This window comes from Barbus barbus, assembly GCF_936440315.1.
Source record: "Barbus barbus genome assembly, chromosome: 21".
NCBI classification, from domain to species: Eukaryota; Metazoa; Chordata; class Actinopteri; order Cypriniformes; family Cyprinidae; genus Barbus; species Barbus barbus.
Genome location: NC_136749.1, coordinates 15,907,189 through 16,050,713, shown reverse-complemented (window position 1 = coordinate 16,050,713; position 143,525 = coordinate 15,907,189). Strand labels below are relative to the sequence as shown.

The following is a 143,525-nucleotide window of genomic DNA, read 5'->3' as shown; positions in this document are numbered from 1 at the left end:
GTAATGTCGCATATCCTAGATATATCTGGACCAAAGGAATCATACTCTCAAGCTTTGTGTTCTGACAAACATCGGCAATGTGTAACCTCATCCTCGTTGGTGGATAGTTGGCATTTATTAAACCCTTCTGCTAAGTCTTTCACTTTCTTTTCTCCTAATCATGGCGATTAGGTCCGAACTCAATTCATCACTAAGATCCAGGGTAGAATTCCTGATCCAAAGATCCAGGCAGAATTATTATTTTCAAGAGAGTAGACCAAGCCACCTTTTAGCCCTATGATTACACAACAGTGAGAAGTTTGCTAATATTTCAGCAGTGAAATCCCAATCTGGGCTCATGATGACAGACCCAAATGACATTAATATGGCCTTTCACTCTTTTTACTCTAACCTCTATACTTCTGCTGATGGTGACCCTGACTCTTTTGCATCGTTTCTGTCCAACCTTGATTTACCTAGGCTGTCAGATTCAGATTCCGAATACCTGGCTGAACCGATCACTGTTCAGGAGCTGGAGTCAGCAATTCGATCTATGAACAAGAGGAAATCCCCAGGCATAGATGGCATTCCAATCGAATTGTATACTACTTTTTGGTCGGATTAAGGCCCCCTCATGTTAGATATGATACATTTTTCAGTTACTCAAAGCTCATTTCACCCATCTATTAATATAGCTGTTATTTCTCTCTTGTTAAAAAAAGATAAAGATCCGACTTCCTGTTCTAGTTACTGGCCACTTTCTTTGATAGGGACTGATGTTGAATTATATGCTAAAGTACCATCTCGTCGTCTAGAGAAATTTATGAATAGACTAGTTCATCATGACCAAACAGGATTCATTCAATCTCGCACAGCTTCGGATATCTTACGCAGGTTCCTCTTCAGGAACTCGAGCTGCGTCCAGAGACGCTTAGGGGACCGCCTTCAGCGTGACCGGTTCTGAATACAAATTAAATCTGTCCAGTGGATGGGCGGGACGTCACGGGCGAGGTGACGTAATGACCAGCTGGTATAAAAGCACGTGCGGTGAAACCGGCGTCAGCTTTCTGTCATTCAGCTAGTGCTCTGTGTCTCCGTGAGTTCTTTTAGTGTTGTCTGTCTGGTCTATCATGTCTAAAAGCCAGTTTAAGGCTAAACATGGGAGCGAAGCACAATACAAGCAGTGTGTTCCTCCCTGCAAACGGTTTTTGTCTGCAGGGGATACACACAGCTTGTGTGTGCTTTGCTTGGGAGCAAGACATGCGGAAGCAGCTCTCGAGGGGGCTGATTGCCCACACTGCGAGGGCCTTCCTCTGCGTGTGCTTCGCTCCCGAAAGGCCCTCTTCTCCGGGGAGGGTTCGCTCCCGAAAGGCCCTCTTCTCCGGGGAGGGTTCTTTCATTGGCGTTCCCCGCGGCGCTTGTGGGGTTCGCAGCGGGATCTGATGGAGGGATCGGAAACGAGCGAGTCTCTATCTCTATCCTCACCTGTCGGATCCCATGACCGCTCCCCGAGATCGGAAGCCCGCCTTGCGGATACTTCCCCTCGAGCAGTGGCCTCTGCGTTTCTCTTGTCTTCCTCCGAGGAGGTTGACACGGGAAACGTTGAGCATGTTGCACCTTTCTCGGCCCGCCTCTTCGTCCCCTCATCGGATTACTACGGTAATGTGTTGGGGACGAGTGAACGCGGTTACAGAGCGATGCCGCGTGTGGAACAGACGCTTGCGAGCTATCTGTCCCCTGACGCTGCGTCGTCTCTGAAGGCTCCGACCCTGCCCACCAAGCCGCTGCGCACATCGTCAGTGCTGGTGGGCAAGGGGTACGCGGCCAGGCTGACTTGCTCAAGGAGTTGGATGAGGGCGAGGGATTTTTCAAAACCGCTGATTTGTCTCTCCGCGCCACCAAGGAGACCGCCCGTGCCATTGGGTGATCTATGGCAGCCCTGGTGGCGGCGGAGAGGCATCTCTAGTCTTCCTTCTGGACGCCCCACTATCGCCTTCTGGCCTTTTCGGTGACGCTGTTGACTCCGTTGTCGACAGGCACCAGGAGGCAGGCAGCGGCGTTCCAGTGGTTTCTCCCTCACCGCTCTCTAGCTCACGGGGCTGCTGGGCGAGAGCAGCCCCTGCCGCGTGCTGTCTCCTCGTATAGGGAAGCTCAGAAGGAGAGCGTCGCCGCCCGTGCGCCTCCGTGTAAGCAGGGTTGGTAAGAAGGGTGCGCGGTCAAAGACCTCCCAGCCTAAGCAGGATCTGCGGACCGTGCTTCAGGCAAAGAGGTCTTCGGCCAAGAAGCCCTGATGTTGGTGGACCAGGGCTTATGAGGGTAGCCCCCGCTGGGGTAGAGCAGCGATCACTGCAGCGTAGGGTGCTCGTCTCGCCCCAGTGCCCTCAGGAGATCGGTCTGCTAACCCTGCCACATATGGTGTTTCAGGGTGCAGCGGTCTCCAGCGAGCACACATCTCAGTCTTTTCCGCCCGGAACCGTAGTGGAGCTGAGATGCTCGCCACCCCTTCGGGGTCTCTGGAGCAGCTAGTTTGGCCGTTCCCTGCCGGTGTGCCGATTACACCAGAGGCCAGTCTCGAGAGACTGGTTCCTTTAGTAGACTATTTCACAGCGTGGAAACTACTGCCAAATGTGTCTCAGTGGGTCCTGCGCACTGTAGAGAGAGGCTACAGAATCCAGTTCGGTTCTCGTCCGCCTCAATTCAACGGGGTGAATTCCACTTTAGTGGGCCCCGAGCAGGCTCTGGTAATGGAACAAGAGGTAGATACTCTCTTAAGGAAGGAGGCCATCGAGGTGGTTTCTCCTCACGAAAGAGAGTCCGGGTTCTACAGCCGGTACTTCATAGTTCCAAAGAAGGATGGAGGGCAAAGCTTACCAATATCGGGTACTTCCCTTCGGCCTAGCACTCTCACCCCGCACTTTTACGAAGTGTGTGGACGCCGCGTTAGTGTCACGATCCAGCTGGTGTGCCCTGGTTGGACACCAGATGTCACTGTCTTTGTTTGAGCACATGGGTTTGTTGTGGTTTGTGCCATGTGTTTCCCCGGTCTATTGTCTAACCCCGCCCTCTTGTTATCTCGTTATTGGTTTAGAGAATTCACCTGTTCCTGCTCGTTTGTGTCCCTATTTATGTTCCTGGTGTTTGCAGTTCTGTTCGGCCACGTTGTTACATGTTGTGTACGGTCAGTCGTGTGTGTTCCTGATTCTTGTTTCTGCCATGCTCTGTTTTCCCCCTCGGGGTAGTTTGTTTCTGTTTTGTTCCTTTTATGCTTAAAGTATCATCATTTCCCTGCGCTTGAGTTCTCGCCTCTTTTCTCTGTTCGTGTCATGACAGTTAGCTCCACTGCGGCTACGGGGCGTCCGCATACTTAATTACATCGACGATTGGTTGATTCTCGCTCAATCAGAGCGGAGGGCGGCTCAACATCGAGATGTTGTTCTCGCTCACATGAAAGTGTTGGGGTTAAGACTGAACCCCAAGAAAAATGTGCTTTCTCCATTACAGAGAACCATTTATCTGGGGATGGTGTGGGATTCGACCAAGATGCAGGCACGTATGTCTCCTGCTCGGATCGAGTCAATCCTCACGAAAGTCAGGAGGGTGAAAGAAGGCCAGTCACTCACTGTCAAGCAGTTTCAGAGACTGCTGGGTCTGATGGCAGCTGCGTCCAACGTGATACCTATTGGCCTGCTGTACATGAGACCCCTACAGTGGTGGCTCAAGTCCAAGGGGTTCTCCCCGAGGGGAAACCCGCTTCGCATGATCAAGGTCACGCGGCGGTGCCTACGTGCCTTAGACATGTGGAGACAACCTTGGTTCTTGTCCCAGGGCCCGGTGCTGGGAGCTCTGTGTTGCTGCGTAACGACGGACGCATCCCTCACCGTTTGGGGAGCGGTCATGAGTGCCCACCCTGCCCACGGTCTGTGGAGGGGTCATCATCTCGCTTGGCACATCAACAGGCTCGAGATGCTGGCCGTGTTTCAGGCTCTGAAATACTTTCTCCCAGACCTAAGAGGTCACCATGTGTTAGTTCGCACCGACAACACATCGGTGGTCTCTTATATCAACCACCAAGGAGGTCTGCGGTCGCGCCCCCTGTACAGGCTGGCGCACCAGATCCTTGTGTGGGCTCAGGGCAAACTCCTCTCATTAAGAGCAGTTTGCATCCCTGGTCATCTCAATGTGGGAGCAAACACCCTGTCGAGACAGGGGCTCTTTCCCGGGAAATGGATGCTTCACACCGAGGTGGTGAAGCAGATCTGGAGAGTGTTTGGGCAGGCTCAGGTGGACCTCTTCGCTACTCAGGAGACAGCGCAATGTCCCCTCTGGTACTCTCTACTTCATCCAGCTCCGTTGGAGGGATGTTGAAAGACGTTCACAACTAGTTACAAAATGGTATAGGCGTTCGCCTATTTTCCACAATAACCTTTTGTCAGGCAGTACTCCATTTCATTGTCCGTAATGGACTCATAATAAAGTAAACACTCTGGGAGATATCTATGATGATAATGGTTTAAAATCATTCCAGAATCTTAAAACTCAATATAATCTTCCAGGCACCTCCTTTTTTTTGTATTTGCGTATTAGATCGGCCCTACGGGCATATGGGGTGCCTTGGACCTCCCAACTGCCTGTTCACCCTTTGCGCAAACTAATCCTTTCTTTCTGAGGATTAGTTTGCGTAAAGGGTGAACAGGCAGTTGGGAGGTCAAATTACACTAAGATTACACTTAGGTCTTCTCCTAAGTGTAATCTCTGTTCCCAAGGAGTTTTAGGCACATTTTTGCATTTTTCTTGGGAGTGCCCCTCTCTCTCACCTTTTTGGACTCAGCTCTCACAGGACCTATCATATTTGTTAGGTACTGAGATATGTTTGACTCCGCGCCATTTTTTCATGAATGACTTTTGGGACTTCACCTTGTCCGTCCAACAAAGATTTTTACTGTTAGCTGCTCTCACAGCTGCAAAACAATTGCTAGTCAACCGTTGGAATCCTCCTCTCACAATGGACAGAAGAACCTGGACTGTGTATTTGTTGGACATTCTCATTGGAACTCTCTACTTCTCGTATACATGGATCTAACGTGAAAACTGTAAATTCATGGCATTCAGCTTTTAATGTTGTGTCTTCTTTTCTAAAATCTTTGTAAACAATATTTTATTGTTATTTATTTAGCTATTAATATTAATTAATGTGTTTATTATTATTAATTTTATTTTGTTATTTATTTATTTTCTAAGTCTACCAAGGGGTGGGATGGGTTGGGGTGAGTTTTAAATTTGTACAGTTGCTTTTTGTTTTGTACTACTGTTCCAAAAAATAAAACTCAATAAACAGTTGTTAAAAAAAAGAATGTGGCTTTAAGAAAAGAGCTATAGCAGTGAAAATTCCTATTTCCACCATCAGGGCAATAATTAAGAGGTTCCAATCAACCGAAAATGTTATGAATCTGCCTGGAAGAGGACGTGTGTCTATATCGTCCTAATGCACGGTGAGAAGGAGAGTTTGAGTGGCTAAAGACTCTTCAAGGATCACAGATGGAGAATTGCAGAAAAAGGTTGAGTTTCGGGGTCAGAAATCCTTTAAAAAATATATATCAAACAGCACATGCATCACCACGTTCAAGAAAAAAAAAAAAAATCAAGAAAAGAAAATGCTTTCACCAAAAAACTATCTCCAGCATATTCAGTTGTCAGACACGACTGGAACTTCTAATGGCACTGGCTTGTACTTGTATAGTCAGATGTAGCAAAACAATTTGCTTTTTAGCAGCAAACACTCAAGATAGGGATGCCCCATATGTACAATGAAATATACTGTTGTATTTTTGATGTTGTGGGACTATATTTCTGCTGGAGGTCCTGTACATCTTGTTTAGACACATGGCATCACTGATTGTATCAAATGCCAACAGATAAAAAAATCAAGTGACTGGCTCTGTTAGACATCTTATAATGGGCCATGTTTGGATCTTACAACCGGACAATCATCCAAAAACAACACAAAAATGGGTAGCTAGGCACAAAACCAAGCTTCTGCTATGACCATTTCAGTTCCCTGACCTGAACCCTGTAGAACATGACTGGGGTGAACTAAAGAGGAGATGCACCTGCCATGGAGCTGGGAATCTGAAGGGTCTGGAGTGATTCTGGATGAAGGAATGGTCTCTGATCTCTTGTCAGGTGTTCTCTAACCTCATCAGGTATTATAGGAGAAAACTCCTATACTATTTTGGCAAATGGAGATTTCAAAAAGTATTGAATAAAAGGGTACCGTTAATTGTGGCCAAAGTGTATTAGAGAAAAACATTTATTTCATAATGATATTTCCCCACATTTTTAATTGTTATTCTCCAATGAAAGGTTAGATTTTTGTGAATTTTTAAATAATAGATCAAAAGGATTAACAATGCACATTTATTTCCACAGCCTTCTTTGATCATATTTATCAAGGGTACCAACAATTCTGACCACGTGTATATACATACATATATTGAAACGGTCATAAACACTGTAATTTTGTTTGCAATAAAATATTACAAATTACAATTATTGCTACATTCCTCTCTAATTTTGATACATTCTGCAGGAAACATACTGTAATTTTGTTTGCATAAAACAAGTAATATATTGCTGTATTTCTCTCAGATTTTGGTCAGTTCTGCAAGAAATGTGCTTCAATTTTGTGCTTTACGATCCTATAATTTTGTCTGATTAAAAAAATAATGAAAATAAGATGAATTAATAAATAAATAAATGATATTCATTGAAACTGCCAAAGTGTGCTGAATTCTATTATTATTATTATTATTATTATCATCATTATTATTATTACAATTAGTTTTGCTCATAAACTATGTTAGCTATTCGTGGTTTAAAGTGATTTTCTCATCACCATTGCATATCTCCAGACTATCTCTGAATCTGTGGGAAGCAGGAAAGGGACCTTACACCACATCTTAGTCCTGTTATTCTCATTTACTTTGATTTCCTTCACTGTAAAAGCACATACACCACACACACACACAGCAATACATTAGATGCAGATCTGTAACACTTCACCTTGCAATTGAATGCCTTTTGTCAACAGAAGAACAGAGGCAGCACAGTCTGCCCACCATTCACCTAATTATAATATTTTAGCAGAGCCTCTGGTGAGAGCAGCCAAGGAAACGATACGCTGAGCAATAATTGTAGCTGTGCTGAGTGGAAATGAATACCACAGTGTGTGGGAGAAGGCCTACCATCTTAGGTGACCCACAGGGCTATCTGTGCGAAATTATATTATGTGTAAAAGTGTGTCAAGGCCCAAGGTTTCGTTTAACAACTTTGCTGTGTTCCTAAGTAGAGTTAAAAGCTGTAGATGTTTGCGCTGCGTACATGCCGTTACATAATTACAGAGGTGGTTCTGTCAGGTTGAGTTATAACATATCCATCATGTCAAGTGTGGAGAGAGTGTGTGAGTGGGGGACTGCATAGAATTACATATCATAATATACTGAACAGAACACTGCACACATGTAAAGGAGCCTGTCAACTCACCGGGGCAATCCAGCGGGAACTCACAGGAGTCGTACTGACAGGTTATGCAGTTATAAACAGCACCTTGAACCTGGAAACCTAAACAATATATTTGATCCCATTTATAGTGTACTATGTTTTTTTTTGGCAAATTTGTAAATCAAAAAGCATATATTTAGAGTATTAGTATATGTCTACAATAAAAAAAATTAAGATATCGCTGCTCTGCCAGAACCCTCCCCTTTGCTTTCCCCAGTGAAAAATAAAAAAAATCATATAAATATATCCACATAACAAATAAAACGCCACATGAACTTCATCTCCAGAGCTCTCTAAATGAACTCCATGAGCCTTTCACCATATTATTTGATGAAACTATCATATACTGTACACCCATACAATCAGGTCCAGAAAAAAGCTCTTTCAAAAAAATCTAAGGGAAATCAAACTTCTGTCAAAAGACATTTTTTATAAAGATAATATGATCAAATGTGATTGTATTAAATCACAAGTCCAGAAAAATAATAGGGTCCTTCTATTGTTAAAAAAAAATATATATATATAAAAAATTGTATTTAAAGTCATTGGTATGCACAGTAACACCATCATAAGGGAAATGGTTTGCAGTCACTTATAATATTGAGTTTCTGGAGTACTCAATAGGACATTTGAGGTACCTTAAAAATGCCTAAAAGTTCTTCATAGATTTCAGTGTAGCAATCTGAAGACCTTAAATTACATAACAAGCACTTTTTTTGCTTCATCATGAGGGTCATGACATATATACTGTAAGTGTTACTCACCACATGGGGGGAAACATCCAGACTCTAAAGAAAACGATACAAAACATATTTTAGATACTGCAATATCCATGTGCAAGCAATGTAATAGTCAGTAATACTGAGGTGGCTATGTGCATTGAGTTTAACTTGCCATGATTTAAGACAGAAATGTGGAAATTGTGATGGAACTTATAAGGAAATGTGAGAGCTGCAGTATTGAAGATGAAGGCTCAGGTCCAGTTTTTCATGGTTTACCAAGCAAAATAAATGAAGTGATAATGTAAGTCTCACCTCTGGGCAGCCTTGAGGCTGCAGCAATGAAATTGTTTGCTGCTGTCTGTAGCCTGAACTTATATACTGTATCTGAAAGAAGGGAGGAGAGGGGAGAAGGACAGAGCTATTTATCTCAATTTCAGTCAAAGTGTGTATGTCAAAGATTACATGTCTGTTTCTATCTGGATCTCCCTCTGATATTTCATGCCAGTCCCAGTCTGTCTTTTTTACTTTTCTCAGTTTGAGGGAAAAATGGGCTCCACAATTAAATTGCTGAATGATTGGAAGTAAAGTAAACAGTTCTTGTTGAAAAGGAATAATGGCCCCCTCAACTCAAGTTGTATTGTCTCTGATGATCAAATGTATCATTTCCAAGGGATAAACAAAGTCTATGTATTATGGAATACTTGCAATCAAACAATTAGAACGGAGAGATTTACTGCTTTACAACACCCAGCATCTCAAACACTGTGTGTTTCTAGGTGCGGTGAGTGTAGACAATCATTTCGCATTTGTACATTTCACTCTTCAGTAAACATGTAAGTCTCTAGGTCTTCCCTTTGGAATCGAAGTATTGTTGGAGTTCACTGATAAAGGATCCTCATGCTACTATTTCCAATGAATTACATCTGAAAGGAAATATTTACTACTCTGCAGACTCAGGGTAAATCCTTTCAAATTAAGGTCCGGTCCCAAACAAACACAGTTAGTCTATTACTTGGTTGCTGAAACTGGCAATTAGATAAATCTGTTACCATTATTTTTCTGCTGGTCAAATTCCTCCACTATTGGCATAATTTCAGCCATCAAGATATTCTTCAGCATCAAGTCATAGCCTCTCCCTGTGAAAGAAATACAAAAACATTATCTGTGCAAGAAACTGTACAAATTCTGAACACACTATAAATAAAGTTAAGTTTAATTGCAGCCTTAATTTTTACAGTAAAAATTAAGGTGGAGCAACGTGAAACGTTTAGTGCTCGTTTCTGTCTACTTTCATTACTAAATAGTTGACATTAAGCAGAAATGACAGAAAATGGGAAGTTTAACAGAATGACATACATAATCATAAGTAATGATGACAAAAAATGCTAATGTGATAACTTCATCTGAACAAAGCATGATTAGCTACTGTGGCGGGAGGAGCAAACGACAGACACAGTGGGCGTGGCGTCAAGCCTCGGAGAGGTTTTTATTAAACAAAATATTAAAATAAAGTGTCCAAACTAAAGTGTACCTTTATTACAGTTACCTACTTTTCCTGCTTCAATTACTCTCAATTCATTGTTGAATATGATATTGAGTGTTTTGAAACAAGAGTCTACATTCCTTATATTGTATTCGGTGAGAATATGGCTCCAGCACAAACAAAGACTGTCATCGTCATCAATAAAGCACTGATAGCAATTCAAAACCGTGTTAATTACTGAGCTGAAAAGCAAGTTTTACGATCATCGCAAACATTTCGTTTATTCCTGGACCTGTTACATTATTCTTCAACCTGTTTGAAACTAAACATCTTTTGAAAATTCTGTTTAAGGATTACATCGTCATGAAAAAATAATTACCACAAGGGCACAGCAATATTTCTTACAAAAGAGTAGCCTAGCCTACATTTTCATTTGACAGGAATAAAAAAGTGACTTTGGCAATGGACGTGATCTTATGTAGGCCTACTCATTTCTTGTGTCACAATTAACATATATCTCAAAATGTATAAACAAATAGCAAAACTCTACATTTCTCTAGTTCATTGTAAAATGTATATAGGTAGGCTCATATAGGATTCTTAAAGGGATAGTCCTCCCAAAAAATGAAAACTATGCAATCATTCACTCACCCTTATGTCTTTCCAAACCTGCATGACTTTCTTTTTTTAAGTGGTACATGAAAGAAAATATCTGGAAGAATGTAGTAAAGTTAGATGTCACATTGGATTTAGAGGAAAACAAAGCTGTGAGGGAAAGACTTACAATTATCAAGTCAAGTCTGCTTTATTGTCAATTCTTCCACATGTACAGCACATACATACAGAGAATTTAAATTGCGTTACCCTCAGACCCTTGGTGTAAACAGTTAACATTAAACACGTTCAAATACAGATAATACAGTTTAAACATATGTACATACAACTCTATAGCTATACAAGTAAGGACATTGTAGAAAAAAAATAAAATAAAATAAAGAAATAGATAAAGTGGCATAAGGCGCATGGCAGATAGTGCAAACCAGTTAAATAAAACCAAAACTGTGCAGATATATGTGTAGTGCAAGAAGAGCTTGTCAGTCTGAGGACATTGTAGAAAAATAAAAAAAGATAGATAAAGTGACATAAGGCACATGGCAGATAGTGCAAACCAGTTAAATAAAACAAAAACTGTGCATATATGTGTGTAGTGCAAAAAGAGCTTGTCAGTCTGTTAAATTGACAGGAGAACAGTCTTTTTATGAGACTATCCGAGGAGGTAGTTTGCAGTCAATGCTGGATGAGGTAGTGATCAGTCCAATGCTGCACAAGTGAGAGGTGCTGGTCACAGTTTGTAAGTAGGTGGGGGTGGCTGGTCCTGGGGGTGTGGGGAGCCGGAGGGGGGGGGGGGGGGGGGGGGGTCTCATAGTGTCAGAGTTCAGTGTTGTATGGGGTAAAAAGAGGGGAGGGGGGTCAGGGACGGGAGGGAGTTCAGCTTCCTGACAGCCTGATGTATGAAGCTGTCCTTCAGTCTGCTGGTCCTCGCCTGGAGACTCCGCAGTCTCCTCCCTGATGGCAGCAGACTGAAGAAGCTGTGTGTCGGGTGGGTGGGATCACCTGCAATGCGGAGGGCTTTGCGGGTGAGACGGGTGCTGTAAATGTCCTGGAGGGAGGGGAGAGAGACACCAATGATCTTCTCAGCTGCTCTCACTATTCGCTGAAGTGACTTGCGGCAGGATGCGTTGCAAGCGCCATACCACACAGTGATGAAGCTGGTTAGGATGCTCTCGATGGTGCCTCTGTAGAAGGTGCACATGATGGGGGTCGGGGCTCTGGCTCTTCTGAGTTTGCGGAGGAAGTAGAGACGCTGCTGTGCTTTCTTGGCCAGTGCTACAGTGTTGTTAGTCCAGGAGAGGTCCTCTGTGATGTGCACACCCAGGAACTTGGTGCTGCTCACTCTCTCCACAGTCGCACCGTTGATGGTCAGAGGGGCATGCTGAGTGTGTACTCTCCTGAAGTCAACAACAATCTCCTTCGTCTTCTCCACATTCAGAGAGAGATTGTTGTCACTGCACCACCCGGCCAGGCGGCTCACCTCGCTCCTGTAGTTTGTCTCATCTCTGTTGCTAATGAGACCCACCACAGTTGTGTCATCCGCAAACTTAATGATCAAGTTAGAGTTGTGTGACGGTGTGCAGTCGTGGGTCAGCAGAGTGAAGAGGAGGGGGCTCAGCACACATCCTTAGGGGGCCCCAGTGTTCAGTGTGATGGTGCTGGATGTGTTACTGCCAACCCGTACTGCTTGAGGTCTCCCGGTCAGGAAGTCCAACAGCCAGTTGCACAGAGAGGTGTTGAGCCCCAGCTGGACCAGTTTGTGTGTGAGCTGTTGAGGGATGATTGTGTTGAATGCTGAACTGAAGTCTATGAACAGCATCCTGACATATGAGTCTTTTTTGTCCAGATGTGTGAGGGCTGGGTGGAGGGCAGTGGCGATGGCATCATCGGTCGAGCGGTTGGACCTATATGCAAACTGGAAGGGGTCAAGTGAGGGGGGGAGGACAGACTTGATGTGGTGCATGACTAGCCGTTCAAAGCACTTCATGAGAATAGGAGTGAGTGCTATTGGACGGTAGTCATTGAAACAGGATGGAGATGACTTCTTCGGGACTGGAATGATGGTGGTAGCTTTGAAGCATGTGGGGACAACGGCCTGATTTAGCGAGATGTTGAAGATGTCTGTGAAGACATCAGTGAGTTCCACTGCACAGTCCATGCCCAGGAATGTTGTCAGGACCCGGAGCTTTGCGTGCATTGATCCTGCTGAGGGACCTCCTCACGCTGTCCGGGGACAGCGTCATCACCTGGTCGCCGGGAGGAGGTGGAGTCTTCTGTGCAGTAGTGCTGTTTTGTGCCTCAAAGCGAGCAAAGAAGGCATTCAGCTCGTTCAGCAGGGGGATGGTGCTGTCACAGGTCTGTGGTGGGGGCTTGTAGTCCGTAATGGTCTGTATCCCCTGCCACAAGCTCCGAGAGTCTCTGCTGTCGCTGAAACGATAGGCTATCCTCCTGGAGTACTGTCTCTTGGCCTCTCTGATGCCGCGGGATAGGTTGGCCCTAGCTGTCTTCAGGCCCTCCTCATCTCCAGCTCTAAAGGCAGCGTTCCGAGCCTTCAGCAGTCTGTAGACTTCCCCTGTCATCCACGGCTTCTGGTTGGCCCGGACAGTGATGGACTTTGTGACTGTTACATCATCAATGCACTTGGAGATGTAGGCAGTGACAGTCTCCGAGTACTCTTGGAGGTCTGTAGTGTTGTTGTATGTGGCAGCCTGTTTAAACATATTCCAGTCAGTGGTGTCAAAACAGTCCTGAAGTGCCTCTGACGACCCTTCCGGCCACACTTGAATCTGTTTGTGTATTGGTTTGATGACTTTGACGAGCGGTCTGTATGCAGGCATTAGCATGACAGTGATGTGGTCTGAGGCTCCGAGGTGGGGGAGGGGGAGGGCCTTGTAAGCTCCTCTCTGGGTGGTGTAAACAAAGTCCAGGGTATTTTTTCCCCTTGTTGGAAAGTCTATGTGTTGATGTATTTTTGGGAACACACTCTTTAAGTCTGCGTGTTTGAAATCCCCGGCCAAGATGAGAAAAGCATCTGGGTGGGCTGTCTGCTGCTCACTGGTGTGCTGGTACAGTTCATTTAGCGCCTCACTCCTGATGTTGTTGTTGGAGCTGGGAGGGATGTATACAGCAACTAGCAGTATGGCTGAATATTCCCTCGGGAGATAGAACGGCAGGCACTTAATAATCATAAACTCCACCAGGGGTGAGCAGTGTTTGCAGACCACAACAGCGTCGCGACACCATGCATCATTGATGTAAACACAAAGCCCGCCGCCGCGGATCTTACCTACCTCGACGAGAGCTCTGTCAGCTCGATAGCATGTTAGCTGGTCGAGCTGTATGGCGCAGTCCGGTACGCTGTTGTTAAGCCATGTTTCCGTAAACACAAAAACACAACAGTCTCTTACAGTCCTCTGAGTGGAGCGGAGTAGTCGGATGTAGTCCAGTTTATTGTCCAAAGAGCGTACGTTCGCCAGTACGATGGTGGGGATAGCTGGCTTGTGTGGGTTGGCCGCTAGCCTAGCTCGGATACCTCCGTGCTTACCCCTCTTCTGCTTCCTCTCACGCCGCTTGTAGCACCTCCGCTGTGGGCGAGATGCAGTAGTGGGGGTCGGTGATGGAGTAGGCTTTCGGAACAGACCGAGGTCCCGCAGCTCTTCGGCGTGTGCTGAGTTTAACTCAAAAAATGTGATTCTGCCGACATCGAGCAGAAACTCACGACTGTATGCGCGCTTACAGACAGGTAGACGAGACGAAGATGTGCAAAAACATTGCGACTTACAAGACAAAAAACACGAAAACACCGTTCTGTCGGGAGAGAGAGAAGCCGCTGCGATTGTGCGCGCCGCCATTTTGTTTAGATAAAATGGCGGCGTAACCAATGATTTGGTAACCATTTGCCTTTGGTAACCAATGATCAAATTATAAGCACTGTACAAAGTTCATAGATCACATCATGTTCACCAACTTCACAACTTTAAAAACTGTTTTAATTGGTTTTTGTCTGCTGGATGTTTTTTTCTTTGTAAATACATTTCAGCAGCTGCAAAATTGGTATGTTGTTAAACAACAGTTCAATCCATTGAAAGCATGCTGTAGTACTTCTATCTGCCACAGCCTGTCAAAATTGAAATATGGCAGTACCCAGACTTAGGTCTATTGGTAACCAATGATCAGATCCTACTGATGACATGAGAGTGAGTAAACGATGACAGAATTTTCCTATCTGTTTTACATAGGTAAGGCTAGTTCATCTTGATCTTGCAGACAAAAGCAATATGCGTCTGTGATGTTCATGGTCTTGTGGAGTGTTCCCCATTAAGAAATAGTGCTAATTTACTCCATTGTCTTTTCAACCCTCTTCCTGCTCCCATTATGCACCATTTTGCTGCAAAGTAAAGAGATGGGGAGTGCGTGTGTGTGTGTGAAAGAGAGGGAGCGACAGAAGGGAAAAGGGAAGGAGAGGGTGATGCCTGTGTGCCTGTTGATGATGGTGGTGGGGTGCCGTGATATTGCAAATGATCCAAATTGACCGGAACAAAGGGGGAAAAAAAGACTTTTTGTGCATGTGATCGATCACTGATCTCTGAGCAGCAGACAAAAGAAAGGAAAAAGACAAAACGTAAAATTGCTATAATGAAACAATGGATGAGACATTAGGAAAAACATAATTGCCATTTAAAAGATTAATATAAAGGCTAAAGCATAAACATATTTTAAAAATCTGATATAGTAGGATCCCCAACATGTGTATATGTCTGAGAAACAGAGAGAGACTACCAATCAAGCCCACAAGCTCATTGCATCCCGTATCCCACACCCCTCCCCCCCATTCCATCACCCCAAAACCCCCTCTACTGCCTCCACCCCCCTCCCCTGTCTTTTCCAAAGTGTCGCCATGGTAACGAGACAGGGTGCCTAATACATGAAGTTAATATATTTCCAGTGGCAGGAGCGACTTGGGTACTAATGCATTCATCTGTCTCTGCAAAGACAAGCCAATCAATAGTGAGCAGGAGCCCCACTGCAGGCCTGCCAGAGAAAAGACGTGTAGTCAGTCAGCCGGCCTATCAGCAGTGATCAGAAGAGAGGTAGCATTGCGCTGCACTGTCTTAAGATGCTAATTATACAGCTGGCCCTCCAACAGAAGGCCAGAAAGTCAGTGAGGGTTCACTGAAAAATGAACATATCATGGAGTGCCGGTGTCTCTTTTTTTCCTAGGATCATTTTTCATTTGTGATTTTGAATGTGCGTCACATGCAGGAGAGTGACTTTTTTTCTATATTAGTAAGTGTTATTATATTTGATTTGTGATAGAAATCGTTGTATCCAGCATGTTGTGGTGATGCACTGTGGGATGTTTTATTTTTCTTGCATTGATTAAAAACAGGACCACTGATAAGCGTGAACAAATTATACCTGAAAAAAGGGACACTGGCTGCATTGCGCTGCTCAGATTAAGTCAAATGTTCAGGTTCACCTCATTCAAGCTGTCACTGAGATGAGAAAACACACAATAATTACACCAAACAACTAATAAGTCCCAGCAATGCTTTGTGAGATGTTTAATTTCTCTTTCATTAATTAATTAATTTTTAAATAGCTCTATGATGAACAAATTATGCACATATGAAAGTAAGAAAACTCACCAATATGTTTGAAATAAGGCACCGTGAGAGCATCAGTTATAGATCATGTCTATTATAGTGAACTAAAATCATACATATATATTAAAGAAAAATATCTAGAATAAAATATAAAGTTTGACTTGTACTAAAATAACTAAAACTGAAATAAAAATTATTTAAAAAATATTGACAAGAAAACCCAATGAAACTGACAAACAAAAAAACTAAAACTTTCAAATTAAAAAGGAAAATTTAAAAATAAAAACTATTACAGTATCTGATATTAAAAAGTCATTGATATCGATAAAGGAGAGAAGAGATACATAATGACATACATGGATCAACACATCTGTATGTTCGTAAAATACATCCGTCTTGTTTTGTGTGAACGGAAAGACAGCATCAGTGAAGATAATATTATGGGGTCACCGCCCTTGGCTGTCTTCTTATTGGACCATTTCTTTGTGTGGAACACAAAGCCAGCCAATAGGGTGTGTCCCCAGTAGTCGCTACCACAACTGGAGGGCCAGAGTACAGTCTAATCGTTTACAGTACAACAACGCTAAATCTAAACATAAAATGGATCTTTTTCAGCATATGTTAAATCAGTTACTGCAAATATAGCTTAGACTGATTTAAAGACATAATAAAAATGCTAATATTTCTCCTTGGTTTGACATTTTGGGATGATGGCGCATGCAGCCCTGTTCCTGAGGACCTCACCTGTGACCTAGTTTGACCTCACAGGTTAAGGGTCTCAGGGACAAAGAGACATACTGTGAAACAAAAAACAGGACCATGTTTCTGGAATTAAAAATCGACAACTACATCATTCTTTCTTTCTGATGTCTTCGAAAATTCATTCAAAGCACCTGGAAAAAAGGGCTCTGACTGCATTGCGCTGTTCAGATTTTTACCCTCACTTCCTTCAGGCAGTGAAGGTGCACAGAGAGCAGTAAACACATAATGTTTGCACCAAACTGTGTTGTGTCAGTCATAATAAAACCATGGGGTGTTGTTGATGGGTACTTTTACTGCAATACGTTTCACGGCAGAGGCTGTAAACTGTGGCATCATTCTCTGCACGATTCTACCAGGAGCTTCAGTAAAACCTCATCAGCTTGAGGAGCTTTTCTTTTGGAAAATCAAAAGACACATTTGCCAAGTCCTGAGACAAAGACAGAGGATTTCTCCGCAATATTACATAACAACCAGGGAAAACTATGATCAAATAAAACTAAGTTACAGTGTAAAGTAATTCTTAGTAAATTACTAATATAAAAGCCATAAATCAACCAACCAACAACACTTGAACGGCTCCTTCAGCTGTCATCAGGTAACATGAGGGCAATATAGAATACCTACAGCTCAGTACATGGAAGTAATCCAGTTTTCTCAAAATGTCCAGTTGTTAGGTCGAAACCTGTGAAGATAAAACAAAACAAATATGAATATATCCAATGCAAACATTTCAAGTAGCTAAACAAGTGATTAACACTTATTATTACATGGAGTTATGTTACACTGTGCACAAACTGCAAATGGTGACCCGAAGAAGGTAAAATGGTGCAATAGTGCCCCTTCTTGGTAGACAGCTGGTACAACTGACACAGTGACTGACTGAGTTCAAATCTTGACCATGACTATTACAAAAAATGTACAAAAATGTGCAAGTTGACAAACTGATTAAAATGTTCGGTTGGAGACATGCAATACTTCAAACTGGTCACAGACTCGAAAATACTATGGCGATAAAATATTTCTCAAACATCACACTGTCATGAATTATGAAAATGACTGCAGCAGTAGTTAGACCCACAGATCTATTGTCTTTTAAAACATTAAATAAACCAAACAAGCATACTTCAAAGTATCTCTCCATCTTAGCATTAGAGAATTATTATCCGTTTCACATACAGTACATGCATGTGCACAGGTGTGTCAATCACAAGCACCACAATAAACTGTCTACGGCAAATACAAGCCTCTGCTGTGCCAAAAATGGCATAATGATGTAGCAGGGGCAAATGGCAAAGATCCAAAAGATGTACTACCTTATCGTGGCATCTGGAACATGCAGACTTTGACAATGTCAAGCTTTGTGACAACAAAAAGTGCATGTCGACGTACGAAGTCTGTGGAAAACTACGCGTACGAGACGAAAAACCAATTCATGTGCAGCATGAAGGATGCAGAAATGTGTCGGACTCTAAAAAGTTAAACCTGACGACACAAAGACAAAGTGAAAGAAAACAGAAAACGGCCATCCTTTCCTCTCTCCAATCTAAGTGTCTGGTCATCTCTCCCTCTTTCTCTGGAAAGAGAAAAACAGTCAGACAGTCAGTCAGACACACAGACAATGAGCCCACAGGCAGGTAGAGCAAAGGTAGCACACAACCTACCTCCCCTACAGCAATCCTATAGTCTACAACACCACGAGCCCCTCAGACTATGTCCTCTCTGTCAGACAGACACACACACACACACATTTTCTGCCTTTGCCTTTGAATCTTCCATCACTCTGTCTCTTCTCAGCATCTCAAGCACTCACATCCCTTGTCCCCAATCTCAAACTCTCTCGCTTTTTTCCTCTCAATCCCTCCCTAGCCTGCAACATCCCTATTCTCCCTCGCTCACGTTTTTTCAGGCATCGTGTCTCCGCTACTACCCCTGCCCCCACTTCTTTCGCAGTCTGTGCGCTCGTGTATGCGTGCGTCTGAGAGAGCAAATGTGTGTGAGAGACAGAGGGAGCAGGGAGGGGGCAAAGGGGAGAGGAGAAGAGAGCCGAGAGTAGGAAGGAATGGGAAACGAAGGGGGAGGGTCAGAATCTCAAACAGGGTGAGAAGCCACTGAGCATCAGGCTAGCAAAATGATAAAGCGCTGGAAAATATTACTCCCCGCATTTGCCGCAATCTTCTGTTAATCAATCCACGGGTACGCCTCATCAGATTACACTCCGTCTTCCCGACATGCCGCGGCTTCTCCAGTGCAGCAAATCGCCTATAGCTACTCGTGCACTAACGTGTTCGCACACTATACTACATATATTTTTCAGCACCAGATGCATCACGCTCTGTGCATTTGAATCCGATAAAGATCATTCTGTTCTCATATACTCAACCAAATGTCGTTCCAAACGTGTATGAGGTTCATTCTTCTGCTCAACACAAAAGAAGACTTTCTTTTTTTTTAATTTAATGAAAGTTACTGGGGTTCAGTGTTGTTTTGGACTCCATTGACTTCCAATATGGAAACTGTGATCATTTTGTCTCAGGATTCTCTGACGCTTGGAAAGTTAGACAGAACAGCAGTTTTTTTGTCTGTTTAATCAAAGTCAGTGTTTTGAACCCCCTTCACTTTCAATACAGACAAAACATGCGTCAAAATATCTTTTGTGCATGTGTGTGTGTGTGTTGTAGAAGAAAGTCAAAGAGGTTTGGTACGACAAAACTGAAATGACATTTTTTGGGTGGATTGTCCCTTTAAAAACACAAAAAGAACAAAATCAAAGATATTGTGCATAAAACGATATAATGCACCATGCAATATGTATGTTTAGTATCCTTTGGTAAATAATACTATATTAAGGTCATGTGTCACAGAAATACACTGGTGTATATGTACTTAAAGAGTGTATAAACTTTTTACAATGGAAAAATCAAGTTTGCTGGAAAAAAAATCAAAACAATTTCAGCTACAAAAAACACTCGTTTCTACGACTAAATGGTGCATTGTCCTCGCATGGCCTCTTTAGCCAGCCACACTCCAGTCCCACATCCTCAGTGGAGGTGTAGTCGTTTAAATATGATTTATGACATGCTGGTACAGTGAATGGGGGAGGCTACTCGTTTTGCTTTGAAAGCGAACAGTAACAAAGACAAAGATAGGCGCAAGTAGCAACAAGGAAGGGCTAAGAGGAAATAGCCCCTTTTCGTGCCATCGCAACCAGCAGGTATGAAAGTCCCTTGTTCTGGAGCCAAAATGTCTGCTGCAGACAGCATTATTAGTACAGTCTGGGATAAAGACGTTCAGACATTGATGCGCAGGAACATGAAAGAGCCTGCATAAACAAGGGTGCACAAGTATGGAACAGCTATACATTAGCTTTACAGCAGCTTATTCAAAGGGAATGCTTAATAACCTCCATTTCCACAACTCCGAGGGATGGCAACAGCTGTTATTAGTGCTGCTGACTGCAGGCAGTCAGGAAGTTATTTGCAAAAGCTTGTGCTTTATCTGCTTCTCACTCTTGTTCATTTCTATGTATCTATCCCATGTATTTATCATAAATAAAGCTCTTTATTTTCTCGATATATCTACTCTCTGTCTTCTTCCACCGTTTTATATTCTAATGTCTGTCCTTTTGCATCTCCTTTTTTCAACCTGGACCGCTTTCTGTCTCGGTTTGTATGAATGCTCCTCTGCTGTCCGGTGTGCTGCATGCCTGCAATAAGGGAGCACAATTAGACAAAGCACTGAGGAATGACGTCACCTTGTTCGGTGCAGGTCTCCCCATTTCAGGGCCCCGATGGCCACACTTCTAAGTCACTCTCAATTGAACCTCTCATCACGTGGCAAGGCATCTGCTTCCTCCAGTCACCAGACAAATGTCAGGAAAATTTCCACTCTGGTTTAAGGAGGAGGATGACTGTGCAACAGTATAGGAAAGACTGGGGCTAGCTGCCATTCTAGGTAACTTTTGTTTACACTAGATTTATATATGGGTAGGTTTATATATATATATATATATATATATATATATATATACACAAAGTTTGGGGTCAATTAGTTTTAAAAAAAAATGTTTTTGAAAGATGCCTCTTATGCTCACAAGGCAGTAGTGCAGTAAAATGCAGTAAAAACAGTAATGCTGTAAAAATTTAAAATAATAAATCAGTATTTCTAAATTAAATATTTTATGTTTAATTTATTTTTGTAAAGGTAAAGATGAATATTCAGCATCATTACAGTTTTCAGTGTCACATGATTCTTCAGAAATCATTCTCATGTTCTGATTTGGAGTTGACCAAACAATATTATAAATGTTGAAAACAGTTGTGCTGCTTAATATTTTAGTGGAAACTGAGATACATTTTTTTCAGAATTCTTTGAATAGAAAAGAAAGTTCAAAATAACAGCCTTTATTTGAAATGGAAATATTTCAGAACATTATAAATGTCTTAACTGTCACTTTTTATCAATTAAATTTGTCCTTGCTGAATAAAAGTATTAAAAAAAGTATTACTGACCCCAAACTTTTGAAATGTAGTGTATATATGAAAAGTAATGAATACGTAGAAATAACTGAATATTTCCACCATTATATAACTAATGGATGCAGTTAATTAAAAGGATTGACATTTAGTAATAGTGGAAATAGTGGGGCACGTTGTCACACTATACGGGCTAAGCTGTCACAGTGGAACTTGCCATTAAACAGCCTATTCAGCAAAATTAAATTCAATATTTAAACTCAAATATATCAGAAAACATTGTAATATTGGCTAAATAAATTGTGTGTGTGTGTGTGTGTGTGTGTGTATAAATAATTATAAATTATAAATGTGTAACATTTCAAATATGTCCAACCAGTCCCAATAAAAGTGACAACTTTGATATCACACATCATCCTTTCAGTTCAAATCTAAATGAATTATTTAGCACTAATACTTATTGCACTAGTGTGATTAAATTGTATTTAATTACATTAAATCTATAATATAACAATTTTATAATGAAAGTGATTTATGACCAACTATTTTGAAACCGACATACCAAACTGCTAAAACAAAATTGTGTAATTGGATTTTTTACTAAAACCCAGTTACTGAGATACATTGACTGAGACAAGATCCTGGTGTAACAACTTGCCCTGATGTCCTCTAAGAAAAATTGACCCAACCACAGGACACACACAAGTTTAAATGCGCAAGAAAATGTTTGTGAGGACATACAAGATTCACATTTTATTACACATCACACCAATTATTCCTGTGAGTGCAGCTGATCTGAGCAGCAGTAACAGAGACAGAGTCAAAGTGGGTGAAGGGTATGAAAATTAAAGCAGAATATGAGGGCAGAACTGGTCCAGTCTGGTCGCAGGCGCACAGCAATGGAGAACAGACTCCGAAACATATCATTTCAACACATACCACTATGGTGTGTGAAATGAACACTGAATCCTCAACATACAACAGAAACTATCGGCATCTGACCACAGAACAACCTCTCATCACACCTCCGATAAGATATATGCTGATACATGCCCTTTTTCCCACCCTATGGAGGTGAAACAGGAAGAAAGAGACAAAGTGAGGGAGAAAGAGACAGAGGGGGAGTAAAAGAGAGCTACAACGCAATGCGGATGCTGGCTGTCTGAGCCACCAGCCAGACACACAGGGGGAGATGGGGAGGAGGAGGAGGATGAGGGGTGACTTGGATGGTGATGCAGAAATAGGAGGCACAAACAAATAAACACACAAACACATGCTAGAGTGCAGAAACAAACAACCAGCACAAGCCTTTTGCTTTGTTAAAGGTTTCCGCTGTTTCTGAGTGGAGAAACTGGTGAATGCTGGTCATTTTATATCAGTATTTTTCAGTTAGAAATTAAGAGAAAAATAAATTAAGAGAAAATAAATTAATTTGATATATAATCTATAATTTAATGAACATTAGATGAAAAAAGTGATTAAAAAAATGAAAGGCAAGATCTGACAGCCTTTAGTATCAGACAAATTTCATCTAATTGGATGCCAGTGGCAATAAATCAGAACAAAAATGTTCTTAGCATTTCTATAAAACTGATATATAAACAATGACGCATACCTCTGCTGTGAGAAAAAATATTTTTTATGAATGCACCGCTTTTCAATCTAAATGTGATACAGACTATGAAGAGCTGCTGCTTTTGTGCTGTTTACATTCCTCAATCACCACCAAACTAAAAATGACTTTGACTTCACAACACGCATACCGCCTTAAAGCATCTCCTGTTGATGTGTACTAAACACACTTCTGTCTTTGGTAGTGCATGCAGTGATACAGTACAGTCAGTTTTGAAAATTATATGTTGTGTGATATACAGTGGGGACCAAGAGTCAGAGACCAGAGAAAGTGCTTCTGTTTTGCAAATTTTCCTCATTACAAATGATAAATTCAGCATAACAATTTGTATGAAAAGTTGAAGTGAAAAATTTAAATGAATTTCAGAATGAGGCTACATGAACTTCACAGGTTTGAGAAAAACCAGATGTTCTCCAAAGAGCATCTTGTGCTGCAATGAAAGATGAACATCTGACCTTTTGTACAAAAGATCACCTCACAGATTACCAATCTGAAATAGTACAGATTCTTCAATATTTATGATTCATTTTACATCATATTTCTTTGTGTAAAATTTTTAACAACTTTGATTATTCACAGATTTTAAATAAGAGCTTGAATCCCACATGTTCAATCCGGGACCCCACTGTATCTAATTTAATACCTCAGATTATAAAAAAAAAAAAAAAAAAAAGACATTTTAATATTTTACATATACACTACATAACCATAGTTATTTGACTCATTGCTCCTGGCTGTCCACATGAGCTCATCCCATGCTGCTTCAGGCATCATAGTGGGTTCTGATAGCTGTAAGCGTGCAGCCGCAGGGAAAGCTAGAAGGTTGTACAGTTATCTCCGGGCTGTTTATTATGCGAAACCATACAACCAACTACCTCACACCGCAACGCACATGCAGGGCCACATACTTCTCCATGGAAAGCCCATTAGAGAGATTGCCGAGGACCATTTTACTCTGTTGCCAGATAAACTGATGCATCGTTTTGTTTTGTTTTTTCCACTTTTTGCGCTGCCATCTCTTGAATTTTGATAAGGCATTTATATTCATGACAAAGTTAAAAGTTCTCCTAATATATGTTCAGTATTCAAAATTACTATAAAGGCCTCATAGCTTACCTAAAAATGTATATATAATAATAGCCTGGGTACACAACACATGCAAATACACACAAAATCACCATAAACAAACTCTTACATATTTAGCAAACAATACAAGCACAAAACCCTTGTCAAAAGCACTTTACAATCATTGTTGTGGCATTGTTGCCCTCTGCTGGTGATATTGTGCACTGAACAGACTCTGCCTTGCCTCCTCCTGCATTGTCTCTGCTCATTAGTGGCTTCACATACATAATACACACATGAAACAGACACACACACACACACACACACACACACACACACATCCACATGTATGCACACAGTCTGACCTCCTTGGTGAAACCACCCACGCTCTCTGCAACTACTAAAATATTCATGCTGCCCTGATATGTTTTCTTTTATCATCGTCATCCCCTCACACACTAATTTCCCTCAGACACACACGGTTTTCAGAAAAAATGCTTATTGATCTTTACTTAATGACGAATTGCTACAAAATCATCGAAATACCCCATAAATGTGTGCGTAAATCAATGCTGTGAGCTTGTATTCCATGAGTCTAGACTGATTCTGCAGGCCTGGCAATAGAGTCTGTCTGCTAACAGAGAAGCTAGTGCTTATTCAGCAGGAAAGCAGTGGTGTAGCGCTCCTCTGAGACCTCTCATTTTCACACACAGACACCAAAGGCCTATAGAGTCATAGGCTCAAGCCATATCGCTTTGCATGCCGACTACATACGTTTCACAGATGGCATACATGCAAAGGAATGCAAATGTGTTTATCTACACTAGCATAAGCCACTCATTCTACAGCCTGGCTTCTTTGTTTGTGTTTATTCTCTACATTTGTTTTTACTGCAGTGTGAATTCATCCAAGAGGTTTCAGCTTAATGAGTGTATAGGTTCATCTAATGAGTTTATGACCTTCTGTGAAGTCACAGATATGAATGCTAGCTGAGGAACGGTAATTAGTGCAGTTAATTTGTGCCAAGAAGCAAATATTATATTAGGAAATAATTGTGTATGTTTGGGTTTTCCTGTGTGTTATATAATGTCAATGTGAATGTGTTGTGTAATGTGTAATTTCTGCACCACTCGAGTCAAACAGAATAGAATGAATAATTGTTTTCAGATGGGTATCCCTTCTTGAACATTTCCCCTGTGTGCCATATACTAACAAACAGATAGTCCTGCTTCAAACACATGCTACTGCTTGAGCCAGTGTTGCTGAGCTGTGTTGAGCTGGTCAGGTTGCACTGTTTTAATTCATCAAACACTGTTTTATTCATCAAATATGCTTTAAATTAATGTGAAAGTCAAATTAAAACCCAAATGGTATTCTATTATAGTTTTTTGTTAATATTCTGAATTAGATTTATTTTTATATTTAATATTCATATTAAGGAGGGGTATGAAAAAGAATTTTAAAGAGACAGTTCAGTCAACAATAAAAAAATTCTGTCCTTATTCACTAGTTACCAACATTCTTATAAATATATTTTTTGGTGTTCATCAGAGAGCTCACAAGCTCCACTTAAACAACACCCCAAAAAATGCACAAACCCTTGCTTGTACCGCTATGATTCTGTATTTTTGCACAGAATGAAAAAAAGACAAGCAACACGTCAAAAACCTGTGACAATCCCGTGGCACATTACCATGGCAATACCAGGGCCTCCTTCAGCGTGTTGCCAGGTAGATTATTTGGCCTTACATCCTTTTTGTCTCTAGACTCTTGCCCTTTTTTAATTCTTACACCACTATGAGTGTTGTCAGGTTCCCTCCCTAATTCTGCCCACTTTCCAATGTCTTTTTTCCGTCCTACTACTTAATCAACCTTTAGACCACCTACATCTCATCCGGTTCTCATTCTAACACTCTTTCTTCAATTATCCAATCCCTTTATTTTCCCTCCCTATGCTGACCTCCGCACCCCCTTGTTCTCTTTTAAAATCGAATCATGCATAAATGCAGCATTGATGTCAACTCAGCGTCATCCTCACGAGATATGGCTTTTGTAACACCCCCTCTTCCAGTTGGTTTTTTTTTATTCTCTCCATACTTTTCTTCCCTTAGGCTCCCCAGTGCACTCTCACTCACCCTCTCCAGATCACACTTTCCATATAAATGCCAATACTGGACACAGCAAGCCCGAACACCCGAATCTGAGTGTTAATGTGTAACTGTGACTGAAATGAATATGTGTGAATGTGCATTATGCACTTGTGCGCACCCTTGAACTTAAATGATCATCCTTGATATGTACATGGATGTTAAAGGAATAGTTCACTTCCAGAATAAAAAATCCTGATAATTTATTCACCCCTATGTCATCCAAGATGTTCATGTCTTTCTTTCTTCAGTCGAAAAAGTAATTAAGATTTTTGAGGAAAACATTCCAGGATGTTTCTCCACATAGTAGACTTCAGTGGTGGCCTACGGGTTGAAGGACCACATCACAGTTTCATCGCAGAGCTAGTGCAAAATGAACATTTGTATATAAAGTATATAAATTTGAATTATTTTTAGAAAATGAGCATTCAATTGGCTAGATAAGACCCTTATTCCACAGCTGGGATCGTGTTGAGCCCTTTGAAGCTGCACTGAAACTGCAATTTGGACCTTCAACCTGTTGGCTTCCATTGAAGTCCACAATATAGAGAAAAATCCTGAAATGTTTTCCTTAAAAACACTTAACGCATATTCAACATCTTGGATGACATCAGGGTGAGTAAATTATCAGGAATTTTTTTATTCTGGAATTGAAATAATCCTTTAAGTTGAATATTGATGTTTGTGATTTTAAATGGCCAGTAATGAGCCACCATACACCATACCAAATCTACATAGTCTTGCATAAAGAAAAAAAAATCCTGCCTCCGGCACTAGCAGCAGATCCCTAAACACATACAAAAATGAAAAGTAAATAGATAAATAAATGGCAAAAATGAATCACCTTTCCACACATTTTCTTCCTGGGCAAATTTCAGCAGTAATCCCTTTCTGCCTCTTTGCAAAACCTTCGCTACATTTCAAGGTGGCAAATGAAGTGGTTAAACGTGTTGCTATGGGAACACTTTCCCTGGCAACCCTGGGCAGCCCGGCAACGTGCCAAGCGGTTGCTAGGGCAGAGTTGTCAATCACGTCAGAAGGGTTAGCGTGTATGCCAGGCATGTTGGTGGGACTGAGCTCTGCTGCTGAGAAAAGAGAGATACACACGCACAGCTCTGGTCAGCTGCGAAATATGAAGGTCAGCTGGCATTGTAAATGCACAATGGAATGCCAAGGATATTCAGGAACAATCAGAAATATTCCGAGAGCAACTTGACGTCCAGCTTCGGCTGTTAATGTAAGATAAGAGTGGGGAACAAAACACGAATGTAAGGCCGTTCAACAAATATTTCTATGATAAAAGCTGACTCATAAGAAAACATACAAACCATGGCAGAAATGTGAAAGATATTAGAAGCATACGCAGAAAAACACACAACATTCTTGGAGGAACTCATACTGAACAATAGCAAAACTATTTGGGGCCACAAAAAAAACAGGTTCAAGAGTTTAAAGTTTCGATTCATAGGTGGTATTCAGTTCTGGTGTGTGAGCATTGTAGGTGGAGAAGACAACGGGCAGAGAATGATGGTGGGAAAGAAAAGTATGGTTACCTGATCACTGACCAGCTGGTCTCCTTTGAGCTGTATGTCGTATGAGGAGTGAATACCTGTAGTCCCTGAGGAGCAGATCTCAGGTGATGCATCCCAGCTTCTAAAAAGACAAAGGACTGATGGTTTAAAACATATAACACATACACAAATTAATGGCGTTGTGTAAACTGTGGCAACAGAAACTATTTGGACACATCTTGACACAAGACAAACTCAAAAATGTATAAATGTTGCATTAGATTGTGTGTACTGAACAAATACTGCATAGTTTGAACTACTGCATGAGTGGAACTTCATTGGAAACTTCCAGTTTTATATATTTATACTTTTGATAAGAAACAGTCTCATCTTTCAAATGATGTCCATTTTTTTCGAGAAATGTAAAAAATAAATGCTGTAGAAATCGAACTATATGAACCGAAACCATACGAACCGTGACGTCAAAACCGAGGTACATACCAAACCATCATGTTTGTGTACCGTTACACCTCTATTTTATTAATCAAAGAAGCATTAAATTAATCAAAAGTGACAGTAAAGACATTTATGTTGTTACAAAAGATTTTTTATTTTCAATCATTTCTGTTCTTTTGAACAATGGCTGCTGAAAATTCAGCTCTGCCATCACAGTCCTGCTTGATTTGATATTTTGTTATATAATTCAAAGGCATTCATACATTTTTAAGAGCAGTCTATCTATCCAAATGAGTTTTTGGACCACAGTGTATTTCAATGATTGAATTGATAATTCTTATGTAATAAAATTAGCTTGATGAAGTTATTTCTGCCTTATGCTTACAAGCATGTGCTCTCATTTTTCATTTTTATCAAGACACCCAGGGTTTTCCCCTGATTCATCATCTTTAACCAGATAATTGTGACATCATGCCAATAATGCACATAAGTGTTTAAATATAAACAAACTCTAATCTCTGGTATGTAATTCATATTTTATGTCTGTTTTGACAGGCTTCCTGCATGAGAAAAAAAAAATACGCCCTTCTGCCTGGCAGTAATCTTATCTGCATACACCATACTAAACAGGTCACATACAGGTCAGCGCTCACGACGGAAATAAAACCGAAATGAAAGGAGCCTTCAGAAATCAAAGTAAGTTCATTTTCATCACCGATTATCTGCATTTATGCGGCTATCAGGGAGAGAAAACCAAACAAATTCTCTGTTCCAGGCCAATTTCATAGTCTGAAGCATAACGTATCTAACACCATTAAACAGAGCAACATAAATTCCCATGAGCTGTTTTTCTGTTCCACATACTTTGTGTCCTAGGGTGAGAACAGAACCCACGCTAATCTTATCAGTCCTGACGAGGACTCACAGCGAGTCACAACAATCCTCGGAGGAGAGGAGGATGCATGCTGCAGTTCTGGCAAGAGAGGATTCATTTCAAAGGCTTGTCAGGCGTTAGTTCACTGAGTCAAGCGTAAATAGGACTTATATTATGTTCGATAGTCCTTTTACTATCCATGATTGCCAAAGTGGTCCTTCTATACGCATATTTATATAATTACGGTAATAGGTTTGGTGATATCTTTAGAGATCAGACAGCAGATCGCAGTAGCAATGTGACAGGATAAGATGGTCTGTAATCACTTTTTATGACTTTTGATTGGTGAAATATTACTCCGCTTTTTTCTATTATTAAATCTTAACTAAAACAGAAATCTACCAAAAAATATAACTGACCTCTAAAAGCAGAAATAATACCTATCCATCAGTGCTTTACTCATCTGCCACAATAATTCAACGCTTTTGAGTTATCCTCATTTGGGGGCTTTGTTCATATGCATATGCATATATATATATATATATATATATATATATATATATATATATATATATATATATATATATATATATATATATATATATATATATATATATATATATATATATATATATATATATATATATATATATATATATATATATATAAATAATTTTAACATTTTTATTCTTAAAATACACCACCATTCAAAAGTTTGGTGTCAGTAAGATTCTTAAAATAAAGGAATACTTTACATTTGTAATTAATTATTTGAAACTTTCAGTTAATAAAAAAAAAATCATTCCACATTGATAATAATAATAATAATAATAATAATAAATGTTTCTTGAGCACCAAATCATCAAAATAAAATTATGATGCTGAAAATTCAGCTTTGCCATCACAAGAATAAAATACACTTTAAAATACCTTAAGATTAAACATTTTTTAATGGTAATGCATCTTTTAAATTATTTATTAAATTTATATTTTTATGAAATTGCATTTTAATCAATTAACAACATTTAAAGCTATAAAGGGTGTTAATTGTCTCCAAAAGCCAATTTATTAGCAACCTTTCTGATGGTCAAACTGCCCAATTCTAATCTTTCCACTAAGCATTCGTCTGAAAATCTTTCCTGTGCTGGTAGCTGCTCTTATCACAAGCACAAGCTTCGTCTACACAAGGGACCTCATAGATCCTTTCATATTTTTTTTTTCCAAGGCAGAACTGTGCCATGGATACATTCATCTGTGCCTTTTGTTTGTGTGTGCATGCCTGCCTCCCCATAACTATGCTGGTACCCCTGCATACAACGGATGTATAGAGGAACCTTTTATACCTCATTTTAGAGAGGAAATGTCGCCCCATCTTTCCCCCTCGGTCGGCCCCTCGTGGGTAATGCCTGATTGACCAAAGCACCTCTTAAAGGGGTCAAAGGGCAGACAAAACTGTCTGGTGTCATGGCAACCTGACTCTCAGCAACCACAATGATAGGGTAGGCAGGGAGGGCTTTGAACAGGCTGTCCATCAAATTATTCTCAAATCCCTCAGCTGGTTTTCAGATAGGAACACAGACAAACAGCAACACACAAACTCTTAAAAATGATGATTGATAAGCAAGTTTTAAGAGTAAAGAGAATAAAGACACTAAATAAACAAATATGGTACGTATCTACATGCACTACATTAAAAGCATATAAGAAAGTATATTCATCACAATACACAGATTTCTGACAATAATATTTATCTTCTTATTTTATTTCCATAAAGAAAGTGCAAATCTGTTGAATTTTCAGTATAGTTTTCCAGCATCAAACATTGTGCATGTGGCTCCTTCAACTCCCACAACCAACTCCATCATTTAATTACCATTTTTTTCTTCTACTCAACACGGCATGATATACAGCTTTTCCATTTCCTGAACGTTAATGTCTTATGCCTGAATATTGACGTTTATTATCTAATTTATGTTTCTCTGCTGGTGTACTGCAATATGTAATTTTGTATCATGCTGCCAAATAATGTGACCTCATAACACATGACCAACAGCATGTGAGATGTTGTCACTGAATTCAGGGGGAAAAAGCAGGAAAAAAGAAAAACAGGCTAAAGCTGATGCGGAGTACAATTCCATTGACTAACACGTACCCTAAACCTATTTATGCATGTCTATGGCAAGCAAGTGATCCCTCCCTAGATGGATTTGGGCACAGTACTGGGTGATTTCACAGTTCTTTGTGTTCAGTGGATAAATGGAAGGCAAATGCATTCAGATCAATACTGTGCCATGAGAGGGGCCCAGAGTGTGTGAGAGAGGAGGGGGAATTGGTGGAATTGGACAATGGAGCCACTGATTAATCATTCCTGTGCTGTTATTGACTTTCCGTTAAAGGGGTGAGTCAGAACCTAATTTATGTGAATGTGTGTGTGTGTGTGTGTGTGTGTGTGTGTGTGTGTTTACTTAGCTATACTTTGGGTACAAATTTGTCTGCAGAAGTTTGCTAAATCTGATAAAATTTTAAAGGAAGTCTTCAGTTGGAAAGAATTATGCATACATAAATTAAATAATTGCATTTAATTCTGTTATACAAATATATTTTCCATACTTGTTAAATGTTTAGGGTTTGTAGGATTGTTTAATGTTTTTGAGAGAAGTCTCTTATGCTCACCAAGGCTGCACCTATTTGATCAAAAATATAGTAAACAGTAATAGTTCAAAATATTATTACACTTTAAAAATATAAATAAAATAAAATAGATTTAAAGTGGTAAATCTATTTTAAAATGTAATTTATTAGTGTAATGGCAAAGCTACATTTTCAGCATCGTTACTCCAGTCTTCAGTGTCACATGATCCCTTTAGAAATTATTCTAATATGCTGATTTGCTCAATATTATTAATTACTATTTTCAATGTTGAAAACAGTTGTGCCGCTTAATATTTTATGGAAATCTTTTTTCTTTTTTCATTCTTTGATGAATAGAAAGTTTGAAAGAATTTATTTTAAAATATATATCTTTTATAACATTATAAATGTCATTATTCTCACCTATTATGGACCTATTATGGTCCTATTATGCAAAAATTACTTTTATAAGGTGTTTGAACTCAGTTGTGTGGCAAAACAACCAGCCTATAATGTTAAAAATCCACCCACTCATTTTTTTTAACCAATAAACCACGTTTGTTTTCCAAATTGCCCTTCTGAAAGAGCTTCTTGGCACGCTGCAAGGCTAGTGGCTAAAGCTGTCATAGTCTCTGCCTGTTTTCACTGATGCTGCCTTCAAGTTCTACCAGAATGATCTTAAAGTGCCCCTATTATGCCATTTTTTGCCATGTGATTGGTCAGATAGTCCTTTGTGATTGGTCTACCGCGTACAGCACGAATGACAGCCCATGGGAGGACATTATCCAAATGTCTTACTTCGTGATGTACAGCCGTAACAGAGTAAGATTCGAATACCTGACGACTCGTTTAGGTGATTGCGAGCCGACTCTTTTTTTCTTTTTGATAGACAATAACCTTATATATCGTGCATTTTCGGCTTCACAACTTTGCAGGAAGTGCATGTTCACATACTGCTACATGACACACTGCATGAAAGGTAATATTCGAAGTTAAAAGTTGAATATGAGAGCAATGTGAGTCGATTGCTTGAAGCTGTCGAGCTCATAATCAGAAGTGGGACTTATAAAGTTTGTGATAGCATGAGACCAGCTATGTTCTTTTTTATCCCGCCGTGCTCCCTGTCTGTGTAATTCATAAACGCAAATTTATTATGCACAGTATAATCAGATGACTGACTTTGAAACAGAGTACGTTTTCTGTAAAGATAACAGGCTTGTACAAATAGTGGAATGTTTATTTGCAAAGGCTAGCACTGCTAATGCCGGAATTTGAGCTCTTGATGCTCCGCCCACTTCTCCAGGAGCAACAGCTTATTTGCATTTAAAGCACCATACTCAAAGCAGAGCGTTTAGGCTCATACCCTAAAAATGGCAATTTTAACAAGCTATAAAACTTTTATATCTGTGGGGTATATTGAGCTAAAATTTCACATATACGCTCTGGGGACATCAGAGACTTATTTTACATCTTGTAAAAAGGGGAATAATAGGTCCCCTTTAAAACCATTTAAACATGCATCTTTTGTGAACAAATATTTTATTATAGTTATATAACATAATTATAAAAAATAAATATTAAAGAAAACAGAATTAAATAAAATCCATAAATGTAAAATGTTTATAAAAATATATTTTATTATACAACAATAAAAATGATGGATAATTGTCCCCAAAATAATGTAATTTTGTAGTGATATTTTGGAAGTGCCTGTATGTATTTTAAGACGGGATAAAGAGTTTGACTGTGTGTTAACAGCACATGATAATGGGCATCCCATGGGGGGTTAAATACAGACACATATCAGCCGAGCAGACACAACACAGGAGGTCGTCGGACAAGAGCTGGGGGGAAGGGAAGTGTCACTTTTCCCCGGCTTTGACATCTGACCTTCTGGCTGTGACTTTGTACATTGTCTGAGAGGGCAGACGGGCACAGCCGAGCACAAATCACTTCCTTCACCAGAGGATGATGCTGTATGATCACTCATGCATCCAGATAATCTGTAGGAGGCCCCTTATTGTTTAGCCATTTATCTTGTTCTCTGTACCTGTCTCTGTCCTCTACTGATAAATATCTATTGTGTCATCTTTAACTGGTTAGCTTTACATAACCATTCAAATCCACTAGCAGAAAATCCGGTCAGGTTCAAATCTACGGCATAGAGTGACTCTTTTTTCAGTATTCAAGTCATTAATGCACGCAAATTAAGAGCGTTTGAGAAGCTTTCATCATATTAATTAGGAAATACTACTGCTGAAGTGCTATCAACAACCATTTAAGAGTCAAACACGCTTTTCTCACTGTGACCAAACCGCAATAGCAGAACTAACCACATCATACAATACAGTATCTCAAAATTTTTACTTGTATCTACTGAGCTTATTCTTACTCTACCATGTTTTCCATTAGCCGTTAAACTTCACCTTGAACTTGAACAATTCACAAGTGTTTGCGCTTGATCTGTTTCCTGACCTTTCTTTGCTCTAAGCAAACGTCCCGAGAAGGGAAACCATGGTTACGGTGGCTTTCATCTACAGTCTCGTTTTTCTAAACTGAATGAACCCAAAAGCCACAGCTGCTTTTTAACCAATCATCTTGTCACTTTCACTGCCATTGGAAAAGTCAACAATACAGTCGTTTTCCTCATCCAATCCTCCATAAAAATGCAAATGCAATCCAACGCCCCCATGACTGTCCCTCAAAGGCCTTAAGCATAAAAACAAAACATGTTTCTTATGAAGCCGCTGGGTATTTGATGCTGCTTCGAAGAGTCTGCTGTCTTTGTGTGTGGTTCTACACTGAGCTGAGAGCTTCAACAAAGCCTGTACTGATAAATAATAAATTAATAAATTCTCAATATGTTTATATGGCAGCCAAAAATTGTAAAAGTTTTTTTTAAACTAATGAAAAATTAAAATATATAAATATCTGTTCAAAAGTTTAGGTTCTAAAAATTTAGTAATTTTATCAAAATTTTAGTTTATTTTAGCAAGGACACATTGAAAGAAACAGTACATTGTTACAAAACATTAAAATGCTATTTAAATTCATTTTCAATTAAAGACTGTTTTTACAACTGATTTCATCGATGATAATAATAAGACATGTTTCTTGAGCTACAAATCAGCATATTAGAATTATTTCTGAAGGTGTGCCATTACAGGAACAAATTTAATTTTAATATATATATATATATATATATATATATAAACAGTTTAGAATATTAATTGTATTTAATGACTGGAGAACCTTAGTTTAGCTTTAAGAGTAGCCATCTAGTCCAAGACATCTCAATCTTGTAAAACCAAGAAAGAAACAGCATAAATCCCTCTAGTTTAATTCATCTTAATCATTAAGGCATCTTTTAAGATTGTCTTCTCATGTAATGAAGCTCAAAGTCTGAGTCTCAGATTTTGATAAACAATAAATGCACAACTATCAATATAGTTTATAGGCCAAATCTAAATAACCATTTATTATCAATTCAGATGTGAAAATAACCCTAGTTTCTCATTTGTTTCATTTTTTTTCTTTTGAATTGGGAAATGGACTAAAATACCCTTTGAATCCGTTGAGACTACACCTCTATTCCCTGATTCCCAGAAGGGCTTAAAGACACATATCGAGCTCTGGGGACACAAATACAGTTTTATGGGAGCAGGATAACAACCTGGACAGTGTAGGATCAGAGGATAAGATAGCAGAGACAGGCAGGAGATAGGGATGCAGACATGAACAAAGTGCAGACACAGATGGGAGAGAGAAAGCAAAGAAAGAGAAAGGTACACGAAAGACAGGGATACAACACAAATAAAAGAGCACTGAGGACACGGGAACAAAGGTACAATTGAAAAGCGAGTCCACCCTGAAGCTGCAGGCCATATGTTCAACTGAATTAGTTTGCCATAAGTTAAAACCAAATAACGCTCTGCTTTCGGTGGTGAATGAGTACATAATACCTCAGTTTGCATATTTGCATGCTTGTGAATATGTGGCATATGTTATTTTTGCCTGGGTTATGATTCCCTATATTGCATTTTACATAACAGGAATGATGGAAATTTTTCATTCCTGGATACTAGATACTGTACTTCTGGATGAGTAGATGCAGCATATAGTATACTACCATAAAAACATTTGGGGTCAACAAGTTTTTATAATGTTTTTGAATCAAGGTGCCATTTGCGCAAGAAACGTTTATTACCATTATCGGTACTGAGCTTAACATTTTCAGTGCACAGTTAAAAAAAAATGTATCTACTTTAACAGCTGCCTTATTTTTTATTTTATTTTTTTTTAGCATATTAAAACTAGCGATACAAGTAATTTCAACTTAAATTATGAACTGACTAGAATTTAGTTGAATAACATAACTTTCTACAAGTTTAATTTAAGATTTATTTATCTAATATTCATCATTTATTTTATTCTGCTTTATTTAAATTAGTGAAAAATATTTGTTAATAGTTTGTTTTATTTTTTTAGCTAACATAAAACAAATTTAACATGACTAATTGATCATATACTTTTTTGTTTACAATATAGAAACTATGATACATTTTTTCATGCTCCCTTGATGAATAGGAAGTCATTATTTGAAATAGTATAAATCTGTTGTAGCATGTTGCACTTTTGGTCAAATTATGCATTCTTGCTGAATAAAAGTATTAATTTCTTTAAAAAAATATAAAAAAAGTATTTACCCTAAACTATTGAACTTTGTGCTACTCCCCCTTTTCTTCATAGGAGGAGACTGAAATGGGCGGCATCTGGTTATAAGAAAGACATAGACACCAGGAGGCAAGAGTGAACGGTGCACGTGGCTACATTTATATAACACAATCACACACATATAGCCTTTCCCCATTTTCACCCAACCCCCTACATCTCAACCGTCTTAGCAGGAGAGAGAGGAAACAAAGAAAGAATGAGAGGACGCATAACAATTCCATGTGGGAAAAGTGAAGGTTGAAAAATGAAAATGAGACCTTGCTAAAGCAAAAGAAGGGAAGTGGAGAAGGTGAGAAAATGAGAGAGAATATCGCCAGTGAGGGAGTTTGCTGAGGCAAGCAGCAGCGCTGTGACCTACTAATGCAGAACTGAGGAATTCTCATTGCTGACCCGAAACACATTCCTCTGGACTGCAGATATTAACCCCCACGCAACCACTGTACGCACACCCACACCCACACATGATCATAAGCGCTGTATACACGCTAGCAAACCTCAGGTGCGACTATACACAGTCATGACACAATCCTACTCTCACTTGGTCATGCAAACTAACACTTCTGTGTCACCTTCACTGTGTAAATGTGCATTGCGCATACATACTGAACACACAATAGCCAGTGGTACCATTTCTTCTCCAGCAATTCGTACGTCAGCACTCCAGGTAAACACACAGTACTACAGCAGTCAGGCAACTGTTAATTAGCCCATACTGTCGGCACGTTTGACTATGCAGGTGCAGAATATCACCTGAAAAACATCACCTCCACTAGAGCTCCACAGGAAATACTGCCTTTCAGTTCAAATAAATACGCGTTATTCTTAAAGGGATAGCTGTCCAAAAATGAAAATTCTGTTATCATTCATAATCAAGAAGATATTTTGAAAAATGTCTTGTGTATTTTCGGCCACAAAAGGGAAGTTAGTGTTGTTTTGTTTCAGACTCCTTTGACTTTCACTGTGTGGCTAAAAACACGAGACATTTTTCAAAATATCTTCTTTTGTATTACACAGAAGAAAGGAAGTCATGCTGGTTGGAATGACATCAGTGTTTTTTATTTATTTATTGTTACTATTTATAATGTAATGTTTTGAAGTTTTCATTTTAATTGTAGTTCACATTTTAGTAATTAGGTTATGTGCTTTTGTCATTTTTATTATTTTATAATATTTCTGTATTACTTTATTTTTATTTCAGCTTTATTTTAGCAATTACAGTATGTCAACTACCGTTTATTTATTTCTGCTATACTTCATTTTGTTTTATTTGAGATTTATTTTAATTACTGAAAATGTGTAATAGTTAAAATAAAAAAAACTGAACAACACGAGGCTGATAAAATTATGACTTTTTTTCAAGTGAAATATCCATTAAAATTTGGGATTACACTATCACTTAAACAATAACTGAAAAAAATGTATTCAATTAAGGTTTGTCATTATGATCAGAATATCAGGAATCAGGTTAATTAAACACTCAATGAGCACAGTTACACTGAATACATTTTTTTTTTACCATGTAAGAATAGAAGCTGTTTAAAGAATACATGTTTGCTTACCAGACCCTCTTTAAAACAGGATAATTTTTCAAAAATGTAACTAAAAATCCTAAAACACATTTTTGCTCTATTTAATGCAATACATATCCACCTGTTGTTGAGAATGGCATCAACTCCCCAACAAATGTCTTAATTCAGCCTAATTTGGATGGTGAAGTGGGCTGAGATTTGATGAAAGAGCCATTTAGACCTGAGTCACTAGTAAGTTTACCTAAAAATATACAGTAACCACTACAATTTAGGCTAATTAGAGACATTCATGGACACATCTGATACCAGAAGAACGAGGCAAATCGCTATCTTCATACAGAGTCCATAAAGTTATGTTTTTTTCACAATAGCAAATGCCATCAAACTCCATACGACAATATATCAGTCATGAATAAATCTTTGTTACTTTGATTGCACAATGTTGAATCCTATTTAAAATACAGAATTTTAATTACATACAGAAGTTAACTGAAGTACTGCACAAAAGAAAAGAGTAGCAGGTCCACTGTTTTTTGGGGGGTTTTTTTGGGATTCACTGCAAAATGAATTTTCCACATTCTATTCCTCAGTGAGAAATTGTAAGAGAAGAGGCAGCGCTGATGTCAAACCTATTGATTTCCTGAGCACTTCAGTGAGGGTGGGCTCAAGCAATCTGAGACACTTGAACATATGGAGAGTCAATGGCCCTTATACTGTTTTGTGCTGCTGGTAGTATTCAAGACTTGAGGTTCAAGGTGATTCATTTGTTGTACTGAAATTGATGTGGTACTGTATGAATGCACTTGTGAGCCAATGTACTCAAAATTCAAGGAAACTGCTGTGGTACACAAAGACAGACAGGTATTGTGAAGCACAAAAAATAATAAAGAAATAAAATATGCCAGGGTATATTGTTATTTAAACAAAAAACAGTGTCAACCAGTGCAGATTCCTCAAAATAACTCTGCTTTAATGCTTGACATATATAGTCGATGGTTATTAGCACACAAACATCAATGCAACTGGAATATCCATTCTTTGAAGTGAAACAGGGATGGTCAAAAAAAAGTTCTGTATGACAATATATCCTAAAACAGACCAAAACCATATTTGTCCCCTTTCTGCCACCTAGCTAACCTCCTTTATGTATATAACTGACAGACATTAGAGGTTTTCAAATTTTTTAACTTACCAATTTTTTAAGCTGTTTTCCAGTTGTTCACGATATGTTTAAGTATAAGGAATTTTACAGATATTTTTCCTCATACATTTTTAACCGATAAAAGTTTTTAGAGCTTGATGTAACTAGTCCATTGTGTTATAAGATTTTATTCATTTACATTATTCCAGATCTAGAAATCACACTTTCAAAATGAATCTTCCTCATATATTCAGGTTTTCCAAGACCAAGGCAATCCTGGTACTTCAAAGACAAAAAAAAAATAAATTGAAAAGGTAAATATCTTGAATTTTAGATGCATTTTATCTTATTTAAAATTATTTTAAGTTATTTTGAGGCCCCCGTGGAAGTTTGCTGAGGCCCTCTAGTGGGCCCCGGCCCCCTGGTTGAGAAGCACCGCATTAGACTCATCTGTTTGCTCCGAACATTTGTGCTACACCCTCACATTTCATGCATGGATTGAGGTTTAGATGGAAGATGTTCAAGCATCTTTCCTATTATTTGCTACCTCCATATTCTTTTAACATTTAACCGAATTGTCATCTGCGATTTAAAACTTTTAGGCAGTAAAAGGAATGCACTTTTGCAATTAAATGATGATACACTGTACAAAGTTCATGAAGAACTCATACTGTTTACAAATAAACACCATTTTTAAAAACATAAAAGCAAGAAAGCGACTGGACAGGGAACTAAAAATCATAGTATCAATACACACAAGCTCTTAACTTTGTCTTCATAGGATTTATGCCTAAATCAAACATCATTTCAGGACTTTTTTAGACCGCTAGACTGCCATTATGTCGGCAGGTTAGCAGGAACCATGAGGTTAAAGGCATTAGAGGATAATCACCGTGGAGACAGTTATGCAGTCAGATGTGGGCTATAAAACCCTGAAAAAAACACATATGCAAGCAGAGAGACAGAGGATGGGATAGCATGCCGTTATCAAATCATAAGAGGATAATAAAAACACAAAGGGGGAAACTGTTCATTAATATTAACATCTGTATTTATTGGTTTGATGAACACAAGCGTTACAGCGGTGAACCTTTTCGCAAAGGCACAGATGGAGGAAGACAGACAGCGGGGATGAGGGGTGATGGGAGGAGACGTGGTACGGACAGAGAAGAGGGGATACCCCAATAAAGGGACTACACTACATTTCAAGTGAAACAAAAGTGGCACAAACTGAGGAGGCCGGGACTGATTTTACATAAAGATCACACTCTCTACAAGTGCATCAGGGCAGAACTAATTTAACTGATGCAAACCGTAAGTACTAAAGCTTTTATGCGATCATCTTGACTTGCGGGCCCCATTTTAGCCTTTTGAAGGATCCATGAATATTAGTCTAACATGTTAACAATAAAGTGTCTAACAAAAATACACAACCAAAGCTAATATGTGTCGCACAAGAAAACAAAACGTGACTGCTGCAGGGAGGAAAATGTGATGGAAGAGGAAGGAAAAGTACTTAAAGTCTGAAAACGGATGGTTACTTTTGCAGGTAAAGAAGTAGAAAGCACCATTATACATTAATAAAAAACCCAGGAATGATATCGGGACACATTACCATAAAAATAAAAAAATAAAAAACAGAATCACAAAGATGAAAAATGGAGACAAGAAATGACCAAAACAAAAGCAAAGTGAAAAGCGAAATACCAGCAAGTGTTGGAATAGAATGGTGGCTTCCTTTCCCCCCGATTTTGCCCACTTCCAGGTCAGCCATCCCTCGTTTCTCCTCTTACGGGTTCCTCTCCTACTTTACTCTTCTCCCTCTCGTATTTCACGTTTCTGCCAGTCCACTCTCCTCAGTCCTGCTCTCTTCTTTTACCCCCTCCTTCTCTCTCTCTCTCTCCCTCTCTCTGCCTTTTCATCCTTCCTCCTCACAGACACCTCTCTCTTCCGCTTCCTTCCTTTCTTTACGGATAAGTGTAGAGAAGAAGGGGAGGGGGAGGGAAACCTGCACCGTAAAGAGAGCGAGACTTGTGTGTTACAAGTTAAAAAAAAGGGCCTATCAATGAGAAACAGGCTATCCCAGTGTGTGATACACAGCTGAGAGAGAGAGAGCCGCATTGAGCCGGTTTCTCCACCCGTTGGGAAAAACAGAAATACTAGAGGCTCTTAAAGCGGTGTGCTAAAAGACAACCTGATGAGAGATGAAGAAAAATTAGAAAAGCGGTGTTTAATAATATGTGCATGTGTAGGAGAGAGTGAAGGATAGGAATACAGGACAGATCGAGCGAGAGAGAAGGGGGGTGGCTTCAGACAGAATATTTTAGTGGGAGGGAAAGAGGAGGAGAGTAGCAGTGAAGAGAAAGCAGAGGAGTGGATTTTCCTCCCCGGCTTCTCTTATTCACTTTTTCTCTCATTCGGAATCAATGTGCTGTTAAGGTTACAGCAGCATACAGATGACTCCTCTCGGCTTAGTTACCACACTTTTTTTCCTCGGCTCTTCCTCTTGGTCAGGAACGTGCAATCTTGCACTTGAACTTGAAACTCTCTCCCTGGTGCGCAACCCCATCCTGGCCTCTCCCTGCCTGAGAACCTCCTGCAGGAGAAACACATTGAACTGAGTCTGGGGGACAAGAAAGGGAAAGTGAACATTGATATGCAGAACAGAGAGGTGCAGGACAGTCGGAGCGATATCCTGACAGATGACTCTTCAAAAAGACAGAAATATCATGTGAAAATATAAAATTTTTTATAATCAAGGAGAAATAGTTTATGATATTTATGTTCTGGTTTTGTATGTTACAAAACTCTTTAAATTAGGATTTTCCCCTGTTTGTCATATTTAAATAGTTGCTGGGTAAACAAGTGAATAAAAGTAAACTACACTGACAGACATAAGGTTATTTTTCATCTCAGGTCAAGGCAGGTTGTCACATTTTTACAAATTGTCACAAATTACCTTATTAGCTGCAGCAACACACCCACTTCTGGGTCAAAACCATTTTTCTTCGTCTTCTTTTCTGGGATTCAGTAACATTCAATAGCTTTACGGTTGTAGTTATTCCCGCCAATAATTTTAAAACTAAGCCTACCACCCTGAGAAATATTTATTTAAGAAAAAAGCGTGAAAACCTGCCTCGGCCTTCATATTTATATAAGCTTATATAGTTCTTCCTCACTTTCGTGTCTCTTTAGAACTCAGAAATCCCCATTCATACACGTTTGGAATAATGGTGGTTCACACGGGACATGTTCTAGCGTTCCAAGTTCCAAAACAGACTGAAGAGAACGTGCAGGTTTTTGGCGGGGGGTTTTTTTTATATCTAAACTATTATTTGACGCAGGGTCTTGGGTTCAAGACCGAAAAAACGAACCACGTCGCAACAGTGAAGCACTGAAATAGAACAGAATTTAAAACAGTACAGACGACAGAAAAACAAATCTAAACAAAAAACAAGTTGCACTTTCTGCGGATCATTTGCGACTTTTGTCGTCATCAATTTCAGTGCTTGAATTTCTTAACATATCTTTACCAAGTAAAGAAATGCCTGGCGAAAACCTTACTAAATTATATAAAAGGAAATCTTCACTCCTCACGACAGCAACTCTCAAAACTCCAACATAACAGAATTAATTATAAATTCAAATATACCACAAAAGTAAACAAAAATGTCACCCTATGTAAAAACACATCAAACAACATTTCACTCACTCTTATTATCCCGTGCGATGCAAAGCATGCTGGGAACTAGAAATCCCAAAACTAAAAAGTTTATTTTAATGCCAAAAAAAATTATATAGACCCAACAGTTACACTTAATTTTATAAATGTAAGTGGACTGCAAGCAAATAACATAATAGTGTTGCATTGGTTATTTGTAATATTGTGCTGTTCTGTTGTTTGAACTGAGTTTTGTTGTTCCACAACCCCGATCACCGCTAGAACTGACATTTGACATTTTGTTCTGATCACTACCATTAGCCAAAAAATAACAATGTGTAATTATTACAAGCAGTTTCAAAAAATAATTCACATTTAAGCACATGTAGCTCATTACAGTATTCGGTTAATACACAATGTTAAGACTAAGAGAGCTTTACATTGTGTCGATGACATTGAGCAACCCTTCAAAAGTAATCAAAATCACAGTCTCACCTCTTTGATTGCCCTCACCCAGAGTAAGGACAGATCACACAACACATTATCTTCACACAACCAACAATGCAGATATTTGAGCGCACAGCAAACATAAACAACTATCGATCTTCTTCAGAACTGGTGAGAGCTGAGGTGGAATGAAAGACAGAGAAAAGACTAGAGTAGATAACAGAGGTCAAAGAGAAGTGTGCTGCAATCTCTTTCACCTTCATTTTAGAACCCAACCGGTCCTTCATACATAACATCATTACCAGAGTGGGAGAACAATCCCATTAGGAACACTTCACTCCTAATGCAGACAAACTGTTCTTTTGCCCAAGGACAATCATTACCTGGGGGTGTGAGGGGGATACAGAGGGAGAGTGTTTGTGGCTGTGTAGAGGTAACTGTGCATGAGAGGATGGTATGCTTATACTGGTGCTGATCTTGAAAGGCCATCGCTATCGATTGCATTAAGCTTGCTGGGAGCCCGGGAAATCAATACATTTTTAAAGGCGAAGCAACTAGCAGATAGCATTTGTTTTTGTGTGTTTCAGTAATATACAATTGATTCCAAAGTGGTTATTTAAAAAAAAAAAAACACACGATCAAATTAATATTATTAAAATTCAACATAAAAATATATAATTTAAAATGAACCTTTATTTAAATTTTTTGTCTGAAATTATTTATTTTTTATATATATAAAAAAATTAGACACTGCCTTCAGATATGATGTCCCAGTGCAGAAATCTTATATTGCCACAAAGCTCAGCCTGGGTACAAAACTAGTCATGTGTACATGTGTATAGCCCTCATCCATAACTTCCTCTTCATCATTTCCCGTGGCTACAAAACACCTGTGGTTTCTAATATGAGGTAATATGAGTTTGTTTGCCTTGGTAGCGATAAGTTTAAGAAAAAACTTACTTTTTTCTTAAAAAAAACTACTACTTTTCAAACACTATTATTGTTGTGGATAATAAGCCAAGCACTTGTAGGCAGCTGGGAGAAGATAAAAAAATAAATAAAAAGTACTTCCAGAAATGAAAGGTAAAATGTTTAATTTCTTCGGCATGTTGCCAAACTGGCACAAATTCTGACCAAACTGAAGTATTATTTGCTAAATTTGCAAAAATTATGATTGAACACTCCCTGTGTCTGCCATTGGTCAGACATGCAGATAGCCCTGCCCCAAACTCATTCCATTGGTCAAGCCACTGTTGCTGGGCTGGTTGGAATGCACAAACAAACAAAATGTTTTGATATAGCCACAGTGTTCAGACTTTGGGGAAATCAGTCTACGAATGACCAAAATGTGACATTCAAGACACATTTCTGTATTGAAGAAAAATGAACCAAATGCAAATGAACCAAATACACAGGTTTTCTTCATTATGATTAACTCAACACCAACCTCTCGAGGGCTGATGTGCCAGGTCAAAGGAATGCATCACACTCTTAATTCAAGTGGGATGCCAAATCACCCATGGCTCTTTGACCAAATTAACTGCTTGTTCAAAGGCATCCAGGAAAAATCCAATCAGTCTACCAGCTGAGGACCGGAATTACCCACTGACAAGGAATCTGGAGCCAAGAGGAAAAGACAATGGAAGGAGGAGAACATGAGGAGAAATCACACTGTTTACCAATTTTGTTCTTAAATTCCTGTTACAACCAGAGGCAGATTGATTATTCCCCTGGCTGCACTGTCAGTAAAAACTTATTGAATATTGGTAATGGCCATATGATTTACTTTCTGTATTTAAATCTGTGTCCACCTCTCTTTCTTTTAGTCATAATTTCCTCTTGATTTAGCATCTGGTACATGCTGTAGCCTATGATCTGTCTGTGACTTCGGTTTGAACTTTAAGTGACTGAATGTTACTGCAAAGGAGTGCCTAGAAAAACTGAGTGTAACGTTTATCTCATGCTGTTTTCTAGGTTGTTCTCTAGAATTCAAATCATCAGGACATTATCCATTTTCAATGTAAGCAAGCTGAGCTAACACTTACGCAGGTTGATGAACATGCTCTTACATCAGATTCTGACCCAGAGAGCAACAGAAAAGCAGCATAAATGAGGAAAAAAGAAAGCAAAGGGATCAATTGTGCCATCTGCTGCACATCAGAAGAAGTTCACCCTCTATCAACACCCTCTCTATCTATTCTTAACCTCTACTACATTGCTTTTTATATAGTGCCTTTACATTGTCCACTGTCAGTGCACACTCTTGTCTTAAATTCCTCCAAAATACATTTTTAAGAACTAATGGTTTCATTATTGAGTAGCCTAATTGCCTCAAAAAATTCTCAATTGCATTAATTATATATTTATAATTAAATATTATTATATTTTATTTGAAATTTATTTTGACGATAGGCCCTATGTTTATTTTGTTTTTGAATTTGTCAAAAAATAATGAAAACCAATACATAGGCCTACATGTAGGCTATACATATACAGTAGGCCTATATATTATTCACAGCCTTTCAAACAGTATTTTAAATAACCTTTTATTACTATTAAACTAATCTACACTATCACAGACGTAACACACATAACATAGCACGTGTTCTTACAACGTCTTCTTAAATTCCTGGTGTAAATTAATATTCTGGCCAATTGGATTATTATATTTTACACTTACTTCCTAGTACACTAGCTCTGACCATATTTGGGCTTTGAGTGAATCAGCGTCATAATAAGAGACATGACTGCTTGTAGTAGAAACAATGTAAGCTGTACTTTATGGACAAGGAAGTGAGTCATATGCTAATCGCTGACGGTAAAATTACGCATTTGTTGGTCGACCGAAGGCCAACGCGAATGAAGAAACGTGGAGCACTAGTGTACTACAACAAGGAAGCATCGTGCTTACTCAGGTTATTAGTCTGTTTGGATATAACAGCTTTGAGGAAATATAACTGAAGAGAAGGAAAAACTTCCAGTCGTTTTTGATTCAGTGTATATTCGGTAAGAAATTACCTTAAGAACTATCCATTATAAACAATAACAGTTAAAGTTTTTCTTTCTCGTTTGTTCTCTAGAAGTTATATTAAGCTGTTAAAGTGTCGAAACATAAATGTGATGTATGTATAATGTTAAAGTACGAGCATCACGATTGTACTTGTTACTGTAATAGGATGTTATTACCATTATATTAATATTTTTTTTAAAAGGCTGAAAAAATACATTGTTACTTTTGGAGACACCATATTAGTTTTATCACTCTGTATGTATTAGCTATGTTTAGTAAATATATATCTATAATATATAGGCCTATACAGTATACATATGATTTGGGGGTTTCTTATGGGAATTTCCGATGATGGCATTTCCCAAACTCTTGCTTGAAAACCTTCAGTATTGCATGTGGTGCGCGTGTAGCACGTGACTGAATAGCGTTCTTCAGTGCGCTTTTTACTCCTTTATACAGTAATTTTGCTCAGGTTTTTTAATAGACCTGTCAGTTTTACTAGACTGTAATAATCGATTAGAATGTTTGACTATTGTAAACATTATCCCACGACTCTACATACGACAAGCGCTTTGGAAAATACATAGACAGATATATTGTCTGGAAAATTGCTTTTTGCCTAAAATGGTCCACACTGAGTTTATAACGAGTGATTCATGCTATATAGACATATATCGAATGGAGTAACGTCCGTTCAGCGTCCATTTATATAATATGCCAATGATCTCTCCGTTTACTGTATTTATATCTCCTTTTATCATACGTAGCCTACTTCAAATACAACCTCTCCTCGTCAAAATAAATGGTCTTACATATCATAGAGTGTGATGTTTGTGTGATGTGTCTACCTTTAATTACACAATTAGTCATAGCCTAGACAAAACTTTCAGCATCTGTTGACCTGCTCACTTTACGCGAGTCGGTGGCTGTTTGCAGTCCATCTGAACGCATGCGCATGATATTCTGCTTTAGTTTGCAGATTCTGTCACAAGTAGCTCAAAAGTTTGATGTGTAGGTGGAAAATAGATTTGATCTCAGCTCTATTTGAGCCCTTTGTGCATTGTTAAAGAGACTTACTCTTGAATGAGTTATTATTGTGTCACTCAAATCAGCACTCTGACTAATGCTTGCGTACATTCACAACGTGTTGCGCAAAGGTTGCCTAATGCAACAACCTCAGTTGCCTAAACCGCTTGCTTGAAAACCGCTTGCTAGTGGCAGATACGTGTTTATTTGGTTTAATTAGTGTTATATAAATTTTATAGGTTAACCTGATTTTTTTGCTTGGAATTAGCAAAGACTCATGAATTGTCATACACAGACTAATATGATTCAAGGTTCACAAACCAAAGTTGAATTTGAACAGTAACTGTTGTTAGTTGTAGAATATAACATTTATTAAAAATATCTTCTTTGTGCTTTTATAAACAGTTCAGGTCATGATCATTCTTTAAATGTCTTGGATATAAAATCCTGCAATTCATAAAAAGTTAAAGAATGGCCTAAGTCAGGTCCCTTGTTTAGCAATATAGCACTATGATAATACTAATTTGATTTCCAATGTGCAACTTCCAATGTGAATCCGAAAGATGCATGTTTATTTGCACTTTTATGTGTCTAAATTTGCAACTGTAAACCTTATTTATCAATATGCTGTTGGAAAAAGAGTGACTCTTTTCCCTTATTTGTATCTTATTTGCCTGTAATGCAAATTAGGGCTGTGGCATCTTATCAGTATAACAAGTCTTCACATGTGGTGGAGTTCAGTAACAGCTGACACAGCTTCAACGGGTGTCAGAGGAAAGAGAAAACAGTGCTCAGGGAAGTTCCTCTATCACAGATGCCAATAGAGATGACCTACAAAAGTGTAGGTGTTTCAGGTTGTGTTTACGCATGAGAATTTTTTTTTATTTGATATGTGTTAATATTTTTGGCAGGTGACTAGAAACTAATAGGTGTGCTTTTATTTGTTTATTTGATTGTAAAAGAAGCCTAGAAGATTTTTTCAACCCTTTTTTTCAAGCCTGGAAATATATATATTTTTCTTTTGTGTGCTTATTAATTCACCTACTTTTAAAATGTACACCGATTATAGTATTCAAAATAAGAATGCTAAAATGTTCGACTTAAACAAAGGAAGTCAACCAGAGTTATTTCCTAACTTTGTGGTTTGTGATTGTAACAAAGCCCCAGATTAAAATTTCAGTTTTGTTTTTCTTTACAGTGGTGAGAATGAAGAAGGAAGTGAGTGCTGGTGTGAACTTTCTGAAAGGTTTGGCAGTGGAGCGTGGAGGTGTGGATCAAATTAAAGCCAAACTTTTCGCTGCTAAATTACAAGCGCTTCTGCTTAAAAAGTTCACAGACCACTGGTACCCAGACAATCCTTGCAAGGGACAGGCGTACAGGTAAATGAAGAGGATTTACTGATTTAGAAAAACTCATTGTACTTTTTTATAGGAAAGTTATATATTCTAGTTATAAGTTATATATTAAAAGTGTTTTGTTTTGAATTGTGATGTGTAATTCCCTGATCAATGCAATATTAAATAAATATATCAAAAATATATTTTTATTACCCCAGTCTTCAGCGTCACATGATCCTTCAGAAATCATTCTAATTTGCTGAGTAGGTGATCAAGAAACACATCTTTTTATTACAAAACAGTTGTACTTCTTAATTTTTTTAATTGAAAGTGTGATTCATTTTTCAAGGATTTTTCAATTTAATGCATCCTTGCTAAATAAAACATTAATTTATTTTAAAAATCTGACCATTTAATTTGTTGTGTTAGTGGAAATTCATACTCTGCATGAGAAAGACCTGCAAACGTACATAGCAGTTATTCCCAATATGACCATTTTTTATTCCCTACTCAGATGCATCAGAATAAATGACAGAATTCCCTTTGATGAATCAGTATCACAAGCATGCATGGAGAGCGGCTTAAAGCCAAGTGAGTTAGGCTTTCCTTGTGAGATCACAATCTGGATCGATCCATCGGAGGTGTGTGTGCGGTAAGTTCTAGAATATTTCTATGAAAGGCTTGTTATTTGATAAATTAAAAAAGACTGTTCCTTTTAGCCTTTTTATGAATGATTATACTTGACATTTTCTGTAAAGTGAGAACTTATCACTAAAAGTAATTGTTCACATTCATATGTTCCCGCAGGTCTAGGGAGAATGGCAGATATTTTACAGTAGCTCAGTTTGCTAAAGTGGAGGATGAGGAAAAGGACTTGAATCAGGATGATACTTTTAGCCAAGTGGATTCTGTGAATCTGGATACATCCGACTACCACTCAGCAACCTCATCTGACTGCGGCTCAGCAGTCTCAAGTGATACAGAAGAGGAGGTGAAAGAGAACGAAACAAAAAAAGTAGAGGAGAAAACAATGAACAATACAGTTCATACAACAAGATCTAAAGCAAGGGAGCCTAAAGGGCCACGCAAGTTTACTCCAGCTCAGGTAAATACCATTATGCGTTGCATAAAGGGATAGTTCAACTTCAGTTGCTGGTCCCCATTGACTTGCATAGTGTTTTTTCCATACTATGGACCAGCAACTCCCTTTAAAGTTCACTTCAGCAAATTACACTCTGTAAAAAAAAATCCTTGCAAGATTTTTCTTAGCACTTTTTGAACACAAACTATAGTAATGTTTTGAATTAAAAAAGTAATTAAACTAACATTATAAAACATTTTCTGTCATTAACAGATCCCTGGCCCACAGTACTTTTATAACCCTGCACCCATGTGGCCCCAGTACAAGAAGAAGAGAGGCATATTCTTCACGACTGTATGCGCACCAGCACCTTCTCCGTTGTTTGCTTACTACGTCGTGCCCAAAGCCCCTCCTCAGTTCATTGTGCCTCACGCTACCCTCCAAACCTGGGGGACAGTGAAAGGGTAATCAAAACCAGTGTATCTATAATGTAAAACGTATCTGCCAATCTGCAGGGAACTTTATAGCTTATTAGAATGTAATAATAAACTTGAAATATAGTGTCAGGCATGTCAAATATTTAACTTTTCACTGATTTTGGCCTTATATATTCACATGTACTTTAAGCTTTTCATTTTATGTATTCTGCCATTATTTATTTTTCTTTGGGTTTTTAGCTTTAGGTTTTCGTGTGCTAAAAATATTCAATCAATATGTTTAAACTTCTCTCGCACAAAACACTGGCTATGTTATTACTTGATCACAAACTGTACAGAAATTATTTCTCAACTTTGCCAAAGTTGGATTACTGCATACTTGAAATTTTTTAGCCATAGATATGGAAATCACAACTTTTCCAGTAGCTTCTGTAGTGAGTGTTTAAATGATTTGGCAAGTTTTTATTCATAGAATACTTGAGTGATATTTAATGGAGTGGATTGTTTTTGAGTGAATGTAATTATTCACTGAAATACTCAATGGATGCACATTCCCAGATATTACCAGCAGTTCAGTTACCTCTAAAACAACAAGCATCCTATAACTTTTCTATTAAAAATATTCTCATATACTGAAGCCAAAGAGTGCTGTTTGGGTGAGGTTTCAAATTAGTTGCTGCATATAAAGTTCTTGACTAATGGGTATTCACCTTTAAGAATAATCATATTTGGTCAAGATATAGAGAGGACTGCATTAACAAAAACATTACTTATTTAATTAGACTAGATTCTGTGCACAATTTTACAATTTACCTTTGCTTAAATGATGATAACTGTACTGTCATTTTTTCCCCAATACCACTAGGTGGTAGCATGCATTGCCTCAAGCCATAATTTCATTACAGGCCATATTTCCTTTTCATTATCTAGATATTTTGATTGTACAGAACAGATTTTCTACTTGTAGTATTTGTTTTGTAAACACGGCATGTAAAAGTGTACAGTGTCATCTGACAATTGCTGTCATGTGTACCAGCAGAAATGATTTTATAATCTGCCTTTTTAGATTTTACCTTTGCTATATCATTATTATTTTTATATAAATTAATTGTGTGCAGTTTTGTATGTTAAACTTATAACCTATGATATGTTTACAAAATTAGGCCTTTTTTCTCAGTCTTCAAATGCTTATTTATTTGTGCTTTCTTTCCCTGTAATCTTTAAAATTGTTGTTTTGCTGTTTTGCAATCACTGTAAATATTGCAAAAAAACTAATGAGCTATGTCCAACGGATGTTACAAATATATATTTTATTACTAAAACAGTAACAGTTTGATTTTTGTTTTATTTGATTATGGTAAAATATAAAAATGTTCCTTAATTTTATCGATTTGGCTGATTCTGGATATAATCTATTCCTGAATTGTACAATTCACAGTATTCCTCATAGACTGAAAATTAACAAACTCAGACTTTTAAACCTTTTATTGAATCTTTTCATGCTCTTTATGGCCTGATTGAAGAATTGGGAGTTTGGAGAGTCTCAAGGTGGCCTACTGTGAAGGCTAAAGGTTATAGGATCTCTGTAAGCTTTCTAAAGACATTCTAACCTCTGAAATCAAGCCAAATATATGATGGAAACAACCTAATGTATTACTCTTCATGGGCTCCTAGATTGAGTTGGACTAAACACTTATTGGGATGGTTGTTGTAGGTTCTGTGCTACAGGATGCCCTGGCGGAAGGATCCACATGGGGCTATGCGTCACATGGCCAAGGTCATTACGTCATTCCTAGAGGAAGAAAAGCAAGGATTTGCGCATAGAAATAGAATCTGCTTCAGTTCATTGGGTTTGAAGGAGGTGGATTGTAAACGAAGAGGAGAGAGCAACAAACCTCGTGGCCACTCATGTTTACTTTCTGAGTTCCTGTCCCTCTAGAGTTCATTATGGAAGTGACAGTTTGATATTTCATTTTCTGAACGGTCTATATAGGAATCTCGTTATCAAATGCTTTAAATTAGCTGTCAGTGTTAAACTAACAAACAAATATAGGCCTGTATCAACTGCGGTGGGCAGTGCAGTAGTTGATTTTCACCTTCCAGCAAAGTGTGGTCTGACTCCGTTTTCAAGGCTTAAGAAGAAAGGCTTTGAGTCTTAAAATATATATTCCTTTTACATAGAAGTATATAGTTTCACTTGTGTTTTGAAATGTTTCAGCAGGCTAACCTCAAAAATGCAACTAGCTGCTAAACAAGTTAGTAGAGTTAACATAGCACAATAAGTTAATATCGTTGCAATCCATTGGGTGGTGCACTGACATGACTAATGCCGTCAGTATTTATCACTTACTGAAAAGAAATATGTTTTGTGTACAAAGACAGCTAGTCTAGTAACATCACGCGGGAACAGATTGTTCGTCAAAAATACATAGCCTATAAAATCATTTTCATAAAGTCTACCATAATTGGAGGACTGGACCTACAGTATACACAATTAACTAAACCGTCAGTCTTGCACTAAACGGGTCTCCCACTAGAGGTACCCCTCAGGACAAATTTGCCAGTGTTTATATTGACTGTATTTCGTAGCTCAAACGTGCTGAGAGGGCAAATATGAGCTATTACACACTTAATTTTAACACTTGTATCGTTAAATGTCTTGGAGCTTCACTCTGCCATATAACTTCCTTATAGTTTTGCATTCCTACTGATCTTGAACTGTAACTTTTAGAAAACATTGCCAAAAGTTTGAACAATAGTTTCCTGAAATAAACATTAGCTAATGACAATAAACGAAGAAAAAAATGTATGCTACAATCATCAAATGAGGCGAAACCACATCTTAAAAAAACATGATGCAGTCCATCCACGGCATACGTAAGAGCGCTACTTCATAGTGAATAGTTTCAGAGCGCCTACCCACAGACTCAAGTCAAATGCTGAGGCGCGTAACAGTGTAAGTGGAAGTTCGCAGGTAGGAGTGCGCATTTCTTTCTTCACTCTGTGCTTTGAAATACTTTCTTGACTTCAGCGTGCTATGCCTTCCGAAATTTTGGTTGGAGAGGGGGAAGGACAGGATGGAGAACAAGGCGACTGATGTCTGTATGGACTGAAGACAAGAGCGCGCTATGGAGTTGACCGCTCGCTTTGCGCACTTGGATACCAAGGTGGATGGCAGAAACTGTGATGGACTTGTCAACCACAACGGGGAAACGACGGAGATAAGAGTACCGCTGTCTCACATGGGGAAGAGACTCAGTCCGATCGAGGGGGGAAATCTTTACAGACTGCGTGACAGAAAGTTCCTTTTGGAGGACAAGAAGCGCCTCTGCGCGTGGGCACTGGGAACCGCGTTGTTAGGCATTCTGCTGATGGTATTACATGCTGAGCTGTGCCCAGTAGTGTACCAACCAGTAAGTAGATCTACTGCTATAATCGTGAGTATACACAAACCAGTAGTGCGCTTAAGACAACCGAGTGGTGAATTTGATGGATGGAGCATCAGTTTTTGAGCTCTAGAGGGTAAAATAATATTCAATAAAGAGAATTCTCCCCCAAATTTAGAAGAATAGACAAAAAAGATGATTTACCCAAATAAAGAAATTAAACGTTCCAAAATTACGCCTGGTTGAAATATAGGCTACATAGCTCATTTTAATTTAGTTGTGTGCAACTAAAACGTCGTTGCTGAAGCAAAATCTTAACTGTTTTGTTACGCTGTAAAAAGTGGATACATGTACTATTGCTGCTTGATCTAACCCTTGAAATGACTTTAATTGGAGTAAATTAAGCTGATCTATTAGTGATCTATTAAATAATATTTCACTTAGACAAAACACGTTCGTTTAGGGAGTTCATTGACATTCACCAATCAAAAAACCTCGGGAACTTCTCTGAGGTCTCACATCGGGTCCTTGCGGGTGGATGCCACACAAATGCCTTTATACATCAATGGAGTTTCGTTCGTTCCGTTCCACAAATCAGCCAGTTATCTCGAAAAATGCTAGCGTCGAAGGACAATCGTCGTTTCTTGAGAATACATTAATGGGGGTAGCAGGTTGACCAAAAGAGAAAACCAGATAGTGTGCACTGTAATCACTGTCTTATTACCTGTTATGTTTCCCAGAGTAGTCATTATTTTGATGAGTCTGGTCATTTATGAATTTAGCCAAAGCAAATCACAGTGCAGTTCAGTGCAGTGCATTGTATCAGTTCATGCATTCTCTAAGATTTGAACACATGACCTTGGTGTTGCTGGCACCTTGCTCTGCTGTTTTATGTATGGAACAGTCACATATATTTTGGATTTTATTTAATAATAATAATAAAAATGGTTTGTATATCCCTGAAGCCAGTTTCACAAAACATTCTTAGGAATAAAATTATTTTTGACTGCTATTTTTATATTGTGTTACATACGTCTGTCATAAAAAAGGAAACAAAAATGGCCCTCAGGAACATTCTTGCCAACGCCTTGGAATTTATCTAAAGAAAATTCTTCTTTCTGTACAATCTTTTTTTTTTTTTTTTTTGAATCCGGCCTTTGCAAAGCCTGTCATCTTATTTGTAAAGAAAAAAAAAACAGATGTTCTTAAGAAAATATTTGAGAATTTACGAGTTTTTAAAAAACTGTACTTAGGGACATTCTTGCAAACTTCTTGGAATTTATTTTTTAAAATTTCTTAATTTTTCAGAATTTTTTAATTTGTCTGGCCCCTGCTCTGATTTCCATTTCATAAATGTACGAAAACACTCATTTGAATACATCATTAAGTGTATACCTCATTATATTATTATGAAAGGAATCTGAATGCATCAGCTGTTTTAACTCTTTACCCATATTTACAATGGCTACAAGAGTGTGATAGAAAATCATTATTATTTAACATCAATAACAAAAGCTACAACTTCTACATTTAGACCTTTATAAAATGTATTACTCTTCCTTTTTGCAGCCTCATACTGTAATAGTCAACATGGGTGACTAAAGAGTTTTAAAGTCCTCACTGACAACTAATCAGTGTTTTCATCTCTGTTTTCTTGATTCGCTCTAGCAAGTTTCCTCCAATTATTTTTGGTCATATTGCTTAAAACTTAATTTTGATTATACTGCTTCAGACAATTTAGAGAAAGAATTAATTTACGCCTCCAAAGCATAGCCTACTTCTGCAACCGTAACAGTGTATTTAAACTTACCATTCTCATGGAAACCAAATTATACAGGAAAAGCAGCTATTTATGCAAGTTTTTCCACATTTTGTCCCCCTCCCTTTGTGCTGCTCAGACTGCCTATTGCATCTTTCCACACCATTTAGTGCATAATTAGTGCCTGTTTGAATAATGGATTTGAGTGTTGACCTCAAACGGGACAAAAGCACTATGCTGATTTTCACGTGCTGTCCTGTCCACATACTGTGATGATTGAAGTGGGCAAAACAAACTTCAGCACTACCCCCTGTAAATTGTACATACTGTTTCCTTAATGTTATGTGTGCATTCACAAACATCAGCATGAACACAAAGAAAGCATTAATAATTTTTTTAAACCAGTATTGTGAGAAACCTTTATAATACTGCGTATGCAATTCAAACCAACAAAGCAACCATATATACTTAGCATCACTATAAATTGTTTCTATAGATGCTAGAGTCTTTAGACTTTGGATTTAAAGGGATTGTTCATCCAAAAATGAAAATTCTGACACAACAGAAGATATTATAAAGAATGTTGGTAACCAAACGATCGATGGTCTCCAGTATTGGGTAGAAAAAATGCTATGGAAGTCAATGGCTACCAGCAACTGTTTGGTTACCAAATTTTTTCAAAATATCTTTTTTGTGTTCAACAGATAAAAGACACTTATACAGGTTTGGCACAACTCAGGGGTGATGACAGATTAAATGATGACAGATTATTAATTTTTGGGGTGAACTATCGCTTAAGGATAAATTGAACAGAACTGTGTTCATGAAGTTTCCAAGTCTTTATACAACCCAAAGTATGCACTGATTGGGTGTATAACCTATTCAATGGAAGTTTCCTCCCTAAATGCACCTGGTCTTATTAAACGACTTTCGTTATGCCAGATTTCACTCTATGAAATGTGGTCTCTCGTATTGTTAAATTTTCCATTGATGTCTTTATGAAAATACATGGCCAAGCAGTCCGATCTTCTTCAAAATGTTCAACTCATCTTTAGTGCATAAAATGATTTGTTGGCCACAGAGGGGTTTCACAGAATTCTAACTGATGCAGGACACCTTGCTTAACACCAAAAGTGCAAGGAACCTGATCTATGAAACTATCATACTATCATTTTATCAGACTATAATTTTTGCCCATTTTCTTCTGCCGAGGTAATGGCATTTGCTCATGAAGTTGCATAGCAATGCACATATTTGTTTTATATTATTTTCATTGCATTGGCATGGAGAAGGAACACATGCTAACAGAACAATATTCAAGCCACAATAATTTATTTAAGCACACCTGTTTTCTCTTGGAAAACAGGTTATGCAGGAAAATTGGCTATTTATGCAAGTTTTTCCACATTTTGTCTCCCTCCCCTTTGTGTTGCTCACACTGCCTACGGTCATATTGCATCTTTCCACATCATTTAGTGCATAATTAGCGCCTGTTTGAATAATGGATTTGAGTTTTGACCTCTAATGGCATATAAGCTTGATTTGGATTTCCATGCGGTATCCTCCCCACATAACATGGTCACTGGAGTGAGCAAAGCAATCTTAAATAGGATTCTAAAAATGTTAAATTGTTCCACATCTTTCAACAGGAAGCACCTGCCTCACTTTATTTAAACCAAATGTAATAATTAAACAGAGGAAATTACAGTGAAATACTGTAACTTTAGACTATTAAATATTTATCAGTTGTATTAACTAGTAATTTTCAGTTCTTACGTTGAAAAGGAATATGACACTGTAACCTTTTTTTGTATAATTCACTCTCATTTTCTTTGTTTTGTCTGTTCTCTCCAGGGATCCATATATGCCCTCTCCATAAATGGTCTCATCAGTTTCTCCACGGGGTGTTTGCTCATTCTCATCATCGCCTTCCATTATAAAGACATCAGAGTGAGTGTTTTTGTCCAATCTGAATCCATTGAATTGCCTCTTTTTAATGTCTGAAGAAAGTACTCTTAAAGGTACAGTTCACCCAAAATTGACAATTCTGTCATCATTTAGTCACTCTCATGGCGTTCCACTCTCATATCGTACTTCTGTGTACCACAAACAAAGATATTTTTTGCCCATACAACCTCAGAATTAACATTTTTCGGTGAACTATCCCTTTAAGAAATTCTTGAAGAGTTTAAAAAGATTTGGTACAATTGTCAGTTTAGTTTCTTCTTGTCCTTTCTTGTTGTCATACTAATGAGAAAGGAATGCCACTTGTTATCATCTGTGTTGACAACTGAAAAAGAAAACAAATACAAGTATACATTGATATGAGTGATGTCATGTCCCTATGAGATGCTTTGAAGATGTTAAATAGCTTAATACATTAGAAGATTCTCACCCTTAACCATTATTAACTCAACTTCCTTAGTCATTTATAGTGGAAAATACTAACTGTAGTTACAAACTGTAATACAAACTGTAGTGTATGTTGCTTTGGGTTAAGCAAGAAAGAATAATTAGTAAAAAGTAAATTGAGTGAGACCAATGAATGAAACCAGACTAAATTTTAACAGCATCAAACTCAGAAAACGTTTCACAGCAGGGGATCTGCAAGTGCAGTATCGAGATAAAAAGGCAAAAGTGTGAGGAGCAGATGGGGCTTATCTGAACTCCTCACACAGAGTCAGCAATATGGGGGGGCTAAAGGGACCTCAAGTAAAAAAAAAAAAAGTACCAAACAGTCAGTTACACTTCACTTTACTTTGACTCATTTGGCTAAACAAAAGCGAAGTAGAAAAAGAACTGATAACATATATGTGTGTGTGTGTGTGTGTGTGTGTGTGTGTGCGCGTGTTTGTTTGTGAGTGTGGCATGTAAATGTCTGTCTTCTAAAATCTGGTGTACTTTGAGAAAGTATGACATTTGGCCAAAAGTCCCCACTAGTCTTAATTGCCTCAGCACATGTAAGGCCTCACTGTAAAGCCTCATTCTAGTGACACAATCTCTGACTGCCTGCAGCTGGATTAATAGATTAGCTCATATCAAAGCAAATAAATGTAAGATTTCATAGGGGCTGATATATTTAGTGTTGTACACTGAAATATTTACACTACTCAAGATTAAGGGCAATGCTTTTGCAAGTAGTCTTGTGCTGATTAAGGTCACTTTTGAGTATTAGTTGTTTCAGTTGTGATTCCTATCACAAGGAACTTATGCAACCACATGTTGCACAAGGAAGTGTACAAGAGTGCAAAAAGGCTTTTTTTTTTTTATGAAGTATTCATGAAGCAACATCATTTATTTACACAGAAGTAAGAGAATTTGTATGAATAATTAGTTAATTTATAAGTTCATGCATTTCCTGGGAATCAAAGCCATGATCTTATTGTAGCTGAATTGTGAGATATAAATTTGCAATTATATCAGAAAAGTCGCAATAACATTTATGTTACTTTTTTATAAGTCACAGTATTTGGTGCAGTTTAGCATTATGAATTGTTCTCTCTAAACCATGCCTTTTTTGCCACAGTATAGGTCTATTAATTTAAAATGCCAAAATGTTTGATCAAAGTATTGCCATCGTAGCGAATGACCTCATGGATGAGGAAAAGTTTGCAGTGCAGAGTGACATTTTCAGATTATGCAGCAGCTAGAAGTGGTATAAGTGTAGCAGGAAAATGTAAGCAACGATCAAAATTACAACCGAATTCTGGTCCATGTACTTTTCAAACCATCTGTTGTAATCCAAGATGACTGTTGATTTACATGGTGTTACTCATTTTCAGCTCTAAGTCATGTTTAATATTTTTTGTGTCATGTAATTAATGAGCCATTCAGTTGTGATTTATGGTTTCGAGTAGTTTCACTGACACACTTGTCCTTCACAAGAAAAACTTTTTTACAGCTGGACGTCCTATCAGGGAGGGCAGGGCTGTGTTTGTTTTGGCCCCGTTCTTACAGTGAATCAAGAACGTCTTGCTCACTCGTTTGTCTCTGCCATACTTTGTTAATCATTGCTTCCTTATGAGATCAATCAAGTGATTCTCTTTTTGATACACATCCTGCCTCTGTTTTTCTTTCCTTTCTTCAAGCTTTTCATCATTGACCACAACCAGGTGGACTGGCGCATTGCCATGACCAGTAACCGGGTGCTTGGCATCTCCCTGGAGCTCGTTGTCTGCGCTATCCATCCCGTGGCTATCTACCTGAGGCCCGATATGGAGGACAGACTCGGGGGGAAGCCAGAGCAAAATTCTTCCACCCCCCTCTGCTTGTCCTCCAGTCACAAAGAAGTCATGCTGGATGTGGAGCTGCTGCTGTCAGCCCTCATGTTCCTGAGACTGTATCTCGTGCACAGAGCCGTCCTGCTACACAGCAAGGTACTCCTCAGCGCCTCGTACAGGAGCATCGGCTCCCTCAACAACATCAACTTCTCCTTCCGCTTTGTGCTCAAGGTGCTAATGAACAAGTATCCAGCCCGTACGCTGCTGGTCTTCATTATGTTCTTCTGGCTCTCGGCGGCTTGGATGCTGCGACTGTGTGAAAGGTACAGAATGTGCAATTATTTGTAGAGAAACACAAACACTTTTGCAACAGTATTTATTATGCTTTTTCCATTCGCTCATTAGAAACAGCTCATCAAGTTTTATCATGCTTCTTCTGATGTTGATGGTCAATTTGAGTTGTGGTCATACGTTTCTTACCAATAGATTAATTTCAGGAACAAACACATTGCTCTTCAGCACCAGCTCATTACTGACTGTCAAATTTTGAACAATGGATTCTAGTTTACTTGTCACGGCAAAGATGAGTGATTCATTAACACTGTTGTCTTTTCTGCAACAATCCGTTTGAAAGTTTCAATCAGTTGAAGTTTTGCACAATACATGTCTTTTGTATATTTACACAGCCGCTCTCTGTCTCCACCTATAGGCAGCAGCAGGTAGAGACAGGCGGCATGGACACTGCACTATGGCTCATAGCCATCACCTTCCTCACAGTGGGATACGGAGATGTGTCCCCTCACACCAGCTGTGGCAAGGTGGTGTGTCTCTTCACAGGCGTCATGGTAAATAGAACTCTGAACTAACTCTTAACAATTAGGCATGTTTCTGCTGCTAGATCTATTATTGACAAAATAATGAAATTGCTTTTGTTGTACTAGGCTATGTACTTGAAGGAAGTCAAACAGTCCTACTGCTTCACTGAGCTCCATTTCTTTTGTTTAGTAAAGAAATAAAATATGTTTACCATTATCATATGTCGTTTTAACTCACTCTCAGGAAAAGAAAAAAAAAGGTACAAAAGCTGTCACTGGGGCAGTGCCCTTACTAATATGTATACCTGAGATACTAACATGTACCTTGAAGGTACTACTATGCACCTTTTAGGGATAAATAAGGTACAAAGGTATACCTTTTAAAAAGGTACTTCCCTAGTTACAACCTTAAAGTTACAAAAAAATTACTCTTATGCACCGGTTCGTTTTAATAAGTGAGTCAAAAAGATTCACAAAACAGATTCAAACTCACTTGTAAACTGGTGCTTTAAATCAAAGTCAGTTAGTCAGTGAATCGTTCAGAGTCATTACTGACTCCCTCTTGAGACATTTTCCAGCTTTGTCCTGTTAGAAATAAACTGTAACTGTGCCATATACTTTACATTTTACTGACCCACATGTTAATACATTTAACGATGCATATTCATAACATAATTCAATCAGTTAATAATAATCTTAGCAAGTGTGTATGTGGTTTGTATGTCATTTGTCTACTAAATGGCACCTGCACTGGTTTATCAGTGTCTGCAGTTGCTGCAGCTTCTGCTTCATCACATTTTAAGCATTGAGACTGAGTTATGAGATCCACGTCCATCTGGACACACCTTTTGTACAGTTACAGCTGTTCTTCTACCCTTCCTGACAGCGACACTGGAGTCCAGCTGGGATTTCAGTGATGCTGTGCTGGCAGGCTCACTGATGAAGGATGAAGATTATAATTTAAATAGAATCACAGTCTGTGACATAATTCGTCTGAATTAATAATTAGCATTTTAACAAATATCCATTAAATCATTTTTTGTTTATCATAGATTGTACACTGAAATCATATCTTTAAGGCATTGTGAACATATTTACAAAATGCTTTAAATATGGACCCTCAGGGTTTGTGTGTGTGTGTGTGGGGGGGGGGGGGGGTGTATCTGAGCAAAGAGTTTAGTAAGTGAAGAAGGGAGGGAATGATTTAACATTATGATACACAGATTGTTTTGTCTGTAAACCAAGTACTTTGGTTACACCCGTACAAGATAATTTCAGACCGAATGATTGAAAATATAGTCGATACATATTAATTTCATGGCGAAAGTTAATAACAAGAAGCTTTATTAAATATTATTCTTTAATATTTAATATTATTATATTTTAATGAAATATATATTAATATTAATATAAATATTAAAATATATTAGTTCATAACATTAGGGTCAAATGGTAGTTTCTATTTTATAATTAATGGTAACACTTTACAATAAGGTCCCATTATTTAACGCATTAACTAACAATGAGCAATACATATTTTGAGGTATTTATTCATCTTTTTTAACATTAGTGTATAACTTTTGATTTTAATGATGTATTATTAAATGTTTAAATGAACATTACTTGAAATGAATGAATGCTTTAGTAGTATTGTTCATTGTTAGTTCATGATAACTGATGTAGTTAGCGAACCAATGTTTACAGTGACAGTAAGAGCGTGTTGAGAACATGTGCTGCGTTGTGCCATATGTTTGTGAGGGTTGAGTTTCCAGCCTCTCTCTGACTCAGACAGCTGCATCTGCACTGGACTGTCCGCCCTTCTCTTCTCTCCATCCCTCATTTCCGATCAGGACAGATAAGCCAGCAGGATAGGAGCATGGGCCTCACACGACAGGAGCATGGGGCTAAAGCCAAACCCAGACACCTCCCTGACACAGTGGAAAATAATCCTTCACTCCTCTTTCTCTCCCTTGCTCAGTGTTTTTATAAGCTTTCCCCTTTTTTTAGGGAAAACTTTCCACCATTGCCATTTTTAGGTGGTTTATAGCATTTGGCGCCACTAGATCAGGAGGGTGTGCCAACCTGTGCCCAAGACTTGGAAAACCAGAAAAAACTTTCCTAATCCAGTTAGAACAGTATACGGGTGTTCATTAGTGTGGGATAGCCCTCTCACCTGTAGCTCATTCAGCAAGGGTTCAACATGCCTGGTTGCCCAATGAAAATGCCTCCTATCACTTTCTCGACATAAGTGAGGTGAAGTGACATACTGCCAAGTATGGTGACCCATACTCGGAATTCGTGCTCTGAGACTTTAATACCTGTCAGGATCAGCTTCCATTGTCACCTGTTGCCTATGCATTTAACCCATCCAACGTGCACACACACAGCAGTGAACACACACACACACAGCAGTGAACACACACCCGGAGCAGTGGGCAGCCATTTATGCTGCGGCGCCCGGGGTGCAGCTGGGGGTTCGGTGCCTTGCTCAAGGGCACCTCAGTCGTGGTATTGAGGGTGGAGAGAGCGCTGGACATTCACTCCCCCCCACCTACAATCCCTGCCGGCCCGAGACTCGAACCATTAGGCCACGACTTCCCCACATAAAGACTTTAATACCTGTCAGGATCAGCTTCCATTGTCACCTGTTGCCTATCAAGTGGAAGTGTGATGGAGCGTCTGTGTGTTTGTCTTGCATCCAACACCTGCACTGCAAAAAAGTGTATTCTTAATCAGTAATTTTATCTTGTTGCCCAAATTGAGGGGGGGGGGGCACAGTTAAATTGCACTGGTTATAAACAGGGTTATTATAGTTAACTAAAACTAAAACCATAAAACATATTTTGCTACTTAAAATAAAGTTTAACTGAAATCAAATAAAACTTTTAAAAATAAAACATAAAAAAACTAACTTATTTTATTTCAGATACATTAATGTACTAAAATAACTAAAACTGAAATAAAAATGAATAAAAACTACATAATTAAAAACCTAAGTACTAATTAATTAAGTACAAATTATCTTATTAAATCATACAATTTTATGATTAAATTTTACTAAAACTTTAAAATTAAAATAAAAACATAAAAACTAATTTTAAATATGAATAAAAACTATAATGGTATCTCAATCATACTAAATAACTCTGGTTATAAATTACATTTCATAAAAAAGGAACAAATAATTAGATAAGTGCAAATTGTAGAAAGCTATATTCTCTGAAAACAATTTCTTAATAGCTTCAAGTCAAGTCAAGTTTATTTAGAATACACATTGTTTCACAGCAGCTACAAAACATTGCAATGTAAACTTTAATATCGTCATGCCTTATTGTTGCTTTTATCAGATGCTTGCCAATAATACAGTTTGCATTTTGTGATGATAGAAGCAATCAAGAAGTTAAGCTATGCTATTGTATATTGTATTTTCATGATGATGTTGTGTATATATACAATGCATTTGGGCATAATTATATCCAGCTTTATAATAAAGAGCTCATACTGCTTTGCCGCCCGAGTAATTTGGTTTAAGTATGCTTGAATATTTTGGGGGGAAAATCTTGCATGAATTCCTAAAAATTCTGCTTATGGGGTGTGGATAGTTCAAAAAAAGAATGTGTATCTCCATATATTAGATTATAACACAGAGGAATTCACAGTCTGCCAACAGAATAAAATAACATTTTGGGAGCAACTCTTGTGAAAAATGATGGTAGTATTAAAGATTTTGCCCTTTGAATTGATTAATTCTGGCTTGCTAAGATGATTGACTAAGGGGAGTTCTGTAATTAAACTTCAACATTTTCCTTGACTGCTGTGAATAATCAACTATGGAAAAACTGTAAGCCTTTGTGTTTTCAGAACTTTTAGTCAATACCATGAAGAAACCTTAAAGCGATGCTAACTATACTTTCTTTCCATAACAACTAACTGGCTCTCTCTTTGTCTCCCTTTCTTTATCTCTCAATCATTTTGTTCTCTAATGCAACAAATTAAGGAGTTCAGGTAAATGAACTGTTTAGTGTAAAATTACACGGAAACATTCTTCACAGAGACGTACACTTTCTTCCATATGTATTATTTTAGCTTTTGCTTTATCGTATTTTATTAATGGTTTAAATTGGTATGTTTTTTGTTTTGGAAAAGCTATCCAAATTTTGAAATTGATTTGAATAAAATAAATGCCATTATATTTCATTCGCCCAAATATGATTTATACACTTGCTACAAAGAATCTTTGTGGAATTCTGTGTACTGTCTGAATATCATTAACTCTGAATACTTTGTGTCTGAGTACATGTTTGGGATAATGAGACAGATGGTAACCATGCTCATGTCTATGTGTTTGTTGTCAGGGTGTGGCATGTACTGCTATGTTGGTAGCCGTCATGACTAAGAAATTGGCGCTTAACAAAGGGGAGAAACATGTGCATTTCTTCATGATGGACATTCAGATCTCCAAGCGGGTGAGCAAGAGAGACCACCACATAAAACACTCCATAAATGGCATCCTCTTTCAATTCTTCATTGTCTTTTTGTCAACACCTATGTGTGCTTGGTTATTTCCTTATGACCGATTTGGTAGTCATAAAAAAGATACGTTAATGATAATCAGACTTAGCTTAGCCATTTGGGAATACTTAACTTAATCTTTAAAAATATGCCTCCGTTTTGGATGAGAAACATAAAAAGCAGTGACCCGGAGGATGCAGAGTCATGGATGAAAGCAGCGTTATTTTTTCCGCACCGCACTTGTGTTATGATTTCGGAGGCTTTTTAGAATATAATTTTTTCCTTAAAGTGTGGGAAAAAGCTTAGGATGGCCAGGCAGAGACGGCCGCTGAGCTCTTAATAGACCACAAAAGGCATCAAAGGGAGGAAACAATCAGGTCCCTGTCAGGAAAACTTGTGTCAGTCCATGAGAAGCTTAACTAAGGCAGGAAATAAGATGCACTGATGTGTGTCCGTTTGCATATCCACTGGAAAAGAGTGAAGGAGAGAAGGTGCTGAGGGCTGGCTCTTGATGCTGAGGTGGGCAGGCGGGCCGCTTGCACTCCTCTAACAGGATCCATCTGTTTGCTTATCAGAGGGAAGGAGGAGAGAGTTTAAAAATAAATGCATAGAGGAAGATGGTACACTCTTAAAAATAAAGGTGCTTCACGATGCCATAGAAGAACCTTTTTGTCTATATGGTTCCATAAAGAACCTTTAACATCAGAAGAACCTTTCTGTTTCACAAAAGGTTCTTTGTGGTGAAAGAAGGTTCCTCAGATTATAAAAAGGTAAGGAAGAGATGGTTCTTTAAAGAACCTTTGACTGAATGCTTCTTTGTGGAACCAAAAATGGTTCTTCTATGCCTATCGCTTGAAGAACCTTTTGAATCACCTTAATTTTTTGAAGAGTGTAGATGCTTAGAGTTTCCACAAATGGAAATTAAATCAGACTGCTTTGAGTGAGCAACCACTGACAGGTGTGTCTGAAAATGTACTTATACATTTCATTATTTCTCACCACTGAAAATATACGTTTTCAAATGAATATTCTAGGTTTTAAGCTGATCGACAGCATTTTTGATATAAAATTTCAACAAAAAATAACAGTAGCACTTTAATTAAAGCCTTTATGTATAATGCATTATAAAAGTAGTTGTAATGCATTGTACAATCTCATAAATAATTGTAATTACAGTTAATACATTATAACACTTATCAATTTATTATTACAACTCACGTTATGATGAATTATAATGTCCTTTAATAATAAGCCGGGGGCAGTCATGGCCTAGTGGATAGAGAGTTGGACTTGTAATCCGAAGGTTGTGGGTTCGAGTCTCAGGTCCGGCAGGGATTGTAGGTGGGGGGAGTGAATAACCAACACTCTCTCCACCCTCAATACCACGACTGAGGTTAGACCCTTGAGCAAGGCACCGAACCCCCAACTGCTCCCCGGGCGCCGCAACGTTGGCTGCCCACTGCTCCGGGTGTATGTTCACTACTGAGTGTACACTTGGATGGGTTAAATGCAGAGCACACATTTCACTGCTGGTTATACTCTGTATAATTGTGTATGTGACAAATAAAAACAAATTATTTATTTTTTTATTATTATTATTTATCATTTTGACCTGTATATGATCTGTGGAAAGCTGACACAAATACTTGATTTTTTTTTAAATCACATTTTAAATTATTATTATGTAATTTAATTATTCATGTAATGTATTAAATCATTATCATACTTAATTTATTATAAAAAATATAATTTAATAAAAATATATATTATGTTAGTTTTTAAATGTACAATTTATATACAAGGTAAATATAAATACATATTTTATTTAAATTATTATTTGTTTTTATTATGATGAGGAACTTCAAACAGAAGTGAATGTGGCCCAATTTTTGGAAAAAAGGAAATATGAAAGGACTTAAAGCTGTAAAGCTATTACAATCATTTTTCTGTTATTTTAGGGTTTCTGATGTTTTGTTATCATGGACAAGTTGTAAAATTAGATACAGAACAAAAAAAAACCTATTGTTAACAAAGACATTGTTTCCATTGCGGCTATACTATTGAAATCCTGAGTATTTTAATGTTCACAAACTGGCCTCATTTACTTTTATTGTGTTTGCCTCACTGTAGACCAGTTTTTTATTTGATGTTTTTAAGAGGAACAAGTAGAAATAGTTTTTGTGGTAATCAATATTATGCCACTAATGATGTTGACTGAGTTTAACTAAGCCCAGAATATTCCTTTTGTTCATGAAGGTCTGAACCTATGTTTTTTTAACTGGGCAAAAGCCATATCCTGTCACAGGGTGTATCGTTGAGTGTGTGTGTGTGTGTGTGTGTGTGTGCATGCCACTGGTCCTACTCATCAGGCCCTGTGATGATTTGCCTTGATGATACTTTAAAGGAAGACATCTGGACACAGTTGGACACTCTATTAATAACCACAAGCACACAAAATTGCCAGGGAGCTGGTGACATCATTATGAGCAGGTCTTCAACAGGAAGACACACAGACAATAATAGAATCATAGAAAGCAGAGAAATGTGTGATTTAAAAAAAAAAAGCCCTTGACTGTCCGTAACCCACATCTTTATGATGGCTATTCTCATCCTCAAATCACCCTCAAAATAACCATGACTTTTCCTTCCGTTCCCGTCTTTCCATTTTTATTTTCATCAAGGCCGCCCCCTTAATAAACTGCACCAGTTTCCTTACATCCTGTCCAGATTTTCTAGTAATACTCTGTTATGTTATAATTTGTCATTTACACAATCACATTACAATAATCATGTTATAGTTAGCGAGTGTAGTTAAACAGACAGCAACTTGTACGGTAGTTTCAGACAGTGTTTGATCAGCCATCTTCTGAACAATGTAAACATGCCACAATTTACTTAAGGAATGTCTTACAGACTGTCAATAGACTATCATTGTAGAGCTATGATGGATGGATTACTTATTACTCTAATAAAATTCTCTGTGACACAGATCCGGCACGCAGCAGCTAACGTGCTGAGAGAATGTTGGCTGCTGCATCGCACCACCCAGACAAAAGACAACAGCGGAGAGCATCGCCACCACCAGAGATGCCTGCTGGAGGCCATCCGTGTGTGAGTGATCCATTACAGCCAGCACTCAACCATTACACATCGTACTTAGAGATTCACTAGAAGAGAAAGACAGAGGGTCTGTGGATAGCTGACATAAAACAAACTGAGCAGTTGGAACAAAAAAACTTTTTTTAAAGAAATATATAATTTAATATCTTTTAAAATGTATTATTATTTTAAATGATAGATAGATAGATAGATAGATAGATAGATAGATAGATAGATAGATAGATAGATAGATAGATAGATAGATAGATAGATAGATAGATAGATAGATAGATAGATAGATAGATAGATAGATATATTAGATATATTAGATATATTGACACTTGTTTAAAATATAAACATATATAAAAAATATGAAAAAAAAAATTGTTTTGATGATTATAGGTGATTTTTATAATAGGTGAGTTTTAGGTGCTAGGTGTAATGCTATTTTGTGTATTTTTTAGCACTTATTAACAAAACAGAAGTCTATATAATGTTTTTATTTATTTTTTTAAATCCGGTATAAACTTATATAAATTTGTATGATAAAGTACACATTCTAACTGTACCTCATGCAGCTCATCAAAACCATTTCCTGTAAATAAATATATGTAGAGAAAATGTTTAATATGTTTAATATATAAATTAAACATTAGATATGACAATGAGCAAACTCATGCAACAGTTAACCAATTAAACATCTGGCCCATCACCTGGAATATTTACTATTTAAGCCCATGGCGATAGGACACGGAATATACTCCACTTGGTAGTTTTCTATAAAATCCTTCATGACTTATCAGTTCCACAGAGGTCAGTTTATGCAGTGTGAAGCAGTTTGGATAAAATGTGGTCTTGTGATTGTTTATCTTGTGGTCATTGCGAGAATGGCAGTTTCCCCATCTCTCAGCTGATTGTTGACCGCTTTATTGTTTACAATAAGTCCTGACGTCTTCCTGCAGATAAGGGGCTGAGTTTGGGGAAAGCAGCTCAGCTGGCTGCCCTCTTTGGCTGCAGTTCCTTTATGAGCAGTGAATAGGAAGCGGTGATGTGTGAATTTACACTGCAGCGTTTAACATCGTTAATGACTACAGGAATCTGGCTCTTAGAATGTTCCATGTGTGCATGTATGAGATCCGTAAGTAACCGTGGATGGCTGTAAGGGTGGAGGGATTCTGACTTCCTGTTTTACAGTTAGCAGAACCACCAAAAATGCTCTGGAAAGAAAGTGGGTGCTGCAGCGACAGCTAAAACAGCATGCCAAGCAAGCAGACCGCCAAATAGTTAGGAGGTCATTCTGGTTTGTGATTTTCGGTCCTTTCCCTTTTTGCTCGCATGACACATGGACACCGGTCATTTCTGCGTGCTTCGGCAGTTGCTGATGGTTCCCCTGCAATAAGAAAAAAAGTTTCCGTTTTGCTTTTTTAGGACACAACATAATCAGGGACAACTGCAAGTAGGCCTACTGCAACAAATACACAAATGTACTGCTAAAACTTTCATTACGAGAGGTCGCAAAATAAAGCAAAAATTCTGAATTTAACCCTGAAATGGCCTCAAAAGCCTACATGAATGCAAAAAATGTTTCAATACTATTCATTTGTTCATTACCAATAAAAAAAAAAAATTCAGTTGAAGTAATTAGAAATAGAACTATTGTATGTCTATGTGAGAAATGTTTGCACTCATGGATGTACAAAAGAGGCCTATCAAATGAAATCACTTTTTTTTAAAAAGAATAATAATATCCATAATCATGTCACAAACCACATTTCTGACAAATACAGGGAGTGTCAATTAATTAAATATTACTCTTGACAAAACTTATTAAAAAAATACCAGTCAATATTCTGAGAAATGCATATGTCAGTATTGTCACTGTAAAATTAAAACTATTTAAAATTGAATTCATAATTCAAATAAACTGAAAGAAAATAAGTTTAAGTTGGAATACTAAAATTACTAAAAGTAAAACTGAAATAAAAAAAGCTAAAACTATAAAAAAACTAATTGACAAAAACTTTAATAAATACTATCAAAATGTTAATAAATACTATAAGAAAATCAATATCAATTCTATATCAATTCTATTACAGTTTTTCTCAGTTGCTTTGGTACATTTCTCGAATCATCCTTGACATTTGCAAAACAGTAAGTGCATTTCTCAAAACAACTCGTACAAATAGCAAAACACCATGGATTACCTGCAAAAGCCAGTCTCTTGTTCAAAATACTTAGTTCATCTTTCAAAAATACATTTCTGTGTCAATGAACATGTCAGTGTCATCAGAATGACAAGTCCTTGTGTCATTGTGTACGGATAAGACAGTCAAATTGCTTAGTCATGTTGTCAGTATAACAGTGTACTCTAGAGGGATGTTCTGATGTAAACTATGGCTACAGTTTTGATGACAATTATTGTAAATTGTATGTTACACCTTAAAGTAAAGTAAAAAGTAAAGTAAAGTCGTGACGTATTGTCAAGTATGGTTACCCATACTCGAAATTGGTGCTCTGCGTTTAACCCATCCAAGTGCACACACACAGCAGTGAGTAGTGAACAAATGCACACACACACACACACACACAGACACCGTGAACACACACCCGGAGCAGTGGGCAGCCATGCTGCAGCGCCCGGGGAGCAATTGGGGGGGGTATCTAGGAGTTTGATTGCAAGAGACTGGACAAGATTCAGATTTACGCTTTTACTGTTTGTACTGTAATTTGTTGACAGACCATGTCATTGCGATACAGAAAGGAAAAGACAGCACTGCATAGCAAAAAGAAAAAAAAAACAAAAGTAGAAATGTGAACATAGGACAATCTCCTTAGGGAAAACCGTACATGCAGTGCTGTAGGAATTACAGTGCAGTCTTCCTACACCTTCTGACGTTCCTGTCTGTTGGGCCACAAATTCTCACCCACATCACAATGAATATCTTCTCTTGCGATGCAGCGTGGAAAGAGACTTTTAGAGTGACTTATTCAGCCTCTGCAGGCATCGGCTGTGATGTCATCATACGCTGCATGCATGGCAGCCAGAAGGGTCATCTGTGTATGTGGCTGGCGATCATATACTTTCCATCTCAATGCTGAGAAAAATTCCTCAATGGGGTTAAGGAATGGAGAGTAGGGTGAGAGGAACTCCATCAGCATCCTCTTGTGGGCTGCAAACCATTGCCTGATGATGTTGGAGTGATGGAAACTGACATTGTCCCAAACTATCACATACTTTGGCAGGTTATCTCCAATCTGACCCCTCTCTTGTTCAGGGATGAGATCCCTGTAGAGAGTGTATAAAAAGGTGACAAGACGCTCTGTATTGTATGACCCAATAATGGGAATATGCGTTAGCACACCATTCTCAGAGATAGCAGCACCCATGGTTATGTTCCCGCCCCGTTGGGACCAACTGTAGCTCTGTGGCCAATGATATTACGACCACGCCTTCTGCGTTTCGTTAAGTTGAAGCCAGCCTCATCCATGTAGATGAAGCTGTGCGGTGGTTCACTTGCTTCCAGTTCCATTATACGCTATATCCAGAAGACACAAAATGAGTTTTATGAACTACATGCATTTTCATTTTGGCCAAGATACAGTTACATCAAATGTATACAGCACATATTGCATCTTCTTTTCTACAGCCATAGCAAATGTGTAAAGTTCACACTTACTGTACTGTATATCACTATACGATGTTGTACTGTTTACTGTGAGGTACAGTTGCTGCATGCTCATACATGTTTTACCTGTACATACTGGAAGCGCAGCTCCTTCACTCTTTCACCATTTATTTCAAATGGAACTGTGTACAGCTGCTTCATATTCATTTGGTGTCTTTTCAGCACCCTGTCAATGGTTGAGATGCTGACTGTTTGGATGTTTTCAAAGATGTTATTGTCCTCTATAATAGCACTCTTTATCTCCCTTAGTCTTATGCCATTGTTTTCTACAACCATGGTGCAAATGTTTGTAGGCAGGGGAAGTCGTGGCCTAATGGTTAGAGAGTCGGACTTGTAACCCGAAGGTTGCGGGTTCGAGTCTCGGGCTGGCAGGGATTGTAGGTGGGGGGAGTGAATGTCCAGCGCTCTCTCCACCCTCAATACCACGACTGAGGTGCCCTTGAGCAAGGCACCGAACCCCCAACTGCTCCCCAGGCGCTGCAGCATAAAATGGCTGCCCACTGCTCCGGGTGTGTGTTCACGGTGTGTGTGTGTTCACTGCTGTGTGTGTGCACGTTGGATGGGTTAAACGCAGAGCACGAATTCCGAGTATGGGTCACCATACTTGGCTGAATGTCACTTCACTTCACTTCACTTCAAATAGCCTCCTCCTGTTCAGGTGTGAAAAGGGGCCCTCTGCCACCCCTGTGAAGTTGTCTTGCAATCCTATGTGGAAAAAATATAGTAATGCAAAATGCAAGTGGAATACTGTAATATTGCATCAAGCATTACAGAAAGTATACAGTATTACAGTACAGTGCCTATTGTTAGATTACATACCTGTTCTGTCGATGAAAAGTCTGAATGATTGAGGACACAGTTGTTCTCCCAACATTTGGCTGCACCCTTCGACCACCCTCTGCCATTGTAAGCCCATGATTGAGAACATGGTCTACAAGTGTGCCTCTTATCTCATCAGGAACACGCATATGTCCTCTGCCTCTTCTACCTCTTCCTCTGTTTTGCTTCCCATCTCCTCCGCCACGCTGCCTTACTCCTCTTCCTCTTCTTCTTCTCCCTGGCTGTTGACCCCGTCCAATTCCTTGTCCTTCCATTGTCAGACATTGTAACATTGTGTTGTGCTCCGGCTATATACAGTATATACTTGCCAGTTGATGGTTCATGAGATGCACCTTCGTTAGAGAAAGTCAAGATTCACCTGGGAGAAATTTACCAATTCAGGACAGATTTAGAAAAAAAAAGTCTAATGGAAATGAATAGAAATATGCTTGACAACTTGTTCAACCATTTTGCATGTAAAGACTTATGCTACGAACTAATGCCTAAATGTTGTGGGGGGTGAGACTATTCAACAGAGACCCATTATAATACATTTTGATCAACATGACATAAGCAATTGATAATGTAGGAAATAGCAGATAATTGTATTTGCATGGATATACCAAAGCATTTGCAACTTGTTCAAAAAAATTAGAAACTGCTTTTTTGATGTGCACATGTGACACGATGTGAAGATTGAACAGGTTTGAGAATTTCAATTCTGATCTGAGAAATGTACCAAAGCGACTGTAAAATAACATTGTTTTGACACCCATTAAGAATACTTGTAAAAATATTATTTTTATGAAATATGGCCAGCACATGTGAATGATATTGCTGATTTATGTGAGATTTAGAAAAAAATAGATGGAATATTAAGTATTAAGTAAATAATATATTTCACGAAAACCACACCCGTGGTCATTTCGGGGTTTTTTTCTTCTCATTTGGGGGTTATCTAAAGGCTGACATATAGGAGACAACATATAGGAGAAACTAGCTGACGAGTTCTGTTAAAACCATTGTACCAGAATGCAATGCATTTTTTTCCTGTCTCAATTAGATTTCGTCACCTGCGATTGAAGCAGAGGAAGTTAAGGGATTATGCCAGTGAGATGGTGGATCTCTCAAAGGTAAGTCAGACATACATCAGACTCGTGTCTAAATCCGTTTTCCTGAAAAAAGAGGCATTCACCTAACCCAGACATATAAATGTTCAGTGAAACCATAAAAAATCTCTGTAAAAACTACCTTACGTCTGACAGCATGTTGTGTGATACTTACAGCTGTGCACATAAAAAGAAAAACAAGACCTTGATGTTTCACAAACCATATCTCCTTAATATTTTGAATGTGAAATATGACCAAACTTTGAAAGTCTTATAATGCTGATATGCTTAATATGGGGTGGGGGTCATCTTACACTAATGAAATACAGCCAGGATATTATCTGAAAATAGTTTTGGTCTTCAAACAGATGCAGATGATCATGTGTGATCTGAGTGCAAACTGGAACAGCTCTTATCATGAGCTTGAGCAGCGAATCATCTCTATGGAGCAGAAGCTGGACGAGCTGGGACGCTCCTTCCAAATCACCTCTGAGCTGCTCACACAGGCGCTACATCGCCGCAGACTGGACCACAGGTAATGCCATCAACAGTCTTTATGTGCTTGACCTAATCGAGTAGGTTTATAGTTTAAAGCCTGGATCTATTTCTATACAGGTGACCTGTGACATCTCTACTGAAGGCTAATGAGTGTTCTTCAATCAAGCCTCTTGAACTGATGGAGGAACTTTATGATGAACTTGCAAAGGATTAAGAGCAGCAACAACCATAGCAGATATTGTTCTATGTTAAACAGACGTTCTGTCATGTGTATTTATGAACACTTCCTCAATGCTACAAACATGAACTTAGGAAAAGGTTATTTTGGTTAATTTCACTTCTAATTTTGAGTTTCAGTTTATGATTGATACCAAAACTATGAGACGGAAATTGTGCTGTTACAATAAGGAACAAATTTAGATTACTTGTGTGAAAGTCACAGAAGGATTGCAAAACTGACAAAATTTGAAAAAAACAATCAGTCTTTCTATAGTTCCTGTTCCTAAGTGAGACTGAAAGAAGTTAGTCTTTATGAAACTGAAGATAACACTTTAACTTCAGAAATTTATCTCTGAATTGGGAAATATGAATCATACTGAGCAACTTGATAATAACTTTATGACTCTAATTTGATACACCATTTTTCAGTTATGTGCGTACAACCTGGTAATGACACATTGATGAAGGTTTCTGTAACTTGCTGGCAACTTTTTCAAAGGGAAGTCAGATAAATTGTCATTAGGTGTCAAGGATAAGCCAGACTTCCTCACAGACTATTGCCCTTGTACGCTGGTATTTTTAGAACAACCTTAATTGAGGCAGAACCACCTGCACCCAAAGAACCCCAATAAAAAAATCTGGGAATGACTTGAATTTCCATCAGCCCTTTAACCTGACAGGGCATCTGTTGAATGACGGCATGTTGCGGCTCTAATTACACCATGAAAAGGTTTTGCATAGTATGGTCCTCAGAATACTGGTGTAACGGAAAAATCTTTATTGCTCAAGCCTGTATTTAAGTTCATTAAGGCAGAGGTTGTCAGTCCTCTCTGGTATCTCCTCCTGGTGGACAAAAGTATGTTGCATGTTTGGCCATCATTCCTGTTAAGACTGTGCTTGTTCTGTATCGTTTGTGATGAACATTTTCAAAATAGTCTCTCAATACCTAGATGTGTAAGCAGTATGATTATATGAGGACAATGGGAATAAGAAAAGATATCAGGTCTGTTGTATGTAGTTCTTTTTGATAAACAATCAGGAACTTTGTCTTGGTTTTACTGCTGTCTTTGTATGTTTGAAACTGCTGGTATGAGGGAAGCATATGAATGGCACATTATTTCACCAATCATTAACTGTTGCTGCTTATTCAGGAACATAGTGAAGCAAACCAGAACATTTTTCTCGCTTTAGAATCAAGATAAGTTGATCAGGAATACAGTTTTGCATGTTGTATTGTGAAATATACATAAAAAATGCCAGGAGAAAATGACGGAAAAACGTTTACAGCATTATTTTTGCACATTTTAATAAAGCCATCTCATGTTAACATAATTTTGTGTTTTCCCAACTACATGACGACGAGAACGCTTTGAAAAAAATTATACAGAACACTGCCCTGTGTATTTATATACAATTTTTTTTATTACAAATGGGTTAGAATGAATCATTGCTTTACAACACAAAACCCATATAAAAATGAAAAAAAATGTTTGTTTTTTTTGGTCATTAATAAATGAGAGTTTGCTTGCCTACTCTTTCAGTAGTCACATCCATCTTATGACAGAGAAAAAAAAAATCTATAAAATTATACCAGTGCTCACATCACATTTCTTCTGATACAAAACTTATCTTTAGGGTTAAAGTGTTACTATTTGTGCTATTATGGATTTAGACTTCAGTTTTTAAATTCCAAAGTCTTCAGGTCACTAAAAAAATTTTTTAAATAAAAAAAATCTGATACACCACTTTTGACCACATAATAATACAGAAGATAGATATAGGGCCAAAGAAAAACACAATTTGCAGTTGACTGAAAGGTGAGTTTTCCATCTTATGTGTGTCTCATTTACACAAACCATTCAAACAGAGACAGACTGTGAGTTTTTTCGAGTGTGTTTTGAAAGTTTTGAGTTTTTAAGCATATGCCACAACAGTGCAGATGGCCTTGTAAACATCTGTCCACAGCTACAGTCAAAAGTCGCCTTGCATTTCTTCTTCACACACCGCCTGCCATTTCTATGCTTTCGCTTGTGCCACGTCAATTTATGCGCCCCTTCAAATGTATTTCCACACCGTGCACAAACAAATCGGACCGACTCCGCATGCTGGACCTGGTGTCTCAGCAAATGCAGCTGCCTTTGGAACGACCTTCCGCACTGACATCTGTACAACCTTGACCCACGGTGTAAGTAGCGGTGCCGCACCTTCAGCGATGGCTGTCTTGAGACAGCACCACAGTGACGGCAGGGGAAGATGGTCTTGGAGCGCCAGCTCTGCTCGAGAGGCTTCTGTAGAGCCAAATCCTTGCTTTGGTTCACAAATATGGCCACTACCTGTAACGGAGCCTGAACCTGGGCAGGAGGGACCTGTGGCTGGTTGTGTTCAGTAGGAGCACTGAACAGGGTGGGACAAGTGACTGAGGTCATCAGCGGGACGTTTACAGTTAGGGGTCTAATATTAGCCAGAGGCGTTTGTCTCAGAACAGGCCTGTTGGCTGATACTAGACAGGGTGCTGAGACGTTCACTGTGGGTGAGAAGGATACGACAACTTGACTTGGAAAAGGTGGGATGGAAGGGTTAGGTATCCGAAGAGTCATCCTGGCCAGATTTGGCATCAAGGGACGCACTACTGGAGGTACACAGACAGGAACTTTCGGACGAGTGACACAAGAAATTTGAGGGAAATGGGGCCTGATAAGAGTTTGTGGCACAGCCACAACTTGTGGAACCAAATCATTCACCTTAGCAGGAACCAAAGGAGTTGTCTGAAGCAATTGCTGCAGCATCAAAGGTGGAGGATCAGGGGCTGGGGAAATTTTATTCGCTGAGTTTGTCTGAGTTATTTTGATCATTTTAATGGAGTTTTGATTGGTGTAAAAAGCAGGTGCAGAAGGTCTTATTTGACCGCTGCTGTTGGATAAAGGCACGACAGGTAGCTGGGTTACCACGGTGGCTGGCAAGTTAATGCCGCCTGTTGTTCTTCTCAAACAGACATGGTTTTTGAAACTGTCCAGTCTAGGGAAAACACTGTGGCAGTGTGCACAGATATACCCAGCCGCGGAGTGTTTTTCGGTCGTGTGTTTCAGCAGCAAGTCTTTATTCTCGCATACCACGTTGCACAGACAACAAGCAAACCTCAGTTTGTTCCTACAATCGTCCATGTGCTTCCCCAAATTAGCGAATTTGCCATAGCAGCAAAAGGGAGAATCGGACTGAAACCCAAATTTCTCTGCAATGTCAACTGACTCTAGATTCTTATTCGCAGGTCTTTTACTGTCAGGCGTCTGTTTCTTCCGTCTCTTTTTCTTTCGGTGACGGCCATAGGAGCTGCTTCTTGAGTCACTGTCATCAGGTTCTGAGCTGAAGTCCTCATCCGGGTTGTATGCCGTGTCACCAGGGGGTAGTGAGTCAGGGTTGACATCATCATCAGTGTCGGTAGTTTGGTCATCCTCCATCAGTCCGACTTCCTCCTCTGCAGCCACCTCACAAAATGCAGTTTCTCCGAGCCCATTCTCATCCTCATTCTCTTCCTTCAGTCTTAAGCTAAGATGCTCTTGCTCTGATTGACTCAAGCTGCAAGTATCATTTTGTTTATCAATAATAGGCAATCTTTCAGTTTCGGTTTTAATGTATGACACTTGATTTGTGAAGTTTGTATCATTGTTGATGTGCTTCTTGCAAGTGTCATTTGTAGCTGCTTGATCTGAGACACAATATGAATGATCCCTTAAGATTATTTTTCTCATATCAGTGTATCTTATGTTCTCTTTGTTGCTGATTTCTTCTGTCGGTTCCATTTTAACCACAGGTTTTACCTCCATTGCTTCTTTCCGATGCTTTTCCATATGTCCATTCAGATGCCACGTGCACCTAAAGAGAGCTCTGCAGATTCCACACATGAAACTTTTCCTTGGATGGGCATTTTTTAAGTGTAACGCCAGCGACATCACACGTCCAAACTTTGTCCGACAAAGGTGGCAATACACCTCAGCTGTGTGCGTCTTAAAGTGCTCAATCAGTTTATTCAGTAAGGGGATGTTTTCTCCACAAACACAGCACACAGAGCCTTCCTCACTTTTAGGTATCAGTGGTGCCATGTAGTCATCCTCATCACTGGAGTCTTCTGAGAAACCTTGTAGAGGTGTAGAGATGTTGTTGTAATAGCCCTAAATCAAAGAAAGCAACCTTGTGAAAACTGGTCATTTACGCAGTGTACATTTGATAAAAGAGCAGAAAACAGGTGGGGGAGAGGGGGGGGGCATGATGTCTTGCTTTCACTTTAATCTAATATTAATATATTACCGTTTAAATTTGGGGGATGGCAAGTCTTTTATTTTTTCATGTTTTAGAAAAGTTGCTTATCCTCACCTTGAGTGCATTTAGCAAAAAGACAATAATACAATACAATTCAATTATACAACATTAATATTTTGAAAAATTATTACAATTTAAAAACCACAGCTTTTAATTTTTATTTAAAATGTCAATTGTAATATAATATTAAAATGTAATTTATTCCTGTGATGGCAAAGCTGAATTTTCAGCAGCCATACTCCAGTCTTCAGTGTCACATGATCCTTCAGAAATCATTCTAATATGCTGATCTGCTGCTCAAGAAACATTTATTAATTATTATCAATGTTGAAAAATATTTTTGTGAAAACCATGCTTTGTCAGGATTCTTAGCTAATAGAAAGCTCAAAAGAACATCAATAGAAATTGTTTCGCAACAGGCCGTTTGATCAATTTAATGCAACCTTCTTAATAAAAGTATTCTTTTTATATATAAAATATTAATGACCCAAAACTTTTGAATGGTAGTGTATATAGTAGTCAACATTTGAAGTAGATCAAAACCTTTCATCAAAGTTGTCCTAAAACCAAAACAATACCTGTACTTGTCTTAGGACACCTTTGATTACGATTTTTTGATCCACTTCAAATGTTGACTACTGTAAATTCAGCAATATTTGCATTTCTTGTTAACTCATTTCCTAGTGAAAACGATATGCATGTAAACAGAGTCACCCAGCTGTCATGATAATCTCTCGGAAACAACAAGTCTAAATATTTAGCACAATGGCACAAAAAGCAACCATCTTTTTGACTGTGCATTCCAACAGAAATATTAGAACAGATCCCTAAACTTACATAAATAACACTTTTGACATACCACTACCAAGGAAACCAGTCTAAAAATGGTTTCAGAGCAAGATGAGTAAATGCTTTTTGTTTTAGCTCATGTGTGTGACTGAGATGGTCAGCAGATGGCAAGCATGCAATTCAGAATTTGTGTGTTTCACTGTAAGTTCATTGAAAGAGATGAGATGACGTTTCTCATGTAGGGTTAATTCATTGCACCACTTACATACTGTTGCTGCAGCTGTATTTGGGCACCAGCAACATGCTCCACCTCCTCAAATGGTAAGATTTCCATGCCAACTCTTGTGCATGCAGCTACTTCAGGCTGAAACAGTAAGAAAAACTTGGTAACCAGTACACAAAAAACGAGCAATAATATTCTACCTATACATTACATATACACCTGCATTACCGTACCCTGTGCAGCTTGGTGTCCTACAGTACAATAAAACTTTTCCTGAAATAGAAAATCAGTTTGAATCTTGTTCCAGAAACTTTAGAGGGTGTGGTCTGTTTGTGCAGTTAGATGATTTTCAGTTTTTTTCTATCAAAGTATAACAGTGACGTTTCGTCAGGCGGATATCACACTTTATTAAATAATAAATAAAATCTCTTAACCTGTAAGCAACCTGACATTTAAAAAGACAAGATAAAAGCTAGTGCTAGACCTTTCATTGCAGCATGTTTCTCACACCTTTTATAGTATGTAAACGGAGTAGAAGACTGGAGTCTTCCTTATAAACGCGGATACTTACAATATAATGACTTCATTAATAATTTTCGTGTTTTGGTGTTGGCTCCTCCCCCAAACATGTACACATGCGCGAGTCCGTCTCCTAAATTCGTCCGGACAACAAGTCTATGCAATGCGCATGCGCAACATCTTTCCACATTTTTTTATTTTTTCATATAGCTTCCTGGTGACAGGTGTCTTTTATTAGTCTACAATAAGATTTTATCTATTTATTTATTTATGCTATGTTACTGAAACACATTTAATAAACAATACATTTATATAAACAAACACAAATAAGTTCAAGTAATTTTTTCTATATCATACATTTCAGTGTATAGTGAATGTTATCTTGTAATTTTGCTATCTCAGTTTAACAATATCTGATAATAAACAATAATTAAATTTTCCAAAAATAGTATGGACCAAAATTCAATAATGGAATATTGTCTGCTAAGATTATTTTAAACCACCAAGCAAATAAAGATGCGACATGTTTTTATTATTTTTAATTTCATTAAACACTGATATATAAAAATCATGCTGTAATTGCATCTAAGTTACAAGTTTTTGTTCAAATATATCTGAAAAGCAACGTGTACTGTCACAAGAAAATATGAAAATCAAAGGCTTTTGGACATTTTTACTGTATAAAGAAAATGTTTACATCACTGAATCTTTACATATTATCTTTTGTAATAACAATGAGTTTAACACATGACTGGATGGACCCTGGCAGGCACCTGCTAATTTTCATACAACAACCAGCTCATGCACAACTCCCAAACCGCAAAGCACTCCGCTGCTGTGATCCAGACCTCACAGAAGAAGATGATCAAACCTCACTCGGTGTTACAGTGCTCAGTGGGAACTGCCTCCAATCTGAAATCATCTGAGCAGGAGCCTAGTCCTCTTTAACAATGAACTCACAGGTACTGAGAGACCATCATGACTATGACAGTAGTCGGCTATATTCAGAGAGTGCAGATGATTTCTTAACACCATCCCAAATTCTAGCCGCATAATGAAACCTGTAAAAACAAATGCAGTCATCCATTATCTTAAAATGTACATATATAAATAGAAATCATTTTGTGTAATACTTTGTACTAATTGAAATATTTATTTCAATCTGATATCAGAATTAATAAAGAATTCAGTTCCAAAAGGAAGAACAGAAGCATTATGTGCCTTACCAGTTTTTCTCAGTGAGGATTGTGTGTGAGAGCTGACTGCGGGACATAGCCAAGATCTGACTGCGGAATTTAGAAACCAGTGAAGAAAAGCCGGGATGACCTCTGTAACCAGGCAGCAGAGAGAAAAGAGGGGGACCTGAACCTGGTGCACAAAAGATACAAACCCAATGCAAATTAAGTTAGCAGATCCTTCAAGAACAATAGAGAATCATGGAAAAGTCCAAAATATTTTTTTTTCATTTTAAAGAGCTATTTGCATGAGCTCTCTGATTATATGAGCTATAAAATTAAAAATTAAACACAATTTATAAACATTATCAACAGCAGTACTGAACAATCTTTTCTAACATTTGGTTATGACTCACTTTTTTAACTAGCTCCTTACAGTTCTAAAATGTAGTTTAACAACAGCTATTTTCTGACCTGCTCTTGTCAAAGCATCTTCGCCATCATTCTCCATCATAGGTAAGAGGAAAAGATTGACTTCTGTCTCCAAGTAATCTTGATTCAGTCCTGGGAATATGTTACAATCCAGCATGGATAAGGTGCCTACAATAGGAAAAAACATCACTGAGTTAAACACCAAATCATGTGGTGCTTATGAACGTTTACTTTCTTGTCAAGTGGACTGACCTTTATATTTTAGGTGGGAATGGGCCATAAGCTTGTCAACTGTCATATGCATCTTCTTCAGATTTCGCGGACAGAACTCCTCCCTCCTTGCTTTGTTCTGCAAAAAAACTATGAAAATAGAAAGAAAAGATATTAAAGCCTCATACAAAACTAAATCTGTGAGCGTTTGCCAGCAGTTTCATACATCATGAATGTGAAAGTACAGCCCAGTAAATAATTCAAGAATAATTATGATCATTAATAGTTTTCTGACCTATGTGGGGATAATACTCAGAGCCATCATCTGCCCCTGAGGAGCCAGCGCTGTCATGACTGGCTGATGGAGTCGAGGGTTTCAGCATCTCAGCAGTCTGCAGAAACCTGCTTACAGACTCAGCTGTTAGTTTTATGCCACACAGAGCCTCCAGTTTCCCATTTATTATTAACTATGACAACTGAAGTTAAAGTGCATGATATAGATACACATTACTTTACAAAACTTTGGGATCAATACGACATTTTTGTGTAAAAAAAAAAAAAGGAATAATAATTCTTGAGCACCAAATCAGCATATTAGAATGACTTCTGATCATTACCTATATAAGTTGATATCAGTGAACCAGTCCTGAATCACAATCACAACATGACAGACGGTAAAGAGGAAGGCAGTTATCTGCAGAGACTGAACCAAACATTTGGAAACAGGAAAAACGAAAGAGGGAGAATTTCAGTTTAATTAAAACTACAGTATAATTTTTGTAAAGTACAATTATTTGAATATTAAATACTATTTGTAAAAGTCTATGTGATAATTCTTAATATAAATACATGGCATATAGTAATTATTAATACATAATATTATGTTATATTAATATACAGCATTATTTGTAAAATAGTACATGGCATAGAGTGTTTTGCATCATTGCCTTATACTCACCTGCATCTCCACATATGTGTGTGGGAGGTTGTATTCCGGCGGAAGCTTGCGGTCATTGTTAATGAGATGATCCAAAATAGAGGGGCTTAAAATTGGCTGGAGATGAACATGACTATTAGTTTATCAAGAAACTACATGAAAACAGCACTGTTCTGTGCGATCCTACACTCTGACCTGCGTGTCCAGAAAGATGACCCTCTCCTGAGTGATGTAGAGATCGATTCCACTGCTCTGGTTCCCCGCTCTCTCCTTGATCTCCTGTGTCTGAGCTCTGAACACATACGCCCTGTTTAACAGAGAATCATTGGGTGAAATGCCAAAACAATGAGGTGTAAAGGCAAATAAATTGGTGGAAACAAATACAAAATCAGGATGCTGGTGATGGACTAACCTCTGGTCCTCCTCAGGGCTGTTTGCAGACAGGAGAGACATGATTGTGGACTTGCCTGTGCCTTGTAGCCCAATAACTCCAACTACTAACATGTCCGTCTGGTCTCGCAGATACTGATATATAATAAACACACATTCAGCATATATTCACCTGACTGTTATGCACCTATATAGAGCAATAGATACAAAACATAACATTATTAACAGAAAAAAAATATGCCCTCACCTCCATAGCACTGTCACACCAATTCATTTGGTCATCCACCAGCTTAATGCTGTGCTTCATTTTCTCAGGGGGGAGGAGCTTAGTCTGGCCAATCACAGCTGAAAAATCACATGGTAATGTATGATGATTGGTTAATCGCAGAAAATAAATCATGACATAAAATACCCATAATAGCAGTTTAAATGAACTATTCACACAAAAATGAAAATTTGCTGAAAATATACTCACCCTTAGGCCATCCGAGATGTAGATGAGTTAATTTCTTAATCATCAATGGATCAAGCTGCAGTGAATTTGTTCTGACAGAATGAGAGTTCAAACAGCTGATGAAAACATCACAATAATTTACTCCAATCCATTAATGAATGACTTCATGTAAAGTGAAAAGCTGCATGTTTGTAAGAAACAAATCATTTAGGTGTTTTAAATTTGAGTGAAAATCCCCTGTTGACTTCTTACATCCAAATCCACTGACATATTTGTTTATTGTTTTGGATTATAGTTAAGTTAAAAATGTCTTAATGGATTTGTTTATTAAACGCATGCAGCTTTTCCCTTCACAAGACATGGACTGGAGTTGTGACAATTTCTTGTGGATTACTGTGATGTTTTTATTAGCTGTCTGAACTCTCATTCTGATGGCACCGATTCACTCCAGAGGATCCACTGGTGAGCAAGTGATGTAACACTAAATTTCTACAAATCTGTTCCGATCTTCTCCATCTACATCTTGGATGGAGTGAGGGTGAGTAAATTCTTTAACAAATTTTCATTTTTGGATGAACTATTCCTTTAAAGCTTATGTGTGTAATTAAAAGATACATTAAGGAGCAACACGTAAGAAAATAACTGACGATCCACAGCTCCACCGGATGCAGCTGAACCCATGCCTCTGTTCTGGATCTGATACACCGGTTGGGTCGGGCGCTGGCCTTCCCTCTCCAGTTTGGCAGTTCCTGCACCTGAGACTGAAGGAGCCACGTCAGGAGGATTCCCAGGTTTCCCCACTTCATCTCTGGTTTTAATGAGCATGATCGGCTTTTCCAAAGATGGGGCTCCACTTGCTGGAACACTTGGTTTGGACTAAAACCAAATAAAGACAATATTATGTATCAATATTATTTACAAAACAATCCAAAGCAAGAATAAAACATTCACTTGAATTGTGTAGGATATACATAAATGATACACATACTCGCTCTCCAGGAGGCTTAGCAAGAATAATGGGAGTCTTCTGTAGAAGAGGTCCTGTGGGTTCCTCGCTGCCATCCTGAGAATACATGACAATAATATCATACAACTCAACAATTCAGTCAATAAAGCAGGGCTTTTTCAAACTGGGGTCCAGGGACTCCCACAGGGGTGCAGTGCTAGGGGGTCTGTGGAAAATGTATGAAAAAACTGAAATAAATGTAAAAAAATAAAAATAAGATTTAAATAAATAATACAAACTTTGATTAAAATAAATAATACAAAATTGATCAAAATAAAAACAGATTACATAAACAAATAAACAATACAGTATAAAACAGTGAGTTTTGTTACAGAAGCATTAATAGTAACTAAATTTGATTCTTTAGACATATTTTTATAGTACAGATATTTTCACAGTATAAATTAGATTTTTATAAAAATATAAATATATCCAAAAATATATCCAGTAGCTTTTGAATTGAAGGATTGGGGTCCCTCGCACGAGGATTATATTTGGCATCTAAAACATAGAACATTTCTGCACTAAAGCATTATTATGTTTAGATCATCATTCAAAAACCATGTCTTAAAATGCTGTTTAGGTAGGCAGCTCGTGTTTTGACAGAATCTCACCCTGCGCTCGCGGGGAACATAGTCTCGATCTCGACTGGGTCCGGAGAGGTTTTGAGCCGGTGGTCCTGGGTCTCGGTCCCGCCGTCGCCGCCTCCTCCTTCCCTGTCCGTACATCCCGGGCTGACTGTGACCCGACTCCGACATGACCGATGCGAGACACCACTACTGAGTGCTGGACTTCTTACTCTTAGGCTATTCTTGCAACACTTTTAGGGCGGTTTCTTAACGGTCTACCGTTTTATAGTGATTATTAAAGCCGTAACATTAACGTCACATATCAAAACACATTAATAACTAATAGCTGACTGTATTGGCTTGTCGACAGCCAAATTACTAATAAATTAATAAAACGTTTTAGTTTAAATAGCAATGTCGACTTAAGTTACATGCTGTAACTATGTAGCAAAATAGTTCACTTTTTGTAATGTAGTAGAATGTAAATAAATGTCAGATAGTATCTATTTAACAGGTACCAGACTGTTGAGTGAAGGGAACGGTACGAACCCGAAAAGAGGCCGATGAGAAAACGTACTTTCGTTTTTTGGTTCCAATCATTTGGTACATAAAATCGTATTGGCCTTCAAGCTATATAAAAATATAGCTGTGTTAAATAAATACAATATAATTGTATTAGCTGTATTGTATTTGTTCAATGAGCACCAAGATTATATCATGCATAGCCTATCCTGAATCTGCTTCAGCTGGTTTCATCGGAAGTTTGTGTAAAAACACCTATAGGCTACTTAATGTCAGTACAATTGCCATTTTTTAAATAATATTGTAAGTGGCCTTTTTTGGCCAGTGATTTTATTACATTAACGTTTACCATGGAGGCCCAAACCTGAATGAATGAATGAATAATTAGTAAATAAACATATATAAATAAATACCAGTCATTCTTGAGACATGGGACAAAACATATCCAGCAAATGTAACTGCTATTAGGTTTAAAAATTAAAAATATTTTCAATTGTAAATGTTATGGGGATTAATAATAGAATGTATTTAACACAATTATCCCCTTCAATTTAATTTTATCATTATTATGTGAAGTCTATGACACTTATTGTCTTCTCACTACATCTAAAACAGTGTGTCCACAGAGAAGGGTTCAATCATTCAGATGCTATAAATGGATAAAAAAAAAAAAAAAAATCTTGTTTTATCAAAAGTAACACTTAATAATATCTTATATCAAAGCAAGTTTGTTTTTCGGTGACACATGCATGTTTCATAAGGTTTCAAAGTTGTGTCCCCACATTTTGTCAACACCGTCAGACATTTATCAAAATATAATAAAATCAGTGAATATCAGGGGCAGCTGTCACTCTAAAGGACCCCCTTGCCACAATCCTTCTCTGCAGAGTACATCACTGTCAGGCTCTGGTCAGTTTTATAGTTTTAGAATATTTTAAATCCTAATGTTAATATTTCCTGGACACAACCATGATATGTCAACACCATCTTCCAATTTCTGAGGAAATTATTTGAAATATTTACATCATTTTATTCTCCTGAAGCAGGATCTATTAGCATCTAACATCAACAGAAAAAAACAAAATGGCTACTTCATGAACTCTATTTGTTTGTGAAAGAAATGCCAAATTTGTCAACACAGTCAGATGTCACCACCGTCAGATTTTGTCTTCCAAAAATACTTAAATGTGACTCTTGAATAAAAGCGTTATGAACAATAACATACTCACTTTGTTGTGTTTGTTTAATTGATGGACCCAATGAATTTGATAGTTAAAATGACTACAAATTCAGGTTTTTGTCACCACTGTCAGATGTGTCAACTCAAGATCTGTCACCACCGTCAGATGAATATTTTGATAATATTTCATTATGATATTTTATATTTGTTGTGGAATTGTTGGTCACATGAGAACGTGTAATCTGTCTTCTAACATGAGAATGGGTTTTGAAATGTTAAAAACATCTTGAATGCTGTTAAAAATAAAATTGAAATTATATTACACAGTCCAAGGTAAAAATCACATTTTGTTAAAAAAAAGAGAAAAGTCGAAGTCGGGAGGTTGCATCAAAGCATAGCTCAGTAGCTTAGTACATATAAGATACATAAATGTAGTTTCATTTGTCTGAGTACAAAGTTTTATTTTTTTCAATTTTGCACCCTGTTTTGTCCCACTTCTCAAGATGTAAATAAATAAATGTAACAATGGGAGAATAAAGTAATTAATCTATCTATCTATCTATCTATCTATCTATCTATCTATCTATCTATCTATCTATCTATCTATCTATCTATCTATCTATCTATACACAGCTGCCAAGCTACATTTTTATGAATTGTAAATATATTTTAATAATTATAACTTTCTTGACACATTCATGATTAAAACTGTCATTTTCAAGATTCAATTGCCATCTCCTTTTTTTAAAGTTAAGATAAAACAAAACATATTGTGACAATATGAGAGCTTTAAGTAGTCATATACATTGAAAGTCTCAGCAGCAGTCACTTAAGTATCATTCCAAGACAAATTTGTTTTTAAAAAGGTCAGCGTCACAGAAAAATGCAAAACTAGGTAAAAATTACACATGTAATGTAAATACGACATTTGCATTGTTATGAAAATGTAGAGGTGGCCTGTTGGATAGGATTACTAGCCATTTCTGATACATTGTAGCACATTTCATGTATCTATGAAATACATAAAAAATAAAATAAAAGCTTTTTTCTGATACAAGCACAGTGGTATCTATTTATAGCTTCTATGAAACACACAATTAAATATTTAAAGAATGTATAATTTTTTGTCCATATAGTGAAAGAATATGTATGTAGGTTTGTAAGTACTGTATGGACTATATATATATATATATATATATATATATATATATATATACTAGAACATTTTTTATATTTCAAGTAAAAATGTTAATATGTGTAAATATATTACAAACAAACATTAATTATGATCAAGTACTATTATATTTGCACATTAATATTTTCCAGGATTAATAAATATTTATTGTTAGTTGTTAGTTCATGATACTACATTAACTGATGTTAACAAATTGAACCTATAGCTCTTACAAAACGTTTTACATTTCCTCCTTGAGCTCAAGTTCATACAGAGGATATTGCCTTTTGAGGATTCTGCTTAACAAATGTAGTTTTGGAATGAAATCATGCAGTGCTTATTGTTCCTTTCTACAATGCAAAACAGACCTGTGGAAATGCATATATAAGCACTCCTGCTGAGGAGCTGCTATCCTTCAGTTAGTCCAGCTATGGCGCTGCACATTACTCTGCTTCTCACCACTGCTTTTTTCGCCAAAGGTACAGTGCAGGCTAATTTTTGTTATAGTTTTAGTAATTTTGTTGTGCCTTTTTGACATATTTATTTTCAATGGCTTGTTATAAACGGCCAATTATATTATATTATATTATATTATAGTTTTCATTAACTTTTCATTCACTTTTAGTTTTATTTTATTACATCAAGACAAACTTATGATTATGAAATAAAACAATATTTTAATATTAAATAGTTTTAGGTTTAAAGTAAAAAAAATGGATATGGTTTTAGTTTTAGCTATCTATATGGAGTTTTTATTTTAAAAGTTCATACTATTTGTTTCTAAATGTTAAAATCAGATATAAGATGCAAACTGGTTTCCGGTTTAAGATTGGTGCTTCGTTTGCAAACATATCATGCTGACACCAAAGTACTGATCAATGCATTAATTACCTTATTTTTCAGCACTGACACTGAGGTGTTATGGTTGTATACCAAATTCTGCTGGAACATGCAAACAAAATACGACAACCTGTCCATCCAATTGTAGCTCCATAACCACGGCCGTATACGTAGGTAAGAAATAAGATGATCATGAAAAATTTGTAAATTGAGTAAGGATTTTGTTAATTAATGGGTTTTCATTTTGTTCTTTGTAGATGGCAAAAAAGTGGGTAGCAGCACTGCAAAGACTTGTGCAGATCCTGTTTCTTGTGTTACTGGGAGCATGAATTCTGGACAAAGCAAAGTGACCCTCAACTCCCAGTGCTGTAATGTAGATTTATGCAACAATGCTAGTGTACCAGGTACTTCGATTATAAGATTTCAGTTTGAGGTCTTGATATTTTATATATAAATATTTTGAATTTTATTTTAATGTCATGTCTACATATAACCTGTACAGATTTGCCACCAAAGCCTTCTAACGGGAAGAGATGTTTCACCTGCAATGCCACTGCAGACTGCACACGTACGATGGCTTGTGAGGGTAATGAGACTCAGTGCTTTATTACAACAGGTGAACCTTTTATTATTAGTAGCATTAATAATAATAACCCTTATTTTTATTTAAATCTATACATAGACAGAATGTCAGTAATTAGCAGTTTTTATTTAGGGCTTTAAACGTCACACCATCTCTTCTTTTTTTGTCTCTCAGCTGAAGTCGATGGAAAGAAGGTGACCACAAAAGGATGTTCAAGCAAGTTGTTCTGTGAACGGAGTGGAACACTGGCACTGGGATTACCTGTACAGTCCTATGGCTTTGGTGCTAACATGAAATGTTGTGAGGGAAACCTGTGTAACGGCGCTCTGAGCTTGAGAGTTTATTTCCTGATGCTGGTACCACTTCTCTCTCTGTTTGTCTTCTAATATATGCTCTCTTTCAGTGGTTTTTTTTTTATTTAGCTCTTACAAAACACTTTTTTTTATTAGCTCTTACAAAACACTTCTCTCTAATTTGTGTTCTGGTATAAAGATTAGGCCTATTTCTATAGTTTTATCATTTAATTCTAATGCAATGACATCTAGGCCTATATTTTATTACATTTGGTTTGTGTGGGGCCAATGTACATGTTTTTGGAAGTTGGTTGAATAAGCCTCAGGTGATCCACATCAAAATAAAATAATAATAATAATAAATAAAAATAAAATCTCAGTGGCGCTTTTCACAGACTGAGACGTGTTTCCACAGTTCTTAACATCGTAAATCTAAGGGTTATTTATTTATTTAGATTTTTATTTAAAAAAAAATCATTGTACATTTATGAAACTATACAATGTGTTATATTTGAGCAAATGGAAACACTGTAGAAGCGTTGAGCCCGGAATTCATTGAGGAGATGGAGACCTCTGGTGGTGGTGGAGGGGACTGTAGTAGATGTGGAACGCTTATAAAGATGCATTTCTTGCTCTGCAGACTGTTCAAAATTAAGTTACATAAAATATCTTTATGTAGATATCTTTGTCATTTAACCATACTCAAGTAAATGGTTCCATAGCATCGACCATTAACACAGCCCTTACGAAAATTAACCATGGTTTTATTAGCCTATAGTAAAAGTGTAGTAACCATGGTTTTTTCAGCGTATTGATTAACATTTTTACAACCACAGTTTTACCACAAATACTATGGTTAGTGTAGCAAAGCCATGTTCAGTTTGTGGTTGCAATAGTTTAATTATAGTAACCATGTTTATTTGGTTTTATTTGTGGTAAAACCATGGTTAATTTTCGTAAGGGAGCTGCTATTGGCTCGATTTACAGTGGTTGACTAGGACTGTCAGCCAACCTATATTCCATGTTTCATGTACATTCTGGGTTTAAATAAATGTTATTAAAATATTTTTAAACGGGACATATCACAAAAAAACTTTTGAAACAATTAATTACTGATTTTAAAACATTTCAGAAACTACCAACGTTGATCTTCGTTGCCCTAATTATAGTTCTATTACTGTAAACTGCTATGATTGTGGCATTATTTTATAAAGAAAGGTTTCAATGCAGGCCTGTAATGAAAATAATATAAATATTTCTAATTTTTTAATAGTTTTGGTTTTTAAAAGTCTTATTATTTGAATTAAAATGTTAAAAATAATAAAATAAAGATGTTCAACATTAAACTGACATGAGTTTGTTTGTTTGTTTAAATTAATTATTATTTCTACTACAACAAAAGTAACAGAGGTACATATCATTGGAGGGCCATATAGTTGTCTTGAATAAAGGGGGATCTTGAAATCCAAAAGGCTGCGAACCACTGCTGCAGTTCAAATATTCATCAAGTATTTACAATATTTTTGAGACAAAAAAGTAATCCTTAATTAGACAGTATTGTGTTTGTGATCATTAAAACCTGATTTACTTCCTGCTTTTTGTTACATTGCAAAATAAATGTAACAAATATACAATAACCAGTTACTTTGTTTACACAACACTACCTATACCCCAGCATTTGATTCCTTGTAATATATAAAACCTTATTTCTATAGTCAGTAATAGTGATCAGCTCCAGGCCATGTTACTACAACACACTAACATTAGCTTCAGACAATAAAACTACTCAGTGCAGGTCGAGGATAAGCTGTTCTCACATCCAGATCATATTCCCTTTGTTATTTGCTCCCACTTCTTCCCTGCTTATCTCTACTGCCAGTTTCACTAGCAACTTCAGCTGGAAAAATTATGAACTATGTGACACGTTGACAACAGTTTTTTTGAGGGACAGTATCAGTTTCAGCAGTTTCATGTTTCTTCAGAGACTGAGGGATGTAGTCTCCTGTGCCTCCCTTCTCATCTCAGTCTGAACTCAGATCAAAATGGCACAGCCTCTACTGTTTGTTCTCATCAGTACACTTTTCTACAAAGGTAATTGTTGGAATTTTTCTTTACACATTTGTTAGTGTTAAGTATGTTTGATATAACTGGGATTTATGAGATTAAAATAAGGGATGCTGAACTGAATATTTGTAGTACAAAATCCAGCAGACTTAAACATTAATATTGTATTTCCTTTGTGTCCTAGATTTACTTTGCATTATATCATATTTTTCAGAATTGATGTAGATTTTTCAAAAAGGGTTAGGGGTTATTTTTTGTTGCTGCGCTTAAAGATTTATTCAATTTCAGTAAATTCCCTAACCTGCTATCAGTGCATACCTGAGACATCAATTAAATGCACTGAAACTACAGTGGAGTGTCCTGTTGGTCAGTGTGGGACTATGAGGACCACATCTTATATTGGTAAGTTTTGGGCAGTTTGAATATTTGAAATGAAATAGTCATTTTAAAAACGAGGCTGATGTAAATTTCTGCTGTAGGAAACAACACATTGGCTGACATGATTATGAAGAACTGCTCTGAAACTCATCAATGCGTGGCTGCATCTGCAAACTTTGGAATTACAAAAATAGTCATCAACAATCAGTGCTGCAATACTAACCTGTGCAACTCCCAGACTGAACCAGGTACGTTTAACACAGGACCAATAATATTATCATGTGACCAAAAAAAAAAAAAAAAAAGTATTTACATCAGACTTGACTTCTGCTGGAGTATATTTTGTAACTCTAACTATGCATATTTCATAGCATTACCCAAGATGATCCCAAATGGAATGCACTGCTACACCTGCAGTGGAGAAGACTGTGCATCAGCTTTACCTTGTGTTGATGAGGAAGATCATTGTATCCAGGCAACAGGCAAGATAAGACAAAAATCGTCAGAGTAAATAAAGCTCTAAGGGTTAACATTTATATTATTTACAAAGTGTCTTTTTTTAAAAGAAAAATCAAATGAGATTTTTTTATAGGCCTATTCATTATTAATTAGATTTGTATTTTTAGATTACATATATCCTAAATATATGTTGTACAAAGTCAACCCGATCTCATGAATGTGCGTATAAATAGTACGCCAAATAAAAACTCGTGGTACTGATACGCAAAAATGGATTTTGGCGTGGATATGCTACACTACGCGATGGGCAGGATTAGGGTTGTGGGGTAGATGCGTATCATATTTACTCGAAACCTGCGTTTTATATGCACGCCAAACACGTTCGTATCATATATGTGACCCTGGACCACACTGTATGGGTCAAAATTATCCTTTTTTTTAATGCCAAAAATCATTAAGATATTAAGTAGGCTAACGATCATGTTCCATGAAGATACTTTGTAAATTTCCTACCATGAATATATCAAAACTTAATTTTTGATTAGTAATATGCATTGCTAAGAACTTCATTTGGACAACTTTAAAGGCGATTTTCTCAATATTTTGATTTTTTTTTTTTTTTTGCACCCTCAGATTCCAGATTTTCAAATAGTTGTATCTCTGCCAAATATTGTCCTATCCTAACAAACCATACATCAATGGACATTTTATTTATTCATCTTTCAGATTATGTATAAATCTCAATTTAGAAAAATCGTCACTTGTGACTGGTGGTTTTGTGGTCCAGGGTCACACACACGCAAAAGTCCACTTTTACGTAACAATACCACGAGTTTTCGTGTTTTTTTTGTTTTTGTTTTTTTGTTGTCGTACTATTTATACGCATTTTCATGAGAAGACATTAAGCAGCATAACTGTTTTCAAGTGGGAAACAAATGTTTCTTATGTTTCCTGAGCACCAAATCAACAGTGATTTCTGAAGAATCATGTGAAACTGAAGACTGCTTGAAAATTAAACTTAAAAAAGCATTAAATATAAAAGTATACATTTGTATGAATATTTCACAATTTTAGTTTTTACTGTATTTTTGATCAAATAAATGCTGCCTTGATGAACATAAGAGCCCCACAGCCCCCACACTTTTGAATGGCAGGCCTACATTCAATTGCATTAGACAGCTTTGATTAGTTTTAAAAATGTTATTTGTTAAAATATGAGATATAATATGAGCCTAAGGGTATTTCTGACATCAACATCTCACAAGAGTCGACTGCTCAGCACCACAGGCAATGAAACTGTGTCATTTTTCAGTTTCACTGCCCCAAATGAGATTCTTTTGTGTCAATGTTGTTTTAAAGGTTTTGTAACAACCTCTTCGTCATTTTCAACAGTTTTTAGTGATGGACAGATGATGACGATGAAAGGATGTGTGACCAGAAGTTTTTGTATGGGTGACTTGTCCACCAAGATCGGCCAGTCCAGCATGGCGGCGGACCAGAGCTGCTGTAAAGGTCATCTGTGTAACAGTGCTCAAACAGCCACTCCGAGCCGCTTCTTTCAGCTGGGGATTCTGATGTATGCCACACTACAGACCTCATTTTGAGCTTTCAGTTGTCATGATTCGCTGAGGATTCAATTTTACAAAAATAAAAAAAAAATCAAATCCAGCCAACATTCTTGCATGTTGGTTATATCAGTTAAATGATCATCTAAATATATATATTAATGCCTGATTCTAGGATGTGTGAGTATTGGTGACATTAGAGTGCTTATCAAGTTGTTCATTTTGTATTTAGTGAAATTTTCATTTAGCCATTTTTGCCTCTCTTTTGCAATATTCAACAATAACAGATATAAAAAGATTTAGCAAACAATGGCCAGTAACTGTATTTTAATGTCTAATTCTCTTTATTTCTAATTTACTGATTATTTTCCTTTCAAGCGGGTGTAGACTTGGGTTTCTACATGGAATTAAGTTTCAATACACTAATATTTTGTTGCACAAATCCTTATGCCTTGGGCCTCTGAATTGTTGTGGACAAAGGAGATGAAATCTGATGATCTCAAAGCATCTTGGGACTTTTACACAGTTATATATATATATATATATATATATATATATATATATATATATATGTCAACATTTGAAGTGGATCAAAACAGTTTATCAAAGTTGCCCTAAGAAAAGAACGCATTTTGGTTAAAGCAACTTTGATTAAAGGTTTTCATCCACTTCAAATGTTAACCATTGTATATAAAACTCTTTCAAAAGTTTGGCGTCAGTGCAACTTGTTTCTTTAACGCATTTATTTGCATTAACACTTGCAGATATACTGTAATGTATTCTTGTATTCACTAGAAATAAAACATTTGTAACAAATATCTTCCATGTCACTTTTGATCAATTGAAAGTTATAAAACGTATTAAAATGTATTCTATTAATTTGTGCTGAATTAAAAAAAAAAAAAAAAAAAAAAAGACCACAAACTTTTGAACAGCAGCATTCCTTACGTTTTTCCCTGATGACTATTTTTAGGTTAAATTTATGATTTTAGGATGCCAAGAAGGAATTCTTCTGAATGCATTTACATCTGATTTACATGATTTTACATATCCTAATATGGTCAGACACATCACATTTGAACTAAAATAAATAATAATAATAAAAAACACCACATAGTAAAATCATTGTGTTAAATTATTTTTTAATCCACTTACATGAAATTACATATTTTCCCTCCAAATAACATTTATGCTTGGGTGTTCTGTATGAAAATTCCAGAGACATGACACAAAGCTAGCCAGCCTGACAATACTCCCTTTCCTCCCCATATTAACTACTTCATAGCCACATGCAAATTAGGCAAGTATCAAAAGAAATGAATGGAAAAAGGACAAAAACAAAAACAAACCATTTACTGGAGAACTAAATCACACTAGTATTTCCTACTGCTCTGCTTGTACAATCATACAGTAACAGTACGAAGCAATATGTGCTCTTTGTTCTTAGGGTCCTCTATACCTCGTAATTAACAGGGAATAAGTAAATACCATTTGCAGGGCACCAAACGCCTGGAATAAGAAACTTGAAAGTGACGATAAATGGAATGTAACTTATTTTTTGCCAATCGTATTGCAGGACGTGTGAGCGAGCAGTTCACTGTATGATGTGTGACGCTGCCATTGCTTCTTTCCTAGCTAAAGACTAGCACTGCTATCCTCACCTCTACTCGAAGACAAGGGCTGTTTAAAATGCAGACGCTTAAACTGCAGGTGTACATAATGACAAATGACTCCTTGACAGAGATTTACATACAGTATACGAATAACAAAAGGGTTTAACTTGCAACTTTGCATGAGCTGAGAACTTGCCTCACACGCATTTCTTCCACGCTAATGTGACAACCTAGAGCTCCCCATGGAGAAAACAAGGTTAATAGCAGACAAACCTCATCCCCTCCCGGTCCCCCTCCCCGGGCCGCATCCCAACGCCCACCCGCCCCCTATTTAACTCCTCCACCCATCTCCCATTACACAAATCCTTAGAAAAAAACCCCCACAATGACAGGAAAGGAACAAAGCAAGGAAGGCGCGAGAGTAAAAGAACTAAAAGAGACAGAAGTTGACGATGAGGTGGTCTCAGTGTTGATGGTGAGCTGGAACGATGGCAGGTGAATAACAAGGGAAGGACGGACAGAGCGAGACTCAGTTTTCCCGGCCCTCCTCGGTGTCCTCGCCGTCACCCTGGTTATCTGAAGTCCACAGCTGTGAAACGGAGGATAGGACACTAGTTAGTCATTAGTTAGAACACCTAAAACGCCTGCTCCTAGTTAGCCATTAACTAGTCTAAAAGTGGTTTAAACTGCTAATAAATCAGACTGCAACTTAAATGAAATAAAGCAAATAAACCATTTAAAGTGCTGGCTTAAAGAAATCCTGTTCTCAGCTTTAAAATTAATAAATTATTATCTGGTGTAAACATGCATAATATGTCAGAGTAAATATGTGTCATAGAATGGTTTTGTACTGCTCCTTAAAACAAAATACTGATTTGGGATTTAATGTTATTTTTTAGAGTCAAGCCGATGAACAGTTCAATGACATTTGCATTATTGTGGCAGATGAGTAAAGGTCACTGCACACGGAGTCCGAAATTTTCACAAGTTAAAAAATAAATACGACCTCACGTTTCGGATTCAGTGCGCAATGACCTTAAAACATGAAATAAAGTCACAAATACGTATCATTTATTAAATTATTTTTTATTCAACTGACCTGTCCTGGCTTAAATTAAAGTGTCTTTCAATTATTTTTTGAGGTAACTCGTGCACATATCTCTACATAAAAATATGTGTCAGTATTTGAAGTGGATCAAAAAACGTTTTTTTCAAAATTGTCCTAAGACAAGAATGTATTGTGGTATATATATATATATATATATATATATATATATATATATATATATATATATATATATATATATATAAATAATATACACACACACACACATATACATAGGGTACAACGGGGCTAAAGGCCCACCTTAAGATAAAATGTACTATTCACTGTGCCTAAAATGTATAATTTCCAAAAAAAATATATACGTTGTATTGAACATTAATGGAGCAACAGATTTTGTGTGAAAATAAATCAAGTTGTTTATTTTGTAAAAGGCCCACCAGCATGGGGTAAAAGGCACACGGTAGTGATACAAATACTTCAGCTAAAATAATGTTTTGTTTAATAATGTCTAAGCTAATACTTGTTAAAAACAATCACTTTAGCAAAGTTTGTACTCTTTTCTGCTTAATTTGAAAAAGTAAATAAATAAAATTTTATTCAATAAATATAGGTCATTAAACTGTTAATATAAAAATATATTTTAAATAAAATAATTTTAATAAGATTCTGAAAGTATTCAAGGAGATCCAATAATAATTGAAAATATATTTACAGTAGTAACAACAAATGATATGATTAATATCATGTTTTTTTTTTTTTTTTAAATATGATGGTTTCATTCTAAACATGGTAAATATCTCTAATATGGACACATACATAATAGGCCTATATATGATATTTATAACATAATATATGATATTTACCATCTGAATCTAACCATGTCATGTGAACAAATGGAAATGTCAGCAATCTATTAATTATCATGTTAATTACTGTGCGCCTTTAGCCCCAACAGCAGGGGTGCGTTTTACCCCAAATACCATACTTTTACATATTCTTTCGTTATTTAAAAACTGTAACTGAAAATCATGAAGACCTTTGTCTGAAAATACATGCATTCATTTTAGTGATTCTCATTTGCTACTTAAATCTACAACATTTAAAAAAAACATAAAATATTAGATCAAGTAAGCACAGAATCGATCGCATCAAAAATCAGACAGATATACACGTGCATCTTGAAAAGCAGATGTTTTGGAAAGTGCTACACCACGTTTTTGTGCCATCTAGTGGTTTAGATGAAAATAATATCAAAGGCGCCTTTTACCCCAGGGTCGCCTTTAGCCCCGGTGTACCATATATCTTATAAATTAATGTATACAAGTATAAATGTCACATAAAAAAAAAAAAAATTAACACAAATGTGTGTGTATGCATGTATATATACACATACATACATACACACACACACATATATATATACACATACATATATATATATATTTTTATACACACATCGTAAAAGAGAAAGAGAGAAGTAATTTTTGAAAATAGTGAAATCTATTCTATTTGTCTATGTACTATAGTTATAACATTATACATTAGCTACATCGGAATGATTTATTCCAGCTGATGAATGATAAAAACATTGACAACCAATAAGAATTCACCTGACTTTAGAGAACCCGAGGATTTAAAATGGCAGATTATGTTACTCTAGCACGTTTCCAACAAACAGAATGTTACCCTTAGCTGATGTGGACATTAGTTGGATAACAGTTATCATTCTTTGTGTGGGCCTAAAATCTATCAGTGACCTATAACCCACAAAAATGCATTTAGTAACTGGACTAAATTAACAGGGTAACTTGTCTCAATTTAACCTGCTACTAAAGAGAAACTCACTGTCAAATTGTCCCGCAGTAGCTGCATGATCAATGTGCTGTCTTTGTACGATTCTTCATTCAGTGAATCAAGCTCTGCTATGGCCTCATCAAAAGCCTAGGAGAAAAAGATCAACCAAGAACAAGATGAGGGAGAAGTTATGGGCATAAGATGATAATATTTTGAATTGAAAATATAATTGTGGGTATCACTCTTAATGTTGTTTATTAGCCTGTGTGCGTGTGGGTTAACCTTACCGTTTTGGCAAGCTTACAGGCCTGGTCGGGCGCGTTGAGAATCTCGTAATAAAATACGGAGAAATTGAGCGCAAGGCCCAGACGAATGGGGTGTGTGGGCTGCATCTCTGCCTTACTGATTTCAAAGGCATCCTTGTAGGCCTCCTGTGAATTGGCAATGATAGCTGGAGATACAAAGAGAAAATTGCATCAATGTAATTGCCTATTTGCAAGATTTGATGATAATTGAACAACATTTATATAATAAGCTTAAAGAATGAATTGTCTAACCGTTTATATTATGTCTAAAATGTTACTGAAACTGAGGTATGAATTGAAATTTCAATTGAAACTTTGCACTGAATTATTTTATAAAAGCAATATCACACTCACATCTGTACTAATGTGATGAATATTTAAACTTGAGTACAACTTGTGTGATTTTGCTTTATTCTTTTCATTGAACTTTGAATTAAGTAAATTGTAAAGTTAAATAAGTAATAAGCAACAAAAAAAAGAGAAAAGTCTTTTCAGCTGACATGAATGAACACTTCTTTCTGTTAACCAGTGAAATGACTTTTTTCACTAGGGGGCATTAAAGCACACACATTCCAGCTAGGACAGTTTAGTTAGAAAGTGTTATAAAGCTTAGCACTAGGCGCTTTTAAAATGACAAGAAAACATTCTGTCAGAATTGAGCTATTCTGATCAAACAACAAAAGACCATTTAAAATGATAAAACTATTTACAATTTTTTTTATTTTGCCATTTTAATAGCAGTGTAAATTATTTTTCAGTTATTTTCCTCTGCTCTGCATTCACTGTGTCACCCATGACTTGGCAGATATGAAGAGCCACAATCGTTTCTTCAAGAGGCCATTTCTGTTTTGATTGTACTCTGATGCTAGTAGACACAAATCTCTTAATAATCCTCAAGACTTTCAGAATGTGTTGCTAACAACTTAGCACTAGGTATAAGATTTCACACTGTTAGAGTGATTTAGGGCCTTTCAGTCAACACTATTTGTACTAAGAGTACACTGAGAACTAAGGATCTGATGGCGTCGGTGAGAGAACCAAATCAATATAAAAAGGGAATTATATTCCATTTCCTTCTTAACAAGACGGAACAGGAATCCGACAAGCTGTGAAGCAGCTCTGGAGCTCCACCCACACACAGGCTCTCATTCATTCAGTAAGGTGGGTGGAATCACATGTCTGCACCTGTTCCAATGAAGGAAGGAAATGAGACTGCTAACCGTTTCCCCTGTAGACCTAAAGACCATAACTGAATCCTAAATCCACACCCTGAGAGCCTGTCAACCTCCTGGCACAGGAAGGCTGCCGCAAGATTCTTCCTGTTATGCACACTGCAGGCCTGTTCCTTTCTGACTCTACCAAGACAGACAATGGAGAGCAAACCATTTCAAGGTTTATATAGTATCTGCTTTAAATAGAACCAGCCTGTGAACAGTGTCTGGTAATTACCTTTTTTTGAAAGTCTCATGCTTACCAAAGATGCAGTTATTTGATCAAAATGACAATTGTTATATTGTGAAATACTGCAACAATTTAAATAACTAATATCATAAATTATTTAATATAATTTAAATGTAATTTATTCCTGTGATGGCAAAGCTCCATTCTTCAGTCTCTCATGACACTTCAGATATTCTAAAATGCTGATTTGCAGCTCAAAAACAATTGTTCTTATTATTTATCATCTCATAAAACAAACAAACAAAAAAACAGTTTTATGGAAACTTTTCCTTGGAGCAAAAAAAAAAAAAAAAAAAAAGTTTAAGAGAACAACATTTATTTGTTGTAACAAAGTAAAAGATTTTTGTGTCACTTTTGATCAAATTCATACATCTTTGCTGAATGAAAGTACTCATGACTGTCCAAAAAAAAAAAAAACCTACTTGGGACATGGTACCATTCACTATTGAATTTTTCACTGAGGGAGCCAAAGTTTATGAATGGGCCACAACTGCTCACCACCCCCCCAAAAACAGATCCTCTTTAGACATTTCCACCCCCTTACTTCCTCTCAAGCTTGGCTTCGTGTCAACATTTTGCGGAAATGTTACATTTTTAGCAGAAGTTAGTACGTTCATAGGCAGGTGGTGGAAACTAGTCACTACCGCAGCTTTGAGAGCCATGCAGCATTGTTCAAATGCCTACATGATTAACTAGCTAATGCAACCTGACATTGTTAACCGGATTTAATGATATAAGGAGCTCCAGGGGTTGCTAGACATCCATCTCAATCTTTCTAGTATAGTTAAATTTACAAAATTCACCTCAGAACTTTTAACACTTAATTGAACAAAGAATATATTTTGTTTACACTGAAAGTCAAAGTACACAACAAACAATACTGGACCACAGTAACTTCCAATTTAAGGACCAAAAAAAAAAAGGGAGAAAAGAATAGTCATGCAGGTTTAGATTAAACAACCCGAGGGTGAGTAAATTTTTGGATTAACTTTCCCTTTCATTTTAAGCATAAACTTAAGAGAATGGCTTACAGCTTTTCTCCTCTCCCAGAGCCACCTCTGCTAAGTAGCGATAGTAATCGCCTTTCATTTTCAGATAGAAGACTTTACTTTCAGCCGGGGTCGCCTTTGGGATGAGGTACTTGTCCAGAAGAACCTGTGACACACAGACAAAAGAGAAAATCCATATTAGCGGTTTGTCAAACAGTTTCATGTCCTGGTTTCAGTGTGGTAGTAGGAAAGGCGGAAGTAGTCCAGAGTAGAACAAGAGTCAACAGTAGTAAAGAGATGAACATAAGATAGAGCTCTGTAAAACTCGTTTGCCGATATGTTACAAAAAGAGGCCCAGGTGAAACCATGAAACCTCTCGAGCAAAATGTGTCCGTCACCGGGATGCCATTTACAGTAAACACCCTTCACAGTAAAAGACCCTTCACTTAGACCCAAAAATGTGGTTTCTAGAATTTCAGCATTCTGGGTGTATTTAGACAACAACCTTGGATTGCCTTTAGGGCTGACAGAGGCCCGATGGCTTGTGGCAGGACTGTAGTTTCACAGATGCTTCTGAGACTTTCTGTTGCAGGGAGGGAGGAAGGGGAGAATGGGAAAATTAACTATGCTGTGTGAGATAGAGCTCGTGGAACTAGGTCATTGAGCTTGCTGGGCTTGTTCACAGTTAGACTGGCCTGATTGTAGCCACCCTGAACAGAACCACAGGCTCGTCATTTCAACACAAGCATCCTTAAACTCTCCAATGACGCCCTAACAAACCACCTTAATGATGGAGGAAGTCTTACTGGAGCAAATTGATTTTGTCATGGTCACTCCAATAAATATGGAGCATATATGTTCTCATCTCATAGGTTTGTGACCTTGATTACATCAAAGGTCAAAATCACAAGATGGCTGAATAGGTGCAAAAGATGCAGGGATTTCCATAATCAGAGGAATCATTTAGGCATTCCAATTCAAATTAGTCATTTAACCTTGTTAAGTCACATGTCACTGATGAACCAATGGCCTACTTGTGCTTTCAATGGTGGGGAGTCCATAATGTAGCTCTAAGCTAACAGATACACAGTTATGGGTTTGCATAAGCATCTGCTTTTCCATCATATTTATCAAGTCGAGACATGCAAATGGGAGATCACAGCAGCTTGTGTCAGGTGAGGTCGGTTTTATCTTTTCATTTGACGTGTAGATAGTGATAATAAAGTGTGATTTGCCAACTACCACTCACCCCCTTCTATATTAAATAACAATATAAAGCTATGTTCACATTACCAAAATAGTTTTTGTGAAAATTGTCTATTGTCATCAGTGTAGTGATGTATGAAGCTCAGGTCAAACAGAAGTCACTTTCAAATCAAGCAGTTTTCTGAATCTGTGTGACCGTTGTGAAATCTGTGTGGGGAAATCTTTCATCTTCCCGCAAAATTCCCATTCACTTGCTACTGAAATGACTGAAGTTCGCCTAATAAAAATAAAAAATAAAAAACCCCACTGAGCTATAGTAAATGTGACCACACCATAACTATGTCAGACATGTAATTTCTTAATATACTACATAAAGAAACGCAACAGGACAACAGTTTCTGAAAGGAGATGGAGAAAGGAATTAAAGAGCAATAAACATTAATAATTTAAACATTTCAGCCCTGATAACAATTGCAAAAAAAAAAGAACTGAATGAACATTTTAGGTTTGTAAGGATATCAAAATACAATAATATATCACAATACAATAGTATTGCGATATGAAGTCCATGATTAGATATTTATAAATTTAAATAAAAAGACAAATGAAGACTTAGAAAAAAAATAATAATAAATCTACATTTTAAAGTTAAATTTTTCCATCTAATGCACTTTGAAAGTTCAAAATTAAGCACTCCAAACCATGTTCCTAAGAAAATTTAAGTTAGAAAAAAAAGTCAGTGAATTGACTTGTACCTGAACTTTAAAGGGGTCTCAACCCGCTTTTTAGTTGTGATATACTGTCTGAGTCTAAATTACATTCACACTAGTGTTTTAGAAGCCAAACAAATTAGAATATAATAATATTATATAGCAAATTCTTAATTTGACACAAATGATGCTGGAGAAAAGCTGACTTAAGTAAATAGGCATGATTTTTGCATTATGAGTGTGAAAACAGAGAGATACATGTTCATGTACTTTTCTAATTGGCGGTGATTTTGTTGCATTGCACAGCATTTTTGCTTTCTGCATAGAGAAAAAACACTTGCCACTGAAATCTTGTCCTATCATGCCCGGGTAGGATGCAGTGTAAGGGTCTTAAAGTACTAAATGAACATTAAGTTACATAATATGTAGGAATTCACATGACATCATAGTCGTTTTCATCGTTTCATTCTCCTAAATGCAAAAGCAGTGAAAGTAATAAGCCCCTTTGGCTGTAATGTGGACAGCTACAGGTCAGTGCCCCAAAAAACAGGAGCTCAGCTGCTGTCATTATGGGATTAGAGGTGACTCAAACTGTGCGGTAACACAGCACTCTGGCCTTCAGCCACTTTCATGCTATATCCACACAAATCAATTTATCCCTTCCCTTCAAACACATCAGGAAGCCTGGGCAAAATACTTATTCTACTTTGGTTTGAGCTCATCGTCACCAGGACCTGATGAAGAAGAAAGATAAGAAAACAAATACTGTCCGTTCGAAAAGTCGTGCTCATCGACAAGCAGCTGTAGTTAAGTGTTGTACTGTGCCCATGTTTGGTCCACAGCCATATTGTGGAGTTCAGCCATCCTCATGCTCTCTGAAGGCCTCTTCACTTCCCACACCTCATTACATAGCCTCTTCTCTCCCACCCAAGCAGCTGATAAAAGCTAATTAGCAGCCTCTCTCACTTACTCAGACATTGGCCGAAGCCTCAGAGTGAGTATGTTTCTCAGGGGACTTCACTTATGGCTTACAGAGTTGAAGTGGACTTAAAACTCATGTCTTCTCTGCAATGTTCAAGGACTTGGTGATACGTTACTACCACAACTCAAAATTTATATTTTTTTTACTAATTACTATTTTTACTATTACAACTTTTTTTATATATATATATACGTTAAACACAAACATTGTGAAATGTTTTTAATAAATTTCAAATAAATAAAAAAACAACTAAAAATTATCCTAAACATTTAGAAAAAAAAATTCTGTTCTGCTACCATTACTTAAATGTGCAAGCTATTTAATGTTAACTAACTGACAAATAAATAACTTACCAATGTTTTAGCAAATTCACTAAGTCTGTCTATTTTATTTTATTAATCTATTTTACATTGAGTATACTGTTACACTCAAAAATCCATTGCATTATAGAAGTGGATTACCAACGACTTTAAATTTATAGACATTTCACAGCTTTTTGTGAACCCACTTTCTGTGTATGACCTCCAATTCAAAGTATACTAGTTTACAGGCATTAGACCAGCTGGAGCCTGTATCAAGCAAAATGCTCTAGCTTTTTTGGATCTCTAATTCTTCCCAAATGACACAAGGACACTTTTTAGATAACGGCATAGTGTTTTTAAGCACAAGTACACCTTATATATATTCTGCACAAACAATAGTACACCTTATATATATTCTGCACAATGTAAGGCAAGTGTTTAGGAACCACATTACATAAAGTCTACGCAATGTGAATTCCATGCTCTACAGAATCTATATAAAAACTGTCATTTCTGTAGGCTGAAACAAGTTAAATAGACCCTGACCCATTAAATCTGTCATCAGGGCTACAATAACTGTCCCAAGGTAAGGACACCTGTGCATGCACTGGAACAAATGAGATCAGGCCTGGACTAATAGGCTTGGCTCAAAGAGGGCCTTGCTCATGATGAGTAATTAACGCAAGCAGGATTATCAACTCACCCACCAACACTTGGAAAAAAGAAACAGGGACAAGAGCAAATGTGTGTATATTGCGCGTATCCCTGGGTCAGGATAAAAACGACTGGGATTATCTCAGTTGTAAGATCCTTACCAGTACGTCATTGCAGATCTCCTTCAACTCCTTCTCGATCTTTTCCCGATATTCCTTGACCATTTGCTGCTTCTTATCGCTGCCCTCCGTCTTCTGTTCGATGCTGGAGACCACTCTCCAGGAGGAGCGGCGGGCACCCACCACATTCTTGTAAGCCACCGAGAGCAGGTTGCGTTCCTCGTTAGACAGTTCAATGTCACCCTCAGTGACAGACTTCATAGCGGCTGCCATGTCATCATAGCGCTCTGCCTGCTCGGCCAGCTTGGCTTTTTGCACTAGCTCGCTCTTGTCCATAGCTGCTCAGTGCTGGGGAGAAAGAGTTACAGAGTTCAGTCAGACAGACACCGAATCTGGTTCATTTAGGTGTAACAGGCTACTTACAAGCCTACCCTGAAAGTTTAGTTTTAGACAAATCTAATTTTAATGAAGCTTTGCACAAACATACACACACACACACACATACACACGTCTTAATATTTATCTGTCATTTTTTATTATTGAATATATGCAAGAAAACTGGACAATCATCCTTGCAGAAGTGCTGAAAAATTCCATAGCAGTGAATCAATTATGCTGGCTTATCACAGGATGTGCTGCTGTGCTACACTTCTGACCATGCACATTACATAAATAAAATATACATAACATTGTTTTCGTCATTATACAACAGAAAATCTACAACAAACGGTCAAATCGGTGCTATCTATGCGCACCATTACTTTCATCTAGTTAAATTAAGGAAATAATTGTAATATCAAAAAGTAAAAGAGAAACGGAAGGAACCAAAAAGCACTTTGCAAACATCAAAAGATCTGATAAAAAAAAAATTCTAGCGGCCAATTTTGCGCACAGCGGAAAACAAAAGTTATACTATTTGCCCTCCAGGGTCGCATTACAGTGCGAAGAAATATGCGGATGTGCTGTTCTCGACAACCACGCCCAGTTCCCATAGCTACCCATTCACGCGCTTTACATATTATGCCTTAAAGGGGTAGTTTATCCTCGAAAAAATTAACATTCAGTCATCTTGAACTCACCCTTATGCCGTTCCAAACCCGCATGACTTTCTTTCTTCCGTGGAATACCAATATAGATATTTGGCAGATTGACAGCCTCAGTCATCATTCATTTCCATTGTATGGAAAAAACATGCTCAGTGTTCGTCGAAGGCGACTGAAGCTGTTAGTCTGTCAAATTCTGATGAACGCGTTCCACGAAATACAGTAAAGCAGTTTTTGAAACATAATGGTAAGCAAATAAAAATAATTTTGGGTGAACTATCCCTTTCGAAGTTGCCATGCGCTAAAATATCCGTCGCTGTCTCACTAGGTGACTTGACCAGCAACATCAGACTACAGCCGTGTTTTATTACGAATTGTGCACTGCATACAAACAACAGCGCTGCTCCGCACTACATCAAACGTGCCAAGCTAAAATGTTATGGTGATATATTTTACCGCTGCTTTCAGGTTAAAAAGCAAGTTAGCTTGTAGGCTAAGCCATATGATGAAGGCAGGTCTGCCCTGCCCATCTCCATGGCTGACTGACCTCACAGCTAAGAAAACCGCTGCTATCTGTAATGTCAAGACACCACCGATGCGTTTTTAATGATTTGCACAAGTTCTGTGTGTCGATAACACGGATAAAGCAAATGGAGGCGATTTTTGTCATGCGGCTCTCTCGATTACAAGACATGCTGGAAGCTCGTCTGATAATATCAACCGAATTACGGTACCTGAAACCATCGAAGATGGATAGAGTCGTTAAATGCGTTACCATAACAGGAGAAAGTTGATTGAATTAACAGTGGCAGAATTGAGGATAACGTTAGATACATGAGAAAAGCTTCAGCTTGTTTCAGCACCAAAAATACACCGAAACACTATTTTACACAAGGACGCACACACAAAACTGCAATTGATGACCAGAGTATGATCTACACCCTAAAACGTTTCATTTCAGCCGCAATCTTTAACTGAAAGCTCGACCACATAAGATAACATATCAAAGAAGAAACAAAAAGGGGCGGCCTAGATCTTATTGTTCATTTTCAGCACGTTAGCATCACTAGCTATTCAGTCCTGTGCTTTGCATCGTTAATCGCCGTTTGAGTTTCATTCCTCATCGCAAATGATAAAACAGCAAAAACAGGACCAATAAGCACGGCATGTATCCCGATCTAGCGAATTCTCTTACCTGAGTGTCTGTGAATAACGACGGTCCTGTCGGAGCTAAGCTAACCGCGGCTCACAGCTGATTCTCACGGCGGTCGGGCTAATCCACGGGGTTTCCCTCCAATCAGACCAGCCCCAGGAGCCGAGACAAGGCTGGGCCACGTGACGTCAAAGGTAACCAAGGCGACGGCTGACTTCAAGTTGTCTGTGATTGCACGAGAGCCAGTTCGTGATTCAGTGGTGCACCATTTTCCCTCCATGTCCTCAGTTTCCATAAATTATACCAGCAAGATCTATCCGTTTAGGTTATGTGTCATCATTATAATTTGACGTTTAACTCCGAAAAGAACGTCAAGTGTATTATTAACTGCTTAGTATCGCGATGAGTCAATTTGTTCCATGTTTACAAGCGTGCACATGAATAAGATGGTTGTATAGCTTATGAATGACAATCTTTATATTTAGAAAATTGCTTAATGAGGGCCCTCACATAATTCAGTGCTTCCAAATTGTGTCATTAAAAGTATAATCTAAAAATCCCCAACAACAAAAAAATAATTTGGTTAGGTTTCTTGAATTGAACTATACCTAAATATTTCTATTTGCAACTAGGCAGTTGTAATGAATTTCGTTTTTCTGAAAATCATGGAATGGCGATTGTGAAGAGACCATCGTGAGCAAAATTAGAACAGGCCATACTGAGCTTGCTTGGTTGAAGAGGAGCTATTTCTGCACTACTCCAGTTTGTTTCCATGGGGAATTAGTCTATTTTCTACATTGTCACATGTCCTCCCATCAGATATGAATTCAGTAACCTATTTCAGGGCAAAAGTCTGTATTATAGGTGCAAGTCCACAGTGAGACCAAAGCGCTTGTGCAACCAGTGTGTGTGTGCTAACAAGTGCAACAGCAGTTTCATTTGAAATGTGAACAGTGATTACCGAGTTTGCAATGTAACTAGTAAGGCAGGTTTTTCAGTTTTCTTAAAGTCACACCCCAGTACAGCATTCAGAGCCTGACAGTTCAAAGTAACTTGAGAGAGTCACACACTTAGGTAAGCTGTGGCTTCATCGGACACTATGTTGTGATACACAAACCATACACATTTCTAGGCTATATTTATTATTTATTTATTTATTTATTTAGTCATTTAGCAGACGCTTTTATCCAAAGCGACTTACAAATGAGGACATAAGAAGCAATCAAAACCAACAAAAGAGCAACAACGTGCAAGTGCTATTACAAGTCTTGGTTAGCCTAACGCAGTACAGATAATTATTATTATTATTGTTATTTTTTAATAAAAAGACATAGATAAAATACAATTAGAATATATATAAAGTACTGTTTATGCACTGTAAGGCCTGACTGTGAATTTCCTCAGAAAGCACACATGAAAATAACTGCTTTAAAATTATTTAGTATATCACATATAATCCAATTTTGTCACTTTTAAGTTGACTCAAAATCTGCTTTAGAGGTCCTGTCATAACTTAACATTCCATTAATATTGCAGCAAACTTGCTGAGCAATAGGAACATAAAAAGCTGCACTGGTCACAGCACAAATAAATATATCAAAAATCTGATTTACAATATATTGAAATATAAGCGAATTAGAATGAAAATAATAGGTAATAGGGCCGACTACTGACAAATCCATGCTACAGCGGCATAGCTTCACAAAAGCCCTTTGATGATAAAGAACATCCTTCATTAGTGCTGAGTGGATCTTTGGGACAATAAATGAAGGCTACTGCATATTTTTATCTAATATATCAGGTGATGTAAGCTGGCTTATTGTTATTCATTATTAGGGGTTCAAGCACGAAGTGCTGAAACCCTATTGTAATTGTTAGGATTTTTATTATGATTATTTTTCTGCCGTAAAACAGAATGTGCAAACCAAACCGTAAGGCCTAGAAACTTGAAACTTGGCCAAATGATAGACCTCAATTTGGGGAGAACCTATCAAAGACTCACCCCAATCGGCCCATAGGTGGCGCTACAGCGATCACAAACGCGAAACTACTCATAACTCCTATGCGCTTGTCGTAGACTCAAGTACGTGTCTTATATTGTTGTAATGCCAGAGTTCGTGGCAGCTGCCAGGTCGTTTCTGGCAGCTGCCAGATTTCTCGTGGCAGATGCCATGGTTTTTCTCGCTGTTTTTGCTGTTTGCTCGGTAAAAACTACACTGTTCTCAGTGGCGTGCGGTGGTGTTTTTTGTTGTAGTTGTTGTATTATTATTATAATACATTTTTATGGATCAGCTGCCAGAGTTAGTGCCAAGAGTCACGATCGTTTGTCGCCGTTTATTTTTAAATGAAAGATTTGATTATGCATATTATATACCAGCAAGCTGATGCGATCAGAATATGAACCCAATAAGCTAAATTGCATAAGTATTTTGCCATAAAGAACATACACACAGATAAGGAGTGCCCAGCTGCCGCTAGCCAATACTGTATATGCACACGCGCTCGCACACACAAACATATTTTTTATGTATTTAATGTAACACTAGTTATTAACTAGTAGCTTGCATATTACTATATAAGCTGTTTATTAGTACTCATAAAGTACATACTAATGCCGTATTATACGTGACCGGTCCATATTCTACATCTTACCCTACCTGAACAGTAGGCTAATTAGGAGTTTGAGGCAAAAGTCAATAGTAAGTTAATAGTGAGAAATGGAGACAAATATATAGGAAGTGTGTGTGTATATATATATATATATATAAATAATCATGAGACCATTGTAATTGAGACACTCAAGTTTTTATTGATTTTTTTATTGATCATTGATTGATTTTTTATGACTTATGATGACTTATTCTTCCTCAAATCTGGCGAAGATTTTGTACTTTGATTTATCAATCATTTCTGTGCAGAACACCTCATAATCTTTTTTTTCCAAAAATACAAAAGTGAAAAATTCCACCGGAGAACTTTCATCATGTCACCCATCCAGCTCTGCAATTTGCTTTGGCATGCAATTTGTTCCTCCTTTTCCAGTGAAAGGACACTGGGAAATTGTATTTCTCCATCCCAATTTCTATCTCTGCACCAGTCAGCTGCAGTCCTGGTGTCTCTCACAAAATGTTTTCCTGCTGTGAAAGAAGAAAGTATGGTCAAAATATTTGGTGTTGTGTATATACAAATGTTACAATTAATGCCTCAAACTTGTAGGCCTAGAGCATTTACAGTACATGACATAAATGATATTTTCTAACAATGAATGTTTTCTATAAATATTATAAATACATTACTACCGTTTTTCTTTGTAAAATAACAGTAAAAATTATTTGCAACAAAACTTATGAAAATTACACATTGTTTTGCAACAAATAAAACGTTTTTCTACACTCACCATAGTTTAAGCATGCTATTTGTAGTAAAACTGTGGCTATAGCCTACAAATTGTAATAAAAAACATTTCATTTCACGGTGATCCCACATTTGCCCATTTTAATTTTTAGCTTTTCAAAAATTCTATACTTAATTGAACTGCCCAATTTCCATTCATCACTTTATTAATTTGCATGCATGAAATTAATGTAAAATAACCTGCAAAAATGTACATAACCTCAAAGCCGCAAGGATCATAATTTAAGATACTGAATTTCTGATGTTTGTGTGTTGTACGGCTTCTGTCATCAGTCGTTGCCTGCCATCAGTCAAGGCAAGGGAGGCGGAGACTCTTTAGAGAAAAAAAAATGGATGAGAAAATTATCGATATTACAAAAAATCAATGCAAGTATTACAAAATATGACATTAAAAGCGTAAATGTGACTAGTATGTATAAAGTAATTGTCCAACAGCGACACCCGCTGGTAAAGTTAAAAAGAACAGCTGAACATCAGTTGACAAAAATTTTTTTTGTATTGTTACTACTTTTGTTATTATTTTGGAATAAATGTAAAAATACGTAAAAACACTAACTTATGACATTTATTGGTTTTGATAAACAGAATATTACACAGTGTAAAAATACAAAATATAATTGTATTTGGCCTTTTTAGTGTAATGTTTATTTAAGGGAAATGTGACGACATATACACATACACGAAGCTGGAGGGCTTAGAAAGTGCAAGACAGACTCATATTGAAGTAATAACTTACAAAGTACCAGGAAATCCCTAATATGGACAAAAGCATCCAGCTATCACTGTATGATCTGAATAAAAGGCAGAAACCTTTGGAAACATGAAGGCATTAAACACACGATTGCGACCATATATGGTTTATTTGTACTTTTTTTCAATCATCTCCAGGTGATTTTATGGTAAATTACCAGGTAAGTTTATGAACAATTCAGTGCTACCTGACATAGCATTTATTACCGTACAAAAACTATTGTCTTATATTTGATAAAAATGAATAAAAAAAGTGTTTGTAGTACATTAACAAATCATTTATTGGTTATTGTCCAACAGTGTATCTGATTTCTAAGCCAATTAAAAGAAAGACATAAGAGAAAAAAATAAAGTTTCCTATATTCTTATAAACAGTATCCTATATATATATATATATATATATATATATATATATATATATATATATATATATATATATAAATTTTTGTCCCACTCACTTCTGAAATGTTGGCTACGCACCTGTGTATAGTATACACGTGCATATATACGGTCTATACAGCTAAGCACTCCTTGTGTGTTCTTTATGGGAAAATGCTGTTTGGCTTATTGGGTTCATATTCTGATCGCATCTGCTTGCTGGTATGTAATATGCATCATCAAATCTTTCATTTAAAAATAAAACTGTGTAGTTTACAGCAGAAACGGCGATAAACGATCGTGACTCCTGATACGAACTCTGGCAGCTGATACATAGAAATGTATTATAATAATAAAAACAATCATAATAAATAACACACCTGTGGGAACTTTGCATTATTAAAACACCATCGATCGCCACCATGAACAGTGTAGTTTTAAACAGCACCAAAAACGGCGAGAAAAAACCGTGGCATCTGTCACGAAATCTGGCAGCTGCCACAAAAGACCTGGCAGCTGCCACAAAAAATCTGGCAGCTGCCAGAAAAGACCTGGCACCTGCCGGTGGCATTTGGCGATGCCACCGGAAGTGGCGCTACGACCTGCCACTGCCAGCATTTGCGCTTGCTCTCTCTCACTTCAACACGCTGTAAAGTCCAAGGCGCGTTTAATAGGAGTACAAGGCACGGTGTTGCCAAGTCCGTGATTTCCCTGCGGAATTAGGCTACTTGGACACATGTGCAGCAGGTTAAATCAATCTCCCCGGAACGCGATTTTGACAAAAGAGGAGACTGACAGAGGGGAAAACCTTGGGAAAAACGCTTTTGGGTTAGGTTTGATAAGAAATCGGATGATTTGGTTTTGCAGACCTGGCAACCCTGAAACACTGATAAGGGTTAACGTTGTTTACGAGCGTTTCAGGCATTATGGGGAAGTTAGCAGTTTTCTCGTTAGCTGTTATTGCTCTGGCAGCTTTTGTTGGAGAAAGGCTCGTCGCACTTAGGTTGGTCGATATTTCCCATCGCATTTATATAACGATTGCTTTGAATGTCAGGCTGTTTTTGTTACTAATGCAAACTTTTAAACAGTCATGCAAACGATAATAAATGTTTAAATGTCACCCTCTCCACAGGCGTGTATTGCTTTACTCCAGAGAACTGACCCAAAACTACCTTCCTAACTGCCACCTAATAGAGGGCATAGGCAAGTTAGATGCATTTTAGACGCAGGTGTCACTTGTTGATCTGTTTTAAATAATGTAGTGTGTTTATGTTTCTAACGGTTAAAATAAGGACATTGCATTGATGTTATTTCTTTGTTTTCAACAGAGTATGGAGCTGAAGATATTACCATACTTGACGATGGATTGGCTTTTCTGAGCACTGTATGGCATAAAACTATGACTAAGCATTTTGATTAGTTAATCAGATATATGTCATTATTAATTACAAGGTGTGAGTAGTCCTAGATATATTCAAAATCTATTACCTATGCAGTGCAGAATGAGGCTAGAGTTGAATCAATGCTAATGAGGTCTGTTCAACTGGTAAATACACATGGTCATGGATCAACATCTTTTGTTGACCCTGGAACAACATTACTGTTAAAAAACATAGGCCTAACCCTATCCCCACCCCTAAACTGAACCCTAACCATAATGTATCCCAAAAATCAGAGAGAAATTATAGCTGAATAACAAGGGTGCAGAAGCACCTAACCCTTGTAAGCCTAAAACGGACATTTCCTGTAAATGTATCCCTCATATGTGATTGGTTGATTGTGATGTTGTTCCAGGATCAACAAGGATGTTGAGTCAGGAACATGTACTTGGTGAAATCACGTTCACCAAATGCACACATATTAAGCCAGCAAGTGTAAATAGTGGTAGATACTCAAATGCAAATCGATACAAACAGAAGCTTATTGTATTCATACAAAGCGTAAATTGAAGTGATATTTGTACTAAGGGTAAATTGTCTGAGCAGGTGGACAGAGCGAGTGAAAATAGCCTTTTGCACTTGTTGTCACGCCGTCCTAATGAATTGTGATGAATTAAACACAGGGCTTGAAGTATCCAGGCTTACCATCCTATTCAGATGACCCTGGAAAGATCTACACCCTGAATTTGTTGGATTCTGAACTGAAAATTAAGGCACTGAACATCAAGGGAGACTTTGACAAAGGCTCTTTTAATCCACATGGAATCAGCGTGTACACGGATGACAAAGGTTTGCCATTTTTATGAAATTAACACATTTTTCTAGCATTAATTTCGGTTACATGCAGTTTAGTTTTGATTTTTTTTTTTCAAATATTTCTTGATTCCTTAGATGTTTTAAATGCTCCATGAACAGCTCTATGGAATTTAGACACTTATGAATGTATGACTTCTAAAACTGGATTTTGTAGTAATACGGTTTTGTGTAATGTACTGTAACTACACACAAATATTTTTGCGTTTCCTTGTGAAATGTTAAAACTATGGAAAACTTGCCACCTTGTGGTCAAAGGATATCTTACAATGTCAATTTGATCCTCACTTTTAAATCCTATATGTATACCTTTGATAGAAGTCTAATCAAGTATTAATTCTTCTCTCATTACAGATGGTGCCATATACCTGTTTGTTGTGAATCATCCTCAAGGCAAAAGCCAAGTGGAGATTTTCCGATTTGTTGAGAATGAAAATGCTCTTCAATACATCAAAACCATCAAGCATGAACTCCTGCACAAGTATGTGCTTTATTTTTGAATATTTAAAATATTTTTGTAACTCCTAAACCTGATCAGAAATTAAATTCCAGTTTATTTATGTGCATTTGTTAGTGTGAATGATATAGTCGCTGTGGGGACCGAAAGCTTTTATGCCACCAATGATCATTACTTCATTAATGGGATTCTCAAGCTTGTGGAGCAGGTTCTGTCTTTGCCCTGGTGTGACGTCGTCTACTACAGCCCTCAGACCGTGGCAGTTGTGGCAGGGGGTTTTCCATCTGCCAACGGCATAAATATCTCCCCTGACAAAAGGCAAGTATACTATTAAAGCTCAGTATAATATAGTATTATCAACACATTTTTCATGTCCTCTTGTGTTGTTAATACAAGTAACATATAATTTATTTCAGGCATTTGTATGTGTCAAATATCCTGAAGCACGCAATTAGTGTCATGGAAATACAGAAAAACACTGTATTGTCTCACATAAAGGTAAACACAAAACTTGATATTTGTATCCCATAATAAATATTATGAATTTTAGCTTTATTGGATGTTTTGGCTTTAAATAAACAACCACGAAAGCGCGTTATGTCAGTTTTTTTAGGAGAACACACTGCTAATGTGTTCATATTGCTAATATTACTGCATGGTAAATTTCCTTACCCAGGAGGTTGATGTGGGGTCACTGTGCGACAACATTGAGGTGGACCGTGAATCTGGTGATCTATGGCTGGGCTGCCACCCAAGTGGTCTCAAATTCATGCTTGGTGATCCGAATGATCCGCCGGGCTCTGAGGTGTGTGTGTATTCTGTGCTTGTATGCAGCAAATAGATATTTATTAAAGAATGTGTATTCATTTTATTTGTTGGCAATTTGACATTCCTATTTTTCTCCATTATTTACTGTTTGCTCTCAGCTGTTCAACAATAAAAAGTAAATAATTCCATGTTCTCCTGTAGGTTATCAGGATTGAAAACATTCTCTCTGAAAAGCCCAGGGTGTCTCAGGTATATTCAGATGATGGCAGTGTGATCATTGCTTCTTCGGTGGCAACCCAATATAGAGGAAAGTTGCTCATTGGAACCGTTTATCAGAAAGCTCTGATCTGTGACCTTAAATTGTGAATATACTCACTTACGGGGAAGAATAAATACTGGCTCAAGTATTTGAAAGAATTTGTCTGTCATTTTAAAGGCAACACTAAACAAAGTCAAGGCCTTTTGTAGGCTAAAGTTTGAAAAAATCAATCCAGATTATATAAATTTGGCTTAACAGGCTGATTAGGTTTAATTGGGAATATTTGACTTGGAAAGCGCATATAATTCCAGATATAGGCTTTTTTCAACAAATAAATTAAAGAGTGGACATGCTAATTATATTTGGCTTGTGGATCTCTAAAATGTCAATTAGTGTAAAATGTCAATCAATCAATCAAATTTTATTTATATAGCGCCATACAACAACCTAAAAGGTGCCCAGTGCGCTTTCCAGTATAAAAACAAGAAACACAGTAGACGGCAATAAATAAAAGCACAAATATACATAAAAACAACAATCGAGTCAGTGGCTACATATCAAAAGCTTGTCTGAAAAGATGTGTCTTCAACTGCGATTTAAAAACACACAACTCAGTGATGCTTCGAAGCTGTCCCGGAAGTGCGTTCCACAGCTTTGTCAGAGGTGTAATGCTGTACTTTTTTAAATTAAAAGTTTTCAAATCTCATGAGTTAACATTTCGTTTGGGTAGAGTGAAACTTGTAGTTTTGAGTTCACTTATGATTTGATTTTACAATGGCCTATGACATTGTAATAAGTAATATTTTAATAGTATATTTCAATGAAAACTAATAATTTATGAGTGAACATTACGAACAATATCCTGCAAAATTGATAGTTTGATAGTAACAGATAATACTGTAATGTGTTGAGGTGTTTTGGATGTCTCTCTCTCATGCGTGGCAATGTGGTTGTCACATGTTTTGAAAGAGAAAGGGCATGCAACTAAGCAAGCCAAAGGTCTTTTTCTTAAAGACTAAAATAATCGGTGTTTAAAACCCTTGCTACTAAAGCATTACTAGAAAATCAAATAATTGTAGCCTGTGTGTATATGAGGAACAACAGATTTTGTTGACATTGTAAATAATTTATTAACTGGCACTTTAATGCTGAGTGTGATTTAGTTGATTACTCTGGAATCAATGATTGGCACATTTATTTGAAACAGTTCTGTGAGTTCTGTGTATATGTTCATGACTTAATGTAGCTTCTGATTTTTATTTTACATGATTATGAAACAAATCAATTCTCAGTATTTTATGTTAATTTGCATTTTACTTACATAAAATGTTGTGCCTGATACCAAGTTGTTCATTAAAACCAATGACTGAAAATAAATGTTACTGTGAATGTTTCTTCTTTGTAGAACAGTAAAGTTATGAGGCATTTCAATGAAATAGAAAACTAAGCATCACATCATAGTCATAATCTAGAGGAAAATTTATGATTCTGTCCATACGAGAGAGAAAAAGACTAGACAGGAATAGCAAAAAAGAGGAAAAATGAGCACTCCTTCCTTACAGCTGATTATCAGCATGAGTAAGGGCTTTATTCCAGTCTCAAGTGTGCTGCTGACTGAAATCGTAAACAAAGTCGTAAGTGCTGGGCTCTTTGGGAACAGGAGGAGGGACGTCAGGAATCTGAATGTTTTCGAGGTCCAAAAGGCGAAGTTTCAGCTCCATAGTAACCAGAGTGTCCATATCTGATTTTGTGAGCTCACTTGTCATCTCTTTTCCCAAAAGAGCATTCAAGCCATCAGTCCAAATGCAGTACTAGTAAAAAATAAAAAAGTAAGAGAGTATTATTAAGGATGATACATGAATTCAAGCAGTGCATGAGTGATAAAACAACTGATATCACAGTATTAAAGAAATGCTCTTAATGCTGTGTGATATAGGCCTACTCACTTCATGCTTGTCCGGAGCAATGAAGTTCAGATAATCATCAGAGTTATGAAGAATGGAAAAAGTCAGCTCCAGCAGCTCCTGAAAAGCAGACAAAGAATAATAATCTCCAAGCCCAGAGTACCTGACCTCACTTCCTCTCCCACAACTCCCACAACTTGGTGCCTTTGCACAACAGATGGCTTCTGTCACCGCTACAACCTCCTCCCAAAGTCACCCAGCTGGAGTGCTGAGTTTCCAACAAGGTCAATTTAGAACTATAGAAATATGCCTAAGTCTTCAGCGAGGACTATCCTTTCATTTATTACAAATTTATCTTTAACATGAATTATAATGACAAAAACCTGCTTCATTAAAAAAAAAAAAAAAAAAAAGCCAGCAGACATCCCTGAAAATAAAACACTTGCACATGTTGATTCATTCACCGCCCTGGATACGTCAGACTCAAACCTATTTATATTTTTGAAATGTTTCATTAAAAGAACCGATTCATACGACTCAATTTTTGGAGAGAATTCAACAGTATTTGACAGGTTGTATGTTTTTTAACCCACTTAAAAGAACCTGTTCATTTGAGTCAGTTGTTCGTGAATCGGACTAGGCTGGTCATGATTGTTTTTGCTTACGGTCCGTGTACTCAGAAGTTATATTTTATTGCTATAAAGCAGACTGAAAACTTCAACAATTCAGGTAAAATATGATTTATTTGACCGTGACTTTAGTTGTGTCCGCTTTTCTCTTCTAATGCCCTAACACGGCAGATCTGTCGCCAATACATAAACATACACACAGAATACATCAACAGCACTTTAGTTACGTTACGTTGAACGTAATATATGTATGTATGTGTGTGCAAATTCTACCGACAAGAGATTCTATCTCATATCATTACCTTATTGCCTACTGTTTGCTTTGACTATAAACAACAACTCAGCTTTAACTATAAACATCTTCATTCTTCTATTTTGAAAGTCCAAAAAGACACCTGTCCTGTTGACATCGATGCTCAGGGGACATTCATACAAAACACGTTTTTGTTTAAAATGGACTTCATTAGTCCTTTATCCACATCTAACCACTAGATGGCGTCAGTTTGACTTCATTGGCATTGCTGTATTAATTGCTAATTGTTTTCAGTTGTTGATGTACCTGTTTGAGGCCACTGTTGTACTCTTGCATTGTTCTGTCTAGAGGTGGTTGTTGAGGTTTTAGACTAGTTGTCAACTTGAGTTGAAGCATGTAATTTGTTTCTGCAATATTCTTTAGTAAAATCAGCCTGCCTTGCATACTCTGAGTTTGGATCCTCTAGTCTACACCTTGTCTTGTCCTGTCTGGTGAGTTTAGTTGCAATAATGAATTCTTACCTTATTCTTAAGTGCTCCTTTTTCCCTCATGTGTGGGCAGTCTTTACCCGTGACCACTGCTTTGATATCTGCTACTGTCACTAGAAGTAGAAAAAAATGTTATAAAGCAAATTTAGAGCAGTATAAATCATGTTCTACTTTACTATGAGCATCTAAAATAAGCATGTTTAGCGCTAGCTTTGTCCAAGCTTGTGGTTCAGTATGGCATCAACAATCAATGTGATTTAATAACACAAGCCGTTATAGATAAAACCCCCAGTAATTTTCATTTACATTGTCACTTATAATCAAAAATGTGTGTTGCTCACCTTTCTCCTGGAGAGAGTCATGTGATATTTGTCCTTGTGAGAACTCCTCTATATCTCCATAGTGTAACACTTTGTGGTTTGGTGATAGACGGCAATACCAGAACTTGTCTAGAGGAGATGATGAGAGATGGATGCAGATAAGAATATTTATGTTATGTACTGACTGTTTTCTTGCATCTTGCTTTTTACTGTCCTCATAATGATCCAGTTTTTTTCACTAGCAGGTCAACAGCTCTGTAAATGAAAATCAGATTTTAATTAAAGCAGCAGTGACCTGAGAAAATCACTTTTGATTAAAAGCCTCATTAAGTCTGTGCTTGTGACTAACTGGCTGCCCTTTCATGCTGAATACTTGATGAATATTTCATATCAATAGGTTTTGAAATAAACATGATTAGAAAAGATATAGATTTCTCTTTTTTTTATATATATATATATATATATATATATATATATATATATATATATATATATATAAAAAAACACACACAGACAATGCAGCATTTGTATCTAGGCTGATGTTGTGTGTCCCAAATACAGAATGAGATTATCTTTTTAATATATTGATATACTTAAGTTGTGTTTTAATATAATGCAGTATCAAGCAGACCAAGCATTAAGATAAGGTACTCAGGGGAACCTATAAGCCTGTGATGCACTATATTTGAGTAGATTATTGAAAATGTGCATAATATGAATAGACATTAAGCCATAGGAATAGTTCAAATACAGTGTCTTCCTTCAACGTATAGTCGATATCAATTAATTTGATGTGATGTTTTCATAAATATTACATCTATGCAACTGTGATCAGATCCATCAAATGACTTTTCTGAAATTGGTTGCGAATCTGTCATGTATAAATGAGTTTACCAGTGCACATGTAATTGTATCCTGATTTGAAATGAGTAACTGACCTTGTCTGCGACGAGCACTGATCTTCCTAAAGCATGTGCCCTCACGCAGGCGGTTCAACCTCTGCTGTTTAATCAGCTCGATCACCTCTGGCTGGAGCTTCTCTCGGAGTTCTCTTTAGAAATTGAAATCAGACACCTTGAACCAGCAGCAAACCAGTGGCTTATCATACCATCATTAAGAATGCACTCTTTCTTTTAAAAAAACATAAGCAGCAGAATTAAAAGTTTTGAGACACAATTTCAAAGTCACAATGAGATCAAAAGTGCCAATTTGTTTTTTTTTTTGTTTTTTTTTGAATATTGCATTGTTTGTGAATGATTTATCCATGCACATCATTTTGAAAAATGTATACTAATGACTTCACAATTCACAAGTTTATATCTCACAATTAGGCTTTTTCTTGCAATTCTGAGGACAATTTATGAGAATTGTGATACAAACTCAGAATTCTATTTTAATTTTCTCTGAATTGAGTTCACTTTACATCTTATTTTTTTTCCTGCCATAGAATAAAAATAAAAAAGCTAATTGTGACCTCACATTCTTGAATTTTTTTTTTTCCAATTGCGAGTTTATATCTCCCAATTCTGACTTTTATTCTTAGAATTGTGTGAAAAATTCATAATTGTGAGGAAAGAAGTCACTTACAGTTATTTATTTATTTATTTATTTAGACAAAAAAGGCCTTTCATACGTTTCACTCTATACAGAGGGCTGCACAATTTGGGAGAGAAATATTAGAGCTGCACAATTTAGTGCATTTATCAATATGACTATTAAATAATAGTAATACACATTTTTGTGAGATCTCATTTTGACTCTCGTTAATTTTAAGAATTGTGAGAATAATAGTGAGTGTATTATTGTTTAAAAAATAACAGGAACAATATTATTGTAAAATAATGAGTAGTTAAAAATCTTTATACAACTATAAAACTACAATAATATTTATGCGTGTCTTAATCTTTTTCACATTTTAAACCATCAAATTTAATTTCACAGAAAACTGCGTGGAGCCCTTAAAGCTTCTCTCTTGTTAAGCGCTTCTCATTACAAGTATGGGAAGTATTCCCTAATGCACGTTAAAATGACCCAAACTCAGAGCAAGTGCTGATCCATACAAACTTCATCTGTGCATTTACTATGAATCGAGATGCTGCAAACACCTGCAGATCATGAGCTGCTCGTATGTAAGAAAACACCGTGCCACGCTTCACTCTGAAACACACAGCGCATACTTTTCATTAAATTGCAGCATTTGAGATGGGATAATTTCACTAATCTCGATTTCAGTTTTATTTAAATTCTAAGACCATTGCAGCTTCCGTTTAATGCTGACTTTAAATGTTGTTTTTTTTGTTTTTTTTAATGCGGCACAGGGTTTTTAAAAAGCAAAAATGAAAAGCTGCATGAAACAGAGTGGTGTTTTAGGGAAAAAACACCATTAAAAGGATTACAATGAAATGGAAAAAAAAAGCAGTTTTGGATATGGTGGCTGGTCCATTAGTTAATGGCCACCTAAGATGCATTTAGCAGAGTATACACTTAAGGAAAATTAATTATGAACCAAACAAGAAGCTGATGTCTGACAGGACATTTGTAACCAGCAGTGTATTGCTTTATGAGGTCTGAATGTGGTTTCTAGACTATAAGAGGTACTTACAACATTGGGCGTGATTTGGGGTCATCCTGGCTCAACATCTCTGACGTCAGCAAGGGCCTGTGAGGCCTGGAACTGTCCACTCTGTTAAACTGCAATGTGACACTTTGGATGGCATACCTGTTTTGTTTTTTCTCTGCCTAAAGAGGTGGAGACATAGCCCTTCAAATAATTGAATCAACACATCTTTTTGCTTTATTCATGACTTGATTTTCATTGGCTTGAAGGGCTGGAGGCTTCACCAGATGTCATTCTAGTTCACTCTGTTGAAGAGTGTTTTGTGATTTAACATCATTTGCTCTTGGCTACACTGCAGTTTATTCAGTCTGAGTCTTCTCTTATGTAGTACTTTATCTGGGTGGCTTAATGGAGTTTTTCTTTATCTCAGACCATGCATGCGTTCGTGTGACCGTTGGGTACGGGCCTGGCACAGTGCTGGGGTCTGGCAGAGGGAACTGAGGAGCTCTATGGGGATTTAGACCCTGTCAGTCTAATCTCCAACAGTGCTGTGACACAGTCAGAGCCTGGGGAGAAACATGCTGACATTGTGCACTGAAGAGAGTGGGCCTGCTAATGTCCGTATAGAGGACACATCGGTTATGGTTAGTTGCTCGGTTGCCATGTGTTTTGTCTTATTGTACTGTACGAAATATTTCCATCATGATACAGCATCTGTTTCTGTCTATGTAAATCTTCACGATTTCTACTCGGTTTGAGATTTTCTTCATCAATAAGTAAATTCATGGTGGTCAAAATTCATGGTTTTAGCTTTCACCATTATGACTTTTTAAAATGAAAAGTGAGTTTTATTCTTCGTAGTGTATGAGAAAATGTGTTTTTAATAATTGACACTTAATTGTCTACTTGAGTATTTGGATGGCACTCTGGAAAAACATTTCATGACTCAAGAATCAGTATCTGTAAACCGGGTTACAGGAGGGAAATATCGTTGGGCACTTAAAAAGAGACCAAGTTGAATAAGTGTCTTAAGAACATTCGAGTTTGAATATACCAAATTTGCTGTGTAGAAGAATTAATTCTAATATATATATACTTTTCTGGAAATACAACAATACAGTAAATAAATGGGCCAATTTACATGTGACCTTGGACCACAAAACCAGTCATAAGCAGCACGGGTATATTTGTAGCAATAGCCAACAATTCATTGTACGGCTCAAAATGATACATTTTTCTTTTATGCCAAAAATCATTAGGATATTACACTCTAAAAAATACTGGGTTAAATACAACCCAGCGCTGGGTAAAATATGGACGAACCCAGCAATTGGGTTGTTTAGACCCAGCGGTTGGGTTAAACATTTAACCCAGGCTTTCCTGTAGCTCAAATAGTAGAGCATGGCGCTAGCAACGCCAAGGTCATGGGTTCGTTTCCCAGGGAAAGCAAGAGCTGATAAAATGTAAAAAAAAAAAAAAATCTGTAACTTGTATGCAATGTAAGTCGCTTTGGATAAAAGCGTCTGCTAAATGCGTAAATGTAAATGTAACCCAACTGTTGGTTGAAAACAACCCAGTATGTGTTCTGTCCAATATTTACCCAGCACTGAGTTGTATTTAACCCAGCATTTTTTAGTGTAAGTAAAGATTATGTTCCATGAAGATATTTTGTAAATTTCATACCGTAAGTAAATCAAAACTTAGTTTTTGAACTTCATTTTGGGCAACTGTAGTGTTTATTTATTTATTTATTTTTTGCACCCTCAGATTCCAGATTTGCAAATAGTTGTATCTCAGCTAAATATTGTCCTATCCTAACAATCCATACATCAATATAAACAATAATAAACAAGCTTTCCATTGATGTATTAATATCAATTTATTAAAAAATGGACCCTTATGACTTGTTTTGTGGTCCAGGGTCACATTTGTAAATATTCAATACAGAGTATATCAGGATGTTTTTTCCTGTATAAGGACAGATTTAAAAAAAAAAAAAAATTCATTATTAATTATTATTATTATTATTATTATTATTACTACTACTACTACTAAAATTAACTAAATAAACAATAATTGTATTATCATAATTATTTATTAATTTTGAATACTAGTCAATAAATTAATGTTGGCGCATCTCAGGGTCCCTCGGGAAGTTACTCATGTTTTATCGCAAGATCATGTAATTATTTACTTATTATTTGGATCAAGTAAGGCAATTATTAATTGTATGATATCAAATTTTATGACAATTAAATATTCTGACTTTTTTCATCATGCTTCAGATTTGTTTCATTATACAGCCTGTAAAGACAAACAGATGAGTCTTCTAAATGGTAAAAATATTTACATATAACAGCGTTATTAGTCACCAGTATTTAAATAAAATGATAATGGAGCCTATAATATTATCAAGCAATGAGCAATAATTCACACCCTCCCAGTGACAAAGCAAAAGACTATTGAAGACATGAGCATTAAATAGACCCCCTTCACTAAAAAGCAGGGAGTCCTTAAATTGGAGTAATAATCAGAAATTGTTTATATTCCAACACACACACAAAGCACATAATTTTAGGGGTTTGTCTAGTAAAGCTCAGACCTGATCTATTTATAAGGATACTATCCTTGTCCTGTGATGCATTCCAAAAACATGAATTGACTGTACAGTACTTTAAAAGAAGTATTATTTTAAGTAGATCTGTCAACCAACTCTATTCTAATCTGCTGTATATGATCATGCAGTGTTAGCAGTGACAAAACAATAACAAAACATCACCCAATCATTCAGTTTTTCGACTACTCGTGTGATTCGCAGGTGTGAGTGGAGTCAGTTAAGATTAAATACGGTCATTGAAAGGCTTTCTGTACTTACATGTCAAAGCCATGTCCAGTGTGTCAGTGCTGCAACTGCATGTGTATATAGAAAAGGACTGAACCATAAACCCTGTTAGCTGGTCACAGTGTCAATGGGGCAAGAGCGAAATAACGCAGGCAACAACAGATGCTCCTACAGCCAGATTAGTTCCCTCAAAAGGAGAAGATCCCCTCTGCTTGTGGGTATGAGAATGAGGACAAACAAAGTAGTAGAACCCAATGTAGTATTTCCCATTGACTCCTCACTGAAAGAAAGACACTGTTCTGAATCATAAGAATGCTGCTTTGCTTATGTTTATATGAGCGAACCGCACCGATTGGACAGATGCCTTTGTGGTGCCAGCCAATGAACAGCTGGCTATGGTCACATGGGAAGATCACAGAGGGAGAGCATGAGCAGGTTGGATGGGGGATGGGGGAGGACAGGACCAAAAGATAATGACTTAGAATGTCTGACTACTTTCAGAGGGCTTGTGCTGCTGGATATCGGGAGCACCGTCGGATACTAATAGCCATGATGAGTCTATGACATTTATTGTGAAAAATAAAAGATGTGACAAAGTGTGGAAACGCTGAGATCCAGTTGCATCATTCTCCCTCAAAGCAAAAGCCAGGGGTGTAGTCATTAGAATTCTGTTGTCATGGAAACCGGTTCAGTGTGGGCTGTCGGACTGGTGGCGGGAATCTGTCTACCCCTGCCTTACACAATAAAAGCCTCGCAGCATCTTCCTCTTACACTACGCTCCCATCTTCTGTCTTCTTGACATGCAGTACGTGAGCGAGTTTGACAAGGCCACATCAGATCTGTGAGCGGAGATGCTGTGATTCATGGACTGCATCGAGTATATGTTGGTATGAGGGCAGATTAGAATTTCAAATGGTTTTGGTTAAGATAAAGGTTAGTCACCAGGTAAGGGATGAGCCGTAGGGTTTGTTTGAATACAGAATTTGGCGTTTCTTTTCCTCTGCATTTTATGATGCAGCCTGGTTTATGTTCAAGCAGTTGATTGGAATATCAATTGCTTTGACTTTCTGGAAATGAAAACTGTCATGTACTCACCCTCATGTGGTTCTAAACCTGTATGATTGACTTTCTTCTGTGGAACACAAACGGAGATGTTAAGTAGTATGTTCACGCTGCTCTTTTCTGTACAGTGAAAACATACAATAATCAAGGGATGCATTTGGGATCCAGATTTTACCAAAAAGCCCCAATGTAGTCTATAAACCCTATGATATGCTCCAAATGTTTCAGTTAACTTGGAATACAGCTTTTGGGGTTTTAATATTTAGGGCTTTTTACTATCTATTCTACACTATTATATATATATATATATATATATTTTTTTGACCGGTCTCATGCTCAGCAAGGATATATTAATTTGATCTAAATTCAGTAATATTGTCACATCAGTAATCATATTAGAATTCAAATATCAGTTAGTGCTGGGCGGTTTGACCTAAAAATCTGTATCACTTTTTTTAGGATTCTGTCGTTTTTACAGTTTGACGTTTTTTTCCCTGACTGTGCCTTTATATGAATTTGATTGTATGAAACAGTTGCAGAACCACTGCAATTTTAATCTCGATCTAAAAAAAAAAAAAGCTACAGAAGCTACAAAAAAGCTACCTTTTTCTTCAACGCGGAAGCAAGCCTATGGGCAAGACTTCCGGTTCATTAGCCGCTATAGAGAAATAACGAAAAGAATAACAAACGTGCAGTAAATGGCAAAACTGTTTGCACTACAAACCAGTGTGTTCATAATTAAGATAATACATTAAAATAATATGGTAAGACACAATATAACTCAATATAAAGCAGAAAAATGGACTGTTTTGTACAGCTAAAAATAGCTGGATGCAGATGAGACCGGAAGCTAGAACCATAGATTTTGGCCACGCCCATTTTTACAAGAAGAAAAAGGTGGATAGCATGAACAGTTTTTGTAAATTTGTTTAAATTCTGACATTATACAAAAACAGAATGGTCTGACATTAGCTTTGTGATATTATGCTACATAAACATCTGAACAAAATAAATGGGCTGAATAAGATGCAAATTCATTCACTGAAAGCAGGTGAAGTTTATGGAACAGCTGCAATATAGCGTTTCCTTGGATGTAAGATGAAAAAATACTAAACTTTTCTGAAGACTCAGTTCCCCTCAATTCACATAAACCCCTCACCCCCACTTTGCGTCCGTCTTTAGCTTTAGAATTAGTAACAGTGATCTTTTCTCAATTGACGACGCTGTGTACTGGTGTGTTCAAGTCATGTCGGATAGATTGTATTTAGGAGTTGAACGCACTTAAACGGCAGAGGGAAACTAAATTTTCTTTAAGCCCTGAATTTCGGAGTTGGGGGTGAAAACATGTTGGATGCAGTACAGCCAAAGACTATAAATATGTAGTGACTGTATTTACGGTAAATTTGTTGAAATTAATAAAATAATATCTTTTTTTGTCATGTACAATAAGGCTATAAAAGTTACATATACAAAATATTGTATAATTAATGATTCAGTTTACATCAACATAAATTGAATAAAAACTGAAAAAAACAAACACGATGCCCATTTTTATTCAACATTTTGTAGATGTAGAGTAGTAAAAAAAAAAAAACGTTTTTATCAATCCTCAGCTTTTGAATGGAAGTGTGTATATAATGCATAAAGCAATAAACCTATGTTTAAATTGGTTTTAAAATATCTAGCAAGAAGCATCGCATAAAACTTTCACAATCTGAATGAGAGAATCCTAAATTATATGCCAAGCTGATTCTAGTCCAAGAAGGGGGTGAAAAACTCACCAATTTGCAGTGTGCTGTACTGATGTATCTACCATTCAGTTTGATATTTCTCTGCAGTGTCAGCATGTTTAATGCCAAGAAACCACCAGAGCTACACTGTTTTTCCTTTCTTTGCTTTAATAAATGTCACAGCACTGCAACACAGGTGGTGGATTCAATTCCTCAAAAAAACAAAAAACTGTCTGTTTCCGTTTGAAGGCCACAATATCGTGTTCATGAGCACTTCTCCATGACGACCTGAATTAAACTTGCCAATAAGGTTTTGAAATGGGACCACAAGACAACACACAGATTTTGAGATATGCCTAACAGCAGAGCTCCACAGATTTATGTAAATGTAAAGCCAGTAGTAAGTTATAAACATTGAAGAAGTCCTCACGGTAAATAGGCCTACAAAATATATTTTTTTTATTATTATTTTAATATAATATAAATTCAGCTTTTGATATCTGAACTTACTCATAGCGCATAAAACTAGTCAAGATTACTTTTTGATACATATTTAATAAACTGGTATAGATTTCTATTTGTTCTAAGCAAAAAGTTAGAGAATATGCACAGCATGATATTCATAACCAAAATATTACTACAAAGCAGTTCCAGTACTTCTGTACCAGTACCATTAAAAGGCTTCCAACAGCCTATTTTGTAATGTCTGACCAGGCTGATCTTAAATGTGTTCTGAAAGATGTCGCCTCTAATTTGATTAATGCAGGATGTTGAAACACCATTGCAGCTGATTTAATCAACTGGCCCTCCTAATGAGTTAGTCTCAAGGCTCATAAGAGGAACAATACTGAGCATTTATGTAAGGTGGGTTATGTAAGAATGCTGACATCTGCCAAACTGAGCATAGCTGACCACCTCCATCTCACATCTGTAAATTTCTGCAGAGGCCTATAATTATCCTTGCTTCAGATTATGAAGTCCTCACACCAAAAAATGTTTATCTAATTTTCAGTTAAACCTGAAAACTGTTCCCCAGCACTTGTGATATCGAAGCAGTCTATTCAAAAGTCTGATTTCTGTAACTTCCTGTGTGATTACCAAATCGTGATCTGTATGGATTCTTGTTGCTTTGTGGATTTCAGAATGAGAAGGATCTTACACATCTGCTGCCAAGGTTTCTTCTTGTCATAGTGGTGGTGGGATTGACGTATGCTGGTTTCAGAGCGCAGTGAAATATTCATTCTGTACTTTGGCTTCTCTGCTGCCTAAGGGCCTCTGAATGTCTCATGTCGCTTTAAGGTCTTGTGGATTTGTGGATTTGTTCAATAATTCAGACGTTTTGCAAGGATGCAGGCAGCAATTTCCCAGAAGAGACTCTAAGAATACTGTGAGGGTTTGAGTGTTACACCATCTAGAGCCCTAAAAACCAAATATGTTAACCACATATAATAATACTAATAATAATAATAAGTGTATGTAAATTAATTTTTATCTTATTTATAATTAATACAGCTTATTATTGTTATTGTTTAAATGTATATTAATTTCTTAACAGTTTTTTATTTTATTGTATTCATTATGTATAAATGTTTAAGTAAATTTAATAATTTTATTATATTTGTTTAATACTTTAATAATTGTAATACTTATGTTTGTTTAATTTTCTAATAGTTTAGTTTATTTTATAAATGTATATTTAAATTTATTTCTTATTTACATGCACTCCTGTTTATTTATTTTGTTTAAATATTTAATACATTTCTTAATAGCCTTATTTTTATGCTTTATTACATATTTTATTATTATTATTTATACATGTATATATTTAAATTTATTAATTTGTAATTGTTTATTAATACTTGAATAAGTGTAATACTTGTTTGTTTATAATTAATAATCATAATAATATTAATAATAATAAATTAAATTAAATGTAAATATACTTGTTTGTAATTATTATTTATAATAATAATTAAACCTATTCAGTGATGTTTGAATTCAACCAAAGCATTAAGGGTTTTGAAACATTTTCTGATTCGTTTTTCATTTCCTGTAAATGTTTAACTTGTTGACATTTTTAGTGTGTACAGGAAAGAATGTTCTTAATGTTAAAAAGGATGAAGTGGGTGAGGGGCGGGGGAGTTTTAAAAAAAAATATTTATGGGTCCTTTAATGGCAAAACAGATTGTTTTCACTGGGAAAGACCAGGGGTGTACAATATTTGTTGGCTTGTATGCAAATGACGATTCTTCGCCGTCTGCTCGGTAGTGTGGAAAGCTGAAATGGTCTTTGTCCATGGAGCAGTGATGCGTCTGCTCTGCATCTCAGAGTTGGGTTACATAAGTCCCTTTTACTTCTGGTCACTGCACATATGTATCTGAGTCCCTCTGATGCTTTGCCTTAAACTGAAGTATTACATCAGTCTGCACTCCATCAGTCCTCAAGACTGGAGTAGAGCTTAACATGTCACATATCATAATAAATGCAGATCATTATTATCATATGTTTTTTGTTTTGTTTTGAACAGTGTCTATTGAATTCACAATCATGAAATAGTATGTTGTTTTTGTATGCAGTGTTTCCCCCTTTGCAATAGCTGAGCAGTTTTGTAAATTGTAATTGCCAATAGATTTGCTGTCATGTTTCTGTCCATCTCACTCCAGTGGACCTTGACATTGGGATGAGATGGAAAGTCATTTCCAGCAGTCTCACCTGTGACACATTATCAAAGACGCATACAAAAGGCTGCTATAACAGTGACCCAGCATCTGCCAAGGGCACACCTGCTTGTTGCGCACTCTGACGTCACGGCCTATTTCTGGAGCGAGACGCCGTCGAGGCTGACCTCCTCCTGCATTCTGGAAACAAATTATAACTGAAGTCTGGAACTTGTTCTATTACAGGAGCTTTCCAACGTGTATTTAATGAAAATAAAAACTATTTAAAAATTAAATAGGGTGTAGAAACTGTTTTAATTAAGAAATTGCTAGCAAATTTCAGTTACAAGGAACGTAAGTAACACTATTAATTTTGGAGTTAAATAGAAACCGTTTATCTATATAATCTTTGTTTTATTTACAACTTCAGAAAATTGCTTTTTACGGTATTTCTACTAGATGTCAATATAAGTTGAAGACGACTGCTACTTCAGCCAGCACAATATTAGTGTGTTGTATTAATTACTTTTAGTTATTTATTCCTTTTTCAGTTCAGTTTGGCTGGAGCTGCATAGTTATTAGTTGGTAAAAGACATGTTTTTTTTTAGTTTTTTTAGCCAAGTTGTAGCTACCTCACCCACAAGTCGTTAAAAAGGGAAGACATTCTACAGAGGGTTTTGCTGCACCTCAGTGTTGAAAATGTGTAGTACATTCATTCCTTTCTGCCAATATTCTGTCACAGACCTGCTGTCGTTAAATGGCGCCACCACGAGCATCACCGTATAACAACGGTTTTGCACAGTTAAGACAAAAAACATTGGTGGTCCTCCTTTTTTACTTTCTTCAAATCTGTCAAGTAAAAACACAATAGCAGCAGTGTGCTGACGAAACAAATGCAGTGGAAAAAAAGTTACCGTATGCTATAAATTTAGTCAAAGGGAGACTGCGTGGTGCAATGCAAGCAACCATACTCCCAAAGATGAGTTTCAAGTATGGTTTTTAAAGAGGCCTACTCCCTTTATTTTTGTGTAAACTGGGTATTGTGCAAAAACACTATCTGTGAAATTTGTGGAATCTCAAAGAGGCTTGTAAACAGCCAGCAATCTTCGTCATTTGTCCCCAGGCTTCAAATCAATAGGTCTACCACTCAAGCTCTTCAGCTCTAACATTTTTACCTTCTGAATATAATTAGAAGAATATTGACAAATGTGAGGTCCCTCCAGAAGGAGTGCGCATTTACACTTTAATAAATAAAATATATATTTTTAATAATTATAAAATAATTATATATATATATATATATATATATATATATATTTTTTTTTTTTTTTTTATAAAATAATTTGCAAGGGGAGTTGGGGCTTTTGTTGGGGGTAATCACAAAAGTGAATTACACGAGCCAGAAGGTTTCTGCGAGGTTTCTGCTTGCGAATAAGAATCGCCTTCAGTAGCTGGTAACCATAACAACAGTAGTTCGCTGGAGCGCTTTGAGTCAGGATCGTTTGTCGGGCGTTACAAATACTATATATGTATCACTTTATTTTACAAATCACATTGGGTTTGGTCTTTAAAGGTAGTTCATGTTTAACGCCAAATATATCCTGCACATGTAAGATGTCTCAAAAAGGTCTCTTAAAGAGCTACATTTGGATAGCTTTTGATTAACACCTTCCTGCAAGAATGCAGTTTCACATACATTCCAAATCATAAACGCATTAAGAACGTTCTAAATGTCTCTTAATCTCTTGCAACCTTTTGAGATGAGAAAACGCCCCAGTAAATAGCATACATTTTCCACATGAAAATAGGCGTCAGATTGCGCCCTGAATATCGAAATTCCTTTAAAGGTCGATTCCTTGCCTGCCTCCACCTTCTGGGTCAGAGGTCTACTGTATAAAGAAAAGCTGGGAGGAGTCTAGCTCCGATACACAGGCGCGCGTTCGAACATCAGAAAATATTTACATGTTCGTGTCATGTCCACAACTATGACTGCGTGCAGCTCACAGTGTAAGGAATAACATTTTTTTCAACTCGTATAAGAAGACAGTTGACTTTTCAATCACATTTCACTAATGCGATAGAATTTGTGTATACTGGGTCGTCGAGAGATTGCGTCTGGTTTGCCTCTGGAATTCATTAAAACCGGATTCTTTGGTGTTGAGCAGTACTATCGAGCTGGTAAGACTTTGACGCGCTTTGCATTTTTTTTTTTTTTTTTTTTTGAATCAGTTGAATCAGCTATTATGTTAACCTGAGATTTCTTGCATAACTACCACATGGCTCTTTATAAATGGTTTCTGCAAGTGAGATCTGTTGTTCCAATCGATCTTTGCAAATAAACAAAACAAAAAAAAAAACAGGTGATTTATCACGTGCAGTTTATATGCATGCAAACTTGAATGAATTTTTCATGTTGATTACTCTTGTTTAACATTTGCAAGAATGCATTTCTGATTATATCGGCAGCTGGAGCACGTGACCGTCAAGATCACATTACAGCTCCTTGAGAGTTGTTTTGCTTTTTTGCACACCATGTTTCACGTTTTTAATCGCGTAGTCATAAGAGTGGTATGCGATTAGTTGTGATAATGGTGAGAGAGGGGGTTCTCTGTGTCTTGGTGCTAGAATAAAGAGCATATGAGACTCCTGCTCAATATTTATCCTGTGGAGAAATGTTGTAGTGACACATCTGTGCAACAACTTTACTGTGCTCTTTTTTGCATACAAATGAGTTTAATTAAAGATGTTATTTAGAGACCACCTGAGACTTCCAAGCGATCAATTGCTGTGCATCTAAGTTGAAATGGGTTTTGAGTTTGGAGTTATATATAGGCCTATGTTTGAGAGTTACAGCTAAAACACATTTACGTCTGTAAGTCGCTTACCAAATATCATCTGAAATACCACACCCCACAGCCATGTCCCTTGGGCTCCTTATCCCACCGTTTTGAGGTGGTCCTCCAAAAATAGAGCCCTTTTGCCATTCTTAGCAACAGGAGAGAGAAACATGCTGGGGAACTGAAAGAGATCTTTTTGTGCAGCTCAGATGCAGAAATGTTTAATTAAATTACCTTTATATTTTATTCTGTGAAGTTGTTTAAACATAATACAAAAAGAAGCACTTGACGTCCAAACAACTACCAAGACTTGTTCTTCAATTCATAGTTGAAGTTCTGTTAAATGCTCAAGTTATAAGGGAAGTGAGACTTCATTAGTCAGGTTTTTAAACCTTCCCACAAGAACTGAAGTATGTGTGTGGAATTTTGCACGGATTGAAGACAGCCCAGTGTCTCACACTCGCTTGTTTTTTCAGACAAGATGGAACTTTGTGTTGCTGCAGTGCTTTTGTCCTACTTCGCTCCAGCTTTGGGTGAGTACTGTTGTTTTTGATATAAAAATATTGCCACCTTCAACTATACTCTGAGAATTCTTTTTGATATAAATATATAAAGTAGAAATCATCTCCAGAATTTAATTAGGACAAAAATTTAAAGTATTTGTCCTTCACAGACTTTCCTTTAGAGATTAACAGTATATGTGTATGCATGCAGGATCAGCTTTTGGCAGGGAAATGCCAGGTAAGTGTGTAGAAGGTTGGAAACACTTTGCTATGTGAGTGATTTAAAAAAAAAAAAAAAAAGCTGAGTTTCAAGTTTTCTGTTTGACGTTGATATGTACTAAGGCTTTTTCTGTTTGTTTTTGTTTAATAAAATTTGACTACCGTTGCACTTGAGTGGTTTTCTGAAACACTGTGCTGTTTTGGCTTTGCGTGTGTTTGGCAAATTTTCTCAAACGGTTCCACCGTGTCTCGTTTCTGCTTACGATTACACCTTTCCCTGAAGGGTTTTTCTGAAAAGCCGCTGAAGTAACACTACTCTCACACCACGAGGCTTGAGACTTTTTCAAGTGTGCCAATGCAGCTCAAGCTGTACCTAACCTTGGGTACATGCAGTTCTGCTACTCCATACGGAGGCAGTTTTGACAGGATGAGACTTAAGTATTTATTTACCTTGGGAATTATAAGTATTGTTGTTTTAATGTTTTCTTTTGAGATTTGTCCACTTTTAGAAGTTGCAGTAGCATGCATCTAGCTGATCCGTTGGATTTCTGGGAGAATTGCTGCTTTCTCAGGCTTGTGTGTGTTGTTGTTGTTGCCAACACAAAAATTTGAATACAGCATTTAAGCACTCCAACACTGTCGGACAGGCCAGTGTGTGCTCATGTAAATACTGCCCACATAAACGCGTACATGAGCAGCATTAAATAATGGTTTTTGCACACAGGAATGTTAAAGTGTTTGCATCAATGCTTTGTCCATTGTTTTTGAAAGAGATGGAGGGAGAGAGAGCGAGAGATCATTATGGATAACCAAAGTCTTAAAGTCAGACCATTCATAATGTTTAATGGGAGATTTGGAGCGATGCCTTCAACATTCTTGTTTACAGAGAGCAGATCCTCTGAAAAGACTCTTTAAAAACATGTAGGTCTATTATCATTCCACTGATAGATTTGTGGAATAAAATTGTGTCTCAAAGTAACATTTCTGCCAAATGTCTGTTTAATACTAATAAAAAGTCTTTGAAAAGAACTTGTCAAAATATTAGAATTAATGTGTCATTCTTTGAGATTAGTTCCTAAAATAACCTTTCTGTGTAATATAAATCTCATAGTTGAGCTTTTTAAAATGCATTTCAAGTTGAAATGGCATATTGAAAAGAGGCTGCCACAGTGTGAGCATTTCTTCCATGCTTTTTGAACATATTGCCATATTTTGGAGTTTTTATGGCTGTATGTATGTCTCTGTCCAAACATATTAACTGTTGAAATGTAGTATGCAACCATAGTTTACATTTAACACTGTAGTGCACTGGGATACTTAGGTTCCAGTTCTATATTAAATGGTTTAAGAATCACTGCAAATTCACTTTTGCTTGGTTAGATTTAAATTGTAACACTTTTTTTCTCCCCCTCAGCTTCTCAGATGGATGAAATTCATGGTAAGTGTCATCTAGTCAAATTAATTTTACGTTAACTGAATGTCTTATTGGCTTATTAACAGTGTTTTTAGCTAGGCTAGACCACGTTTAATGTTGTGTGCATTGAAACAGCATATGTTTGACACTATAAGCTTTTAGTTAACAGTGGGTGTGAAAAATGTTTATGGAGTCACCAGTTAGAAAGCTCTTATCCTCTTGTGGTACATTCCATGCAGTATCAATTTGTCAATAACATTCTGTATTTAAGAAATGGCTTGCAGATATGTAGAGAATATCTTATGTTCTGGTACTAGAATGTTGTCATTATCTTATTCTCTTAACATTTTACATTTTGATTGTTACCAGTGTTTATTTTATTTTTAAACGGCTTTACAGAGTTTTGACTCTAGATATTTTCATTTTTTTTCTCCCACCAGAATACGACAAGCCATTTCATTATGGTGAGTAAAGATGGACTATAGCTGAATAGGCAGTATACATACTTATATGGATTAAGGAAATTTCTCGGTTGACTTCATAAAGCTGAAAGGGGGGAAATGCTAGTATACAAAACATAGCGATTACTCAGAGGAATTTGTGTTTTTCAAAGTAATGTGAGCGTAGTCGTTTTATTATGGGGGTTACAGCTGCACTCTGATGTTTCCCATAGTGTGCTGAGCGCTGTTGTGTTAAGAAGGGCTTTCAGGGCCAAAGTGCATCACCTTTCTCAGGAAACATCTGGGAAGTCAGAGAGATTTGCGTTTCCCCTTCTGGTTTTCCAAAATAGATGGAAAATATTGAGCTTCTGTAAAACACATAAGTTAGAATCTGATATCTACCCCAGAATTTCCCAAGTTTACTTTTTATTCAATTTGTTTATTGTTCATATTTGGATTTTATATAATAATCTGTCATGTTTACAATTAAAAGTAGAACTCAGAGCCCTACTTAGAAAGCAAACATCTAAGTACACATGGCATTATAGTAGTTCCAGACTGTCTCAGGAAAGTTTTTTTTTCATTATGCTTAGTAGATTGTTTGTGCATGTTGTGTTGGCCTTGACACTCGTAGGCAGGACCAAATGGAATCTGCAGAACCTTTTGCATTGTCTGTGCTGATTTTAGTGCAAATTTACACCTGATTTTAGGTTTCAATTTGTTATATGAAACTACAGTAGTACTAGACTCTTATCTGGAGTTTAAAGCCTAACCAATGAGCTAAATTATTATAGTAAACAAATGGGTGGGGTGTAGAAATTTTTGAACTAGTTTTAATTCTACAGATTCCATGTAAACCTGCTATAAAAGGGCTGTTTTGTGTTTGTGAATCTGTAATTCGTGTATTTTTTACCACAGATGTAACCATTTAAATATATTTTAAGATTGTGGAATGCTTCCCATTTGAACGTGTTGTTAACATTCTAATAAAATGAAAACGTGCATCACTTCTGCATTTGTACATGTTCTTCTGAATCCTCTTTCTAGATTATGAATCTCTGCGGATTGGTGGTATGATCTTTGCTGTGATACTCTTCTTGATGGGGATCTTCCTCATTGTCAGTGAGTGTCAAACTTTGTACTGTTCTCAGAAAGAGTTATACCTTTGTATAGTACTTGCCATTAAATGTATTGAATATTTTTGTAGATATTCATCTAAGAATGTATCCACTCACGCAGATAAACAAATATCAGTTACTGAGGGTAGACTGGTTGCAGGCTAGCATGTCTTTCATAACCTCTAAGTTTAAACCTCTCTACGACACCCAACACCGGACCATGATTTATGGTGTTCCACCAGTGCAGAGACAAGCAGCCAATCTAACCTTTGACAATCTTGAAATCCCCTCCAGCCCGCATAAATTACTAACAAGAGACCCTGCTGACCTGATGTTATATAGACCATGAGTTTGATCACAACAGGGGTGTTTAAGGACAGTAGTTTGTTTTTCTTTGTGTACCTATGTCTAATTTCTTCATGTTACAGCAACATAGGAAATCTCTAAAACACCATGCTTTTCTCTTGTATATTATAATAAACCACCAATGGTTTTGATCATACTTCTGGCTTGTTTCCAATAGGTCGGAAATGCCGCTGCAAAGGGAACAAGTCAAAGTAAGTGGCAAAGAAAACTGTAATGCATTTTGTTCTATAAAAATATTTAGGCTAATCCGTGGTAATCCAGTCATTTTAACAGGAATTCGTGCAATCGGGAATTTTGCATTGGATCAAAAGATTGCACCATCCATATTTCGCAACTGATTTGATTTGGTCATACAGATTCGCCACGTTGACCAATAAAAATCTGCTCGCTTTGACAATTTCTGTGTGATCTGGGCTTGATACAATGCTACACTATTGACAGTAGATAACTGAGCCTTTTTGCCACAATTGTTTTATAACGTGACCGCATCTGTTCCAATGATGCAACTAGATCAGTAATCAGATATCACAATATAATGTATATTTATTTTTCTGCTCTTCAGGAAATGACCACCTTTTGACTTGTATCTCTTGTCTTTTTCCTGCTTCATAGGCCAGTGGGTCTTGATGCAGAGGCAGCCAGAGGTGAGAATGCTCCCTTTTATTTTGATTCATGTTGCTTAAAAAGGAACTGACATTTATGGTCTTTTTATTGCAGGTGCAAAATAAAGTAAGCTGAGGGAACAGAGAAAAAGGTGACACTGTCTCTACTTTTGGATTCGTCCAGAAATGTTGTATATTCTGCATAAATGTTTACGACTGTATATCTCTGTTTTTTGATTCCTCTTGACAGAAAGCACGGCTTCTTAAGGAGAAATATTAATCAGAACTTTGACCATTTGGAAGAAGAAAAAGTCACTTGAGGATTTAGTTCTTATAGTGTTCACTATTTTTAGATTTTTATGTCTTTGTCTCTTGGTTACATGAGAGTATGAGTGCTTTTTAAAATATGATGTTTTAAAAATATTGTTTAAATTAAAGTGTTGATTATCAGCTACTTTGCAGTAATGTTTAACTCAGCAGCTGATACCTTTGAGATTTTCCTCCACTTTTTGTCATGTAGCCTACTTTTCAAGCTCTCTGTGAAGATTATGAAATACTTATTATAGTGTAGTATGTGTAAGTGCTCGGTTGCTAAAAGTAGCAAGTAGGAATTTTATATATTTTGTAAATTGTCCATAAAGTTTTGTCACGTCGCAGAAGTAACAAATCAAAATGTTCACTTTAGTTGAAAAATAAAGTGATTTCCATGGAATGTCTGTTAAGTGTCCTCGAGAAAATGTAACCGTTATATAATGTGTGCTTGGCATCTGCCCTGGTCTGTCTCTCCTATGTGCTGTGTTATAAATAGTTTATCCTGTTATTAGTAGTAGGCCTAATAGTACAAGCAGTTTGATATTGCAGCTGTGTCACCGATGTTGCAGGAGTATCTAGCTTCTGTAAAAAAAACAAACAAACAAAAAAACCCTCTCTGTGCATGTAAAATATCATATTAAGGGTCCCTGAAGTACTTAAATCTGATTGGTCAGGGTGCGGTCAGATATTTCTGAAGAATGAATGTTGACCATAGATAGTATTCCCCTGTGTCTTGGCACTCTTTTCATATTAACGACAAGTTGGAGTAGATCATTGGCGCCGTCTTGCGATTCAAAGCAATATTACAACTACAAATGCTTAAAAACGGCATTGGAGGACTTTCAAAAAGGAAAAACAACGAATCTGAAGAACAACAAACTGAAGAGATACATTAGAAAACGCTTAAATATTGCGGGCATGTGACCTATTCTATTTAAATAAGGTAGCTGCTAGTCCATAGCGAGAAAAAAATGGAATGCAAATTAATGAATTATAGCCTAATAATTCATGTATAAACTGCATGTATTATTGGCTCTGCTGTAGAGTAGCCTATGCCTGGTCATGAAAAAAGCAGACAACGCCCTGTCAAGGTATATTTTTCGATAATGGCCATTTATCGCAGTGTAAGGCACCGTGAGTGTAAATTGACACGTAAAGTGTAGCTGGACAATAAACTCAATATTTCGGCGTCGAATTTGATAAATGTGTTTTGTTTTAACGCGTAAAAACATCCCGAGGCTTTCAGTGAAACCATCCACACTCAAAAGCTTTCTGAAGTTGTCCACCTTCTACTCCCCGTCCTCCTAATGCTCCCGCAGACCCCAGTCCTGTTGCTGCATAGGTGGGGTTCTCTGTCGCATGTATTCACTGGGGGGAGGTGTTTGGCTCGGGATCCCCACCGCATTGGCCAGTATGAATTTTATCTACCTAACGCCATGTCTGGGAGCTCCCCCTGCTGGGAACACTGACAGACCAGCGCTGCTAGGGGGCGTTAGTGTGCAACTTCCGAGGTGCAGCATCGACGCAGTGCTCCACGGCAGGCTCTCTTCATTCACTGTGCTGAATTACAGTTTATAGCGAGATTAAGGACACACTGCAGAAATGGCAGCCTCAACAGGTTTGTCTATTTATTGCATTTGTTTGCTTTTAAAGTTGAAACTGCATGGTTGTGCTATAATGAATTATCAAACTCAGTTTTGTGTAGCCTATTGTTAAATGAGATTTGAGAAATTTGCTGCTCGTCGTGAATAAAACCAAAAATATTTAATGAAATAAGTCTGTTATGCTAATTCAATGTAATTTGACAGGAATTAGGCTGATAGGCTATAGCTAAATAATTTAGTTGTCCTATATATTCAACGATTCCAGTCTCATTTAGCCTATTTCCTAAATTTGTTTGCATACTGCAGATAATGCATTTAAAACTTCAATAGGGCAATTCAGTAGCCTATTCGAGGCCGTCGACTACTGGACGGAGGGTTGAAATAGTTAATTTATTACAAATTACATAGTTTCAACAAAATTAAATGTTAGAAAGAATGACAGACTTAAGACTTGCAGCCTAGTTTTTTCTATAGATTACAATGGGAGTGACTGTCATTCTGCCAAAAGCCTCATTTTGTGTTCCTAAGAAGAAAGACAAAGTCATAAAGCTTTGTAAAGACATGAGGGTAAGTCAAGTATATTTTAGAGTGAACTATGAGAGGAGTGCTGAAAATCGCCAAGTAAGCCCTTATAAAACCCTGAATTCACACACAACCGCATCATTGCGCTAGAGCCAATTCTAAAGGGACACAAGTCCGATCACAAAGTTATGTATCTTGCATGTTATTTTCTATTTATTTGTTCATATATGGGTGCTAAAAGCTCTCAATATTGGCAGTTTGGACAGCTTTATTGATTATTACTAGAAGAAAGTCAACTTGCCATTTGCTTGTGGAGACTGCAGTTCTCAGAGCGCTATGCATCCAGGCTTTTTTCGCTGAGACTGCAGCCTCGTTATGCAGCTTAATCAATAACCCGAATTACTAACGCTCTCAAGATGCCCCTCTGCCTCGTGCATGCTCAACAGCTAAATCAGATCACTATTTATGTTGAATAGTTTCACTATTGAAATTAGCATTTCAAACGACTGCAGTCTAAATGTATTTCAGCTAATAAACTCGTTATTTGAGAGCTCATTAGACTCTGACCGTACAGGGTAATATTTCTATATGCAATAAACCAGCATCTGTCCATGGTGCTGAACTCTGTCCCCTGCATTGTCTTCCTTTCTTCAATCCATCAATTCACTGTGAATCATTCCTATGATCCATACTAGGTCTATTGTAAGGTTTTGCTTTGTTTCCTAGTTGTTAAAAATATTTAAATGTATTTACAGAGTCATATATGAATATGGACCAGAGTGCTTTTCATTACGGTAAGAATGTGAATTGCATGGAAATACATTTATTTTTAAATATAAAGCCAATAAAAGAAATATTTCACCGCTCTTGATTTCTGAGCTCAGATTATGAGACGTTGCGGACCACGGGTGTCATCCTTGCTGTGGTTATGTTTGTAGCCGGGATTCTTATTGCTCTGAGTAAGTAATGGCTGGTTCATCAAGAGTGACATTTACCTGGCATTACAGTCAGTCCAGTTTTACTTCAGTCAGTGCAGTGAATACATTCAGTTCTCCACCAATCCATTTGTCTAAGTACTAATGTAATGTGAAAAATGTTGTCAATTTAAATGAGACAATGTAATTCTTACAAACTGGCTAAACTCAGATTCCAGATTTTCAAGTAATATCTTGGCCAAATATTGTCCTATCCTAACAAACCATACACCAATGGAAAGCTTGTTTATTCAGCTTTCAGATTATGTATGAATCTCAATTTCGAAAAATTGACACTTACAGTTGACAGTTTTGTGGTCCATGGGTCCTTTTGTGGTCCAGGGTCACAACTGACCCCAATCTAAGTCCCACGCAGTTATATATTTCACCATCTCTAAATGTTTCTTTGCCCTGACAGGTAAAAAGTTCAAATGCTCAAAATCCAAGTAAGAGTTTTTCACACAAATGTGCAGCCTTGACTGTGCATGTGGAATGAGTTCGAATAAGGATGAGGAAACGTCCTGAAAGAAAAAAAGATGCACATCGAATCGATGGCCCCATGTCTGTTCACTGGAAAGCTCCTGTACTCTTTGAATGCAGCCCCTGGTTTCTAAAGTTAATGGTTTCTGAACTGAGTCTGACCAGCTTCTTTTTTCAGCTCTGCAACACTGTCTGTCCATTCAAACAACAGCATGTTTAACTTGCACGCCCAGATGTATCAAAGAAACCTGCTGTGTTGTTCATACTGTGAAAGCTGCAGTTTGTTCAATGTTTTAAACAAGAAAGCAGAAAGTTTGTTGTTCTCACACCTCCTAAATCAAGAACCAAAGTGGTTAGGCAGTGTTTATCAAGACTAGGCTACCTCTACACTGGCTACATTTGAAAATTCATCTTTTTTTCTACCTTTTGGCGTTTGACCTTCCATTTACAGCGCTGCTTTTTGAAGACATTCTACCAAGTGGATAAATTTGAAAAAGTTGACGTGGACTGTAAAAGTGGAGCTTTTTTAAAAGGATGACACGTTTAGTCATGTGGTGCATCTTGCTCTGATAGATATGGTGATTGAGTGCGACCAGGATGCACCAATTCTGAGATATTTTGCTAACAAAATAATTGGACCAGAAGAAAAGCATGAGAACTTTATTAAATAAGAAGAACTTTAAGAAGTTCATCAAGCCATGATCTAAGTGAGCTTTAATTACATTTTAAGCACACACAGTAAGATGATTTAGCATTTTCCTATGTTTCAGTCTGGATAAGAAACGTTTGGAAAACTCATGTTTTAAAATGAAAATGCTGTTTTCAAATGTATCCAGAGTAATGTAGCCTGATAAAATGCTCAGCATGTCAACCTGAGATGATCTGAATCGTTTGAGAATATTGACTTTAGGCAGTTGCATTAAATCAAGCAACACCGCTTACATTTGACTAAAGAGATGCGCATGCTTGCTGAATGTTTCCGAGTGCAAGACCAGGGTTGTCAAACTCAGTTCCTGGAGGGCCACAGCTCTGCAGAGTTTAGCTCCAACTCTAATTAAACCCACCTGAACTAGCTAGTCAAGGTTTTCATGATTACTTGAAAACTAAAGGTAGGTGCATAAGTTTATCTCTGTGTGTTGGAGCTAAACTCTGCATAACTATGGCCCTCCATAAACTGAATTTGACACCCGGTTTAGACAGACTAGCATGGCTTAGTTGGATAATTGTGTTTTTTTGTTTTTTTCCCTACAGATCTAGTCCAGTGGAAGGCTGTCAGCCACCAAAGACAGAGGGTACACAACCACAAACATTAATTAAACCAAAAAATTGTCATATATTTATTGAAAGCTTCATAATTGTTTTTTTTTCCTTTTAGTTCCACCTCAGACAGTGTAAAGCATATGGTGCGACAGGGCGGCCCGTTTCAGCGAGAGGAAATGCTCAGACGCATAAAGTTACTTACAGGAATGTGGAGGAGAGTCAAACCTGCTTGACCTCTTTTTGTAACCTCAGCCTAAATGCTGATCTGTTGCTGTATTTTTAGGTCTCTCGGTAGCACACGTGCTATATTGTTTCTTTTGTGTTGATTTCGTGTGAATGACACCATTCATGATGCATCTCACCTGACCCCAGTTATTTTACTCATGCATGAATTGTTTGCTTTTAATGTTGTTGATATTGTTAATATTATTATTATTATATGAGGCTTGGATCTAAAAGGGCATTTAAGGAAATAGTCACAGAAGCAATCAGGAATTGCTTGTTTCATCTAATAGATTTCAGTCCTTTAGACAGATATGAATTTTCACTCATTTACATTTTAATGAACAGAACATTGTTTGAATAAATATAAATAGCTCTCCAGCATGGAACTATATGCAATCCTGTGTCACCCTGTAACTTGTGC

At 37.2% G+C, this 143,525-nt stretch overlaps 10 protein-coding genes and 1 pseudogene across 27 annotated transcripts in view; 6 read left to right on the top strand and 5 right to left on the bottom strand.

The window, feature by feature from the left end:
- LOC306887806 (sperm acrosome membrane-associated protein 6-like) overlaps positions 1–10,016 on the bottom strand; it is a 23,983-nt pseudogene extending 13,967 nt beyond the window's left edge. The window contains exons 1-6 of the transcript in view: positions 9,805–10,016; positions 9,308–9,394; positions 8,571–8,642; positions 8,301–8,324; positions 7,519–7,596; positions 6,872–6,972 (exon numbers count right to left, since the gene is read on the bottom strand). The product of the transcript in view is annotated as a sperm acrosome membrane-associated protein 6-like (transcript). The remainder of the gene's footprint in view (positions 1–6,871; positions 6,973–7,518; positions 7,597–8,300; positions 8,325–8,570; positions 8,643–9,307; positions 9,395–9,804) is intronic.
- Positions 10,017–45,738: 35,722 nt separating this feature from the next.
- LOC306887032 (maternal B9.15 protein-like) lies at positions 45,739–51,561 on the top strand. 3 transcript variants are annotated; one of them, XM_079444495.1, is made up of 6 exons: positions 45,739–46,028; positions 47,749–47,899; positions 48,257–48,437; positions 48,910–49,047; positions 49,203–49,500; positions 49,750–51,239. In XM_079444495.1, exons 3-6 carry the CDS (start codon positions 48,265–48,267, stop codon positions 49,942–49,944), a joined length of 804 nt encoding a protein of 267 aa, XP_079300621.1. In that variant the 5' UTR covers positions 45,739–46,028; positions 47,749–47,899; positions 48,257–48,264; the 3' UTR covers positions 49,945–51,239. The 3 variants fall into 3 exon arrangements, with proteins under 3 accessions (XP_079300621.1, XP_079300622.1, XP_079300620.1); XM_079444496.1 differs by lacking the exon at positions 47,749–47,899 and having other exon boundaries at positions 45,739–45,937; XM_079444494.1 differs by lacking the exon at positions 47,749–47,899 and having other exon boundaries at positions 45,776–46,028; positions 49,750–51,561.
- A 1,222-nt stretch (positions 51,562–52,783) lies between these two features.
- LOC306886874 (intermediate conductance calcium-activated potassium channel protein 4-like) lies at positions 52,784–75,564 on the top strand. Of its 2 annotated transcripts, none has more exons than XM_079444223.1 (9): positions 52,784–53,326; positions 56,913–57,008; positions 59,147–59,601; positions 59,988–60,123; positions 64,449–64,559; positions 67,595–67,716; positions 73,273–73,342; positions 73,687–73,853; positions 73,934–75,564. In XM_079444223.1, exons 1-9 carry the CDS (start codon positions 53,042–53,044, stop codon positions 73,935–73,937), a joined length of 1,446 nt encoding a protein of 481 aa, XP_079300349.1. In that variant the 5' UTR covers positions 52,784–53,041; the 3' UTR covers positions 73,938–75,564. The 2 variants fall into 2 exon arrangements, with proteins under 2 accessions (XP_079300349.1, XP_079300348.1); XM_079444222.1 differs by having other exon boundaries at positions 52,857–53,350; positions 73,934–75,365.
- LOC306886873 (uncharacterized protein) lies at positions 75,319–79,994 on the bottom strand. Of its 2 annotated transcripts, XM_079444220.1 has the most exons (4): positions 79,933–79,994; positions 79,595–79,634; positions 79,404–79,502; positions 75,319–78,201 (listed from the first exon to the last, which is right to left on the bottom strand). In XM_079444220.1, exons 3-4 carry the CDS (start codon positions 79,470–79,472, stop codon positions 75,895–75,897), a joined length of 2,376 nt encoding a protein of 791 aa, XP_079300346.1. In that variant the 5' UTR covers positions 79,473–79,502; positions 79,595–79,634; positions 79,933–79,994; the 3' UTR covers positions 75,319–75,894. The 2 variants fall into 2 exon arrangements, with proteins under 2 accessions (XP_079300346.1, XP_079300347.1); XM_079444221.1 differs by lacking the exon at positions 79,595–79,634 and having other exon boundaries at positions 75,435–78,201.
- Positions 79,995–80,392: 398 nt separating this feature from the next.
- Positions 80,393–85,612, bottom strand: LOC306887327 (nonsense-mediated mRNA decay factor SMG9-like). The gene is made up of 13 exons (XM_079444976.1): positions 85,099–85,612; positions 84,467–84,541; positions 84,126–84,354; positions 83,272–83,369; positions 83,047–83,159; positions 82,830–82,941; positions 82,656–82,751; positions 82,315–82,400; positions 81,993–82,099; positions 81,740–81,847; positions 81,530–81,655; positions 81,107–81,248; positions 80,393–80,941 (listed from the first exon to the last, which is right to left on the bottom strand). Exons 1-13 carry the CDS (start codon positions 85,240–85,242, stop codon positions 80,863–80,865), a joined length of 1,515 nt encoding a protein of 504 aa, XP_079301102.1. The 5' UTR covers positions 85,243–85,612; the 3' UTR covers positions 80,393–80,862.
- Positions 85,613–88,359: 2,747 nt separating this feature from the next.
- Positions 88,360–89,738, top strand: LOC306887805 (urokinase plasminogen activator surface receptor; the record flags this gene model as incomplete). Its single annotated transcript, XM_079445816.1, has 4 exons — positions 88,360–88,408; positions 89,027–89,173; positions 89,272–89,385; positions 89,527–89,738. The coding sequence occupies 4 exons, from the start codon at positions 88,360–88,362 to the stop codon at positions 89,736–89,738; spliced, it is 522 nt and encodes a 173-aa protein (XP_079301942.1).
- Positions 89,739–95,236: 5,498 nt separating this feature from the next.
- LOC306887506 (14-3-3 protein beta/alpha-A-like) lies at positions 95,237–107,658 on the bottom strand. The gene is made up of 6 exons (XM_079445270.1): positions 107,551–107,658; positions 105,355–105,660; positions 101,382–101,505; positions 98,872–99,035; positions 98,636–98,731; positions 95,237–96,313 (listed from the first exon to the last, which is right to left on the bottom strand). The coding sequence occupies exons 2-6, from the start codon at positions 105,646–105,648 to the stop codon at positions 96,254–96,256; spliced, it is 738 nt and encodes a 245-aa protein (XP_079301396.1). The 5' UTR covers positions 105,649–105,660; positions 107,551–107,658; the 3' UTR covers positions 95,237–96,253.
- Positions 107,659–112,635: 4,977 nt separating this feature from the next.
- Positions 112,636–117,180, top strand: LOC306887097 (serum paraoxonase/arylesterase 2-like). Its single transcript, XM_079444604.1, has 9 exons — positions 112,636–113,053; positions 113,183–113,253; positions 113,379–113,434; positions 114,113–114,278; positions 114,657–114,783; positions 114,877–115,077; positions 115,176–115,257; positions 115,436–115,564; positions 115,729–117,180. Exons 1-9 carry the CDS (start codon positions 112,977–112,979, stop codon positions 115,891–115,893), a joined length of 1,074 nt encoding a protein of 357 aa, XP_079300730.1. The 5' UTR covers positions 112,636–112,976; the 3' UTR covers positions 115,894–117,180.
- On the bottom strand, positions 117,022–127,717 carry LOC306887098 (engulfment and cell motility protein 1). 4 transcript variants are annotated; one of them, XM_079444605.1, is made up of 8 exons: positions 127,623–127,717; positions 125,875–125,911; positions 121,983–122,119; positions 120,319–120,431; positions 119,402–119,509; positions 119,094–119,173; positions 117,733–117,810; positions 117,022–117,597 (listed from the first exon to the last, which is right to left on the bottom strand). In XM_079444605.1, exons 2-8 carry the CDS (start codon positions 125,878–125,880, stop codon positions 117,385–117,387), a joined length of 735 nt encoding a protein of 244 aa, XP_079300731.1. In that variant the 5' UTR covers positions 125,881–125,911; positions 127,623–127,717; the 3' UTR covers positions 117,022–117,384. The 4 variants fall into 4 exon arrangements, with proteins under 4 accessions (XP_079300731.1, XP_079300734.1, XP_079300732.1 ...); XM_079444608.1 differs by lacking the exons at positions 125,875–125,911; positions 127,623–127,717 and adding exons at positions 121,486–121,537; positions 124,813–125,085; XM_079444606.1 differs by lacking the exons at positions 125,875–125,911; positions 127,623–127,717 and adding an exon at positions 124,813–125,116.
- A 4,305-nt stretch (positions 127,718–132,022) lies between these two features.
- Positions 132,023–140,791, top strand: fxyd6l (FXYD domain containing ion transport regulator 6 like). 10 transcript variants are annotated; one of them, XM_079444598.1, is made up of 11 exons: positions 132,185–132,235; positions 132,310–132,406; positions 133,542–133,598; positions 133,780–133,806; positions 135,202–135,225; positions 135,642–135,665; positions 136,689–136,763; positions 137,283–137,316; positions 137,738–137,769; positions 137,843–137,879; positions 137,978–138,625. In XM_079444598.1, exons 3-10 carry the CDS (start codon positions 133,547–133,549, stop codon positions 137,851–137,853), a joined length of 279 nt encoding a protein of 92 aa, XP_079300724.1. In that variant the 5' UTR covers positions 132,185–132,235; positions 132,310–132,406; positions 133,542–133,546; the 3' UTR covers positions 137,854–137,879; positions 137,978–138,625. The 10 variants fall into 10 exon arrangements, with proteins under 10 accessions (XP_079300728.1, XP_079300726.1, XP_079300723.1 ...); XM_079444597.1 differs by having other exon boundaries at positions 132,152–132,406; positions 137,978–138,883; XM_079444593.1 differs by lacking the exon at positions 132,310–132,406 and having other exon boundaries at positions 132,158–132,235.
- Positions 140,792–140,934: 143 nt separating this feature from the next.
- fxyd7 (FXYD domain containing ion transport regulator 7) lies at positions 140,935–143,014 on the top strand (the record flags this gene model as incomplete). The annotated part of the gene is made up of 5 exons (XM_079445814.1): positions 140,935–140,959; positions 141,050–141,124; positions 141,558–141,585; positions 142,871–142,911; positions 142,995–143,014. The coding sequence occupies 5 exons, from the start codon at positions 140,935–140,937 to the stop codon at positions 143,012–143,014; spliced, it is 189 nt and encodes a 62-aa protein (XP_079301940.1).
- Between the last annotated feature and the right edge of the window lie 511 nt (positions 143,015–143,525).

Excerpts from the sequence above, each read along its gene's own strand:
- LOC306886873 (XM_079444220.1), bottom strand. The coding sequence starts at position 79,472 with ATGGAAATCTTACCATTTGAGGAGGTGGAGCATGTTGCTGGTGCCCAA. Across the intron at positions 78,202-79,403 it reads TACAGCTGCAGCAACAGTAT|GGCTATTACAACAACATCTC; the intron begins GTAAGTGGTGCA and ends TCTTTGATTTAG.
- LOC306886874 (XM_079444222.1), top strand. The coding sequence starts at position 53,042 with ATGGAGTTGACCGCTCGCTTTGCGCACTTGGATACCAAGGTGGATGGC. Across the intron at positions 59,602-59,987 it reads ATGCTGCGACTGTGTGAAAG|GCAGCAGCAGGTAGAGACAG; the intron begins GTACAGAATGTG and ends CTCCACCTATAG. Across the intron at positions 60,124-64,448 it reads GTCTCTTCACAGGCGTCATG|GGTGTGGCATGTACTGCTAT; the intron begins GTAAATAGAACT and ends GTTTGTTGTCAG.
- LOC306887327 (XM_079444976.1), bottom strand. The coding sequence starts at position 85,242 with ATGTCGGAGTCGGGTCACAGTCAGCCCGGGATGTACGGACAGGGAAGG. Across the intron at positions 82,752-82,829 it reads TCATCTTTCTGGACACGCAG|CCAATTTTAAGCCCCTCTAT; the intron begins GTCAGAGTGTAG and ends GTTCATCTCCAG. Across the intron at positions 81,249-81,529 it reads AGATGCTTTGACAAGAGCAG|GTTCAGGTCCCCCTCTTTTC; the intron begins GTCAGAAAATAG and ends TTTGTGCACCAG.
- LOC306887506 (XM_079445270.1), bottom strand. The coding sequence starts at position 105,648 with ATGGACAAGAGCGAGCTAGTGCAAAAAGCCAAGCTGGCCGAGCAGGCA. Across the intron at positions 98,732-98,871 it reads CCTGTAAGCTTGCCAAAACG|GCTTTTGATGAGGCCATAGC; the intron begins GTAAGGTTAACC and ends TTTTTCTCCTAG. Across the intron at positions 96,314-98,635 it reads TACTGCGGGACAATTTGACA|CTGTGGACTTCAGATAACCA; the intron begins GTGAGTTTCTCT and ends TCCGTTTCACAG.
- fxyd6l (XM_079444593.1), top strand. The coding sequence starts at position 132,202 with ATGTCCACAACTATGACTGCGTGCAGCTCACAGT. Across the intron at positions 133,599-133,779 it reads CTACTTCGCTCCAGCTTTGG|GATCAGCTTTTGGCAGGGAA; the intron begins GTGAGTACTGTT and ends GTATGCATGCAG. Across the intron at positions 135,666-136,688 it reads CGACAAGCCATTTCATTATG|ATTATGAATCTCTGCGGATT; the intron begins GTGAGTAAAGAT and ends TCCTCTTTCTAG.
- LOC306887098 (XM_079444605.1), bottom strand. Across the intron at positions 120,432-121,982 it reads CCCAAATCACGCCCAATGTT|AGAACTCCGAGAGAAGCTCC; the intron begins GTAAGTACCTCT and ends CAATTTCTAAAG. Across the intron at positions 119,174-119,401 it reads TGACTCTCTCCAGGAGAAAG|TGACAGTAGCAGATATCAAA; the intron begins GTGAGCAACACA and ends TTCTACTTCTAG.
- LOC306887032 (XM_079444494.1), top strand. The coding sequence starts at position 48,265 with ATGAAGAAGGAAGTGAGTGCTGGTGTGAACTTTCTGAAAGGTTTGGCA. Across the intron at positions 48,438-48,909 it reads TGCAAGGGACAGGCGTACAG|ATGCATCAGAATAAATGACA; the intron begins GTAAATGAAGAG and ends TTCCCTACTCAG. Across the intron at positions 49,501-49,749 it reads GCAAGTTTACTCCAGCTCAG|ATCCCTGGCCCACAGTACTT; the intron begins GTAAATACCATT and ends TGTCATTAACAG.
- LOC306887097 (XM_079444604.1), top strand. The coding sequence starts at position 112,977 with ATGGGGAAGTTAGCAGTTTTCTCGTTAGCTGTTATTGCTCTGGCAGCT. Across the intron at positions 113,435-114,112 it reads GATTGGCTTTTCTGAGCACT|GGCTTGAAGTATCCAGGCTT; the intron begins GTATGGCATAAA and ends AATTAAACACAG. Across the intron at positions 115,565-115,728 it reads ATGATCCGCCGGGCTCTGAG|GTTATCAGGATTGAAAACAT; the intron begins GTGTGTGTGTAT and ends GTTCTCCTGTAG.